Source organism: Cupressus sempervirens, chromosome 6 (assembly GCF_028749045.1).
Source record: "Cupressus sempervirens isolate cs-2001-9-10 chromosome 6, ASM2874904v1, whole genome shotgun sequence".
Taxonomy (NCBI): domain Eukaryota; kingdom Viridiplantae; phylum Streptophyta; class Pinopsida; order Cupressales; family Cupressaceae; genus Cupressus; species Cupressus sempervirens.
The window spans coordinates 429,914,102-430,058,280 of NC_143123.1; the positions used below are offsets into that span (position 1 = coordinate 429,914,102).

The window sequence follows — 144,179 nt, forward strand, 5'->3', positions numbered from 1 at the left end:
TCACTTACAAAATTAGGGTTAGAATAATTACAACATGTCAGCTTGCGAGAAAGTAACTAATAAAATAGGCCCCAAAAAAATCTAGGTCTACACCCCCGAACATTTGACAATCGTGTGCTATCACCCACGATTGTAATTGTGGAGAGTGTCTAGTACTTCCCTGACCAATCACCACAAACTAACATTATGCTATGACACTCATGAACAAGGAAAAGAAAGAGAGACATGTTTAACAAATACAAATAAAAAAATGAGATAAATATGTAAACACTCATTAAATTTATGTAACATGATTGAAATTGCACATGAAACCTAACGATAATACATCCAATTGTCAAATCAAATTAGAAATCTAACACCAAAATTAGAATGCAAATGTTATAAATCAGGTTCACCAAAATGTACAATAAGAAAAGTGGGGTTATTCAAACAACAAGTGGTTATAGGATGGCTCTCTAGTGCACCACTTAACTAGGTTTTTGTTATTATACGATCAGAAGGAAGATGACACATTTGGCTTAAGTATGACTTAATTGTTAAGTGGGTGCAAAGGTCCTTTACTATTTTATAGAATGCATGAGTATTGTTTAGGGATAAACAATTGATTAATGTAAGATAAAAGACAAGTTAGGTAAAAATGTCAAGTTTTAGAATAAAAAAATTGACAAAAATAGACAATCACTTACACATACAAAAAAATAGCAACTAGACAATACTACTTACTTGTGATTCCAGTTTGAGGTTAATTTGCAGGGAAGAGGCTGCCCAAGGCTTCCTATTCCTTAGAAGAGGGTGACAAAGGTATCTTGTTCCCAACATTCTTGACTAAACTCAGTTGTAACTGTTATCGTTGAGTTCCATACTTTTAGTGTCTAAAATTTTAGGCTCACAACTTAATGTTGCTCAAAAAACTAGGAAATATGTTTGGTTTAAAGGGGTTTGTCTTGGTCAAACCTTGATTGAGGAATCACAATTAAAACATAACTAAAATTGCATGCAAGAAAAACATATAAATGTAGGGTAAATATTACATCTACCTTGTTAATGTGTATACCTTCATAATCCAATATTGAGATCGTAATATCTATGAATATCCTTGTATATTTCTTGAATGTTGTTATATTTTGACTTTGAATCTTGGAATGTAAAGAAGAATCAAGGATGCCTTTCAAATGCCTATATTTGTGAATACTTGTCAAAGATATTCAATGTTGTTATGACTGATTGACTCTTGCCTTGAAGAATGGGTGGACGAACAAAGTATCTTCTTGTTTGATCAATGTCTCCTCTACTTGGCCATATTGTGAGAGAAGCTTGCTACAACAAAGAAGATTACCTTCAAAGATACTTTAACTACTTCAAAACTTGACCTTGAATGCTTGAATGTAAAATTGTAGGAGAAAGCATGAATACCAACCTGTCTTACAAATACTTGATGTCCAAATAAAAAGACATATATTACTTTTATATCTTTCACACCCTGAGCTCAAAATTTAAAAGAAGTTGATATGAATTTAGAAATCCCACTAGATACATAAAACAAAATTATAACATGATAAAATTTACAATTAGAAAACTACTAATAAATGTGTCCACAAAGTTTTGAATTAGAAGATTAAGCGCCAAAATCAAAATATATATAAAAATCATATATCAAGCACACCAAACCATATTAATAAATTAAAATTCAGTAAGAACTGATGGATCAAACTTGGAAACAACAAACACACTTAAAAATCAAATGATTTGTGAAGATCTATATAAGAAACATGTGAATCAAAATGGAGAACGAATACCCACTAGAAAATCAGATAACATGTTGAAATCAAACATGAAACACACAACCTACTTGAAAGATCTATAAAATGCAAGAAAAAATGTCTTCGATTGCATTTAGCTTGGTCGATAACATTCCGTTGGACCAAAGATTTGATAACAATAATGATATGATATGATATGATCGATTTTAATGACGTCCATGAGACTAAAGTAGTCTATGGGACCCATGCAATCACCCTCCCAAGTCAGAAGCGAAATTAGTCAGTTGTAAAGTTTTGGTTAACTTGTCTCTCTTTCTCTGAAGTTTGATAATCAAATCTGCTCTTCTCTTCACTTGATCTTTCTTGAATAAATAGTTGAAGTCCTTGTTCTGCAGTATTTTTGTATAACCAGATTTGATGTCGTTGTAAGCTAGAGACTTCTTGACAAAGTGCTGCTCTGTCTCAACAGTTCCCATATTAATGGAACACAAACAAAACGGTGTTCATTACGCATTATCATACGGTCGATCAGCCAGCCACATATAATAGCCGAAACTTGCGATGGCGGGGCTGTACACAATCCAAACAATTCAAACAATTATTATTTAAATGAGTTGTAGAAGGCTGCCGTGGGTAGGACGTTACAGTTGCTCAAATGTACTTGTCACAACGGCACATCACAGGTTCAAATTCCTCTTCCTTGTACATGCACTATATCAAGATTGCTAAAGGGTTTCTTACCATCTGAAGAATTGAAAATTATTGGTGATCAGGGTAAAAGGCGGTAAACCAAGAGAACTTAGTTGCACACATTCTCAAATGGAGTTCGCTAAGTCTGGCGAAGTTGTTGTCAGTAATGCGGCGGAACTAGAGAAGAAAAAAGACGCTATTCGAGCTTCCCGGCCTGCTAAATTACAGGTTATACAATTATGAAAATAAAAATATAACGTGCTTTGCAATTTTACTAGGATTCTTGGCGAGTATTGTTGCGTGCTAGCCACTTCTTAGCACCGTGACCTTAGCAGGTGAATTTGGGTAAATATGTTAAGCAGTTGGGAAAACTTTCTGTTCTAGATTTTTAAAACGAGTTTTATGTGCCACAATGGTGTCTGGCTCGGTTTTCACTAGAAGAATAGTTTGTGCATGGCTTGGTTTAAATTAAGTTGAAGATTGAGTACTTGAAAGTACCGGGTTCAAATTCTTTAGAGGATCTGGATGAGGTCCTTTATTGTGGTTTTCGTAGCTCTAATCGTTTCAAAAGAACAATAATCATTGCAATGACGTGATTTAATCACGGCTTTACTGAATAGGTTAATTGATTTTATGTAATATTTAATTTGAAAACAAGTGGAAAGGTTGGGCCGTCATTCAGTAAGATTAGCTGACAGTTTAGCTTTGCTAGCCCAGTTCCTAATCTCAGTTTTTAAAATTTAATAGCCTAAACATGCCTAGATCTGGAACAAGACTACAATGATACATTTGTTTTACTTGGCTTGTCTTAGGTGAGGACACGGGGCACCTTTCTTCTTTGGGGTCGTAGACATGGGGAAACGTTGGGAATGTGCTTCTCACAGCCCCATCTTTACTTTTTATTTTGTTATGTCATCGACATGTTTTGACTTTCTTTTGGTATTGAGAGACTTTTTATATTTTGTGGGACTCCTTAGAACATTGGGGAATATCCCCAGTCTGCTAGGTATATCTTAGGAATTTCACGACATCTCGGAAATAAAGGAGGGGGTCTTTCTAGATGGCTGTTTCCTGGTTCATCATCCTATGAACGCTTATGTTCCCACTATAAAACTACCTTTTGGGCCTCCCTTGGTTTCTGTCGAGCTGGCAAAGCTCACAGGAAACATTAAGAGATTATAAACCCTCATGTTTCTTAGAACAAGTATGAATTACCTAAACAAATAAACAATGGAGCAGAGCGTGCCTGAGTTTTGCCTCAAAAATAAAATGTAATTATAAGGGTAATTTTTTTAGAAGGAACAAGACAAGAGAATTCTTCGCTAAGTTTCTTTAATTTCCATCTGTTTAAAATTTTAATTTTAATCAGGATTACAATTGTCCAATCCACGCAAAGATAAGAAAGACCATTCAACCAATATTAACAACAAAAGATGAAATAATAGAAGGTCAACTTTGAATTCTTTTTTTTGTCTCTAGCAAAATTTATACCTTACGCAAACAATGAAAGCTCAAATGTATAATATAGAACATTCACCAAGATAAAATCATTTTTAAGTAAGTAGAGAAGAAGCAAATATCTCAACAAAATGATGAAGGGCCACACCACCCTACCAACTCATAACCAAGAATGCAACAATATGGAGACAAAGAAAGACAAAATGCTTCCCAAGCAATTTTATCATACTTGAAAATCCTTACAACATACACAAGATGATATCATAGATATGACTTCTTCAAAAAGAAGTTTACAAATTCTTCAACATAAGAGAACTCCCAAATAAGAATTTTCACAAGAAGAGTCTTCACACCAAGAGCTTCACCAAGAAGAACTTCCCAACTAAGAGCCTTCACCTCCAAATCTTCCACCCAAGAACTTTTACTTGAAGAGCTACACCTTAAGAGCTTTCACACCTTGAAGCTTGACCTTCCAAAGCTTTCACACCTTCCAGCTTGATTAGAAACGCTCATATGCCTTGCTTAAATAGGCACTTACCACCCAATGCATGATTTATCCACAATCTTCTAGAATTCCACATACACAATATCCACAACCTTCTAAGATTCCACCTACACAATATCCACAACCTTCTAGAATTCCAACTACACACCTCGATAAATGGAATGACAACCATTTTAATTTTATTTTTCTATTACGCCACCTATGCACCTTAAAAATAGAAATTTCGTTTTTTCTTTCTTTTCTCTTTTTTCCCTTTTATTTTATTTTATTATTTCTCCTCTAATTTTTGTCACTTTCTCTCTCCTCCACAAAATTTTATTTTTTATTTTATTTATTTATTTATTAATTTTACTTCCAACATGCCTCCTTTATTTTGGATGCAAGATGCTCCTGCATCAGGCTCCCCAGGTCCGAAAAGATGTTCTAGTAACTGGAAGAACATCTTCCAGGATTCAACACATAAATCCCAAACTGGTTCTTCAGATATATGTCCGCCAAGTCTTCAACTTGCACACTCTTTCCCCTGTTTTTCTTCTTCTCCCTCACATCCACCACAGGTGTTCCATATGTCTGTTTCCCATGCTGATTTCCAATCTTCTCAAAATCTGCCAACTCAACTCGACTGCCAATACTCAGGTTCCTCCTATCGAGCTCTTCATTTTGCAAAGGAATCAAAGAAAACTTCCTACCACCTATCTCAACAGTAAACACATTCCTAACACAATCATGCACAACCCTACAATCATACTGCCAAGGTCTACCAAGTAACACATGACAACTATTCATATCCATAATATCACACAATACTTGATCCTTATACTGCCCAATCTGAAAATCAACAAGGCATTGCTCCCTCACTTCCAAAACATGCTCACCTTGCAACCAACCGATCCTATAAGGACAAGGGTGTCTCAATCTCTTCAAACCAAGTTTCTGAACCATCTCCTCAGCAACAAGGTTATCAGTACTACCACCATTTATAATTACCTTGTAGATTTTGCCACTAGACTTACAACAAGTCTTGAACAAACTAGTCCTCTGACAAGAATCCAATGTCTTCTTACCCATTAGTACTCGCCGAGCCAACAAACTTTCTCCTTCCTCAGGCTGACTTTCCTGGACTTCAACCTCATTCACAACAACAGCTGTCCTACCAATAGGACATTCAAAAGATCTATGCCCATCTTGACCACACTTGAAACAATTACTTCTGAATACACCTCCACTTGTCCTTCTTCTTTGTTCGATGGGTTTTGGTTCACCTTCGGCTTTTGGTTTAGCTTGTGCCGAGTTATCCTGCTTCTCCTTCCCTCGGGAACTACCTTGATTCTTCCTCTTTAGCTTCTCCTCTGCTCTCAAAGCATACTGATAAGCATCCTCAACTGAAGAAATATTCAGCATACCAACCTCATCCTGAATATTGAATCTCAAACCATTAATGTACCGTGCTACCTTCTCTTTTGACAATTCTCTATGCCCAGATTGAATAGTCAACTTGTAGAACTCCTCGGCGTAATCCTTCACAGTCATATCCTTCTGTTTCAGATTCTGCAACTTCTTAAACAACTCAAGTTCATAATTGTAATATCCCTTGGTCTTATAGGTCAATGCTGAAGGCAAGAATTTTGTCAAACACTTGGCATGTAATCTGAACTGACACCACTGTAATGACCCTTACTAATAGGATCACTAAAACACTGATTCTTTGTACAATTGAATTTCGCCAAACAGTTGGCAAACAAACAACTATACTGCTAAGAAGTAAGGACCGAGTAAGGAGATAATAAATCCACACAACTCAATAAAGCAAATCAGTGCCAAAGTAATCATCTATTGAAGATATAGATTCACTTACAATAGATTTGCAACTTTCAGCGTTTAGCAAGATAACTTGGCATTCCACTATGCAACTAGATGCAATGACAATCTTCTCTTATAATAGACTGAATACAAATGACTTGGCACACCTTGAACCTCTACTCTAGATATGCAAATGCAAGTGGAATCTTTCTTTTTGAATCACTTATACAGCTGGGTACAATGCAATGACTGAAACTATAAACCCCCATGACATATGAACTCATCAAGCAATAGAAAACTGATTGAACCTGGACTTTGTTGTGAATAGCAGTGAGAGTGCTATTGCAGTGGATGGAAATCAAACCCTTGGACTGCCTCTTGGCTGAACTTGCATATGGCATCAAAGATGCCTGAAAACTCCTGCAAAATTGTACTGCTGCCAACCTAGATAGTCTGGAGTTTTAGACTGTAGTTTTATTTAATTTTTGGGACAGTTGAAACTGCCAGACAGTCCACACCTGCGATTTTTAAAAGATGTTTTTGCCCTTAAAAAAAATGCTGACGAAAATGCCCTAAAATTATGGCGCAGCTACAACAATTGCAACAGAACAAAATAACTCCAAGACTGGCTGTGAAATCTTACTTGAAACCCTGCGATTCTTTAATATTTTTACTGCCCTTAATAAATGACGAAAATGCGCACAAATGGAGCACCTGGGTTGGAGGAATGCAACGCTGAAAGTCCCAACAAAAATCGGTGCATCAATTGTGAGTTTCGAACTGAAAAATAATGCCCTACCTGCAAATTTCGAATTTCCAAAATATGCTTCAACTCAGCTCGAAAATGCCTGGCTAAATGATATAAGAATCCTTCTTCTTTAATCAAAAAGTTCGAACCCTTTTAAGGGTCTTTCCTTTTCCAAAATTGATAGAATTTTTGAGTATGGCTGACTGTGTATAAAATCTCCAAGTTAGCACAGCTGAATATTGCCCAATCAAACCCTCCAGAACTGAAGTAAACTTCCACAAGATATGCAATTAAACTCCTCAAAATAAAATCCTATGGATGTTGGCCCTTGGCCACAAATTTTGCTCAACTTGAAATGGCTGAATGCCACCTCCAAAGTGCAACCCTTCAGAAGATCTTTCACTTCCTCAGTTATGCGATCTACTGGGAGGTATCGTTCCCAAAGACCAATAGACTATCTGAAACCCTTGGCTTCACAATAGACCATGTGATTGTATTCACAATCTGATGTCAAGAGATAGACAAAAACTGGATGATCAAATGAGAGACCCATAGGGGTCTATTTATTCACCTTTTAGAAACTTCCTCTAGAAGCCACTTAACTTTCTAGAAGCATCCCAAATATTCTAATAAAATAAAGTACACTTTTTAATAAAATATAATTTTATAATAAAAGTGCATCTCAACATCAAATTATAAAACTGGCCCCAAATAAAGTAACTTTACTTTATAATAAACGTAGGCCCAATTCACTAATCAACTATAAAGCCAAATACTGCCAAAATAATCGCTTGTTGACTCTCTCCACAATGCCACCAGTCTACAAGAGTCTATAATAGACTGATTTGGCACGTCTAACGATGTCAACCAGAACGGGGGACATTACAATCCGCCCTTCTTGAAATTGCTTGTCCCCAAGCAATGGCCGAAACAACAAACTAGTCAATCCACTTGGATCCCAAATGTAGTCATGAACTATATTGCTGTCAGTCAACGTAGGCTTCTGCAACAACCGCTAAAATATAACCAAGAGGAATCCATAATCAAACTGGCAAATACAGTTCAACCAAACTCCAAAATCACAACTACCACAGTCAAGAACCCACGAGAAACAAACTCTTGAAATATCAGAACCCAAGTAGAGCAGACATCCCAAACTGCCAACACCGTAAATATCATCAACGCATCCCATTGGCCTGTGCGGAATGCACAATCCAACTCTGCAACATTGGTGAATACTCCTGAATGAAACTGCCCCAAGTATGGAGAATCCACACACTGCACAACTCCTGTAGTCAACATATCTCTGCAGAGCACCGGCCACTGTCTCATAACCATAACACCCATGCATCACTGATAATGAAGAGACATGACATGCTAGATAGCAATAACACAAACCAAATCTGCTTGTCATCAACTCTTGTTCTAAGTCAAGCACTAACAGGTTGACAACCGCAACATCTATCACCATGCCATGTCCGACACAATTCTCATCCCTTGGCATCAAACCATCCCATAATCGATGACAAGCACTATGACCCAGAGTGCATCTCCGTATCATCTCATCAACATGGTCATCAAAGATAAATTGATGAACATACCTCATAGTATAATGCCGATCGAATGCGCCAATCTCAGTCAATGGCTCAGACTGCAATCGAGAAGAAGCTAGCTGCAGCTGATCACTAACCAAGCTAGAACTAACTACTTCCTCTGAAGACATCGTCGAAGGAGTCGTATCACTAACAGGAACCAAGTCAACTGCTGGCACACCAACATCACTCATGATCTCTGGTTCAACATCACTAGTCTCTGTGCTATCGGTAGTAGAGACCACCACCGTGTCAAACATACCACAATGCTCAGCTACAGTGCCCAACTCAATTGAACCTACCTCCAACGAAAACAAACCAAACATGCCAATGCTAGTATCAAGGATGAATGCATCCCCATCTCCATTGTCTCTAACAACCTCAACTATGGATATCCTCAAATCACCAGACACCACCACCTGTGACTATACAGAATCCGATAAAGACTGAAGTCGCTCTAACTCCATGCTCACCTCAGCCAAATGAAACTATGACTCCTCAAAAGCCAACTGTGTACTCTCAAGAATCTCAGAAGTCACCTCGAGCTGCTGAGTAAGCTCACCAACCTCATCCTCCTTGACCAATAATGCATTGTATGCTGTACTGCCCCACTCCATAAGATAATCTTTGTCGGCTACCAACTGCATATAATCCTGTCTCAGAATCCGAATAGCCTCCCATAAAGAGTGGATCTCTGTCAAGGAAAAATAACTGCCTCTCTGCTCATCACTTGTAGGAGAACCCCATACATAAATTGCTAACAACTGACGAGCAACATCAAAATGCTCGCAAGCGATAGCAATGTCTCCCTCACTAACCTTCAATTGACTAGACACATGATTGTGCTGGCTAGACTGTCTCCTACAATCCTCCTCTGCCATACTATCCAAAGGAGTAAACTCAAAATTACTGATCTTTGGAGTACTACCATCCACACTCTGCGAATCAACTCCAAAGCTCATATCAACATACGTAGTATCAAAAAATGTAGCATCACTGTCCAACCCCTCCGTACCATAAGAAACTGCTGAGGAAACTAAGTCCTCAAAACTGTCCACAACATCCCCTTGGGTGTCATCCGTAATAATCAGATCCTGGGACTCTCCTGTAAACTCTGTTATATCTGAGAAATCATCAACATGTGACGTGACTGTAAAAGAAAACTGAGTCCCTGCTATACGTGCTAACTCTCGAATTGAGCTCACCTCAAGACAAAGCTCGTCCACATGTCTCTCAAAATCCTGGAGAGCCAACTGAGTACACACCAAGGAATTCCGAGTATCCTCCAGCTCATGAGAAAGCCGATCAACCTCCTCCTTCTTCAATGCATCTAAATAGATCCCCGCAAGATTAAGGAGATGATCGCGATCTGAAAGTAGGTGTATGTAACTTACCTTCATTGCCTCCATGCCTTCCTTGATCTCTTGTAAGTCGTCACAAGAAGAACCTGTTGTGACTCCTTTTTGTCTCTCTTGCAGTTAAATCTTCCAAATGTGATTCTCAATCTATCCATGCATCTTGTCATGATGAGATAAAGCCGCGACAATATCCTTGTCCCATGTCTTCAGCTGGCTTGCCAAACCAAGTGAAGAGCTACTAGCCTCTATCTCATGTGAAGAAGCATCCAACTGTGCCTGATACTCATTTTTTGCAAAGTCCAGAATGCTCACTTTCTGGTCAACTGTACTATCCTCAAACATGACAGTATCCTCAACTGTTGTAACTTCATCCACCCCAACTGTACTGGAATCACTATCTGTGTCAATCACGCAATCCGGTGTGCCTGTGATATCACCTTCTGATGCAACTGGCTCAACCTACACAACATTTGTAACCCCTTCTGCTTGTGAAGATGATGTAGATAAACCATTACTTGGAGATGTGCTAATGTCTCCCCTTTTCAAATTCGCATGTCTGTTAAACTCCTCATACAAGTTTCTGCCTGTCATAGGGCAGGTACAATCCTTAGGCCTATCAATCAGGCTCTTTAACCACGTACATGCCATAGGTGACAAATTCCTTTCTTTTGTCCAAACATACCATAAGTCTTCTGCCAAAAGTTTAGAAATTTCATTCTCATCCTCAAACAAGATTGTGAATATGATGGAGTGCATCGATGCCAATCCCCTGCTGGGATGAAACTCATCTATAATATTCCAAAATGTGTTAAACATCCTGCGAATGCCACCGATACAACCTATTGACAGCATAATGTTTTCAAATCTACATCATGCAAATACTTCAAGTAATCTTGCCCTTTTTGTGAAATAAGGGTCCCGGATGTTGTCCAACTTTTCAAAGCTTTTTACCATGGCGTGAAGTATCTCTTTCATAATCTGATCGTCATACGAATCAAGGCCAGCTATTATCCTCATGATTTCACTAATGCAAGAGAGAGCTGCAAGTCTTATTACCTCATCATGATGTCTCAATAATCGGGGCTTAACCAACGAACCAAATGCTGGAGATAAAGCTGTTTGCATAGCATCGGGTCTTGACTGATCAAACTTGCCTAAATAAGTTTCCAACTCCTCCAAAGTTCTTAGAAGGTCCTCTGTTCGTTGAAATGGACAATCTAATTTCTTCTTTACATTGTGCATTCTTTCTTCCAAATCCTTGTCTCCTGTTAAAGCCATACTGATAATTGAATTCAATCTGAAATAACCCAATTAGGTTGGCAGGAAACCGCTCTGATACCACTATAATATCCCTTGGTCTTATGGGTCAATGTTGAAGGCAGGAATTTTGTCAAACACTTGGCATGTAATCTGAATTGATACCACTGTAATGACCCTTACTAATAGGATCACTAAAACACTGATTCTTTGTACAATTGAATTTCATCAAACAGTTGGCAAACAAACAACTATACTGCTAAGAAGTAAGGACCGAGTAAGGAGATAATAAATCCACACAACTCAATAAAGCAAATCAGTGCCAAAGTAATCATCTATTGAAGATATAGATTCTCTTACAATAGATTTGCAACTTTCAGCGTTTAGCAAGATAACTTGGCATTCCATTGTGCAATTAGATGCAATGACAATCTTCTCTTATAATAGACTGAATACAAATGACTTGACAGACCTTGAACCTCTACTCTAGATATGCAAATGCAAGTGGAATCCTTCTTTTTGAATCACTTATACAGCTGGGTACAATGCAATGATTGAAACTATAAACCCCCATGACATATGAACTCATCAAGCAATAGAAAATTGATAGAACCTGGACTTTGTTGTGAATAGCAGTGAGAGTGCTGTTGCAGTGGATGGAAATCGAACCCCTGGACTGCCTCTAGGCTGAACCTGCATATGGCATCAAAGATGCTTGAAAACTCCTGTGAAATTGTACTGCTGCCAACCCAGATAGTCTAGAGTTTTAGACTGTAGTTTTATTTAATTTTTGGGATAGTCGAAACTGCCAGAGAGTCCACACCTGCGATTTTTAAAAGATGTTTTTGCCCTTAAAAAAAAATGCTGACAAAAATGCCCTAAAATTATGGCGCAGCTACAGCAGTTGCAACAGAACAAAATAACTCCCAGACTGGTTGCGAAATCTTACTGGAAACCTTGCGATTCTTTAATATTTTTAGTGCCCTTAATAAGTGATGAAAATGCTCACAAATGGAGCGCCTGAACTGGAGGAATGCAGCGCTCAAAGTCCCAACAAAAATCGCTGCATCAACTGTTAGTTTCAAACTGAAAAATAATGCCCTACCTGCAAATTTCGAATTTCCAAAATATGCTTCAACTCAGCCCAAAAATGCCTGGCTAAATGATATAAGAATCCTTCTTCTTTAATCAAAAAAATCGAACCCTTCTAAGGCTCTTTCCTTCTCCAAAATTGATAGAATTTTTGAGTATGGCTGACTGTGTATAAAATCTCCAAATTAGCACAGCTGAATATTGCCCAATCAAACCCTCCAGAACTGAAGTAAACTTCCACAAGATATGCAATTAAACTCCTCAAAATAAAATCCTATGGATGTTGGCCCTTGGCCACAAATTTTGCTCAACTTGAAATGGCTGAATGGCACCTCCAAAGTGCAACCCTTCAGAAGATCTTTCACTTCCTCAGTTATGCGATCTACTGGGAGGTATCGTTCCCAAAGACCAATAGACTATCTGAAACCCTTGGCTTCACATTAGACCATGTGATTGTATTCACAATCTGATGTCAAGAGATAGACAAAAACTGGATGATCAAATGAGAGACCCATAGGGGTCTATTTATTCACCTTTTAGAAACTTCCTCTAGAAGCCACTTAACTTTCTAGAAGCATCTCAAATATTCTTATAAAATAAAGTACACTTTTTAATAAAATATAATTTTATAATAAAAGTGCATCTCAACTTCAAATTATAAAACTGGCCCCAAATAAAGTAACTTTACTTTATAACAAATGTAGGCCCAATTCACTAATCAACTATAAAGCCAAATATTGCCAAAATAGTCACTTGTTGACTCTCTCCACAATGCCACCAGTCTACAAGAGTCTATAATAGACTGATTCGACACGTCTAACGATGTCAGCCAGAATGGGAGACATTACAATAATCAGCAGGAATGAACTTGGCCTTCAACTTAGTCACCATCAATTTCCATCTAGTGATCTTCATTTCACCTTCCTCTTCTCTGTCTCTTTGCAGTTCCTTCCACCAAAGAGCAGCATGTCCCTTCAGCTTAGTTTGTGCCAACCTTACTCTCAGTGGATTTTCAATACCCTCAAGCTCAAAGTAGTCCTCTAATTCACCAATCCAATCAATCAGGTCTTTAGGATTCAAACTACCTGAAAAATTAGAAACCTCCATCTTATGCTTCAGCTTCAACTGAGATCTAGGTCGAGCAAACTGACTAGCCCTAATTCCAATAGGTCTCTCCTCACGATCAGTTCTATCCTCACTAGCAGCTTCAAAGTCTTCGGCAACTTCGTCATAATTGCCTTCAGTACCCACATGCCTAGGTACACCACCCAAAGCACTTACAATTTCAGCAATCATGTCACTCTTCATCAATGCAATCTCTGATTTGAGCTTTGCTCTTATTTTCTCTAAGATCCTTTCTTCCATAGCATCACTAAGGTCATCATTTTCCTTAGGGTCCAATCTTCTTCAAGGCATTTTCCAAAATTTTAGCAAACCCTAAGTAACAAATCCACCAATCTAAAAGATCAATCAGCCACAAAATCAACCTTCTTTGCAAATCCTGGTGTAAACTGCCTCATGTTCGGCGATCTATCCACACACTCAGGAACTCTTGCTCTGATACCACTTGATGAAGGGCCACACCCCCCTACCAACTCGTAACCAAGAATGCAACAATATGGAGACAAAGAGAGACAAAATGCTTCCCAAGCAATTTTATTATACTTGAAAATCCTTACAACATCCACAAGATGATATCATAGATACGACTTCTTCAAAAAGAAGTTTACAAATTCTTCAACATAAGAGAACTCCCAAATAAGAATTTTCACAAGAAGAGTCTTCACACCAAGAGCTTCACCAAGAAGAACTTCCCAACTAAGAGCCTTCACCTCCAAAGCTTCCACCCAAGAACTTCTACTTGAAGAGCTACACCTTAAGAGCTTTCACACCTTGAAGCTTGACCTTCTAAAGCTTTCACACCTTCCAGCTTGATTAGAAATGCTCATATGCCTTGCCTAAATAAGCACTTACCACCCAATGCATGATTTATCCACAACCTTCTAGAATTCCTCCAACACAATATCCACAACCTTCTAAGATTCCACCTACACAATATCCACAACCTTCTAGAATTCCAACTACACACCTCGATAAATGGAATGACAACCATTTTAATTTTATTTTTCTATTACGCCACCTATGCACCTCGAAAATAGAAATTCTTTTTTTTCTCCTTTTTCCCTTTTAAAAAAAAAATTATTTCTCCTCTAATTTTCGTCACTTTCTCTCTCCTCCACAAAATTTTATTTATTTATTTATTTATTTATTAATTTTACTTCCAACATGCCCCCTTTATTTCAGATGCAAGATGCTCCTGCATCACAAAACATCCACTCCCGAACGATGGTAATATTAATTAACTTCTACACTACATTTGACTATGCATAAAAATAATAATATTAATTAACTTCTACACTACATTTGACTATGCATAAAAATAATCACATATGCTCTTTGCAAGTGAAAGAGATACATACAAGACTATTGAGCATTAGTATTTTAATTTGATCCTTGTTTAACTTCATCTACTTACATCATTTCCTCCTTCAAAACATTCAAAGCACCATATCTAGTTGAGGGTTCTCTTTGAAAGGGGAGACTCAATAGTCTAACTTTTTACTTAATGGTAATTTCTTAGAAGAAATTACAGAACTGCAATAGAAACTTTAATGTTTTCGTCCCCTAGAGGGAGATGAGAAAGCAAATGATTGAGCTGCTTGGAAGACATGGTAGTGTTGATGAGGACCCCATGATTTATTAAAAGTAAGTTCAACTGTGTGCACCAATCCAGGTTGCTTCCTCTTCTTTTCTTGATGACACTCTTCACTTTATTAAGCTTGGTCTGTGGCTCAATTATAAACTATAGTCATTGCGATTGTGTGGACCCAAGCAGATCTTCTTTCTCATATTTAACCCTCCAGGGAGGTGCCATTGCCTTAAATGAATCTCTAAATTGAGCTTCAAAGATCCAGTTATCATACGAGTTGTGTCCTAAGTACCAAATGCTTTTTCATTTTGTTCAAAAAAGTTCGAACTTTAATTTTCGGTCATTTATTTATATATTTGTTTGCATGCTTGGTTATGAGCTCTGAATTTGGCAAACCACAGTATCAAAATACTTCCAAGCTTATCCTATGCTGGGAATGCTGTGTCTCCTGTTTCTCCATTGCTTGCATTTTCTCTTTGTTCAACCTCACGTGAGTTGGAATAGGGAGTTCAGGGCCACAATTAATGGATACATGGTGATCAATGTCTTCTTGACCTAGTGAAAAGTGATACTTATAGTGATTTCGAAGTGTGCTGCATCGATAGGTTGTATCTTGTGTTCAAACTGTGTCCTACATCAATTTTTTCTTTTTGTCTTTTCTCCACCTGCTCCATGACTTCCTTAAGAGCCACATTGGCTGATGCAATTTCATCTTTGAAGGTTATTTCCTTGCATCTTTCTTGTGGTTCTCACTTAGTTAACCTTACCTTGAGTTAGTATTGTTTAAGCAATATTTTTTTTCTTCTATTGACTGCTCTTTGCTAGAGGAAGTAGTTTTGTTTGCTCGAACCATTGATCGTATGATTTAATTATATACCCATATGACAAGATTCTGGGTTTCAATGGAGAAATTAGGGTTATGGAAGAGATCTCACTTGATTTCGGGGAAAAAGTGGAGGCACTCATTTTAGACTTTAGCTATGATGGATGGAAGAGGAATGCTCGGGGTAATCATAGATGTATGAGAATTTGAAAAAACTATTGTGGATGGTCTGAATGGAGGGAAGGAATTAGAGACAATATTGTGAAATGTTGAAGATGGGATGGAAAAAATAAAGCATAAGGGAAAAGTAGGCATTTTTTTGTTGAGATGAACTATCACATTTGTCACACCTAGATAAGGGTATCGATGGCTTGTGTTCATGTGTTGGACAATATTACTATATCTATGTGCTCCAATTATGCTGTTCTGGATGCCAATGTGTGAGCTCCTCTTACTTTACCTCAAATGTTTGCACTACTGAAGTGGTTACTGCAGTTCTTGTGTCAGCAACTGCCCATCTCAAAAGGAGGTATGCTAATTATCCTTTGGCGAGGTGGCTAACTCTTCTCTAATGGTTTTAACTTTTTGAAGGACTCGGTGCTTGTACCCTATTGAGTAGGAGAATGCAGAGGCATTCTAGCTACAGAGGCTAGGATATGTGACATTGCAAATGAGGTGCTCTTAAATTCTGAAATAGGAAGATGTAGAACAACTTATACATTATGAAATAGGAACATGTAGAAACCACTAATACATTATGAAAGAGGAACACGTAGATACTGAAGTTGGGGTTGTCTGATATGGAGAAGGAACTGTTTTTGAGTTTTAATTATTATATGTTGTGTCTTGCAACTCTTGGAGGTGATCGACAGGTTAAAAATCATCAAACTGGAAAGGACTCAATTTCACTCTATTTACTCGAGTAGGTTGTATCAGGGTTTAATTTTTTTGGCGGCTTCAAAGAATAGTAGACTCTGAGGGTTCCGAGCTGACTGTTGCCCCTTCAATTTTATTCTTCTCTCTGCCTTTGCATCATCAGTTATATTCACAGACTCTCGATCCATAAGGTTGTTCTGATGCCTATACTTGAAAACTATATTACTGGGTTGGCTGTTTAGATGTACTTATGATATAGATACAGGATGGGTTCGAGTTTGGATGTAGGACGACCTTGGGTTTTCTCAGGCTTTGGCACTGAAATCCCATCTGACATTAAGGGACAGTTGTGTTCTGTCATGATAGCGCACACCAAAATCAATCCATAGACCATGTATGAAGTACTTCATGTTTCATCTTGCAGGAGAAAGGGGCCCGCTGTGAAAATCTCCAACAAAGCCTTTTATATAATTTTATTAATATATGTAATAATATCGTATTTTATTCTACTTATATTATTTTTAATATATCTAATAATATCGTATGTTGCAGAATCATCCCTACTCTATTTATATATTATTAATACAGTTTGCTGTACCACCCTACCTGCACCTGTTCCTGTAAATTGCCAATTTAGCTCTAAAATGGTTTTATTTTCATTGGCTCTTATAAAAGCACATGCCCTATCAACCTCATTTTATTGCTCGATGATCAGTAAATTGTATTGGTTTCACTTCGTGGCATGCACAGAGATGTTGGTATAGGGACAGAGACATGGATACTAGAGAAAATGTTCAGTGTGGCATGGGACATCTTTGATTCAAGAGGTTTTGGATACCAGGGGCTGACATAAAGACACTAAAGATTGTTCAGGGGGGTATTGGCCATCTATGAGCAGACTTTGGCAGAAGGTAAAATAGGATTTTCTGATCAGTTTTGTCATTTGAATGAACTACCTGTTTTTATCGGCCAGCTGTCTTGAAACTGCGATGGTGGTTTCATAACTGCTAGGGCGGTTTCAGATGGTTGGAAAACAGCAGTGTTACCCACAACACATTAAGTTACTCGTGGAATCCCAGTTCCATCATTTTTTTCAATTTATTCTTGTTGCAAGGGTATAATCAGCCATTGTAGATCTGAGTTCAGATTTCTTATGCAAGTTGAGAGCACGCAATGGGATTTACACTTTAGAGTACAGCTATATGCATTTTCTGAGCTCCCAAGTAACTGTGCTGAACCAGTGGCTGGGTAGTGGGTTGAATTAGTATTGTAGGTGTCATAGAAGCTTGAATAGGAGTTGATTGATGCAGATCAAGCCCAAGAGGCTTGGGCCTGTACTTTTCCACTGAAGAGAGGTTGAGTGAGTGGTAGGTCACATTTTATATTTGTGCCTTGATAATTCTAGTCTTTAAACTTTATACACTCTATGCAAAATCTGTAGTTGTTAATCTGTCAAATTTAATAACCATTGTAGTTTATGGATTATGTGTGGGATACCTTTTCAAACCTGTACAACAACATTTTATTTCAAAGGAATTTTGCATGTGTGTAGCTAGTCAAAGTTTTGGTTCCTACTGTGAAGGGAAAAGAGTGGGATATTGCAAACTGTCAGCAATGCGCTTTCGACATTGACACATTGATGGGGGGCCTCCAATAACCCATCTATTCTAATAAAAGTAACTTGATTTAAGAAAGTCCACCAAATTATTGAGAATATTTGTTGCTTTTATTGACAACTTGTGGACAAAAGTTTAATAAAACCTTGTAGACAGTGGATCTAGAACATAATCACAAATGTTAACATAGAACTGGAGAAACTTAAGCTCACAGGGTATGGAGATATGAGCATGTAAGGGCCCATAGACTGATCTCCACGAAGGGGAGAGTGTTTCATCTGGTTCATATTTAAAATGTATTATTGTGAGAATCTACAAGATTTGAAGCAATATAAAAACCACGGACTCTCATTCCTTATCTGCTAATCTCTCATTCCTTATCTGCTAATGCTTTTTTCCAAGTAGAAATAGATGATGTTTGACTAATTTATTATAGAGTTGGGTCTCCAAACATTTTTTGTAATTATTACACACTACATTTCTAGTTGAGTGGTATCCTTTAGTCCTATGAGCCTGCACATAAGAGTTATCTCCTTCCTCATGTCAGTCTTAACACACTTGATAGTATACTTCTTTAGGGAAACAACTTGTAGTCATATGTGGCGAGGTCTACCAATCCCACTAAACCATCATATTGAAATTACTTTTACAAAAGAAGAATACAATAGAAAAAACCCATAAAATGCTTGATGATATAAGTTATTTCAAAGGGGTGATTGTTCAAATGTATACATGAAACACACAACTCACAATATGTTGATTAACTAGTACTTGCTACCTCCTATATATAGGCATCATTGGAATATTCTAGTGCCTTGGCCCCAATGAGGCTGACCCAGCATACAATAGTTACGTTTATGAACTCATAAGTGATTCAATTGAGGATCTCATTAGCCACAGTTCAGCCATGCATATCCCAATACAATCAATGGGTTAAATTTAGAGCATATGCACTACTTGAAAGGAGCATTGTTCTGAACAAAAATCCATTTTGGGTGCTTTTGCCTGAAATCTTCATTTTCCTATGTAGCATATTCGATAAGAGAATTATTTCACTTGATCAAATATTCTTAGTGAATGTTTGAAGGATTCCCTTAAGTTCCAAAATATTTCCATTGTTGTCAGCAACCTTTGGCAATTCTGCCTAGGTTGAAACATTTATTCCAATAACCTTCTTCAAAGTAGGAAACTTGGAATGATTGGATGTATTTTTGTTAAGTAATTCCAATTTGCATGCTATGTTGCCACTCTAATGCAAAACATTGCAAGGACCATAATACTTGGGTGAAAGCTATTAGAGTTAAATCTCCGTATTTTTGTTTCTCTCTCTTCCGTAGATTTATTTCTATTTCTAATGGTCACTCCTCTTCTATGTTTCCACATTCTCTTTGTTCAATATGGAAACTTTATCTTTCTGCTTCTCTCTTCAGAATGTTTCTATTTCTCTCTGTTTGTTTGTTATAGAAACATTCTTGTGTATACTTGTATATATAGATCATTTATGATCTTTGTTTAAAACACATTTTTATTTAATCATAATAAAAGTGTGTTATACTTTTTTTTAAAGTTTCATTAGTGTTACCTATATGGCTGTAAATACACAAAGACCCAATGTACTACTAGAAAATTTCTTGCAGTGTGATGCTGATTAGCTTGCTGCTTCATTTTGTTTAGTGCCATTGCCAAGGTCTCATTGAGACTAGAGAGTAGTTTCTTCAGTAAGCCTTTTTTAAAGGGTAAAAAAAACTTATTTACAATAAGAGCCCAAGCACATCTGACTTGTGTGCATATTCTATCTTTATTAATGGATGTATAGAGTTTGGAAAGTGGTCATACAGGTATAGGAGCAGTATAATTTGCAGCCTTTTATGTTGTTAAATTGAGTATATTACTTGTGGGTTACAAGATGTTGAAATTAAGTACAATATTGATAAAGCATGTAATGGAACATACATGCTGATCAGGAACATTGACAGTGATGAAGAATGACACTAATTTAGGCATCCATTGCACATGCACATGGAACACTTATATTTTTACTGACTAGCTGAATTATGTGTATGTAGTTTGAAATGCGATGTTTCAGGCCACTCTGTGGAATCCATTATCAGGATAGACAGCTCCAAGCCAAATCTTGAGAGTTATATATAATATTTATAGGCATATTTAGTTGATTATATACACTGAAAAACATACATGCACCATTTCCAAGCTGTTTTGGTTCTGAATCATGTCCCCTTGTTTGGAGCCCATATCGTGATCTTTTCCACGCCTATTGCAGAAGTAACAAGCAAATGAAGAATATATTAATTTAAGCTTTACCTTAAAAATATTGGACAATAAATAATAATCACACTATAAAATATAATAACAACATTAGAATATAAGATAGATAAATAAAATAATAATCGATAAATAGATAATAAATAAAAATTAAATAAATATATTTGTTAGTCAATTAATTAACAATAATATTACAGAATAAATAAATAAGCAATATTATATAGTATATTATGAATAAAATAATATCATACAAGATCTTCTAAAGGGCACGACTTTACAAAAGAAAGGTATATATAGAATTATAAATGGATCATGAGTGATATAGCTAATAGGGTGTTTTATAAAAGGAAGAATCAAAGGACTAAGTTATGGAATATATTTTGATAATCATCAATGGGAGTTTTCCTTGGCAACAACTCATTTAGAGAAGGTGTCGAATCATGGTAAGGATATATTGTTGCCAGTAATTCCAAGAGCGATATCATTAAAACCATTTCATGAGTCAGTCTATTTAACATCATGATAGAGACATGGATAGAAACAAATATAAATATAATTAGGATGTGATTAAAACTATCACCAGGTGGAAACAGGACATCCTTATCTCACAATCAGTAATTAGTTATGTTCATTGGGAGGAAATGATAATTATTGGAAATATTCCAATGCTTTGACCTATAAAAACTTTGGAATAATGACTAGATAGTAATAATACACCAAGAAGAGTATGGTGAATGCTTAATCCTTTTCACACCAAACTACTAAAGTGTCTCTCCAAATAGTATGATGATTAGTGGCAAATTCGTATAGTGAATATTGCTACCAATATCTTGCCATTGACTACATATGTGATAAAGAACGATCATACATACCGAGTATGCTAACATTTATGAGAAATACATAAGTTTGAATTTCTAGATTGAAGGCTTACTTCGTTGCAGAGAATAAGCTTTCATTTGAGATAGCAAATAAGACAAAGATTCTAGTCAGCGAGTAAGAGAAGATGCAAAAAACAAACAAGAAGGAGTTCTCCAATTTGCCTACACAGATAAGTAGAGTTGGAGACTTGAACATGGAGAAGTAAATAGATCTAGTGAGCAATATCCAATTTGTAGTCTAGGAGCAATACATTGAGCAAGTACAGGACAAGTGTAAAGGAAAGACGTCGACAACCTTGGAGATTAAGAGGTAGTTGCTGAAACTAAGGATAGTGGAAAACACCTTGAGTATCGCACAATCTAACTACAATCAAAGAACATGATATAATTTAAAAGGGGACATTCATTGTTTTCAAAGGTTGACTAAAATGAATATTAATAGCCAGTGAGGTGTTGACCAGCTATGATGACATTCCAGGGATGAATAAGTTGTGCTATACATGCAAGCAACTGGAGTTGATAGTTCTGATGAGTATCATAGGATTGAGGATATGAGCCTTGTCTAAGAATAAAGAGCCATATCTACGATATAGAATATATGTAAAAATAAAAATACTTTATGTTAAGAAGCGTTCTCCAGGTGTGGGGAATATAAGGAGTCTGTTATTAGTTTCTTGGAGGGAGTAATTGAGAAGCTTCAAAGGAGATGAGGACTAAGGAACCTACCATAGATGTTAGAATGCAAATAGCTTTAGGAGTGCAAAGTTTGGTGAAAGCACTCTAGATAATATGACATATATCAATCCTACTGTATATGCAAGTGACTAGTGCATCTAAGGGAAAAGCATTCTTTATTTCTTGATCCATATTTAGTATTTGAGTTGGTTTACCTTGTAAAAGGCATTTTTATGGGTAATACTAATTGCATATCTCTAGCCATCTTCCAATCCTTGTTTTAATGGAATTTATGATTTTAGGCCAAAAATTATGGCAATCCCCAAAAGGGGATGTTACATTGTCAAGATCAAAGCTTTAGTTCCCTGGAAAGGTTAAAAGGGAAATGGGCAGATTGAAAAAGGAAAATAGGGAATGTAGTGAGAATGTTGTGTACCGATGTTTTGTGTTTCCTTTCAAAGAAAAAAGGATTATGATGTTTGTTTGTTCAACTGTGCTTTGATATTGTCTGTATTCAATTACAAATTTACTTATCCTCATTTTCTCTCTGAACTAATGTAGGAATGTGTACTATGTAGTTGTTAAAGCATATAGCTTCGGTCTAACAAATCTGTGACCAGCATACTTATGTATATATGTACAACAGTATGTTGCACATACTGTTGTATATATATGCATACGTATCCTTGCTGTATGAGAATCAATACACAGTTGGAACGGATGATCATATATATATTTTCTGAGATCATTCAAGCATGATCGAAACCTATTTCTGATTCCTTTGATTTAGATCACCATCGATCTATATTGTATATCGGGCTGTAGTGATTATGATTAGTAATACATTGTTATACTTGTGTTAAGTCTGTAAACTAATCAGGCATGATTAGTTACACCGAACTGGTGTGATTGTGAATGTCCATGTCTCCATTCGGAGACGTGACCATTCACCATCACAACCTTTCATATGATATGTATACTTGATCCGCCCGAGTATACGAGGCATCAAAATCAATCAAAGCAAGCACATCAAAGGATCAAAGAACATTCTGAGTTCAAGATTATTATATTATCTCTGTACTAACTTCGACAGATTCTGGAGCAAAACTATGTTTTGTCAACAGTGATCATACTTGCAATAAAATTGTGCATTAGTCTGCCATCGAATTTGAAATCTGGTAAGAAACTTTACAGTAGTGCACAATCAGCACTAATTTCATTTCATATCACCACTTTGATCCCAGGCTGGTTAGGCTTGCTTTGGTTCCTCCTTTTCAAAGTGAGTACTATGAGTAGTATGCTGAATATTTTGTCATTGATGTCAAAGGTTGATGATCAAGGTTGTATAATTTATGGAGGATTACTCAAAGTAACAGAGAATTGAAATGAAACGCTTATCAAGCTGCTGATCATTCATTGGCTGCTTCGTCACTTGCTCACTTATGCATTTCTGGGTTGGTGCTCATTTGGTAATTCAAAGCTATTGAATTGTCATGTTTTTTTACCCGAAAGTGTTTTCCACAGGAAATTTGGTGCTTTCCTTGTTGATGTTTGCTCTCTCTATTTTATCTCTTTGATTATGGGGTTTCATGAGTACTAATTCACTGCCTCATTGCCTAATTGCACAAATGGAATGGAAATTCCATAAACAGTTGATCTGATCAAAATAAGTAGTGTGAGATGGAGAAATCAATATCATCCAGAAAGTAACCTCTTTGAGATAAGAAAGAATACAGATGATGCATGATATGAAATTAAACACCGACACCTATAGGGGAATGGAAATATATGAAAATGGAAAGCTTGGATTCTAGTTTCTTATCGCATTGTTTAATTGATAATTTAGCTTCCCTTTCAGTTGACTAATGAGGATGATTTGAAATTGGAAATGTACAAATTTCAGTAGTATTGCACATATAAATAGGGAGGGATGAGAGGCTAGAAAAAGATCCTTACGTGACTCTGAGTTAATCTTTGTTGACAATTTTTTTGTTGCTCATAGCTGTGTAGTTTATTGTCAAAGAAAGCCTTTGATCCAAGGTAAAGGGCGATTCCATCAAAGATGGCACGAATGACAACTTAGAAGAATTGTGAAAAACACGTACACTTCTATCACTTGGTTTCATTATAGGGTTTGCTTGCTTTGGTTAGTTAATGCCAACTAGAGTGGTGCCTTGCCTAAAATTTTTGGGTCTTGAATAAACCATGTACCTCTGGCAAGAAACTGTCCAACTTACACCTTCAAAATTTTGGGAAAAGGGAATGTATGATGCGAGTACCCTCTCTAATGTGAGAGGTGCTAAAGAGCTTGCCACTTGGGACAATGAGTTTTCTAGTTTGTTACATAATCAGTATGTGTACTTGATGTGAAAACATCAAATCCTCCAACTATCCCATACTCTTTTCCAATATCTTGTTATTCTTTTATCATAGCAAGCATACCTCTTTCTGACCTATCCTACAACAAAGTTTGAATCCCAAAATACATGCAATATCTTGGCTTCTTTATCGATAGCTAGTAACAAGCCTAAGACAAGGCATTTATATTCAACCACATTGTTTGTGCAAGTAAATTGCAATCTGTGAGTTGCTAAGTATGATTCACCAAATGGACTTATCAATTTATATCCATTTCTTGCTCCCTTTATAGACTTAGAGCCACCAAACCTCAATGTCCATGCTTGATTAGTTTCTTAAGGCTCCTTTTGAGGTTGTTTTGATAAATTTGGCTTGGGATTCACTGCTTTCATGTTCTTTCCCTATGGGGCTTGATTTCGTTCTGCTCCCATCCTACTGCTTTCAACTATAATCATTTGTGGAGGAATCTCTTTTGCATCACCTTTGTCATTTTGGACCTCTCTAGGTTTTCTAATTTCGGTGCACTTGGAATTCGCTTCTCCACTTGCTCAATGGCAATCTTGCACATGGAGCGAGAGAGTTCTATTTGAATACATCATGCGTTCTAAACTGATTGGGAAACAACAAGTTCTGCATAGCTTACAATTTCCTAACCAAAGGCCTTGTTTAACACTTCTTAGCACAAATTTAATGAAATTTTTGAACATGCCTTCTCCTTCGCTAGACAATGGGCCCCGATCATTTTCTTTCAACACTTTAGTTGAATTGTGGTCTCTGGATAATTCTTTCACTTTATCACTTTGTGAAATTTGCACCAACACTTCTTGCATCTTTGGTTTATTAAGGCCAAGAACTATTTCAGCAAATAAGATTTCACTGTTCTCTCCATATTCTTTTGTTGTCAACTTCAATCTTGACATTCTTTCTATTCTTATCTGATTTGTAATTCCTTTCCATGACAACCACTGTAATGACCTTGCTCAAATCTGATCCAAAATGCTGATAAAGGTTCAAGAAAACACTTTGCATACAAGGGTCATATGACTGATATAAAATTTCAGTTTGCTTTAATGGCTCTTTCCTTCACTTAGCATCAATAAGAATGCTTGCAAGTAGACTCTGAATTGACTAATCAATGACCTAACATGAATGTGCAACTAATTTTGGCAATATTCAATGCATATATATGATCAAAGCATGAGAAATGAACACCTACAGCCAACTGACATTTTTACAAACAGTTGGTATGCAAACTAACTAGCTGATAAATAATGATATTGAATTGCTCAAATGACACCAGCAACTATTATCTCCTTAATTGCAATGAAATTTTTAATACAATGCTCATGAAATATGGCCAAGACTCTTGGCATTTACATGGAATACAAAATGATAATGTTGGTATAATGCACACCTATAGTTGAAACTGGTAACACCTAAAATGCAATGCTAACAAAGGAACCTGGTTGTAGATGTCTATAATAATTTCCTCCAATGCTGCCTTTTCTGTTTTGCTTTTTTCTGTTCTGCTTTTTCACTTGCTTTTTTCAGCTCTGCTTTTTAAAACTCAAACCCTCAGGTAGTCTGAGTATACAAATTAAGCTCAACTTGAAATGACTGAATACCATTTCCAAAGTGCAACCCTTCAGAAGGTCTTTCACTTCCTCAGTTATGCAATCTCTTGAGAGGTATCGTTCTCAAGGATTATGCTGAATATTTGCAGACTATCAAGCTCCACAAATGCTCATAGAAGATGTAGTTGAGTTACCAGATCCCATCCGTCCAAATGAGAGGCCAAGCCCTTTATTTATTTACTTTTCTAAGAAGTTACTAAGGACTTCTAGAAGCATCCTTTTCTAAGAAATTACTAAGAACTTCTAGTAACATCCATTATAAAATCCCATTATAATGCACTTTTATAATAAATAACTTTATAAAATAAAAAGTACAACTCAACTTAGAATTATAACATGTAGGCCCAATATAAGAACTAATGATAAAATATAAATAAAATAATATCTCCAAGAGCATAATAAACCATCCAATCCCCAAATAAACGCCAGAATGACTCTCTCATCACAACCACCAGTCTACGAGAGTCCATGATAGATTGATCCGGCATGCAAAACGATGTCAGCGAAAACGGGGACATTACAACCACATGCGAGAACTTGGTGGTTACTTATTTGTTCAATCTCTACCCAAGAGCATGCCATAACCATCTAGAATGTCCATGACTGATATATCAGTGAATTGCTTAATTGTAGGATCAAATGCCAATTCCATTTGAATATTGTTTAATTCACCAATGGCTGATACTTTTCTTTTGTCAATTTGTGTAACTTTCTTGCTTGTGCTTGTAGGAACAAGTCTCAATCTTCAATATATGGCTAAAGACATGCCATTACATGATGCTTATGAATTGATTAGATTGTTATGTAATGGCCTTCCAGATATCCTCATAGATAGAAGGAATGGGTTAAGTTCCATCCTTTCCTTGGTAGAAAACAATAGGAGTGTGCTTTTGAGTATAAGCTTTGTTTTCTTTTCCACCTTCTTGACAATTTCTTCTAACTTGGTAACATTTGATTGTCTTGTAGCTCCTTCAACTTTTGTTTCATCTTGAGTTGTGTTTAATGTGCTTTAAGCGACAAAATGTTTGTGGTGAATTCTGATTGTTGCATGTATTTTTATCACCATAAGAAACACTTTGGACCACATTTGTATTTTGAGCTATGTTTGATGTGTTATGGGAGGATCTATTTGCTCCTTGTGTAGCATTTGACAAAGTTTGAAAATGAGCTCCTTGATTTGTATCATCTTTGAAATTGTCCAAGAAGACACCTCTTGTGCGATTTTCATCAACTCAAATATGAGCAAATATATCTTTACTTTCTTCAATTCCTCAATCATACTATGCCTTACCTTACTTAGCCCTTCATCGTGTGGAGGATTCCTAGTAGCTTGTACATTGTTGGTGCTCTAGAGCCCACTATAATTTTTTATACTATTAGTAACTTGACTACTATTGTTGCCTTACCTATATGCAGAAGAGTCATTTGGGTAGCTTGGTGTATTACTGGCATTTGGATGTGGAGGCATGTTGAAATTATTCGGAGGAATAGATGAAGGAAATGGCTCATTATTTCTATTAGTCCTCGGATAGACCCTATTTCTTGCATTCCCTTGGGATCATTGGAACACATGTATCTCCTTTTGGGTGTTCAATGGAGGGAAATGATAACTCGTTTCTTGCATTGGCTTGTTTGTTGCCCATGGCAGGAACTCTAATCTTTTTACCCCCTCTGGACCGTTGGCTAAGGTTGGTGGAAAATTCCCATTGTACTCCTCATGCGCTTCAAATTCTGGTGGGAATAAGCACTCAAAAGTCAAGCATTGATTGTATCTTGTGGTAGGGGCAATCTCATATTCAGTGATTGGAGAATTTTCTTGATTGATCTCATCATCCATTACCTTCTAAAAAACATTTGTTGCTTTCTTGAAATTTGGACGTTATAGCTCCAATTGTCAATTTGTTTCATGTGTCCTACGACATCCAGAAAATACAACCTCAACTAGGAATATCTTCTTTGTTGGTTCTTCAAGGCCAGTAAGTTGTTAAGTGGTGACATGACAATTTCACTATTTCCATTTGTATTCCAAGTCTTCTTTTGATAACCTTGACTATTGTTGTACCCTTGATTACTTGACTGGGCACCCCCTTGATTATTTCTTTGGTTGTTACCTTCTTGGTTGTTCCTTTAATAGTTCTCTTGGTAATTTTCTTGATAACCTCCTTGATGGCCTCCTGATGGCTATTTTGCCGTCCTTGGAAATTTCTTTGCTTGTGCTGATGTTGACTGTTTTGATTTCTTAGATGTGACCTTTGTGGATCATTTCTTGATATGTTCAATTAGATCTTTCATCTCATCTTTCTCTTTTTGTGTTCTTGTAGATGTCTTGTGCCTTGAAGATATTCAGGTAGAGTTGAAGTTGCTTGAGAAAGTGGAGCTTCAGGATGCAGGATGAGTTGGTTTGATGAAGCTTGAAATGAAGGATGGGGAACTTGATTGCTTGCAGCTATTGTTCCCAAACTCATCAATAGTCGTGACATGTTTTGTTTCATCTCTTTGCTTACTTTCATTGGTTTTGCTGAAGCCTCATTCAGGTTTGTTGGAGGAGGATGAAATTGTCTTGTAGACATGAATGTGGGAGAATCCAAGGTGTTGTAATGCATCTCAATTGTACCTTCATCTTCAACTATGTATGGAGCTTGTAATCTTGTATAAGCTTTATGGAAGCGATTGTTAAAGGAACTTGTCAACTCATGCTCTTGTCTACTGACATTTGCATTTTGTTTATAGAACTCCAATATTGTGATGGGAATTCCGAATTTTTCAATGATTGCAACTTTCAACCCTTCCTAGGTACTAATAGATGAAGTTGGTAGACGAGTGAATCAATAGAAGCCTTCATCCTCTAATGAGTGAGGGAAATGCATGCATGCTACATACTCATGTAAAATCCTCTTGTTGCATAATGCGTCTTCAAAAATCTTTATGTGCTCCTTTGCTATTCTATTAGAATCATTAACATCGAATTTGAAGCAAAAGTTCTCTAGGCTCTTTGGCAAGTCATAGAAAATGAAAGTAAGTAGGGACACATTATTTTGCATCCAAGGTGCTGCCATTGCTACTTGGTCTGGTTGAACTAGTTGGGCCAATGTTTTTTGAGCTTGAGTAACTTGAGTTGTTTGGAATGAAACTTGCTGAGCTGGGCTTGCTTGGATTGGGCTCAATTGACTTGAAGGATTTGCCTCACTTGTAACGTGAGTTACTTAATGATTTCAACTTTTTCTATGGAATTGCAATTCTATCAAATCTTTGTCTTGCCTTGGTGTGGACTTCAAGACCCTCTTTTGTCTCTCCAACTCTAGCATTTCAAACGTTTTTAGTGTGAAGGAATCATTTTTCTATCCAGCTTGAAACTAGTTCTAACATTCTCCCTAGTGATTTTCTTGAGCTAATCTTTCAACTTTTTTCTTGTTGAATTCTTCTATGAGCTTCTCTTTTACGCTGAATTTTTTCTTCTCTTCTTCCTCTTTCTTGCTATAGAACAACTTCCTCTTCTTCTAGGATAGCTCGGGCAATTACATAATCTGCGTCATCCCTTCTCTCGTTGTAGATAATTACAGCCAAATTCGAGATGGTAAGTGTAGTGCGGAGGTACCATCTTAGACAATATTTAACTTGTTGACAACTCCATAGTTCCCTCTTCCACGTTTTAACCTTTCTCAAACTTCTCTTTTGATTCACGAAGCCTTTTTTTCTTTCTTCAACATATTAGCAATGCCCAAGTATTGTTGGCCACTCTTTCTTAGTTTCCAAGGGAATATGTGAAATGTTGCAATAATATTGTCTTGAGGTGATTTCCACTTTCTTTTTGGCTGTTGTGGTAGAGGAAGCACCATGTTACACCATCTTCAACTTGTTGACAACTTCTTGAGTGAACTTCGAAAAAACCCACCCTCTTTAAGTTGTATTGTTGGCTACTCTTTCATTTTTTCCAAGAGAATATGTGAAATGTTGCAATAATATTGTCTTGAGGTGATTCCAACTTTCTTTTTAACTGTTGTGTTGAGGAAGCACCATGTTACACCAGCTTTAACTTGTTGACAACTTCTTGAGTTTACTTTGAACAATCCCTCATTCTAGTGCCAATTAATGTTGATGTGAGTTTTATGCCACTACATCATGCTGCATTAGAACTCAAATTACTGATTCGTCTCTTGTATAAAGACACCACATATGCTAAATATTGCAAGGAAAGATCATTGAGATGGCTCTAAGGTTTGGATGCTCAATCAATTGTAGTAAAGTGATATTTTGGTATTACAAAGGGACTTACATTAGTTTACTTAGGTTCTAGCAATTTGACTTTCGAATGATATGACAATTGAGTGCAATGAACTATTTCTAACTGATTATGAAATAACATGCAAATGAAAATGAGGATTTATGAATCTAAATTACTTCTAATCTAGGATGCAAGGGATCGTGAATATCCTTGTGACTTTACTAGGCTTGGTCTTGTCATTGAGTCCACTAAACTAGTGCAATTTTCTAAGGTAAATGAAGGATGTTCAAGCTTCAAACTATCACAATTACAATATCACCATGCATAGATGCATATCAGTGTGCAAGTGAATAATTTAAGTTCATAAATATGTCAGTTGCCCATGCAAGGCAAACTTACAATCAGCTAGCAGCTAGAAGTATGGTCTAAGAGAGTTCAAGAAAGATGCATCTACAATTAATTACTTTTATCACACTAAAATTCTCAAAGCAAATTCTAAAACTACTAAGTACTTGAAAGAAAATTCAAATTTAAATTGAGTGATCAAAAAACTACAACACAATTTCCATGAAAGCACAACACTTCATTGATTTGATTCAATTACAGTGAGAATTCTCTAAAACTCTCCTTTGCAAATGACAAGAGTGGGGTTTATATAGAAGCCCCAAATACAATGAATGGCCATAATTGATTTGAAATTGTTGATCTCGATTAACTCTTAGAAAAACCTAACTAGAGTGGCCACAAACATTAGATGCACATCTAATGAAAATAAAACACCATTTGATACGCCAGTGAGAAAATTCAATGGCATGAGAACCAATGAAAAAAAAAAGATGCTTAGCCATCATACAACTCATCATCTAAAAGATGCACTTCCTTTTCCTTTTCCTTCTTAACAAATTCAATGAACCTGGATATAACTGCACTAAGTTCCTCTATTGTAATGCTAGGCAAACTGCCATGCTACAATTTGATTGCCTTTAATTGCTCCATGCAAGTGTGAAGTATGCCATACCAATTTGAGGTGTGCTTTTGCAAACTGTTGATTGAGATCATGAGAGAGCAGACCATCCAATTGACTCTTCTTAATGTATTTCATGTCCTCGAAGTAAGTCTTTGATTGCAGCAATGATCTTTAAAATGTATGTCAAGGATAGGCCCTTTAGCATCAAGACAATATGCATGTGCATGATCAAATGTGGATCCCTTCATGGACAAGGAAGGATACCAATGATTGAAATCATATGCATTTCCCTTCTAAATCACTCCTCAAACTAATGTTTCTGTAGGAACATTCTTCAGTGATTTGAGATGAGGGACCAACTTGTCTTCAATTTGTTGAAAGCCTTTCCATGTCTCCTCCAAACAGTGGACCTTATTTATGAGTAGCATAGTCCTTTCCTGAGCTTGAACCATCTTAGTAAGGAAATCCTCTACCTACCCTTTGATATCCTCAGTCCATTTCTTCATCTCTTGATGAGTATTCTTCATTGTTTCACAAGTGTCAAAGGATTGTTGAGGGATGGGGATAAGTGTAACATTCCCTTGTCTTGTTGGATTTATAAATTATAAGATTTCATATATGTTCCTTCAAACTTTTCTTCTTTAACTCTATCATATCCTTTGTCTCTTCTAACCTATCCATCCTCTCCTTATGGACAAGGACGGATACCAATGATTGAAATCATATGCATTTCCCTTCTAAATTACTTCTTCTTGAACTAATGTTGATGTAGGAACATTCTTCAATGATTTGAGATGAGGGATTAACTTGTCTTTAATTGGTTGAAAGCCTTTCCGTGTCTCCTTCAAACTGTGGACCTTATTTATGATTATCGTAGTCCTTTCCAGAGTTATCTTAGTAAGGAAATCCTCTACCAGACCTTTGATATCCTCAATCCATTTCTTCACCTCCTAATGAGTATTCTTCATTGTTTCACAAGTGTCAAAGGATTCTTGAGGGATAGGGATAAGTGTAGCATTCGTTTGTCCTGCTGGATCTATAAGCCTTCATGTATGCTCCTTCAATCTTTTATTCTTTAACTCTAGCATATCAACTTCTTCTTCTAACCTATCCATCCTCTCCTTGATTGCACCAGAAGTGTCTTTCAATTGCTGGAACTCTTGTTTTTTGGTGGATGGTCCAATGCTGAATGTTGCAATCTCGTAGATTATAGGAGTGACCTCATCTCTAGTTTTATCACCTATTGGGACAGCCACATGTAAAGCACGAGATCCTGAATGATTTCTAGTAATTTGGATGAACTTATTTGATTGCCAATTCGGATTGGAAATGTATTAATGTTCTCATTTGGTTGTACTTGCTCTACTTTCCTCTTTTCCTCTTTCTGCGCCTCAACCAATCGGGGATTGCAGACAATTCAAAGCTATCATCAAACTGATCCTCTTCATTGAGTTATCTCAAAGTTGAAATAATTTCTTCATCAATCTCCTGTGTATTGGGGTTGGGCTATCCCATATCTTCCCTCAAATCAACCTCTAACTGAATGGTAGGAGATGCTGGTAGTTCCTCAGTTTCTTGCTGCACTGATGGTGATGATGAGGATTCTCCTTGATTTTCTTGATGTAATATCTCAGTATCTCTACCTTTTTCTGATTCCTGTTCCTTACCCTACATATTCACCTCTATTACTGATGATGAAGTAATAGTGGAAGGGGCTGGGGTAGACTTGTGCCTTTTGTGCCTGGACTCTCCACTAGTAGTTTCCTTCTTGCTTGTGATTCCTCAACTACACTATCTCCTCTCTTTGAAGTTTGATCATTCTCATTGTTGTTCAATTCTGAATTGGTGATTGTCTTCTCATCTTCTTTATAAGAAGACTCTTCACTTTGCATTTTTCCATGTGTGAAAATGGCACCCACCTTGCTTTCTTAACCTTTTTATCCGTTCATCGACCCATGTTCTTGATCTATCAGTCACTAATGTCAAACTCTGTAAATTCTTTACTAGTGACCAAGTAGGTGCTTAGATTGACTACTTGTTCTTGTGCTCATACTGGGGGTGTATATGATTCCCATTTATCCTTAACTTGATCTGGAAATGGGAAGGTGTTACACTTTCTCATGAAGTCCACTGACATCCTGGACCACATTTTCCTCATTATTGCATATGTATCTATCAAGTTGGCCCAGTGATCTTCTGCACCTGCATTGTGCCTATATTTCTTTCCCTTGTAGGTGAAGATCTTTTGAAATGGATTGAACCGACTCCTTGCCTTGTAATTCCAAGTTGGTGGAACTGCAACTCCATGTTAGCTGTCTCTGCTGCTAGTGCTATCAGGCACATCTTCGACATCTTATCAAGTGTAATATGGAAGGTCATACCCTGTATATGTTTCTGCTTCTGAATGTGATATAACTCTGATAATTGCCTCACCACCTCAAGTAACACCAACTTGTCTGTAGGATATCAAACATTGAAGGTTGCAACGGAAGTTCAAAACCAAATGCAAGATTTTGAAATTCTGAGGACATGTCTGAAGAAATCCCGTCTGCAAACATGTTCAAAGACAAGTCTGAAGACATGCCTTAAATTCCGAGAAAAACTAATTCACAGATGATACAAAGCAATTTAAATGTCTTCTTTATATGGTCCAATAATGAAGATTATGCCTTAAAATTGGATTGGTTTTTGCAATGAATTCTGAAGACTACACAGACCACTTGAACTCAGAAAATCAGGTCATAAAGTTGCAAATGCATGTGCCAGTGAAGGTATTCGAAATGCGAAACCAAAAACAAACCTTCTACCACAGAATATGATTCTGGTTTCTGAGGACAAAATCTGAATTGTAGTCACCTGGGTCAGCTTTCCTTAAGCCAATTGATTCTTCCACAAGAAAATGATTCTCCTTGTCACCTAGAATGGACCCAAGTAAGAACAACCACCTTGGAATTTTTCCTTATTTTTTATCTGCAAATTGTGTCTTTCTGGAAAAATCTTCAGTAAGTCCCAAAACGTTCATGAATTTGCAGTCTTGTGGATTCTATCTCTGAACAGTCTGCTGCACTTCTTTGAAGTTGTTTTGATTTCGTCTTCCACTCACTGATTTTCATTGAAAATCACAGTCTTGGATGTAAATTTCAAGTCTCGTGTCCGAGTCTTTAATGAGTTTGCAGCTCTCTTCTTTTGTGGATTTTGTCTCTGAATCAAGTTCAAAGCTGATTTTGCACTTTTAGTAACTTTGCCCCTTGTCCTTTGAAACATTTGATTTTTCTTGAAATCGTCCCCTTGTAGGTTTCATATTTTCGATTCTGAGCAAGATGTCTGAAGCTACATGAAAGTCTGCTTTGCGGTACTGGATCCCAATTCGTTTGTCTTCAAGAATCTGCGATTTCCTAATTTTCTGAGTTTTTCTTTGACATAATTGTGGTCCTATTTCCTTTACTTGAATCGAACTCCATCCTTCCCTTCTTGTCGGCATCCTTTTCTTGCTTTAATTAGCAGCCTCTTTGCTGCCACCTTTGACTTTAGACTTTGGTCAACTTCCTGTTTTGTGTTATATCAGTGTTGCTTGATGGGCATTTAAATGGATTTTAGTTTTGGTTTGCACCTCTACAGCCAGTGTGGGATAAAACATTATTGCCTCTTAACATCCTTAGAGTCACGCAAATTGTCTCTTCATTTAATTTCCCTGATTTTTTTTAAAATTTCATTTTCACCACCAGCCAAGCCCTCAAGGGAGGTTTGATGCCTCTAAGGACCATTCCGTTTTAAATTTGATCAAGTCCATATTGTGAAATTTAACAAACTTAGCAATGTTTCATTCTCAGCCCAGTGGAAATTCGATTAGCCTAGGAACACTTATTTCAGTTGTTTACTTATCCTGTCTAGGGAAATTTGACCTTTTGGGACAACTGCTTTATTTTCTCATTCATACTCTAAAGGGGAAAATCGATCTTGATAGGGACCACTTATATTCCATCAAAATCTCATTCTTTGTTCATCCATCCCTCAAGGGGGAAACTTGATGCATATAGGGACAGCTAAGATCCATTATATTTGCCTTTGTCCTTCTACTCATCTCCCAAAAGTGGGGTTTGACCTTCTCAAGGACATCCATTTCACTCATCTACTTGCCCACCAAGGGGAAAAATGATACGTGCAAGGAAAAATCTGATTTAACCCCTTCATTTTCTCATTCACCTATTACGAAGTAATTGGTAAAATACTTGCATGTATTAACAGAGACCAAAAGGTCATTATATACAGATGAATGGAATGATGTTTCAGACCAAGAGGCTTGGTGAGAACGTCTGCAGTCTGATCTGTGGTAGGAACATGCTGCAAATCTATTGTCCCATCTTCAACCAACTGTTGTATGTAGTGATAGTGAACATCCACATGCTTGGTTCGTTCATGAAAGACTGGATTTTAGGCTAACTTGATAACACCTTTGTTATCAACAAACAAAGTAGTTGGTCCTACTGGTGACATCTGCATATCCCCGATCATCCGACGAAGCCAAACATCTTCACATCTTGCCTAAATAGTCCCTTTGTATTCGACCTTTGTAGAGAGAAACTGCTTGCTGCTTCTTATTGGTCCATGTGACTGCATCGGATCCCAAATTGAACACAACCAAAAGTTGACTTTTTATCGTCAACAGAGCCTGCCCAATCTGAACTTGTGAACCCATCGAGTTTAGGATTAGAACTCTGAGAGTACAAAAGTCAATAATCTAAAGTGCCCTTCACATAATGAAGCACACACTTTGCGGCCATCCAATGATCAACGTTGGGAGATGTCATAAATCGTGAAATGTAGTTGACTGCGAAGCTGATGTCAGGCCTAGTAACAGAGAGGTAGATGAGGCTGCCTACTAGTTGCATGTATGTAGTATCATCAACGGAAGGAGAATCAGATTTTGCGGATATCGTGAGACCTTTCTCCATAGGTGTAGATGCAGGCTTGCAATCTTGGATGCGAAATTTGTCTATTAGAGCCTTGGCATATTTGGACTGAGAGATGAATATACCAAAAGACTGCTGTAAAATCTCAACACCTAGGCAATAATGCATGAGCTCAAGGTCAGTCATATCAAAAGATTGGCATAAATTTTGTTTGATTCCTTGAATCAAAGATGCTGAGTTGCCAGTGATGATCAAATCATCCACATAAATAACCAACAGGATGATGTTATTGAAGTACTTGAGAAGTTGAAGTACCTGAGACAATAGGGCAGCAGATATTGGCATGAACAAGCTGAAGTACTTGAGAAGTGCGCCATGAATCACCACTTGTGAAAGGTGTACGATGTTGCTTCCTAGCCTGGCATGCATCACAAACTCCTAGCTGCCGAGTTTGAATCTTTGGCAATCCAAGGACAAGCTCATCTCGAGTAAGCTGAGAGAGATAATGCACATTTAAGTGCCCATATCGCCATATCACTGATGCCAAAGTGTGCTAACAGAAGACTGTCGAACAACTATAGCTAAGTTCCAAGAATCACGAGAATCAATAAGTTGGAAAAGATCATGATCCTTAATAGCCATTGCAATAGTAGATTGAGTTGTCCGATCAGTGATGGTACATTGATGTGAATTGAAGGTGACATCCAAGTGTGGAGAATGTCGTAGTAATTGACTGACTGAGAGTAGTTTTAGTTCCATCCCTAGGACATAGTACACATCAAGGAAAATGAGATTCCTTCCAATAGATTGAATTTGAATGTTGCCTTTGCTGACAACATTGTACTCTTCTCCACCACCAAACATAACATAATCTGAATAAGGCTAGTAGTTAGTAGACCAGTCTTTGCAATGAGTGAAATGACGAGAGGCACCTGAATCAATGTACTAGGCAGATGACTTCACATGATTTGCAGGTCTTTTGGCCATAAAGGTGTAAAAGATAGATTTCGTCTGCTTAGTGTGCTTTGCACTGTTCGCATTGGATTGCAAACCTGATTGCTTAGATTGTGTAGCTAAGCGTTTTTGACATTCAATCTTCATGTGACCAAACTTGTGGCAATAGTTGCTTTGAATATTCTTCTTTTAGGAGCTGTCTAAAAGCTAGAGCAGAAGACTTTTGCTGAGATGATTGCTGAAACTTGCCTTTATCCTTCTGAAAGGATTTTGCAAGAAAGGCTTGTTTTGCGGAGGTGGAGCTGGTACCGAATTGTTTTTTCCACCGATCTTGCTGAAGCAGAAGCGCGCAAAGATTAGTGAATTTCAGATCAACACTAGTAGAAGTGATGTAGAGAGTCTCGATAAATTGCTCGTAGGACTTGGGCAAACTTTTTAGGGTTATGACCACAATGTCCTCCATCTTGCGACCATAGCAAGCAATTGATCATGCACTTCCTGAATTCGATTTAGGTGAGTCTGGAGTGATGTGCTCTCATCCATGAAAATAGAAAACAGAGTGTTCTTCAGGAAGAAGGTTATGCATTTTTCAGAAGTCTCATGTAGATTCTTGAAATGTGCTCATATCTCGGGAGCGATATTGTTGGATGGAATCTGAGGAAGTTGTTCATCAGCTATAGATAATTTTAGAAGCATCACTGCCTCATTATTTAGATCCCATGTGAAGTTGGACGCAGTGTAACTCCAAGAACAATCTATTGGTATCCCAATATTCGAGGATTGCTAATATCCACTGCTTCCAATTGCTGTAATTCCAACCATTGAATTTTGTGTTGTCATTGAGCATAATGTTTGTTAGAGATGCCATGGCACGTTTTCCAATGAAAAACGTGAAAATCTGTGAAGACATGTTCTTAGAGGAAAAAATCAGAAGACCCGAAAAATTTGGAGAGTGACGCAAAAGAGAGCTCAAAAAACCTAGAAAGAATATGTTGTCAGTTTTTGGATCCGCTGGCTTGAAAATCAAGGCACTCAGAAAAATCTGACAACCTAGTTGAGATCTCAATAAACCACCAAGAATTTGGAATCAATTTTTTTTTGAGCTCAAAAATTAGGGTTTCGAAGATAACCCTAGTTGGCAGACATGGAGGAAAAAATTGCCGATTTCTATCATAGATCACAGCTATAGATAGAGGAGTGGAAGATCAGTGTGTTAAGTCCAAACAATGGTGGATTTTACAGTCACAGGCGTTTTAAAAAGGGCAGTCGTCTAAAAAAAATGCGATTATACACAAAAATCCACGATTTTGCTGGAAAAAATACGAACGTTTTTAGTTCCAAGCTTTTAAGGAAGAGAGAAACCCGATTTTTAGACAAGAAATGACCAAAATGGACGCGATTTGGAGCCGCGATTTGCAGTCATTCCCAACTTGGGATTTTGCTCTTGCTTGGAGAAAATCACGATTTTCAGATCCTCAAACCCTAGACGACATGTAATAAACTCAGAAATAATTTTGAAAATTTTGTAGCAAATAATTTCGAAAGAAATTATAATATTTTCAAAAAAATTTGAAGTATTGGCTCTGATACCATATTACAAAGTAATTGGTAAAATATTTGCATGTACTAACAGAGACCAAGAGCTCATTATATACAAATGAATGAAACAATGTTTCCTTAGGAAACGATCGTAAAGAATACAAACATTCTATTCTAGCTATCAATTATCTACAACTAACTTAAATATTAGAAACATTCTAATATTTACATTAGTTTACAAATAGATTAACATTAACTAATAATAAACTATTATCTAGTATTGTAATATCACCTCTACTAACTTCCTGTTTAGTGCTATATCACTGCTCGATGGGCATTCAAAGGGATTTTAGTTTTGGTTTGCACCTCCACAACCAATGTGGGATGAAACATTATTGCCTCTTAAAATCCCGAGGCTTGTGCAAATTGTCTCTTCATATAATTTCCCTTAAATTTAGTTTTATTTCATTTGAATTTCATTGCCAGCCAAGCCCTCAAGGGAGATTTGATGCCTCTAAGGACCGTTCCATTTTACATTTGATCAAGTCCTTATTGTGAAATTCGACAAACTTAGCAATGTCTCGTTCTCAACTTCGCATCCTGTTGGAAATTCGATTATCCCAGCGATACTTATTTCAGTTGTTTGCTTATACTGTCTATAGAATATTGATCTATTAAGGGACAATTGCTTTATTTTCTCATCATACTTCAAAGGGGAAAACTAGTCTTCACAAGAACACTTATATTCTTTTGAAATTTCATTCTTTGTTCATCCATCCCTCTTAAGGGGAAACTCGATGCGTATAGAGACAACAAGTGTTAGTGTTTTGAACCAGAATAATATGAATGCAATATACAGAAAATCAGAAAAATTATATGAACAAATGACACAATTATTTACCTTGGGAAAATCCTCATACTCGGGGAAAAATCCAATTACACTCAAAAAGATCTCTTGATTGAGCTCTTCAAAAACAAAACAAAGGTTTCACATTTATGATGGAAGATATTAAAACTCCCAAATTTCCAATCAATAGGTCTTATACACACAGATTGAGTTCTTGATAAAAGATAATAACAAATCAGAATATCTCATCGATCCTTATAATGCTACAATAATAGAAATATATATGTATCGGACATATTCAGATTGAGCACATCAAATAGACAATGAGCTTTGACAATGTAATGGCCCTTATCGGGATTTTTATAATTTAATTGAGATAATTCCATTGAGCTTTTGCAGATCCCATTTGATATATCTTCTTTCCTCCTGTATGTGTTTTTAGGTGATTGATATTCTTAATATACCTTGATATTTGAAAAGATTTGTATTTTTATTATATTATATTTTAATAACTTAATAATTTATTATTATGTTGCTATTTATTAATAATAATTTTATTAGTATTAATATTAATACCATTCACTTTATATTATGATTATTAACGTTTTATCATTTTGTTATGATAATATTGAATTCTCTTTATTTATTATTCATCTATATTTTATTTTTATTTTGACAGGGATATGATAGACAATAAATTCTCTGGAGAACTTTTCTTCCCATAGAGTGCGATGAACCCCACAAAAAGACAATAGCTATCCTTTTTGTTTCCTCTCACTTAAACCACAAAGTTCACTCGGTTGTTGAAGTGATGTGCAAGACGGATAGGTGTTGTCGGTTACAGAAAACCATCCATATACACAAGGGAATTACACTAATGAATATCATAACTAGAACATTGCAAACGTCATCCCACAAGCGAATTTTTGAGATAGCTTAGAGCAAATCATCACAGGTAGAAATAATTTATCTTGCAACTACTAGCACTTCAACACTCCCTCTTAGCAAGAGAGAAATTATTCATATGTCATGGCAACTCTCATCATAACAACATAAAAATTGCAACAAAAAATGTTGGTACCAGAGATCTCATCACAGATTTTTTAGCATAATATTGTCATCTCAGCATGACATTCACCATGACTACTCCCAGAGAGTGATTCAGAAACATAGAAAATAAAGTCATGGAGTCACACATCATGTAGTCACACACATGACTTGCACCATGGCTATGCTTAAAGGGTGAATACACAAAAAGTGCTACATCCACCATGCGTACTTGCATAGGGTGGATCCACTATACCTACTTGCAGAGGGTGGATCCACTATACCTACTTGCTAAGGGTGGAACGAGGGCTTTCACCTCAGATTCTTCTGGAATCTAAATGTCCTATTTTGGTTCAAATCGTTTCTTTAAACCTGCTTTGATACCATCTTAGTGTTTTGAACTAGAATAATATGAATGCAATATATAGAAAATCAGAAAAAGCATACGAACATTGACAACATTATTTACCTTGGGAAAACTGCCCTACTTGAGTGAAAAACCCAGCCACACCCAAAATATTCTCTTTATCGAGCTCTTCAAAAGCAATACAAAGTTTCTCACTTATGATGGAAGTTGTTAAAATTTCCAATCAATAATTCCTATACAGACAGATTTAGTTCTTGACAAAGATAATAATGAATCAAAATATCTCATCAATCCTCATAATACTAAGCACAATAACAAATATATATATATATATAACATATTTAGATCAAGCAGATCAAAAAGATTGAGCTTTGACAATCACATAAAAAAATATCTTCAAAACTTCTTCTTCCCACACAACATGATGAACCACACAGAAAGACATGAAATCCATCCTTTTTGTTTTCTCTCACATGATGACAAAGTTCACTTGACAATTGAAGAGGCATACAAGACTGATAGATGTAGGTTACAAAACACCATGCATATACGCAAGGTAATTACACTAATGAATATCATATACGATGACGACTTCATAAACACAACCTGTCAAAACTCAACAGAAGAAGAATACATGTTGCCAAGAATTAACAACTACGGTGCCCTGTCACCATAATCTCACTGGTCAATAAAGTATGAAAAGGGTGACACCTGACGATAAGGAAGATTAGACTTGGTAGGAAGATTACGAAGGTTCTTAGCAAAGCGGAAATAATATCCAAGAATGATACTCCGCATTTAGTAGAAATATTTAAAGGATTTGTAGAAACCAAACAATAGGTACGGACAAATGCTCATAAGAATTTCAAAAGAGTTGAATAAGCAACTTTCAAAGATGCAAAGAGAGAAACTAGAACATTGCAAACTTCTTTGAAAGTGAAATTTTGAGATAGCTCAAAGCAAATCATCACATGTATGAATGATTTATCTCGCAAGTGCTAGCACTTCAACACTAAGATCCCTTACATTTTCCTTTTTCCTTCTATTCATCTCCCAAAAGGGAGAGTCGACCTTCTCAAGGACATCTATTTCACTAGTCCACTTGGCCACAAAGGGGAAAATTGACCCCTCAAGGGCAAATCTGATTTCAACCCTTCATTTTTCTCAGTCACTTGTAATAATCTCAAGGGGGAAAATGACCACTATAGGGACAAGGACAAGTGGAAATATCATATCCACAAGGACTTTCCTCACGTCAACTTCAAAAAAATCTTCTTAGTGTCACATTAAGGGAAAAATGACCTGCATAAGGACAAGAAAGGAGTTCATTGCCTAATAGCTGTTTTGTTTGTTCTCAACCTGAATCGGTTGCTCATGTTTTCTTTCAGTGTCCTTTTTTGCTCAAGATATTTGGCATATGTTTGGATTTGTGTTTGAAGAAAATGTCTTTATTGAGAACATTATATTTGGCAAAATCTATTGTGGTAGCAAGTATCTTAATGTGTTCTGGTCCATCTTTTCTTCTTTCATACTTTGGTATTTATGGAAAGTTAGGAACAATAACATTTTTCAGGGTAAAGAAAGGATTCTTACCGAGTCTCTAAGGAGACTCATAAGGGCTTACATTTCTGTGCAAGTTATTGCCATTTTCAAAATGAAGGAGGAACAATTCCGGAAATTCATGTAGGAAGGAAAAGGTATACTAACTAGGAAGGAACTGAAGTATGGCTTCACTAGTATGAAGGAGAAAGAGTGCAGCACTGCTGAGAACGATTTCAATGTCCCTTTGTCGTAGTTGGTACATAAAATCCGAAAGGAAGGCAATTGGAAGGCACAATGATCAAGAATGGCGGGACCGAATATGAGTTTTATGCCTTCTCCTCTAAGGTTCACTACTTTTGACTCTAGTGGTGAAGAGGAGGAATAATATATTTGAGATAATCTATATGTAGTGTTAGTACTATTGATGTAATATGCTGTAAACTCTCCGCTCCAACTGTTGTGCTGTGTCTTGGTTTCGCTGTTTTTTGCATCGTTGCTACTCTGAACTTCATTGTACTCTCTTTTTGTCTCCTTGATATGCAATAGTAAGGAGTTCATTGCCCACAAGGATTTTCCGCTCCACTTTCTTCCCAATTATTTTCAAATATTGGCTCAATGGAAAAACAACTTGCAGAAGGACTTTTACACTTGGCTTTGTTCTTCATGTCGAGAAGAGGAAATTTGACCTTGATAGGAACAAATGGGTCTTTTGACTCGGTCTTTTATACCTAGGGGTGGAAATTCGAATTTTATAGGGACTTCATGCATTTTCTAACTGGAAAATTGATTTTCATTAGGATTTTGCTCAATTTAAGAGTGGAAAACCATTTGTCATAGAGACTTTGAACTTCGTTTGCATAATGTTGTCATTTTAGTCTCAATAAACAAGTAAAGTATGTCGTGATGGCATATTTCAAACCACATAACTAGCAAAAAGTATCCCAATACTTAGAAATTCTCTCTCAAACTTAACCAACTTTGCAACTTGATCCTAGTAGACCTAAATAGTTTGATCCCTGTCTGCATTTAAAACTTTGATGACTGGATCGACTAACCACTTTTCAACCTATTAAGATCTGATATGATACATCAACTGCCAAAATCCCAAAACTTTGGGTGAAAAGAGAGGGTCTCTATTTGCAATGGGGTGATGGTGTGAAGACCTTTAGAATATTATAATGTTTCTTTAATTGCCATTTTAGTTAGTCTTTAGTTTACTTAAGTTGTTTTTATTTCCGTTCCCGATTGTTTCTTTTAGAAGCATCGTCTTTGTAAATCTATATAAAAAGTTTTCATCTCCTGTGTTTAATACAACTACAACATCAATTTACCATAACATGGTATCAAAGCAAGTCGATGGGATTTCATAAAATTTTGCGGATTTTTTATGGAAAATTCAAGCCTCTTTTGATTTGGAGTTATTTTCAAAAATTTGCTTTTTCAATATTTAGAAATAAAATTTTTTAGAGGTATTTTATGAAACTTTTTTGGTTTGCCTTCGAGGATTTTTGCAAGAAATCGCAAGCTTGGTTAAGGGTTTTGATCTTGTGATTTTTTGGTTGCAGCAAAAGTCTCTGATTTTTGAGGGTTGCATGTACTCGCATGTACTTGCATGTACTTACATGTGCTGGTTTACCATGCAAAGTCTCGTGTTTTGCTGCCCTTAAAACATTCTGGTGGGTTTTCATAAATGTTTGCCTTATAAATTTTTCTGATGGATTTTCATATTTTTCCCCATAAAAAAATTTCTGATTCTCTAATTCACAAAGTTGTGTGGGATTCCTTTGTGGGGTTATAATTTTTTCTTCAAAAATTATCTGCCGAGTTTTACATTATGCTAAAACAAAACGAAGCTTTGTATTGTTTGGTTTTGATTGATTTTTCACCTCAAAAATTATGTTGGTGATTGACTTTTCACCTCTAAAATCATGCTGGTTTTGATCAATTTTTCACCTCAAAAATCATGTCTAGTTTTCCTGATTTAAAATTTTCCATTGTAATTCACAAAGTTGCGTGGGATTCCTTTGTGGGTCTATAATTTTTTCTTCAAAAATTATCTGTTGGGTTTTACATTTTCCTATAAAAAATGAAGCATTGTATTGTCTGGTTTTGATTAATTTGTCATCTAAGAAATTGTCTCCGATTTTCTTGATTTTTCTCCTTAAAAATCATGGCTTTTTGCAGTTTTTTTGGGGGCATTGTGCTCATTTGCAAAGTTTGGAGGGTTTGTTGATTTTTCCTCAACATCGTGCTAGTTGTTTTTAGTGTTTGTCTTTGTCTCTAGAGCAGAGCAACTTCGTTATCCAACATCTGGTTGGATGTTTTTGTGATGATTTTTGGTTCGATGTTTTGCTAATTCTAGGAGGGTTAGTGGTAGACTTATCTTAGTGGTAGAGTCAATGGCAAGCTCTTGTCTTTTGTTGCAAAGCATTCTGAAGAAGGGGACACCTTTGTTTGTTTTTTGGACGGATTTGGGCTTGTTGGCCATTGACATTTCACAAATCCAGAGAGGATCTCAGCAGCAACAAAATGTTTTCAAATTTTTGTGACCAAAAGTCATCAGTTAGACAATGGCCATTAAGGGAGGGTATTAGAATATTATAATGTTTATTTAATGGTCATCTTAGTTAGTCTTTAGTTTACTTAGGTAGTTTCTATTTCTGCTTTTAGTTCTCGACATTGTCCTTGTAAATCTATACAAGAAGTTTTCATCTCCCTTGTTTAATACAACTACAACATCGATTTACCATAATAGAAACCTCATAAATAGGAACGAGACAACTGCATCTTTGCAATGCCCAATTTTTTGAGTATCTAGAGGTAGTTTTGAGGCACTTTTTCTCGGTCTGTTCAGTGACAAGCCCTGATGTTGATTACTGTTTAGTTGCCCATTGTTGCAACAACTTCTTCCTAGTAGCTTTGTTACTATAGATATACGAAAGAACCAAAAATTACAGTGATTCATGCGATTCGGTGATATGAAACATGCTAGGCGATTTTTGACAAGCCGCTGAATTAGATCACCGATTTTTGCCCATGAATTGCTATGAATTGGATGAATTGGCTCAAAAAATTGGGCAGCCCAATTTGGGCAACTTAGAAACATAAAAAAGTACTATTTTTTAAAATAAAATTTTAAAACATTTCTCTTTCTTACAGCCCTAAATGGCCTTCTATTTGTTGAGTATGACAAAAAGAGAGGAAAAGCGAGAGATAGGTTTGAGCTAGCGCTAGAACTAGAGCTAGAGCATATAGACTTCTTTTTTCATTTTGTTTACAGATAGACATAAGTTTCATGGATCTTCATCCTAAATACATTTATGATTTGATGTCATTCGTTTTATGGATCTTCATCTTACATTTATGATTTGATGTCATTGATTTTATGAATCTTCATCTTATATACATTTATGATTTGACAACATTTATAATTTTATATATCTATGTCATACAATCCTATGTTTTCTATTTACTTCAAGTACAAATTACAATGTTCATTTAATGTATGTAATGGATTTATCATTTTGTTCTTTGTTTATGTATGTTAGCTTGTATTTGATGATGTTATTGTGTTTTTAAGCAATATTCAATAAAGGGTGCATGAAATAAGTTTTAAATTGTTAAAATCTCTAAATTTCAAGGGTTTGTTCACTTTGCTGATTCATAGTCGATTCACGAGATGAGTCGGCCTTGCCAATTCCAAGTTTTGGTTCTTTGAGATGTACAAAAGAGAATTTGTAAAGATTCTAGTTCCTGCAGTAACAATCTTAGTGAAGTAGTACCTCTATATCTTTGCATTGCGCAAGTTTTTGAGTACTAGAGCTGGTTCTGTGCCATTTTTTCTTAGTTTATTAGTGACAAGCCCAAGTGTTGAACTATATATGATGCTGATTACTATTGAGCTGTCCATCACTGCAATTGCCTTGGGATTCCCTTGACCAAGCTAGAAAGGTGCAAGTATGCTCATGAACAATTTAAAATGAATTATCATGCAAAAAGTATCCTGTACGATTCCATGGGTCCTTTGTACCCAAATCTGACTTCAAAACAAATTGTACCTGGAGATGCCTGGTTTTTTGTTGATTCAGTAAACAAAGCTAGAACAGATGAAGTGTATAGGCTTTCTTAAAATGTTGAGATGGGACGCATTCAATGTAGTCATTGGTATATATGGTTTAATTGTACCCAGGGAAGCCTTGAACAATTTGGAAACGTGCAAGTATGCTCATGAATAAATTCCAAATGCATTATCTTGCAAAAAGTGCGTTCTCTAGGGGATGGGAAACTAGCAAGCTTGATTTTTATTGATTTACTTATTAGTTGCTTTGGTCTAAATTATGTAGAGTTTTTCGTATCAATGTTTAGGATCACATTAATGAGTTATCGTTAGGATGAGGATAACAATTTTTCTGTTAAATTACTTATAGATGTAAAGTTTCTATAAATTTTGAAGTGAATCAAACTTAAATTGTACCTTTCTAGGTTTGCTATAGACAATCTTCAATAAACAGTCTTGTTTGAATGAAATAATATAATTTTGCAAATGCTTATAATACCTGCAATTCGTCTTAGGGTAGTATTGATTAACGAGTAGACTTTAGTGTGGTGTGCCCTTAAACTTCAATCACACCCACCTCTTATACCATGACCAAAGGGCATGCCCCCTAAAGGGACATGAACCTCTCTAGGTCGACCCACACTACCTTCTAGAAATCGGCGCTCAAGGAAGATGACTAATGGTTAACTAACATAACAATTTAGTTATAATTAGTGCATAACAAAAATCATTTCCAAGGATCGCCGCTTTAGCCAAGGTAATGTATTTAATGCCATTAGAATGATGTACAAGGAGAGAAGAGTAATATGCGTTGTGCACACTCAGACTAGTATGAATATCGATGTTAGAAGTTTAACACTCCCTCTTAACTTGATAATCATATTGAGAGATAACATACCTAGCATCATCAATTACGATGAATAAGCATAGACTGATACTCTATATCTATCTGAATCTTTTGAGCAAGTGGTATCATGGAACACATGATACTGCATCATATAACCATCTTGTGATATGACTTATCACTTATACTATTGATGTCAGTATTGCATGTAATGCAACGTACAGGATAAAATCCGAAGAATGATTAAATTCTTCATTTACCTAGGTTGTGACTCATAGGTATTGGCAATCCTATATCACAACTTGATCCTAAGTTAATATCTACCAGAGCACAGGATAAAGTTTGAAGAATAAATCCTTCCTTTATCCAAGTTGTGATTCACAAGCATAGAAATGCCTATGTCACAAATGATCTTGAACTCATCTAGATCTAATAGTAGTTCTCGACTACTGAACACATTATCTGAGAAATTGTCATCTCTCATAATGTCTTTTATACAAGTATTCATTATCTCAGAGATTGTCACCTCTAAAATAATGAATACAAATGGTGGAGCCCATAATAGTCAATACCCTGACAATAAAATTATTTTATCAATAATTTAATGAATACAAATGAATTACAATTCAACCATACCAATCTTTTCCTGAAGTGATCTATCTTCACTCTAGAGAGAGGTTTGGTGAGAATATCTGTTGTTTAATTTGTAGTGCAAATGTATTCTAGTTTTATAGTATTCTTGTTTACCATATCTCTTACATAATGGTAAGGAATTCGATATGCTTGGACCTGTCATGGAAAACTGGATTCACCAAAAGCTTGATGGAACTCTGATTATCACAATGAATATTTGTAAGATTCACGGCTTGACCAAATAATCCCACAAGTAACTTTCTAAGCCAAATTGCTTCCCAAGAGGCCATCATTGCTGCAATGTATTCTGTTTTTGTCGAACTTTGTGCTACTGAAAACTATTTTTTGCATATCCAAGATATCATTGCTAATCCTAAACTAAAACAACATCCTGAAGTACTTTTTCTGTCTTTAACACTTCAACCCCAATCTAAGTCAGTGAATCCATGTAAGTCCAAGTCGACTTTCTCATATTCGAGCCCAAGGTTAAGAGTGCCTTGTATCTCATAATGTGTTTGATTGCAACTAGGTGAATCTCCTTTGGCTCACACATAAATTGACTTAAGGTGTTAACAACATAGCATATATCAAGTCTTATTTTTACCAAGTACATAAGGGACCCAATCATCTATCTGTAGAGAGTAGAATCTATGGAGGGTGATTCTGTTGCAGCTTCTTTAAGTTTATGTAGATTAGTCTCCATTGGAGAAGACATAGATTTGCAGTTCGACATTCCAAATCTCTTCAAGATATCTAATGTATACTTCCCTTGATTAAGTATAATGTTGTCAAAATTTTGCCTTACTTCCAGTCATAGGAAGTAATGGAGTCCCAAATCTTTCATCTCGAATTCTCTAATTAGATCTCTCTTGCATTGATCTATGAGATGATCATCATCTATTATTAGTAAATCATCAACATACTATATCAAAATTACCATGTCATCTTTATCCCTTTTATAATATAGATTTGGATTGGCTTCATTTTTGGAGAATCCTAAGCCGGTGAGATATTTATCAATTTTTTCATACCAAGCCCTTGGAGCCTGTGTAAGCCCATAGAGAGCTTTCTTAAGCCTGCAAACAAAAACTTTAAGATCATGAGTTTCAAATCCTTCAGGTTGCTCCAAATATACCTCTTCTGTAATCTTTCCATTTAGGAATGCTGTTTTTACATCCATCTGATGTACTTTCCATCCCTTCGATGCTGCAACAACTAGGATTTCTCTTACAGAGGTGTATTTGGCAACAGGAGCAAATGTTTCTTCATAATTAATCCCTTCTTTTTGAGAGAATCCTCTGGCTACAAATCTGACTTTATATTTTTCAATGCTACTGTCAACAACACGCTTTGTTTTAAATATTCACTTGGAAGAAACAACAAATTTTTCTTCAGGTTTTGGAACAATTTCCCAAACATCATTCTTCATAATAGATTGATATTCTTTTGTCATAGCATCTTTCCAAATTGTATGTTTAATAGCATCTGAAACATTGGTTGGTTTTGATTTAGATAAATCATTCATGTTTGTTGCATAATTAGAAAATCTTTTGGGTCTTTTGCTTTCTATGACTGTTCCAGATGGTGCAGCAAAGTCTTGTGCTTCGTCTAGTGTTTTAATGGCCAAAGTGCTTTTTTCTTAGAATTTGAGTTTCTTCAAGTTTAAGATTTTGAATTTCATCCTCAATTTTCTTCAATGTTCTCCCTCTGAGACTCAGATTCAGTATTTATTTCAGAACTAGGTAAAGGAGAGGGTTCTTGAGAACTTAGGGCTCTTTTGAATGCTAAATCTTCTTCAAAAATTACATCCCTACTAAGTTCAATATTTTTCCGACTAGGTACGAAAATCCTATATGCTTTAGGCGTTTCACTTTACCCTACAAAAATATCTTTCCTCTCGGAGGGTTCTAACTTGGTTCTCTTTTCTTTTGGAACATGGATTATACTGGGCACGCAAAAATCCTAAGATGACTTATATTGGGTTTAAGCTTAGTAAAGACTTCTTTAGGAGTTTTATGTCGAAGGTAGGAGTGAGGACTTATGTTTTGAATATAGACAACAGTACAAGAGGCTTCTGCCCAAAGATAATATTCTGGATTTTGATCAAATATCATAGCTCTAGCAGCTTCTATAATTGTTCTCTTCTTTCTTTCTGCTACCCCGTTTTGTTGCGGGTTATAAGAAACGGTATACTCCCTCTTAATTCCTGTTTTTTTACAAAACCTTTTAGACAAATCTAAGGTGTATTGCCCTCCATTATCAGTTCTAAGAGTTTTAATTTTATGTCCTGATAAGTTTTCAGTTAAGATTTTAAATTCTTTAAATCTCTTTTGGATTTCTTTTGATTCTTTGCATTTTAAGAAGTAAATCCAAGCTTTCTTAGAGAAGTCATCTATAAAAAGTATATAATACTAGAGTCCTCCAAGAGAAGGAATAGACATAGGTCCACATAAATCTTAGTGGATTAATTCCAAAATATTGTTAGTTTTTCTAGTGCTATCATGAAATGGACTTTTGGTGTTCTTATCCATAGTGCATCCTTTGCATCTGCTTGAGTGATCTTTATTCAGTTTAGGTAAACCAGTAACCATCTTCTCCATAGTTGATAAAGTTTTGAAATTTAGATGTCCTAACCTTCTGTGCCATATTTCATTTATATCTGCAACTTCATGAATTAAGGCTTGAATAGGTCTACTAGGTTCTGAATTTAATTCATACAAATACCCTTTTCTTTGACCAATCAATTTTGCTTTCTTAAATGAGGAGTTCTTAGCCCAGGTTATTACTTTACTGTCCATGAATGCAACATTATGTCCATCATCTTCAAGTGCTGTAACCGAGATTAGATTCCTTTTTATTCCTAAAACATAGAGTACTCCTTTGAGAAGAAGAGAATTTCCTGACTTTAGTTTCAAGGTGCAATTTCCAATTCCTTTGGTGGAATATGCTGAATTATCACCGATGGTGGCTTTGCCATTAACCTTTTTTGATATAGAGTCTAGTGCTTCTTTATATCTTGTAATATGTCTAAATGATCCACTATCAATCACCCATGCTTTATTTGAGACTTCATTTGACAGTGACGAATACAATACACGATTCTTAGGATCATAGTTATCTTCTTCCCTAGTTATGTTTGTATAGTTCATTTGCTGTCTAGAATTCTCGGGACAATTAGATCTGTTGTGTCCAAACTTTTCCCATCTGAAGCATTTTATTTTGGATAAATTTTTCTTAGGTTTATCGTTCTTTTGATTACCCTTTTTCTTCTTGAAGTGCTTCTTTTTGCCTTTAAAGGAATTTGTATTGAGAAAATGAAGTTCTTCATCTTCAATTTTCAGCTTTCCCCCTTTCTTAAGTTTTCTAGTTTCTTCCTGAAGACAATCTCCTTTAAGTCTATTGAAGTCGGGAAGTTTGTCTCTAGCGTTTACTCCTTCTGCGAATGTTTCCCATGAATTTGGTAATCCATCTATAGCCATCAGTGTTAGTTCTATGTCATTAATGATGGTTCCTATACTTGCAAGTTCATCTCTTAGACTGGCAACCGTTAGGAAGTAAGAATTCATCAATTTTTCCTTCTTTATTTGTATGTGATTTAGTTGCCTTTTCAATGCGAGAACTCTAGTTGCATTGTTGGAGTCATATGCATTTAGTAATGCATTCATCATATCAAATGTTGTTTGATGTTTCGTTAGCATGGTTACAATATCATTTTTCACTCCATCTAATATGATCTAAATGACTTTTCTATTCCCTTTACTCTAGATAGGTTTATGAGGTTCAACAATAAGTTGTTTGGATGCTGAAACAACAAATTGTTTTACATCGTTTTCTTCAAGAATCATCATGATTCTGAATTTCCAAGCGTTAAAGTGTTCTTTTCCATCAAACTTGTCCTCAGGTTTGATTGTATATGCCATTGAAGATAGGAGAATGATGCTAGATATATATCAAGTTTGATCAATTAATTTGCAGAGCTTAGGTTCGACTACTAGAGCTCTGATACCATGTAAGGTTTTTGCAAATTCTGAAGTGAATCAAACTTAAATTGTACCTTTCTAGATCTGTTGCAGATAATCTTCAATAAATAGTCTTGTTTGAATGAAATAATATAATTCTGGAAATGCTTATAAATCTTGCAATTTGTCTTAGGGCATTATTGATTAAGGAGTAGACTTCAATGTGTTGTGTGTCCTTAAAGTTCAATCACACCCACCTCTTGTACCATGACCAAAGGGCATGTCCCCTAAAGGGACATGACCCTCTCTAGGTCGGACCACACTACCTTCTAGAAATTGGCGCTCAAGGAAGATGACTAATGGTTAACTAACATAACATTTTAGTTATAGTTAGTGCATAAAAAAAATCATTTCCAAGGATCACCGCTTTAGCCAAGGTAATGTATTTAATGCCTTTAGAATGTTATACAAGGAGAGAAGAGTAATGTGCAGTTTGCACACTTAGACCGGTATGAAGATCAATGTTAGGAGTTTAACAATAGATATCAACATTATAACATGAAGTAGTCCTATTTGGAATTAGGTATGGGTATATGTTGGTATGACAATTTCTTCTGGGGGCTAGGTACATTCTGTCTACCGCTTTACAAAAGCCATATAAAAATCATAAATATAAACATATTTGCAGCCAAAAAGAGGAATTAAATTCATACTATTACATATCATTCATATGCTTGATAAAATTCTGTAAATATCTTAAATTTGAAGCATAGTATAATAATTCAATTTCAATTTGTCAAAATGTCATGACAGATGTTCATTTAAAATGCTAAAATAGTGTAATAAGTAGTCAGTGTCATTTGGAAACCAACTTTGTCTTAAATAAGCATACTGCATGTACTTGTCACTTTTATATTCAATAATCTAAGCTTAATATTATTCTATTACATTTTAGTAGGGATCAGTCAAAGAAAGAGAAGCAAACATAAGTCATTTGATGCATTGTACATGGAACCACCTTTGGCAGAATTCATTTTTGTGGCCATTAACTTTGGGATAATGACTTCATCTATGTAACCTGAACTTTGGGCCAAAGTAATTAGACTCAGGCTCGGCAAGTGTAACTCATCTCATGTCCTAGCTCGAACTCGCCAGTGACTCGACAAAGTGACAAAACCCTCAAAATTTTGAGATTTTTTACAATTTAAAGAACATTCCATGTACCCATTATTGAATAAATCTTAAAGACACAATAACATCATGAATAACAAGGTAATTTGATCACAATGCACCTCACAGGCTGATGCTATGGCTAATCAGTTATCCAGGACCTACCTTAGACGCCTTACTAAGAGGCATTTTATAGATTATATTGAGGTTGAGGTTGAGGTTGGGGATGAGGATGAGGATGAGGATGAGGACTAGGAGCCATATCTATAGTCTTGTTTTAACTTTTTGTTTGACTTAACATACGATTGGAATATTTGATGATGACTATTGATGTGTTGGATTTCATGGATTTGATATACGTTTTGATGGGTTTCATGGATTTATCATTTTATATATCTATGTTTTCTATTTCCTTCAGCTACTATTTAGTATTTAGAAATTTACCTTTGTACTTATGTAATCGATGTATGTTTAACTTTTTAAGTATGTGCATTGTGATCAAATTACCTTCTATTTCATGACATTAATGTGTCTTTAGGCTTTATTCAAGAATGGGTGCATGAAATGTTCATTAAATCTTAAAAAATTTCAAAATTTCGAGGGTTTTGTCACTTTCCCGAGTCACTGGCGAGTATGAGCTGGGTCACGAGTCAAGTTACCTTGGCCGAGTCCGAGCCGGGTCTGAGTCTCGTTACTTTGTGTTTACCACAGTACAGAAAAAGCAACTTAAAATAATAATTTCTTCGTATATTTTTATGGAGGCACAGGTAACTAGAATTTGAGCACGATGTAGTTAAATCTAGATGTCAAAGAGAAGAATGAATGCTATAAATTCTTGAGCTTTAACCTTTTCAAACGAGATAATAGATGGTTAATATGATATCTTAATGATAATGAATATCGTAAGCTGATATATGATATTTTTATGTATACTGAATTAATAATGCTATGTAATTTTGGTTCCATTGAGTCCCTTTTCTTTGGGATAGGAAAATGCATCAATGCAAATATTATCTGATTTAAGATCTACAACAATTGCTTAATTGAATGCTTAACAAATACAATTAATTCAAATCGAAATTAACATAACATAAATGTGTAGTTAGACCCGAATTATCGAAATTGATGAAATAGAACAAAAGAGAAAGAATATAGGAACACAAATAGAGGTTTGATAATGGAGTTCGTTGTGATTTGACTACATCTCGGGGCCCTCTGTAATGAGTGGATTGATCTGATTAATTCTCTAGAATAACAGTTACAAAACTCTGGCATAAATTATCCTTGATACAAAGAAGTTTCAAACAACTCCAAAACGCACAAGAACAAGCTCCTTGAAAGAACGACAAAGAGCAAAATTTCATCAAGAATAATTCTCTCTAAGCCACTATTTCTCTTCACATCTCACCCTATCTTTTTATACTAAAAACTTACCCAATTTGGTGCATAACCAAATGATTAGCAAAATCACCCATATCTCCCAATTTACCTTTATATTATTAAAATGACGGCCCGCATAATTTCGGGCTTACAAAATAATCTTAAGGATGTATCTTTAAAACAAATTTCCTATGACATCTGATTTTCACTGCTTTAGGTTAATTTAAATGCGGTTTTATCCATTTATATCATTGCATTGTTTGGTGGTCCAATGGCTGGGCTACAATTTTTGTATACGGCAGGTTGGGGGTTCAACTCCTCACCTCTCATTTTGTAGTAAACAGTTGCGGGTTGTTAACTCTTTAAATAAAAGTGGCGCTATTTTGGGCAATTCATAGATTTCATAGAGTATTGTTGTAGAGTGAGGGCTTGTAAAGTGGGGGTCACAAGTTTGACCCCCACAACTAGAAAATTTGCTTTCCTTTGTTTTTGCTTGGAGTCACATGGATCAAAATAGATGATGATTAACTTATATACATTCTTGTAAAAGTACCTCTACAACTTTTGAAATGAAACTATTTTACTTCATGCCCATAAAAACTTTGTACCTACTCAAATGCTAAATTACTAGAATCTTTTCGTGTAATGCCTTTGAAAGTAATAATCGATCAATCTTATTTATGGTTGTTTGTGTGTTAAGTTGTGTTAAGCTTGGATAGCTTTTTGTATCTTCCACTGTTCACACTAAATTCTTTGGCATGCTCTAAAGCTCATTTTTCCTTTCCAAACCCATGGTTAGTGTATGTTATGGTATACTTAAATGAATTCCACATGTGCTGCATTGCGAATCAATTATTATAGAACTTGTATTTATTTTTGCTACATAGACAAAGATACTATTGAATTGGGCCATCAATCTCCAACACCAAAATGCACGTATTTTACAAATATAACTTCTACATGCTTCTTCAAAATCTTTTTATGGTCAATCTGTCACAAGCAATTACTAAGAGCTAGATATATTGCTTGGAAAAGCTTCAAGCTTTAATGTATATCCTTGATGGTTGAAGATATTATTGTAAAATAATGAATGTGTTGTTAAACAAAAGGATCATGAATGATCTATATATACAAGATACAAGAGAATGTTTCTATAACGAAGAGGAGAGAGGAAATAGAAACATTTTTGTAAAGTGAAAAAGAAAGTTTCTATAACAAACAAAAGGATTTTGTGGAAGAGAGAGTAAATAGAAACGGGAGAGAGAGTAAATAGAAACTATCTGTTAGAAGTTGTAATCTTTCCTTGGTGTATTTATAAACCAAGGTTAGACCTTCTTCCTTTATTGTTGTAATATATTAGGATATAAGCCAAGGTATCCTAATATATTTCTTTTTTGTCCTTTTTCCACTACATCTTATTTTGTCCTCTAGTGGAATATGTGAGGACAAATATTTATTGTAATTTGTAATTTAGATTATTTCTCCTTAAGAGGAATCTCACACTTGGCCTCACACACTTATGAATGGTGGCATTCATAGACATGGGAGTTACATTCTAACTCCTCTCTCTCATCTCTATTTAAGAGATGACTCTCCTCTCTCATTTCACAATGAGGTTTCTTCCTCTTCTCAATTATTGTATGAGCATTGCTCTCTCTCTCTCTCTCTCTCTCTCTCTCTCTCTCTCTCTCTCTCTCTTCTTAGGCTTTTCATGCCTCATTCATAATGTCACAAGGGGTTTTCTTTGCTTTCCCCTTTCCAAATATCTTGTCTCATGGTGTTGGAGCTTGAAGCTTTCTCTCTCCTATTTTATGGTAATATCTTTTCATGCATTAACTCACTTAGATTCTTTCCTGGTTTTTGCTTATTTCCATATTTCTTTTTCCATTTCTAACATGGTATCAGAGCAGTTTAATGTTTGTTTTGAGTGTTTGCATGAAGGTACGATTCGAAGGAGACTCTTGAGAGAGATTTCACTAATTTTTTTTTAAATCTCTTAAGTTGGAAGAAATTGAAGTTTTTTTGGATTTGGCTGGTTTACAGCCAAACCCGTTTAACTTCTATTTGCTCTAATTTGTGCAGGTTACTTCTTATTTTCTATTAGTTTTCATCTAACCCTCTTTGGAAGGCTTGTTCTTTTTTTTGCAGTATCATTTTGTTACATTAATTTTTGTTTGAAATGTTCAAATATATATGCTAGTTTTTGATGGGTTACAACCTTTCATAACTAAACAATGTTCGGATTTTTTTTTCTTTGCATTTTGCTGCTGCCCAGATCTAAACAAATAGGCATTTTCTTGACTGGCCATCTATTTTAATTGACTGGCGCCTCAAATAGGCATTTTGACAAGGGCCAGATAACCGTGTTGGCTGTCCCTTGGCCCGTGACCATCATCTGATGCAGGGCTTTCACTCCTGCGACTGTTTCGCATGGCATTACCTCTGTCATCACTCGGCCTATTTGGACTGTTAGATACAGGACTAATGCTCCTGCGATCCTCCAATGCTGGACTATGCCTTCTAGTCCTCCTTGGACTGCGACTATAGCTTCGGCTTCTTGATCTTCTCATTCTCATTTTTAGGTAGAGGAGATGATTTTGAAGCTTTGGGTGCTCCCACTGGTCTCCAAACCCCAACCAGTGCAGTACGAGGTTCATCATGCATTTCTTCATCTACATCACTAGCAATCCTCACAGGTATAGTCTCTTTCATTTGTTTGACAGAAACCTTTCCAGATGGAATGTTTGATTCGTGGAAATGTGATGCATTGGGTGGTCGGTCCGCTGATGTCCCAACCGTTAATCGGTTTGAACCAAGACGAACAATATTATTGCTTGACATAAGCACATGCCGAATTCGGCACATAGCAGCTTGTAACTTTGCACATTCAATTTCAGTGGGCAATACTGTTCTTGGACCCATTAAAAGTCCAACACCTAGGTCATTTTCAAATTTATTTAATTGAACAGACATTCCAACTTTCGTGGAAACCAATTGGGAGATAGATGAAAATGCCAAATCTCGCTTTTGAACCACAGAAGAATTATTGCTACTCAACGGCTTCTCATACAATAGCTTTCCAGATTGCACATGTCTGTAATGCTTTTTCAACTCATGTTGGATACCTGTATCTTTCTTTATTTTACAAGTACCATTTCCTTTGCCACCATATTCAGGTTTGTGTTCAGAACTTTCCATACAAGGAGAAGGTGGTGGGGTAGCACTATAGACATAGCCATTAGAGCTTGACTGGGTATTTTGTTGTTTTCTTGAATCTGGAATCTACGGGCTCCTAAATATAGATGAAGCAATTTCACTTCTTATAGTCTCAACTGGTGTATACTCAGGAGAAAACATTATCATAGCTTCGGCTTTTGGCAGTGAATCAACTTCTCCCAGTGAAAGACCTGAGTCTGACTCCCTGCTTGTGATGATCTAGCATCTTTGTTCGAGTCTTTTTCAGTATCCTCTTTGACGAATTCTATATCCTGACTAAAACAATCTAAAGATGAAAAATCTAAAACAGGTCGAAGCCTTGGCCCGATCGTGCTCCTAATATATTACCTTTCCTCGCGTAGTGAGAAGAGGAATATTACCTATTTTTTCCTTGTCGTTGAGAACTTATGGCAGGTGTTTTTTTTAGCTAGCTATGATTTTATTTGGTTTCGTCAGTCTATTCCTGAAATCTATTATTTTTAGTAACGTTTTCTTGTCTTTTCATGCAAGATTCTTTTTCTTTTTTGAGCTCTTGACAGAGGCATCATTTGCTTTTATCATTGCCTTTTGTCAACCTATTTTTGGCATGTAATCATTCATTGCCAGACAGCTCTATATGCAATTGCAAACACAAGTATTTTAAATCTCTCTTACTCTTTTACGTGGTTTTAAGTAAAAAGGAGAAGTTAAGGATAATTTTTTACAGAAGTTCTTAGTATTAAATATTAAATCTAATTAAAGTTTTATTATTATTTATTTTACATAAAAAGTTAAGTTTTTTTATATATCCTCATTTATAATTCCTTTTTGAGGATTCTTGTCTTTGATGGTGGGCCCATCCGTTATACCTTCTCACTTGTGTTCACCTTGCATGGAGATTTTAACTGATAACTTATGTTTATTGCTCTTCCAAATACTTCTTATTTATCTCAATTATTCAGGTTTATGAGTAATCTTACACTATTGCCTTCATTATTTAATGATTTGAGTTAATTGATCTATCTGCACATGGTTGCAGTTTTATGCTTTTATAGCATTGTTCTGTGCCCATGTTGGCACTTTATGGTTTATACCATTGATATACATGATTTATATGATATTTGTTTTGAGTTGCATAGGGAGCCAATTTTTTCAAGGATAACTATGTAGGTCCCCTCAGTATAACTGATACATAGTTTCCTTATCTGGCCCATGGAGTATCCCTCCATCCTATATTGGTATGCACTCATTTTATATGGAGTTTCCCTCCATTTGATCCTATCTGTTCCATTTTGATAGGATAATATTTTTATGGAGTTTCCCTCCATGTTGTTTCATTTTTGTTCCTCAATGAAGAGGATGTTATTATTGGAGTTTTCCCCTCCAAATTCAGATAATTTGATCCAATTTGAAGGCAATATGTTGTTATATCCTCATAATCCATTCTTTTGATTATCCTAACAAAAATCATGATAATTCTACTTTGATCAGCATGTCTCTCCTTTATGTTATTTTCATATATTAATGTGATAATGATCTGCATACATTATTGCTTAGATCATGAGTCATGCATGTTATGGAGGGACGCCCCCATTAGCTTGCAGTGGGATGACTCATTAGTGGACTGTCTATATCCATGAGATTGACACAATCTTGATGCAGGTTTCATTAGTTGGCCTTGTCTGTGGTCATTTGTGCATTAGTATGTTTCTTTCATGAGAGATTTATTGCATAAAGATTGGTCATTTTGACCCATATTATGATCATTTTGAGCTTATGACTTATTTTAGATATCATGTTAACTCCATTGCATGTTGGTGAACACATTCATTTATTCTCATCTCTCTTAGTTCCTCCTTGATTAAATTATTATAACTTCATTTTTTTTACTAACTGGACAATTCAATGTAATTCTACTTGTGGATAGTTGTCTTGTTGTTCTCTTTTTTTTCAGGTGATCCATCAAGGAACCTTCTCGATTTTTCACATATGAAGATGTGTCTATGCTTCCTCATTCAAAGGACTCATGTACTTCTCTTGGATCTGCAAATATACCATATGGCTTGAAGACAATCAAACTACTTCATATTGAAGATTAAGTTGCAGATTTTTGTAAATTATGGGTTTAATACTCTTTGATGTAATTTCACCAAGTAAAGATTAAAGGGGGGTGTTAGAAGTTGTAATCTTTCCTTGGTGTATTTATAAACCAAGGTTAGACCTTCTTCCTTTATTGTTGTAATATATTAGGATATAAGCCAAGGTATCCTAATATATTTCTTTTTTGTCCTTTTTCCACTACATCTTATTTTGTCTTCTAGTGGAATATGTGAGGACAAATATTTATTGTAATTTGTAATTTAGATTATTCCTCCTTAAGAGGAATCTCACACTTGGCCTCACACACTTATGAATGGTGGCATTCATAGACATGGGAGTTACATTCTAACTCCTCTCTCTCATCTCTATTTAATAGATGACCCTCCTCTCTCATTTCACAATGAGGTTTCTTCCTCTTCTCAATTATTGTATGAGCATTGCTCTCTATCTCTCTCTCTCTCTCTCTCTCTTCTTAGGCTTTTGATGCCTCATTCATAATATCACAAGGGGTTTTCTTTGCTTTCCCCTTTCCAAATATCTTGTCTCATGGTGTTGGAGCTTGAAGCTTTCTCTCTCCTATTTTATGGTAATATCTTTTCATGCATTAACTCACTTAGATTCTTTCCTGGTTTTTGCTTATTTCCATATTTCTTTTTCCATTTCTAACACTATCTAATATTGTAATACCCTCCCTTAATGGTCAATTTATCTTCGAAAAACATAAATTTGCATGTCCTCAAAAAGCGTAAAAGGTAGCCTCGGGTTGATTAGAGAGATCTGCATGTTTTGCAATGTTGGCTTGTGGTTGGGATCCACACTACTTCTACTGATTAGAAGCAATGTGAGTCTTGCATTCTTGGATCACATGACCAAATTTGTGGCAGTAGTTGCACCGGATTAGCTTCTTCTTGGAGCTATTCTGAGACTGAGCATATGACTGAGATGGGCCTTTATCCTTGTTAAAGGATAGGATTGAAAAAACTTGTTCAGAGGAGGATGAAGGAGCATTGCTGCCAAACTATTGTTTCCAATGGTCTTGTTGTAGAAGTGCGGTGCACACAAATTTGGAAATTTGAGGTCAACATTAATTGCAATAATGTTGAGTGTCTTAATAAAGTGCTCATAGGATGATGGTAGACTTTTCAGAGTAATGACCACCATATCCTCTTCCTCCATTGTACAACTAATGGCCTCAAGCTTATCTCTGATGTCTTTAATATTTAGAAGATGTTTTTGTAAGGACATGTGCTAATCCATAATAATAGAGAATAGTTGATTCTTTAAAAAGAAGGCTTTGCTTTTATTTGATGTCTTGTAGAGATCCTTCAGTGTTGTCTAGATTTTTGCAACTGTATTGCTAGACGACACTTGAGGTAGCTGATCAGTAGTAAATGAAAGCTTAATAAGCATAACCGCTTCACGATTATGCTTATTAAACTTCTCTTGAGTAGCATCAACTATGGTAGGATAAGTCTTGGTAGCTAGAACAAGCACTTCAAGGTGACGGTACTTGAAGATCGTCATCATTCTCTACTTCCAGGTGTTGTAGTTCTTTCCTTTGAATCAGTTACTGCCTTTTGAGAGAAGATTGGTGAGAGATGCCATGGCACGTTTTTTGATGTAAAAAACATAAATATCAGAAATGGCATGAGGTTCGAGGCAAATCAACGAAAGACCCAAAAAATTTGAAGAGACTCGGATAAGAGCTCAAAAAACCTAGATAGAATTTGCTGTTAGATTTTGATTCGACTGGCGTGAAAATCAAGGCATAGAAAACTATGCACCTAGAAAAAAGTGAGACTAACCCAATTGAGATCTAGAAAAACTCACCATGAATATGCAAAGCTTTTGTTAATTCGACATGGGAATGGAGGGTTTTCATAAAACCTTATTCAGATTTAAAAACTTGAAATTTTTTGCAGAGGTCTTGAATAGAGGGTGTATTTGAAAAAAGGGAGATTTTAATCCATGCAAGGGGTCGTGTTAGCCAAAGTATGTAGAAGTCGTGAGAAAGGTTTGAGAAGTGTTGTGTTTGAGCAAAAACGTAGCAGAAAAACACTAAAAATAGCAACGAAACTCATGCATTTTGTAGAAAAAGAGACTATGGGTGAATAAAAAAAGGTTGCAGAAGACCAAAAAACGCCTAAGCTATTGATAAGAAACAAGAAAAATGCAACAAGAAGTTAGAGACACATTTGCAACAAGAGGAAGATGTACACAATCTTGAGGAACAAAAGTGATTTTAATGAGCTGTGATTTTGCACAAAGAAAATTGCAAAAAAAATCGGACACCGAAACCCTAGTTGGGTTTGGAGGGAAAAAAAAGGATGCAAGTTTTGAACACACTTGCACAAAAATTTCGAAAATTTTGAACTATAATTTCAAAAAAGAAATTAAAGTTTTTCAAAGAGGCCAAGAATTTGCTTTGATACCATATTATGGTAAAATAATGAATGTGTATCAAAGCAGATTGATGGGATTTCATAAATATAGGTAAATGTTTTAAGAAAAAAATTGAGCCTCTTCTAATCTGGAATTTTTTTTAGAAATTTGTTTTTCGATTTTTTAGAAATAAAAATCGTTTGGAGGTATTTTATGGAACTTTTGTGGTTAGTGTTCGGAGATTTTTATTGGAAATCACAAGCTTGGTTAAGGGTTTTGATCCCACGATTTCTTAGTTGTAGCAAAAGTCTATTTTTTTAGGGTTGCATGTACTTGCATGTTTGTTGCATTTGCTGGTTTACCATGCAAACTCTTGTGTCGCTCTCGAAAATTTTTCTAATAAGTTTTCATAATTTTCTCCTTAAAGAATTTTTGGTGGGTTTTCATAATTTTTCCCCTTAATTTTTTAATGGGTTTTCATAATTTTTCCCTCAAAAATTCTTATGGGTTTCTATAATTATAACCTTAAAATATTTTCATTTTGTGATTCGCAAAGTTGCATGGGATTCCTTGGTGTATAATCTTTTCCTAAAAATTGAAGCTTTTGTATTGTTTGGTTTTGACTTATTTTTCACCTCAAAAATCATGTTGGGTTTTGATCAATTTTTCACCTCAAAAATTGTGCTAGGTTTTCGTCAAATTTTCTCCTAAAAAATTGTGGCTTTTTGCAGTTTGTTTTAGGGTTTGCTAGTTTTTCCTCAAAATTGAGCTAGTTGTTCTCAGGCTTTGTCTCTATCTCCAGGGAAGAGCAACTTTGTTATCCAACATCACATCGGATGTTTTGTGATGATTTCTGGTAAGATGTTTTGCTGGTTTTGGAGGGTTTGTGGCAGACTCATCTCAGTGGCAGAGTCAGTTGCAGGCTCGTCTCATTTTGCAAAGCATTTTGAAGAAGAGGCACCCTTCTTTATTCTTTTTTGGACAGATTTTGGCTTCTTGGTCATTAATAGTTTGCAGATCCAGTGAGGGTCTCAACAACAGTAGAATGTTTTGTAGAATTTGTGACCAAAAGATAGTAGTTAGACAATGACTATTAAGGGATGATATTAGAATATTATAATGTTTCTTTAATGATCATCTTAGTCTTTAGTTTATTAGGTAGTTTCTATCTGCGTATTTAGTTCACTATTGTTTCTTTTAGAAACATCATCTTTGTAAATCTATATAAGGAGCTTTCATCTCCTTTGTTTAATACAATTAAAACAACATCTGCTTTGTTTGATACAAAATTTTTGAGCACACCTAGGCAAAGGATGTTGAAAATCTTACGAGTCTAAACATTTCATGAAGAAATTAAAGATTTTCAAAACCTATTTTGAAAAACAACTCAGAAAATTTCAATAATGAAATTATTATTTTTCGAAAATTAGCTCTGATACAATATTATGGTAACTTAATGAATGTGTTATTAAACAAAGATCATGAATGATCTATATATACAAGATACAAGAGAATGTTTCTATAACGAAGAAGAGAGAGGAAATAGAAACATTCTTGTAGAGTGAAAAAACAATTTTCCATAACGAATAGAAAGAGTTTATGGAAACATTACAAAAAGAGTGACTATTAGAAAAATACGGAAGATAGAGTAAATAGAAACTTTCTAATATTGTGATAGAAGATGAGGTTAGGCTCATATATGGCTTGAAACTAATGTCACAGTCTAACCCTATTCTCATTAGAAATTATACTATATCTGAGATGAAAAAATGAATTCTAGAATCTAAAAATCATTTGAGCAGAATGAGTTATGAAGCTGTGTCTCACAACCAGGTTCTTTTCATAAGCCTTTCCAGACTTATTTGATCTCCACCTCTGTGTATGTAGATTAACACAGTATTTCACTTAAGTTGGAGAAGAACCATTTTAGTTAAAATCAAGATAAATTTGTAAGAAATTCTCGTATGCTAATTTTTAAAGATTGTTCACAGGTGATTGCTGATTTTGACATGACACTTACAAAATGCTGGGTTGATGGCAAGCGTGGACAGAGTTAAGTGTTTAATCCTGTTTATCCATAATGAAGTTCTTGATTTAACAATCTGTGTACATGTGTGGTGCTTATTCTAGTTTGAATTTGTCAATAGGCAGTCATGCTCTCTTAAAGCAGGGGAATAGTGATTATGACCTCAGGCGGCAACAGCTATATGATTATTACCGTCCATTAGAGGTCTGTCCTACAATTGCCATTGATGAGAAGACAAAGCTTATGGAGGAGTGGTAAGATTTATTTTAATGATGTATTGTGTTTCACATATATCTTTTACTTCTGACCACATGGATTCAGCTTTGCACTTGCCTTGATCTCACATTTGGGAATTTTGGAAAACTTGAAAATTGAAATGTATCTATGGCTTTTGTTCTCACATTTGGGATTTTAGTAAGCTCACAAAATAAAATGAATCTCATGGTTTTTTACCATAATTATGGTTGTTTTCATTCTATTGTCACCAGTATTTTGTCTAGCTGATGTGAGCTGGTGCTGCCACATTTGTTGCATTCAATAGCAATTGTTGAATATATATATATATATATATATATATATATATATATATATATATATATATATATATATATATATATATATATATATATAAGTGCAATAGTGCACTTTTCTAGACAGTGATTAATTCTGATGTTATTCTGATGTCATTATGACCACATGATATTGGCATGATGTGAGCAATTCGTTTTATGTGCCTTTAAAACTGCTGATATTGGCTATTTGACTTGTGATATCAGCAACCTATGTTGTCAACTAAAATTAAATTTCTTTTCTAGGAATCAATGTAGTACTGGCAGAGATGAATTGTGTTTGAATAAATGTTGTTTCACAAGTATAGTTTGACGCCTGTTGATGCTTGATTGTAAAATGTGTTTTTCAAGGTTATTGACTTTAAGATTACTCTTGGACTGCAATTTTTTTAATGAATTGCTTTTGTACTATTTTGCTACTTTTTAAAAAAAATTTTTTTTAGTATAAAAGCCTTTGGGCCAAATTAAATCTTGTTGGCAGCATTTTGGCTAAACAATAAGCCATTGGTCGCTAATAGAAGGCTTTTGGGGATAAATGTAAAACCTTGTAAAAATAATGGAACAACAAGTGTATCTTGCTACGATGAATTCAAAGAGACGTGTTGGCTAGAGAAATAAATCAGTGGGTTTTGATGGCAAAGAATGCTAGGTATGTGCCTTTATGGATGAGGTCGGACGATGATCACTAACAGAAATTTTTAGATCTTTCTAGTTATTTACTGAGATTTATAGCACGTAAAGTTTCTGCTGCTTAAACTTTCAGCCTTATTCTTGAATGTGTTGTTAGTAGCCTGGCCTGTGGGGAGAACTATCATGCCATAGTGGAAAATTAAAAGAAACTTAGTTGTATCTTGAATCTTAAAGGAACTTGAAGAGACAAGCTGGTTAGATAAACAAACTAGGGGAGCTACAATGGTGAAAGATGCCAAGGTGTGCTCATTTATTGATGATGTTTGGTGATGAACAATACCAGAAATTTCCAGATTTCAAGTAACTCATTGAAATTCATAGAATTCCCAGGTACAAGGTGTACCCATTTATGGTGATGTTAAATGATAATTAGTAACAACAAAATGTAGATTTTCAAGCAATCCATTTAGATTCATAGACTGTTAAGTTTCTGCCTCTCAAATTTTGAGTGTGATTTCTTGAATGCATTGTTTGTAGCCTTGTATTTGTGATGGTTATCAAACTTTCCATGGTGTATGGGATTCATTCCAATGTGACATTCTTCAACTCCTGGGAAAGAAAGAAATGTCTTGCCAATCCAAGTAACAAAAAGGCCCAAGGGTCATTACTTAATATAGAGTATTTGTAGATCAAAATCAATCTGACTAGAAGACTTGGGGAGCCAAAAGTAAGTGATTATTGAATATTTCCCTTCAAAGTTGAAATTTTGATTCCAGGATAGAAAATGAGTAGGTGCAATGACAAGTAGGTTTATATTGTCCAGAAGGGAATAAAAGCAGTGAACATGCTGTATCTGTTCTCAAAATAGATTATAGCTTTACATTGTACATCTATTGTTTTCCTAACCAAATATGAGTTTGTTAAAATTGGAATAAAGGAGGATAAAACCTTTCTCAGATTCATCATGCGCTTTGTTTTGGGAATTATTATCTCAAGCTGGGAGGCTTTCAAGTTTATAACTTTATACATATAATCCACATCTCCAATCCAATTTCGCATTGCGCATTTTGCAAGAAAATCCACAACGTTATTACTTTCTTGACGGGATGTGAACACTGTAATGTTTAGCTTGTTGCCTTTTTCTTAACTTTCAGAGTGGTAACTAACAAAGTTTTGGAAGCTTGATAGAAACCATGTCAAAGGAGCTCAGAATCTGAGAAATTGATTAACATTGTTTCTCATTGCTAGTTAATATTCATTTTTATTATGACTGGTGCAGTGAAAGGTGGTGTCAGGTGTATGTATGCCAGTTGTATTAATTTTAGAACTTGTTCACCTTGTAGTATTTACTATTTGGGAGGCCTTCAAGTTCTTAAGTTTAATCCACTTCTGAACTCCAGATTTGCATTGCACATTTTGCAAGAAATCCACAATCTTTTTGCTTTCTTTATGGGATGTGAACACTATAATGCATAGCTTATTGCCATTTTCATAACTTTCACAATGGTAACCAACAAGTTTTTGGAAGCTTGACAGAAACCTTGTCAAAGGAGGCCAGAATCTGAGAATTAATTAACACTGTTTTCCATTTATAGGTCATATCATTTTTTATTACTTGGACAGGGTAGTAAAAGTTGGTGTCAGGTGTATGTATGCCATAGTTACTGGACTTGTCTTGGCTAGTTCCGAGTCGAGTGACCCTGGCTGAGTCCCAGGGGCTCGGGCTCTCTAGAAAATCAGCCTAGGCAAGATTCCTCAAAATCCTTGTTTTCGCCAAGTCTGGAGCTGGGTTATTAGCCTTCCCGAGTCCATGCCAAGTCTAAGTCCGCGAACTATGATGTACACTATTTATATTAATTCTTTAATTGTTGTTCACCTTGTAGTGTGTACTATTTTTGCAAGGCTAAGATAATTATTATCTTATTAAAAACGATTTCACTTGTAGACTACCTTGCTGCTATTCTGTCCAATCTGTTCATGTGCATGCAATATTCTATTGAGAATATACACAACTACTAAACAGAACTTAAACACGAACTAGAGAAACTAAAATAACATGGATTGCAAACAAACAAAAAACAATATGATCAAGTACAATAAATTAAATGGAAAAATAGTTAAACAGGTTCAACTTCACATATTCTTCTTACAGAAAAGAATAAATACTAATCAGTTATAGTCTGTGCTACATATTATTTATAGGCCTTTTATTTGTATTTTGAGAATCTTATCAATTTGTTATTGTGGAAGATGGCGTAAGAGCTCACCTTGCTGGTGTTTGTGGCTTGATTGTTGATTTTGGAACCTAGAGAAGGGTTTCTGTGAATGGGTTTTATTTCATATTTCACACACACAAAAAAACAATGTTATTTAGATTTATGTTAAGCATGATGTGATGATGATATTAAGAATGAGTGTCTTCCTTGACAAGGGCAGGTGGGAAAAAACTCATGCACTCCTTGTTGAGGGTGGTTTGAATCATGCAGCTATAAGGGACTCGGTTACAAATTCGGCAATTGGCTTTCGGGATGGTGTGACTCAGTTGTTTGAGATCCTTGAGGTGGAGACCTTGTCTCTTCCATGTGGTTAGCATGTTTAATGAATTTGAAGGTTGCCATTTGTATTTTTGGAGTAGTTGATACATTTTGGTTTGTCTGTTGCAGAAAATTGGGGTGCCTGTTCTGATATTTTCAGCAGGTCTTGCGGACATTATTGAGGAGGTAATCTGATATAGATGTTTAATTTTTTTTACATTTAGACTATAATTATGAGCTGAAGTGATCGAGAAAGCGATTCTTGCATAAGAGATCTTTTTCGGTTTTTTGCAGTTTGTGGATATTATTTTGTTGGATTTTGTGAAAGTGTTATCACAAATAACTGACTCACTGCAAAACCTGCTTTTGCCAGGTTATGCGGCAGAAACTTCACAGAAATTTCAAGAACGTCAAGGTGGTTTCTAATCGCATGGTTTTTGATATCCATGGCAACCTTGTTGGGTTTAAAGGTACAGTTCATATTAGGTGTTAGCATCTAATTTAATCATATTTCAAGCTAGACATGTATGCAAAGAATAAGTTTGCTAATAAGAGAAAACTGCTGGGATTAGTGTAAAGGCCTGGGAAAGCAAAGGTCTATATTTTTGCATTTTATTATCACTCAGCCATGTAAGGTCATTATCTATTTTTATTCCCTAGTCAATCTTTTTGATTTTCTATCTTTAATTTGTTTCTATTTTGCACTCAATCACTGTAATGTGGAGGTGTGGATGCAAGTTTAATATAGGTGGTTGTTCAAATATACTTTGTATGCTGGATGTCTGTTGCTTCATCTTTGTGTTTCTATATTACGTTCTGATGTAAATTTATGTATAATTAAAATAATAAAAGGGATGCATAGATGCAAGCTTGGTATAGACTGTTATGGTGAATTGAGTGTTTTGTTTGATTGTTATAATATATTTTTTAGGTTGGATACCTGTTGCTTCATATTTATATTTTCATATTATATATTGATGTGAATTGATAGATTACTGAACAGGCAAGACGATCCATGTATTGAACAAGAATGAACATGCTCTTGAAATGGCTGCTCCAGTTCATGAGAAATTGGGCAACAATAATGGGCTTGAAAGTGATGCCAATGTCGCTTTTGTTGTTAAGGATAGAACAAATGTTTTGCTACTAGGGGATCATATTGGAGATCTTGGCATGTCTGATGGTCTGGACTATGAAAATCGTATCTCAGTTGCATTCTTGTATGTTCTTTATTGATTTCAATTTTTCGTAGATAGTTCTGTGTGCTTTTTCTATCTAGCATTGTTTTTACCTTTTTTAAGTCTACTTAATATTTTTCTTTTTCCAGAAATGAGAATGTTGAGAAATCGATGGATATTTATAAGCAGGCATATGATATTGTCTTACCGGTAGGTTGTTCTGTTGTACAGTTTACTACAGGTTTTTCATTGCTCATGTGTTCTTGCCTTGTTTGTTTGCCTTATGACATTTAACATGTTTTTGATTGTTTGGCTATAGAATGACGCACCCATGTGGGAAGTTGTGAACCTGGTAAAGGATCTGTGTTCATAAGTCCGTCGGTCAAATGTGGTTAAGATACAAAACTACACTTTAACATCCTACTTATATAGGTCAGTCAATTATTTCAGAAGATAGGATGGCAGTAACTGGAGCAGTTGATTTTTTATGAAATTTGTCATATACTTAGTTTCAGTTGAAGGGTGAAATTCTAATTTTGTAGGTCAATTTAGCTTTCTGTCATCTGTTTTGACACATCTTGTAATTGCAGATTGACAATCTTGCACGTTGATGATTTGCTTGGACTAGTGGTCTAACTAAAAGCAACAGATCCGGAATCATTTAAAAAATTCCTCGTGAAGGTTAATTTTGTATCAGAAAATGACTTCCAAATTTTTATATCCCTATTCTTTACTTGGTACATAAATTTGTTCTTAAACATTAATTTGAATGTAGCACGAGAGATTTTTTGTTTGTTTCATAAATAACTTGCAAATATTTCTTGTGTTGCAATTGTGTTCCGAGCTTGCTTGATAATCTTGCTTTTGCTTTTGTCATTAATATTTCTATAAATGAGCAATTGTAAAGCATTGAAATTTTTAGTGTTGTCGCGAAGGAGGAGGTTGTATCATATGATATCGAAAGACTAATTTAGAAAGAAGAAATTATTTAATATCAAAAGCAAGTGAGAAATCAATACACTATAAATTAGTATTTGACAATCAAAATGCTCATTTTTCCCGCTAAAAGAAAATCTCATGTTATTTAGACATCAATAGCAAAGCTAGAATGGGAATTAAAAATCTCTAATTAATCAATTTATACTAATACCAAGTTTAAAATAATGATAGTTTTATTAGTTGGAATTCATGTTCTGTAATATATGTACAGGGGCTTTGCATGGATTCTGACAGGCCCATGATAAGATGAAGCAAATCAATGGAAGTCCCAACAAGTTTACATATAATCCTAGTAATTAAACACAATCTGTACAAATTACTGGGTGATTTCATTTTTGCAGAATTTATATGAATCCCATCAAATAACGTGTTGGGATTCAATATTGCAAGTGGATGTTGAGTACCATTTTGATTTTTTTTTGCAAAAGATAACCGTTATAATTGCTTTTCATGCATATGTACCTGATTGTCATTTTGGGTCATAGGATATGTTTCAAGTGTTTATTGCCTTTCATTTAGTATATTCATGCACCTCAGGTTGTCAGTTTGAAGTTTCGAGTCATTTGATGAGGTGTTGTTTTGAGCACTCGACAAATTTTCTTTTTTGCCTAATTGTCAAACATTGTTTATAGGGCTAGGTTGCATTCGAATATCTAGACTTTGTTAAGTGTCATGACTTGCCATTTTAAAAATGTTTATTATGCATATTAGAGAACCTATGTTTCAGATTTCAAGTCATTTTGACATGTATAAGTCAATTTTGGCTATTTAACACTTTTACTCTAAGAATGAAGCCTTAGTGTGTGATGTTTAAGCCACCTGGTTTCGATAGGGTTTTAAGTTTCTCAAAGTTGGCTATTTATCTTTGACATGATTTTGTGCTTTGCACACTAATATGAAAATCTTTGTTTGACAGTGAATATTTTAAGACTCGTTGAACATTTTCAAGAAATGATCATATTATTGTGTTGTAGTCATAAATGACATCCTATGTTTGCAATTTGAAGCCCTAATGAATCTATTTGATAAGTTCTCCAAGTTGATTGTATTTTCAAAAACTTAAAATTGATCAGTTGTCTATTATGATAGTATATTATTTGCTTTGTTTAACCAGCTATAATTTTGACCCTATTGATCGAAATAAGGAAATTTTTTCACCATTTTATTTTAGGGGTCAAAGAGATGTTATGTCTCAGATTTGAGATTATGATGAATCTGTCTGATTAGTTTTCAAATGTGATTCCAAATGCAACTTTTAAGGTTTTGCTCCAGTTCAGATTCACAGATTGATTGGTAGCCTTGTTCGGGATGTTATAAATTGAAAATCATGATAGGTATGCCTGAACCAATGATACACCTAGATTCTACTCTGAAAATACTTGAATTGTGCCAATTTTCAAATCTTCACGAATCTGTTTACACACTTTTCTGAATCCATTCCATATGCAAAAATATTTGTTTTGATAAGTTGCCTAGTCTTGAAAGTTTCAGTAGCCAACTTCAGTCAGTTGCCAAATTTGCCCAATTAGTCATTACGAGCCCAACTCACAGACTTATATTCTCTATGTCAAAGTGAACCTATGTCCTAAGTTGTGAATTCCCAAGCGGTTGTTTGACTAGGCTTTAAAGTCAAAATAAAATGCACTTTTCTAAATCTGACACGTTGTTTGCATGATTGGTTTGAAAATGAAACTTTGACAGTAATATCTTTTGATTGGAAAATCTTTCTAAGACAAAATTTGGCAAATTGAAAGTGTACACCAGAGAATATGAATGCAAAGTGACAACTCCCGTTCAAGTGTGTGGGTTAGATTTAAAGCCAGTTCTAGGGCTCGTCGACACATAATTGACGCTTCTAAGAAAAGTTAAGAAATGATTCTTAATGATCAACTAGTGATCAAACTTGGTTTTAGTTAGTGCAAGAAGACTGGTTAGAGCGTCCTCAGAGGATTTGGGTATTTGATAACAATTTTGTTTTTGTTTGGCCTGCATTAGACCTAATTGGTACCTAATCTTCAAAGGTGATGATTTTGCCTATTGTTTAAATCGTTATTCATCCAAGCTTCTAATCAACAATGTGAGAGGTGGGATCCTTATTTTAAGTTGCAAGATCAAGGTGCAAAGTGAGAAAGCGTTGGTGTCTTTTAATGCAAAGGGATTATTGTGTCCAAATTGTGTTTCTATTGATGCTCTCGAGAATATATTTTGATGTCAAAGATAAGGGTGGTGTTTTATTTGCTAAAGATTGAATGACCAATGTAAAAGGGCATTCATATGCACACATCATCAATCAAGGCTAAATGTGGTGAAACGTCGTGCTAACTCCCATGGATCACATGAATGGATGAATGTGATTCAGATTTTTGTCGGTCCAAAAGTGATCTTAGTTTTGTGTATATTGTGAGATATAACGTGGTGTTGATTTATATTTATGATCCATAGATTAGAGAGGAATACCAACGAATCCTATCTCTGCCAGTATGGAGTGGATTTACATGGCCAATGCAAAATCAAAGTAGCGATAATGAAGAGCCATCGATCAGAGATAAGATTGAGTGACTCCCATGCCAGTTTGTAAATTTTAGTGGGAACGGACGAATTTGGAGCTCCATTTTTATGTAGGCCTGCAATGAAGAAATTGTTTACATTCTTGCGGGGAAGTTGATCCTGTGAGCCGCTAGTCAAAGATGAGAATAACGTGTGAAGCATGAGGATGTCCGATTACATGAATGAATGTGCCATATTGGAACATAGTGATTGCAATGAACACCATTAGGATAACAAAATGGATTGTTTAAAATATAAACTATGTTCCATTATATCGTGATAGCCGTGTCCAAATTGCCAGGCGCGTATGAATTGTTATGATGGAATATGATTTGCACACTATGGGGAGATATTACCCACGCAGATTTGTTTGGAACGACAAATAAATGATGAACACTGCCCAGTTAGAATGAGAGCCTCCGTTTTGAACTTTCTTCCCAATTTGCACAAAACAAGAATGTGTGAAAACGACACGATTTTGGGCATCTATTCATTTTGGAGATATGAATTTGGAGCGAACTGGAAACCAAGAAGGTAGTGGCGCAACACCTAATTGTGACTGTTCCAAAAATTTAGAGCCTCTATATTGGATTCATTTCCTCGTCTGCTAGCAGAGGCATTGAGGATGCATTGATGGAGACAATCAAATCCTATATGTAGTTATCACTTGTAAAGGACTGATCAAAATGGAAAATAGCAGAGAGCATTGGAAATTCCAGTATCAAGAGGCGCGAGTCTAATTGTTAGCTTGGAAATGGAAGCCCAAATAGGAGAATTGGATGTGAAAATAAGTTAGTGTTGAAAGTAGAAGGATGGCAGGGTGTTGTTTTCAAATGATAGCAGGGGTCTCATGTCAGAATTGGCATTGAGGAGATGAGAGTGGAAAAGGAAATATGTGTCAAGTTCCATAAAAACCCTGTATGAAGTCCATGGAAAGCAACAATATAACAGAGAAAATGTATGATTGTTTTTGCCCATATTTGACCACATGCCATTATAAATCTACAAAAGAACCCATGTTTGAGTAGTGATGAATAAAAGATATCATCTCTTTTTAAATCTTCTGTGGGAAACATGACAATATTCTTAGGTGTGAAGGGTGTATTTGAAAGAATGTGCTCAAGATGTTTATCCCACATAGGTGGGGTTTGAGACTTTTCACCTATTTTTCTATGCCAACACACAATATATAGTTGTTTAAACAGTGAGTGCCTTTTGAGACACAAGATTCTTGCGTGCGGGACCCATGCTATGAAATGCAACTTGATGATGATGTGGACTGACAGATAATGAAATTTTGTTCAACACCCACATGGACATGATTGCACAATTAGCGGGTGAATATAAAGGTGGCACGTGGCACACAAGTTAGAGGCAATGCAACAACGCAAGACTAGTTGCAAGGGGCAGAGGCTTAAACCATAGGCAAGGTTTCGAAGTTGCACAAATAGTTAATTGCGACATCTCCACAGTTTCCAATAGTCAGCGGTTAGAAGTCTTGAAGTCACGACTAAGAAGTTGCACAAATAGTTAATTGCGACATCTCCACAGTTTCCAACAGTCAGCGGTTAGAAGTCTTGAAGTCACGACTAACCACTAGCGGTTGGTTGTGGCTTCACAATGCTTAATGAAAATTCAAGATTAGGGGTTGCGAACTTGCGCCAATGCTTTGAGTGCCACTTCTCCAGTGTACAATTGTGTGATGAAGGAGTACTGAAAGTTGAGTTCAAGATTGTTGAGAGAAAAGGTTTAACTTGTTTCGTAGATTTTCCAAGAAATTTCAGAATTGAATGGATCAAGGTTGAGAGAAAAGGTTTAACCTGTTTCGTAGATTTTTCAAGAAATTTCAAAATTGAATGGATCAAGGTTGTGCTGAGAAGAATTCATGATATGGAGTTATGGCTAGAGAATGAGACAATCAAGATCACAAAGAAGATAATACATATTGTCACTGGTTACCCAACATTTGAAAAGAAGAAGATAATGTGTTGTCAAAGCAAAGAAGCTATCGAGGAAAATACCAAGGTCGAGTGGAATGGACATGGGATGTCTATTTCTACCATCACTTATCCATTAATCGAATTTGTAGTGAGAGTAATCTCTCATAAATTTTATTAGTCAAGCCAATTGAATAGTGTATCGTGTATGGAAGTTGATTAGGCATGAAAGATTATGATGAAAGATCATGAATATGATCTTATCGAGTTACAACAGTTGTAACTAGCAAAGAACTTGGTATCAATCAGGAAAGGAAAAAATTCAATGTATAAGTTTGGATCATTGATTATGTGTATTTTCTTCTTCTTTACTCAGAGTCATTTTCCAACTGTTAGAAATGTGATATGGTGATGTAGAAGCATCCTGGGTATAAGAGAAATCTTGCGTCACCCAAAACTATTTTTATTTTCAATCTTTCTATTTTAAATATAGAGTAGTAGACAATGGGGTTGTTATTTCTGGGAAATTGCAATTTTTAGTAAGTTTATCATACAAGCTTGGAATGTTCTCATTTTCTATACGAAGGTTCATTTTAGAGATATAAGCCTACCATAAAAATCTCATTGCTCTAGCTTAAGTATCAGAGATGTTATTATAGATTTTTGGTGGAAAAATTTATAGAAAAATCTTCAGGCTTATCGTTGGAGGCCTTAAAGTGCCTAGATGAGGTCCCAAAACTTGACGAAATGGTGCTTACGCAGTTTTGACCCGATAGATCACGAGCTAGAATTTCCAAAAAGTGGTTATAATAGCCAATCAGGCAATGGTTCGAGAGTTATGGCTTTCCAAAGTTGGGCTACCTGAAATATCTAAAATAATTGTCGAAGATGTACTTGGCCGACTCTATATGTATTGTTAGGGTTTGTCAACCCTAGGTATTAAGTTTCAATGTCTAGAACGTTCCCAGGTGGCATAAAATGGCCTATTTAAGAAAGGACCGAACATTGTCTAGAACAACTCTGGGTGGTAGTTCATAAATTAATGTTGCAAATTACTGTAATGAAGACACCCATGTGGGTTTGCATATTGTATTTGTGAATTTTGTAATTCTACATTTGCAGTGATAATAAGAAGTCAATATTTCACTCTCGCATTTGCTGTTGTTTCTTTATTTCTGTTATGGTTTATGGTATTAAGGGGAGCACCCTTCATCAAGTGGTATCAAAGCTAGAGTTCTTGAGTGTGTGGATAGATCATCGATAGTGAGGCAGTTCACACCAGGACCATGGTTTGGGCAGAGCGTGTAGATTGATCGTCGATTGTGAGGTAGTTTGCATTAGGGTTTTAGTGAAAGTGCAAAAAATGCCTCCACAAAGAGAGTGCGGCGGAAGAGCTATAGGTGTTACAGCTGCGGGTTTTAGAGCCCTGCAAAAACAAATGCAAGCATTGGAAGAACAAATGTGCAAATGAATAAATCTTATCGTAAGAGATGAAAGAGAGGATGAGGAAGAAGAAGAAGAAAATGCCAAAGCAGAGGCAATCCTAAACCCAGAGGAAGAGAGGCTTTTTAAGGCCATCTCCAAGATTGGAAAAAGACCTAAGTTTGAGGTTCCCACATTTTCAAGAAATCTTAACCCAGAGGAGCTGATCGATTGGATCAATGAGTTGGAGGAGTACTTTGAGTATGAAGATATTTAGGATCCTAATAGGGTCAAGTTTGTGAAGGCAAAACTGAAGGGGCATGCAAAGATCTGGTGGTAGGAGGTTTAGTTGGAGCGAAATAGAAAGGGAAATGACAAAATCATTAGATGGGATTGTATGATATCTAAACTAAAGCAATGATTCATTCCCGTGGATTATGAGCTTTATCTATTGAAGAAAATGTAAGGGTTGAAGCAAACAAAAAAATCTGCTCAAGAGTATACCAAAGAGTTCTATTGAGTTCTCATTAGAATTGGCTATACAGAAGCTAATAAGGAGAAAGTGGCCATTTATCTTAATGGGTTAAGGTCAAGTATTTAGGATGACCTAAGTCTGGTTCAAATGAATAATATTGAGGAGGCATACCAGTTTTCCCTAAGAGTTGAGGAGAAACTGAGCAAGAAGTTTGACACCAAGAATAGTGGAAGAGGTTGCGGTGAAAGATCTGGCAGACGATCTTATGGAGGGTGTAATGATGATCAGAAGAACAAGGATAAGACTGAAAGAAGTAGTCAGAACCAGAGGGGAAATAATTCCAATCGTTTCCATGATCAAAACAATAGAGATCAGAGAGGAAGAGGCAGAGGACAAGGATCTCAAAGAGGAGACTTCTATGGGAATTTCTTTTACTGTGGAAAAGAAGGGCATAGAGCATTTGAATGTTCCCAACGCCAAGGAAGGATAGATCAAAGAACAAAATGCAAGGCTAGAGTTGCACATGTTGATGAAGATGTTAGATCATCACATTTTGAAGATGCTAAAAGAGGTGAAGTCCTGGTAAATAGAAGAGTCCTATTGAGTGGTGAGAATGAACCTTATTAGACAAGGAGGTTGTTTCACACAAGGTGCAGATGTGAATATAAGTGTTGCGAGGTGATCATTGATGGTGGAAGTACTGGAAATTTGGTGTTAGAAATGATGGTCACAAACCTGAAGCTAAAGAGGCAGAAACACCCATGGCCATACCGTATTGCTTGGGTGCAAGATGACCACATGGTCATGGTTAATGAGCAATGCTCTGTGAAGTTCAAGATTGGAAGCTACCAGGATGAGGTACTATGTGATATCATACCTGCATACATATGTCATATGTTGTTGGGTAGGCCATGGCAATTTGATAGGCATGTTGTACATGATGGGCGAGCAAATACCTACACTCTGACGAAGGATGGAGTGAAACATAAGTTGAAGCCATTGAAGGAGAAAGAAGAAAAGGTATGCGGTGCTGCCAGAATATGTTTTGTTGATGGAAAAGAGTTTATCAAAGGTATGAAGCATCAGCATATGTATTTTTCTATAATTCCAAAAGATAGTAAAGAAGGAGAGGAGGTACCTATAGAAGTTGCAGATATGTTGGGAGAGTTTTATGATATTGTATCAAATCATGTATCTGATGGATTGCCCCCAATGAAGAAAATCAGTCACCAGATGGATTTGATCCTAGGAGCTAGTTTGCCAAACAAGGTAGTGCACAAAATGACACTAGTAGAAAGTGAAGAGTTGAACAAACAATTTCATGAGTTATTGCAGAAGTGGTTGATTCGAGAGAGTTTGAGTCCATGTGATGTATCAACAGTATTAACACCAAAGAAGAATGGAGAATGAAGGATGTGCATAGATTCTCGAGCTATCAACAAGATTACAATAAAGTACAAATTTCCATTTCTAGGATGAATGATATTATGGATTGTTTGAGTGGAGCTAAGTATTTCAAAAAGATAGATCTGAAGAGTGGGTACCATTGGATTCGTATCAGAGAAGGCGATGAGTGGAAGATTGCTTTCAAGACAAAATAAGGACTACATGAGTGGTTAGTCATGCCTTTTGGTCTAACCAATGCACCAAGCACATTCATGAGGCTCACGAATGAGGTACTAAAGGAGTTTCTGGGTATGTTTGTCCTTGTTTATCTAGATGATATTTTGATCTTTAGTAAGAAATTAGAGGAGCATTTGATTCATATTCAAAAGGTTTTTGATAAGTTGAGAGAAGAAAAGTTGATAAACCTAAAGAAGTGTAGTTTTGTAAAGGAGTTGATGTACTTGGGATTTGTAGTCTCAATAGAAGGTCTGAAAATCGATCCAAAGAAAGTGAAGGCTATCCTTGAATGGCCTACTTTAAGGAGTGTGATAGAGGTAAAGATCTTTTCATGGACTAGCTTGTTTTTACAGAAAGTTCATAAGAGGTTTTAGCAGTATTTGTGGAACCTTAACTGAAACAATGAGAGAGGATAGGAAAGAATTTAAGTGGACTGCAGGAGCAGATAATAGTTTTAATTTGTTGAAACAAAAAGTTACTAAGTAGCCTGTTTTAGCACTTCTTGATTTTAACAAGGTGTTTCAAGTAGACTTTGATGCTAGTGGTATTGCAATAGGAGTTTTTTTGAGCCAAGGTAAACCTGTTGCTTATTTTAGTGAGAAGTTGAATGATGCAAAAAGAAAATATTCTACTTATGATCTGGAATTTTATGCTATAGTTCAAGCATTGAAGAAATGGAGACACTATTATCTTCCTAAGGAGTTTGTTTTGTATATTGATCATCAAACTTTGCAATATTTGAATAGTCAAGGAAAATTAAACCAAAGGCATTTGAAGTGGGTTGAGTTTTTGTAGATTATACATTTGTTTTAAAACACAGGAGTGGGAAGTCTAACAAAGTTGCAGATGGTCTTAGTAGAAGACAACTTTTGCTAATAGAAATATAGACAGAGGTGGTTGGGTTCAAGGAACTCAATACTTTGTATCCAGATGATCCTAATTTTGGTGAAGCATGGAAAGTTTGTATAGAACTTGTTACACTTGAAAGGACAAAGTGGTTGGATTTCATGATCCAGGATAGTATGTTGTTCAAAAGAAGCCAGTTGTGCATTCCCAGAAGTTCAGTGAGAGAGAATTTCATTAAAGAGAAGCATAGTGGAGGATTGGCTGGACATTTTGGCAAAGATAAAACCACAGTTTTGGTTGCTGAAAATTATTACTGGCCACAGTTGTAATAAGATGTGAACAAGTTTGTACAAAGTTGCAGAGTATGTCAAATGGCGAAAGGAGTGAAGTAGAAGACAGGGTTGTATCATCCATTACTTGTACCAGAAAAGCCATGGGAGGATGTTAGCATGGATATTATTCTTGGATTACCAAGGGCACAGCGTGGACATGATTCTATTTTTGTGGTAGTTGACAGGTTTTCAAAGATGACACATTCTATTCCTTGCAAGAAGAATAGTGATGTTGTTCATGTGGCAGAGTTATTTTTTAGAGAAGTGGTGAGACTAGATGGTCTGCCAAAGAGTTTAGTTTTAGATCAAGATACCAAATTTGTTGGATATTTTTGGCATTCATTGTGGAAGAAATTGAAGACGAAGTTGAAGTTCAGTTCATCACATCATCCATAGATTGATGGACAAACAGAAGCGGTGAATAGGAGTTTGGGAAATTTACTGAGATGTTTGGTTGGAGACAAGCCAAAAGGATGGGATATGATTTTACCACGGGCGGAATTTGCATACAATAATTTTCTCAACATGAGTTTTGGTAAATCATCTTTCCAAATTGTATATGGGAGTTTGCAATAGTTGGATAAAGGAGAGATAAGTAGTGTTGAAGCATAAGAATTCGCTGAACATTTGAAGAATATCCACGAGGAGGTGAGGAAGCATATCATAAAGATGACTACACAGTATAAGGCTAATGTAGATGTGAAAAGGAGGTATAAGGAATTTTAGACAGGAGATTAAGTCATGATTCATTTGAGAAAGGAGTGTTTTCTATTGGGTATATATAATAAGCTAAAGATGAAGTTTGGATTGTGCAAGATAGTGAAAAGGCGTGATTTTGGAAATACTTATGAAGTGGAGTTGCCCGTTGAATTGAATATTTCACCAGTATTAACATTTCAGATTTGATAGAGTATTATGAAGGAGGTGATGGAGATGAAATTGTAGAAGCACAGTGGAGAATTCTAGCAACTAGTTCAGATACAAAGGAGATTGAGGAGATACTGGATAGCTGTATTGGCAAAAGTACAAGGAACAAAACTTATGAGGAATACATGGTCGAATGGAAAGGGAGGACAGTAGAGGATTCATCATGGCTAGCAAGGGAGGAGGTTAATAGTCTTGGTTTTCCTCTGTTTTCCTCATTGCTCATTTGTAAAGGATTCGAGCTCTACATCCTTCGCTTTGGAACTGCATGAGGGTTTGAAGTTTTTGTCTGCTTTCCTCATTGTTCATTTGTGAAGGATTCAAATTGGCATGGCTGTAGTCTCATGCTCCATTCTCGAATTCCTTCTTCACCTTTGCTGTTGACAACTATTTCTTGCATTTCCTCTTGGGAAATTTTACCCACTTGGGAAATTTTGAGTCTAGAGACAAGTTCAAATTCCTCTTTGTTCTCTATTTTTTGGCTGACAATTTACACAAAGAAATTGGTGAATGTGCAAGTAGGGTATGGAGAAGCCGTGAGCCGTGATCCAGTCCGTGCCTCCTTCCCTATATAGAGGGGTCTTCTCTGGTTGATGAGCAATTGTTTAACAAAATACCTCTGCAAGAAGGTTACCACCACAAGACAAATTGCATGTGAATTGTTTGATAGAATGTCTGGTATCGTATTTGCTTTGTTTTATTCAAATACAACTTAGTATTGCGTATTCATATATGCTTAGTATTGTTTTGAATCATGGACCCCCCACCCAATGCAGCAGCATTATAGTAGATAGTTGACCACTTGAAATTATTAGAGAAGGATAATGCAGCTCTGAAAGTCACAACTCTTTCTCTCTTAGCAGTTTCCCAAGGTCTCTTAGTGCAGCTCTAGAAGTTTGAATCAATGAATCAAACTCTCTAGGATACTATTCACTCCCTATCTCAATCATCAAATGACTTGAACCATTAGGTTGTGGCTAATTCTTCACGCATCCAAGACCTATCTGAAACTTTTATCATACAAATGACATGCATTACAAAAGATATCAGCTCCATTAGTGATGACTTCCGGGACATTGGAAACCTCAAGGTTAAGCAGATCGAGCTTGTTAATAAACAATCATCTCTTTTGATTGAAAGAGAGCAACAAATTAAAACTTGGGCATCTACTTGCAAAAACTCCAGCACTAGCCTCTGCTAGAGGTCAAAAAAATTGTCCAAGAGAAGTTGGAAAAAGACCGAGTTAGGCGCTTCAAGGAACTCAACCTTCAGGTTAGAGATCTTCCTTCATCCTCCATTGATCCTCTCCCCACAGGCTACTCATTTCTCAACGAGAAACTAGGTATTTCCAATATTACATTAGAAAAAGCATGGTTTGGACACGATGGCACCCTTTTTCTTATGTTTCTCTCACTGGCTAATAGACTACAAGCTCTCAGGGCAAAGAAGAAGCTCTTCCTTCTTTCCACAAAGATATTTTTTGATGAGGACCTCACAAAATAATAGGTAGCTGAACTAAGTATTTTAGGAGTCTCGTGGTAGAAGCAAGGAGTAACGAGAAATGGGCAATTATAAAGAATCTAAAGGTAGTTATTCATGACTCACCTCCCAAGGGTTGGGATGAGAGACATGCCCAAGCCAAATGACGGTCTAAGCACCAACAATTGGGAAAGTCTAAGCCCTCCAGTGGCTCTTTGATTGTCAACTGTTGGAATGGCAATGGCTTCCTATGGTCTTGGCCAGGCTTACTTCATGATGCAGTTTGGGATGCTGATTTGTTAGCTATTACCGAGACTCGTGAGAGTCCTGTTCAACCCCTTCTAGGTTACGCAGGGTATCAGTGGCTTTCAGTTTGCAGAGAGGAAGTTTGAGCTTCAGGTGGTGTGCGTGGTTCCGGTGGGGTTACTTGTTCGATAAGAGATGATCTCTTCAATACTACCACATTGGTTCTTTCTGACACTCATGCCAGATTTATGTGGATCTGGGTTGGAGGCACCAATCATCGTAAAAAAGATATCTTCATTACCATTTGTTACTTCCCTTTGACTACCTCACCTTATGCCATCCATAGTGTTGAGGACTGGAACCCTTTTTCAGACCTTTTAGAGAGCATTTCCAAGTTTGGGGCTATAGGTGACATCATCATCTTAGGAGATTTTAATGCATGGACTAAAGATCTCTAGACCCTCCAATATGATCGTGTGTTTGATTTGATTTGTACTACTGAGAGGGATCCTACTAGTATGGGGCTTTAGCATTTGTTTGAGGATCACAATCGACCTTTAACTTGCTATGGTTGCTACCTTCTCCAGCTCTGTTAGTCCTCCAACTTGGTGATTCTGAATGACCTCTCTTGCTTTTCGGGTTCTAAGCTTTTTATGTGTTGGCCTCATAGTGGGGTGCGAGTGTGGTTGATTATTTGCCCTCATTATCTTCAAAACTTTTTTCAGCCAGCTTCAAGAAAATCAATCACGGGAAATGATTGTATACATTTCTCAACTGGAAGAACTTTGCTGGACAAACTTGAACTTTGTCCTATTTGTCCTCTTTCTTTCTTGTAGCTGAAGTTACTCACTCTGCAGGACGAAGAAGATTCACATGCGACTTATACGGAAAAACTTGACTATTTTAGGAAACATATCTTCTACCGACGTTTTTTTCAGTACAATTAGAACGGCTCTTTGCAGGCTCTGCGATCCCATCCTATTATAAAATATTGATAAGCTATAACTTGATGGGACAGTGAACACTATTGTCAAGATCGAGGCATATCGCATCATTTCGGACCCACATCTTCTGAATGACATTCTTTCAGGGATTTTGCCGCTCAATACTTCCACTCAAATTTCTGGGCAGGTGAATTTTTTAAAAATTTATTATAGAATTTTTAAAAAAAAATTCTTTATGATGTTTACCCATGAAATGCAATCAGGATGGATATGTGGTCGAGAACATTGTGGAGTTTGAGAAAGAGGTAACGTTTTCTTGTCTTTTCATGCAAGATTCTTTTTTCCTTTTTGAGCTCTGACAGAGGCATCTTTTGCTTTTCTCATTGCCTCTTGTCAACCTATTTTTGGCATGAAATCATTCATTGTCAGACAAGTGCAATATTCTATTTTTACTCATTACAAGCTTTATTCAAACTTTTTTTAGAAAAGCTTTTAAACTCTTTTTAGTATATTCTTATCTGCCAGATCTGACCTCTATCATTAATTACTAAGTTTTTTTTTAGTTATATTTCAAAAAAAAATTCTTTTTGAATCACTTCCAATCTTGAAGGCATAGTATGAGAAAAATGGGGAGATCTTTTTGCCCGATGACTTTATGTTCTTATTACTTTGAGGTTATATTTTTGAACCAAGGTAAATATTGTGACTTTCCAAAATATTAAGTATGGAAAGGTGATTATTTTCTTTAACCAATCTATTTTCGAATATTTATTTGAGTATATATGGGGGCCCACATATATGCCTAGATAAATATATAATTTATGACTATAATGATTCAGAAATTAATATATACCTTTGCAAAATGAATTAAATACTCATGTTTACACTCAATGGAGTTTTATACCTGATATCTATATTTAGTTGATCTTCCTTAAATCATTGGATTATGAGTAATCTTACACATTTGCCTTCATTTTGATATTTTGATGTGCCCATAGTTGCACTTCTATGCTTTTATAGCATCATTCTATGCCCATGTTGGCACTTTATGGTGTTATACCATTGATATACATGATTTATATGATATTTTGAGTTGCATAGGGAGCTTAATATTTTTTCAAGGTTAACTGCGTAGGTCCCCTCAGTATAACTGATACATAGTTTCCTTATCTGGCCCATGTAGTATCCCTCCATCCTATATTGGTATGCACTCATTTTATATGGAGTTTCCCTCCATTTGATCCTATCTGTTCCATTTTGATAGGATAATATTTTTATGGAGTTTCCCTCCATGTTCCATTTTCTATTCCTCATGAAGAGGATGTTATTATTGGAGTTTTCTCTCCAAATTCAGATGATTTGAACCAATTTGAAGGCAATATGTTGTTCTATCCTCATAATCCATTCTTTTGATTATCCTAACAAATCATGATAATTCTACTTTGATCAGCATGTCTCTCCTTTATGTTACTTTCATATATTAATGTGATAATGATCTGCATACATTATTGCTTAGATCATGAGTCATGCATGTTATGGAGGGACGCCCCCATTAACTTGTAGTGGGATGATTCATTAAGTGGACTGTCTATATCCACATGATTGATGCAATGTTGATGCACGTATCATTAGTTGGCCTTGTCTGTGGTCATTTGTGCATTAGTATAATATTCTTTTCATGAGAGCATTGATCAAGCTTTTTACTCAATTTGTCCTTGTTGACAATTTTTTGAGCATATAATTTATCTTGATATCAGGTTATCTCCATTGTTTTGTGGTAACATATTTTACTCATTGTTTCTCTATGAGAGTTTTATTATCCTTATTCAAAAGGATTTCGAATCTGCCTATATGATGGCATTCTACTTGTGGATATTTGTCTTGTTGTTCTTTGTTTTTCAGGTGATCCATCAAGGAACCTTCTTGGAGGTGTCTATGCTTCCACTTGATCACATTCAAAGGACTCATGTACTTCTCTTGGATCTATAAATGTACCATATGGCTTGAAGACAATCAAATTACTTCATATTGAAGATTAAGTTGCAGATTTTTATAAATTATGGGTTTAATAGCCTTTGATGTAATTACCCCAAGTAAAGATTAAAGGGGGGTGTTAGAAGTTGTAATCTTTCCTTGGTGTGTTTATAAACCAAGGTTAGACTTCCTTTCTTTATTGTTGTAATATATTAGGATATAAGTCAAGGTATCCTAATATATTACAACAATAAAGAAAGGAAGTCTAACCTTGGTTTATAAACACACCAAGGAAAGATTACAACTTGGTTAGAAGTTGTAATCTTTCCTTGGTGTGTTTATAAACCAAGGTTAGACTTCCTTTCTTTATTGTTGTAATATATTAGGATATAAGTCAAGGTATCCTAATATATTTCTTTTTTGTCCTTTTTCCACTACATCTTATTTTGTCATCTAGTGGAATATGTGAGGACAAATATATATTGTAATTTCTAATTTTAGATTATTCCTCCTTAAGAGGAATCTCACACTTGGCCTCACACACATATGAATGGTGGCATTCATAGACATGGGAGTTACATTCTAACTCCTCTCTCTCATCTCTATTTAAGAGATGACCCTCTTCTCTCATTTAACAATAAGGTTTCTTCCTCTTCTCAATTATTGTATGAGCATTGCTCTCTATCTCTCTCTCTCCTCCTTCTTAGGCTTTTGATGCCTCATTCATAATATCACAAGGGGTTTTCTTTGCTTTCCCCTTTCCAAATATCTTGTCTCATGGTGTTGGAGCTTAAAGCTTTCTCTCTCCTATTTTATGGTAATATCTTTTCATGTATTTACTCACTTAGATTCTTTCCTGGTATTGTTTATTTACAAATTTCTTTTTCCATTTCTAACAGTTGCTTCCTTCCTCCCTTTGATTCAAAACTTTACTATCTCCTGTCTTCCCTTGGTTGATCATGCCCTTCTTAGCCTTTCGATCAGTGTTTCTTCCCCCACCTTTTCACCCATCTCTACTCATCTTGCCCAGATTTGCCCCCATACCAGTTTTTGTCTTGAGGACGGTGATCAAGACCTCTTCATTTTCCATTTGAGAAGATTCCTCTGCCCCACTAGCTTCACAGATCATAGTCAAGTGTCCACCATGTTTCACTCACTAGCTACTGCGATTTGGGAGTTGGCTTTCCTCTCTATCCCTCACCGCTCCATTCCTAGCACTCCCAAATTGGTTCGACAAAATGCTTGTCCCATGAACCAATGGTTTGATGATGCTTGTAAAACTTTCCACCACTCCTAGCACTTGGCTTTTGATACTCATTCCCTCGCTTTTACCAATTTACGACTCTCTTACAAACACTTTCTTTGCCATAAGAAGTGATTATTTATTGCTTCATAGAGCATATCCCTCTGAGACACACTTATTTAGTATCCGAAGTTGTTTTGGCACATCATGTTCCCCAGGCATAGCCAACCCCAGTCCACCCCTGACCTTCACCTCCTTGCCTCCCATGTCTCCACGTTGTATGACATCTCGGGTCAACTCGCCCCCCTTCCTAGCCCACTCCCCCATTGTCACTTGTTATCCACCTCTAGCATTTATAAGATCATTAGACTTATAAGATGTAGCAGGGCGGCTGATGAGGAGGGTTTTCAAGTTGAGCTCTTCAAGCTCGGTTCCACAATCCTAGGTCCTTACCTCTTTACACTCTTTAATAGAGTGAATTGTTTTGGTTTTTTGGACTCTTGGTTGAGACACGTTATTCACCTTATCCATAAATTTGGCCTGGCCTCTGATCCTGGAAACTATAGGACCATCATGATTGGGAATACATTTGCCAAACTTTATGCTACAACTTTGGAAACTATTTTATCCAATGAGCTTAACAGGAGGAATTGCAGGGCTAAGGGTCAAGCAGGATTTGGGGTAGACTACCAGACCATGGATCATATCTTTACACTATAGGCTATTATCAAAGAGGCTTGGCATCACTTGAATAAAGTCTACTGTTGTTTTGTGCATTTTTGTAAGGCTTTTGATTCCATCCCCAGAGCGGTCCTTTTTCAGAGACTGAGAGATATTGGTATTTCTAAGATCTTATTGATGACTATCATGATGTTATATGAGATAGTGATTGGCATACTCAAGATCACAGAGGGACTCTTCGATCCTATCCAGAGTACCATTGGGGTGAAGTAGGCGTGCCCTCTCTCGCCCATCTTGTTCGGGATCTACATTGATGAGCTCGAGGCTTTTCTCAATGACTCCTTGCTTCTAGGTGATGGTTTTCATGTACACCAGGTATTGATCTCCATCCTTCTCTTTGCTGATGATGTGGTTCTTCTTGCTTCCTCTCCTGAGGGTCTTCAGAGGCTTTTGGATAGACTTGCATCGTTTTGTGACATGAGACAATTGGTTGTGAACCTTGAGAAGAATCGTGTTATGGTCTTCAATAGTCTAAAGACCTCACATCTCCATTTACACTTGCAGGGGTGGGAAATTGAGATTACATCATCTTACACATACCTTGGGGTTAAGTTTTTTGAATTTATTTTTAGCTTGAGATCAGCCATTTAGCCTCGGATCAGTAAAGGGTTGGGTTCCCTTGCCATGCTCGAGAGACAATGCTTCAGATACCACTTTCAGGATACATCGTCTAAGTTATCCCTCCTGGATTCCTTACTAATACCCATAGTGCTCTATGGTTCAGTGGTTTGGGGTCCTTCCCTTTTAGACTTAGATTGGGCCATGATTGAGCGTACCCAGACTATGGTCCTTCGTCAGATTATCAGATGTCACAGATCCACCCCCCACAGTATCATTTTGGCTAAATTTGGTGCTCACCCATTTAGACTTGCAACCATTTTTGACTTGATCTAGTTTCTTCACCATCTTCATGGCTTTGCTAACTCGGAGGAAGGCCAACATAGATACCCTTACTTAGCCTACTGCTCCTTAGTTGCTATTGCAGACTCCGATCTTGCCACTAGAGCCTGCGGTTAATATGCTCATGCTACTATCCCACTAAGGTCAATTGGGATTGACATTGACCATCTTCCTCCATACTAGTTCTCATTGGATGCTCCTACTCATCTACTCCCCTCTTTGTAGGAGTTGAATGGGCATGTCAGGCTTGACATTTACAGGAAGTATATCACACATACCTGGGTGGATCCTCCAAGGGGGCTACATCTGAGGATGGCTTTCTATGCTGAGCACCACTTAGATATTTGAGATGGGATTATTGTATGCTCTGAGTACTTACATAGATACTGGACACATGCCCTGTGTATTTCCCTTGGCTCCTTCAGGGTGGGCTTGCACAGACTCCAGATCCAGGTCGATCACCATATTACTAGAGAGGATCGGTTTTGTACACTTTGTACCTTAGTAGAGGAAAAATTTGAGATTCATTTTCTTTTCAAATGTCCCATATACTACGAGATTAGAGGGAGATTTCACTGTCTATTTAGAGATTGCAGATCCCTCTCAGATTTTTTCATGTACACTGATCAGCATTGCATTGTGCTCTATCTCTGTGAGTCCTTATAGCTTTGTGACCATAGTTTATAGCTATCATTTCCTAAGAGTTAGACCCAGGCACAACTCATTACGACCTTCTTCTTGCCCTTAACTTTGGCTCGGGGTGTGAAGCGACTGTACAGTTTCCCTAACATGAGCCATTCCAGATTTGTGAGACCCCATAGGGGACCTTTTTGCGAGCAACACTCCTCTCGTAGCACTCAACTTCATCACAGAGCCTCTGGTATCAGTATAGATTAGTCGTTGTTGGACTTTTTCTCTGTGAGGATATATACCTAATCTTTTTCGTGACGTCTCCTGCTTTCTTCTTCTTTTGTTGTGCTTGTTCTTTTATGGACACTGTTTGGTGCTGTGTTTATTTTCTTTTTCTTGGTGCAAGCTTCCAATCCCATAGACCCACGTTGTGGTCTATTGTTGGACATTAATAAATTTATCTTATCTTATCTTATCTTATCTATCTAAACACTTGAGACGTGATGGGGTCACTTCTCAAATTACCCTAGGTGTCTGATGCAGGAGCATCTTGGGTGTAAGAGCAATCTTGCATCATCCAAAAATATTTTTATTTTCAGTCTTTCTATTTTAATAAGGACTAATAGATAGGGGTTTTTATTTCTGGGAACTTTCTATTTTTAGTAAGTTTGTCATACGAGCTCAGAATGTTCTCATTTTCTACGTGAAGGTTCATTTCAGAGTTATAAGCCTACCATAAAAATCTCATAGCTCCAACTTAAGTATCAAAGAAGTTATTGCAGATTTTTGGTGGACACATTTGTAGAAAAATCTGTAGGCTCATTGTTGGAGACCTTAGAGTTCCCGGATGAGGTCCAAAAACTTGACGAAAGGGTACTTCTGTGGTTCTAAGCTTGTAGATCATGAGTTGGTGTTTCAGAAAAGTGGTTATAATAGCCAATCAAAGCTACGGTTTGAGACTTATGGCCTTCCAAAGTTGGGCTATCTGAACTGTCTAAAATAATTGTTAAAGATGTATTTGGCCGACTGTATATGTATTGTTAGGGTCTGTCAGCCGTAGGTATTAAGTTTCAATGTCTAGAACCTTCCCGAGTGACATAAAATGGCCTATTTAAGAAAGGTTGAACATTGTCTAGAACAACTTTGGGTGGTAGTTCGTAGCTTAATCTTGTAGATTATTGTAATGAAGGTGCCCATCTGGGTTAACATATTATATCTGTGAATTCTATAATTCCACATTTGCGATGATAATAAGAAGTCCATATTTTGTTCTCGCATTTGATGTTGTTTCTTTGTTTTTGTTATGGTTTATGGTATTAATGAGAGCACCCTTCATCATATGGGAACAAGGAAAACATGCTACAAGGTAGAGCAATGAGTACACTATGAATTTGGGAGAAAATTTTGAGAATGTTTAAGATGGATATTTTGATGAATGCAAACAAAAAATGAGGAAGAGATTAAAGCTTCTTGAATCCTTAGTTATGAAGCATTATAATGATGTGTGTTTTCTAGTTGATACAAACTACACATATGTATAGGCAGTTAAGCCGAGGATAGCTTGGTTTAAACCTTTTGGTTATGTAATTGATATTGATGATGTGACTGCAACCAATACTGCACTACTTAATGAAGAAATTGATGCAAAGGTTGAGCCCTATGGAAAATATGAAGAAGCAAAAGATAGAATAACTATAGATATCAAGATTTCTTCTACTAATAAGAAAAGGAAGAAAATGGTTGAATACCTAGAAGGAAATCTAGCCACACAAACCAAAGGAAAAGAAACTTTAATGTTGATACAAGGTCTTGGAGAGGACAAAGACAATGATAGTGATGTAGAGGAAGACACAAAGACTGTAGAAAAATAGGGTAAAGCCCTAACACTTGTCACCCCACCAATTAAGAAGGCCAAAATAGTGCAAACCACTAAGCCTAAGGTGAAGAAGGATGTAAATAAGGTAACATCTAAGATCACCAAGAACAAAAGCTAGGGAAACAATAGCAACTAGTGTCGAGCCACCATTGAAGAAAGGAATGGTAAAAATCACAAAACCAAGTGGCACAAGTATAGTGAAGAAGAAAATGCTAGCCACTAAAGGCCAATAGAAGAGAAGAAGATTAATAAAGCAAAGAGATGTTGAAGAGAAAGATGCAGAGAGAAATAAATCTGATGAACTTGGTTACCACCGAGCAATTGTGCATACAAAGCCTAAAATTATTGATGAGGTATGTGCCAACATCAAAAACTCTGCAAGTCTATTAAGTTTTAGATATCTCAAGTATGAGACATTGAGTGATTTTAATAAATCTAAGGTAGAAGAGGCCATGTTAGAAATGATGGCTAAGAACAAGCTAACACCTATAGAATTGGAAAATAAAATTCCAAGTGATTTGCACAATAGACTTGATGGAAAGTGACAATAGGAAAGGTTAGAATTGAAAGGAAAATAAGAGAAGGCACATTAGCCAAAATTATGACTAAGCTAACAAATAAGCTAAAGAAAATATTTTTCAAGAAGTATAGGAATTGATTTGTTCCTAAATTTAGAACATTCACGATTTTACAAAATGAGGTTGAGGTTGTTGTACAATCAAATGAATTATTGTTGAAGATAATTTTTGGACTAACAATATGAGGAGTTTAACAAGAAAAAGAAGTGGACACTATAACTATTGAAGATGATTAGAGTAATGAAGAAGGTTCAAGTGTGCCAAGCCCTTAGGGCAATGTATCACCTATTCATGATACTACACCTGACACTCTTGTATTATAAAAAATAAGGGACTACTCTAAGGAAGGAGAAATACAAGTCCAAATTATTTATTTTAATGAAAAAATAAAATAGATGGAGTAACAACAACAACATGCTTCTCAAACCAAAACATTGATAATAGACGTTGAGGAGTCAAAAAAGGAGAAGCAAGTATAAAAGGAACCAAAAAAATAAAAATGTAGAAAAGTATAATAAAGGGTCAAGAAGGACCACATGTCTTAGGACCTTCAGTAGATGGAATTAAGGAGACTAAACAAAAAAAAAAGGAAAAGGAAAAAGAAGAAGAAATGCACAAAGATTCATAGACAGTGCTGAGTACAACTATTTCCATCTATACAAGTTAGACTGAGTGGTGAAACCCCCTCATCTACTCTAACTCTAGTAGTACCGAGAAGGTGCACTCCTAAGAAGAGAAAAGAAAAAAAGAAAGTTCTCGAGATACTATGATGAAATGAGATCTAAACAATGTCAGATTTGAATAGATTGACATCTTGCAAGATCTTCTAGTAAGAAAGAAAAGAAAAGAAGAGATGAGGAGAGAATAGAAACAAAAATAGGAATTGTTGCGTGATATCAAAGATATATTTGTTGATGCCTTTGATAAACAGACCATTGATGAACAACCCCCCATTATCTCTCAGTTGGTGCAAATAGTTGAAAAGGCAACAATGAGGATATTGAAGAAAATGAAAACCTAATGGCTTGTATTGAGATTTTTTTGGAAAAGAAAGTAATAGAGAAATTTTCTACTATATTGCAGTCAGAAAGGTTAAATTGATGATACTTGTACATAATATTGAAGAACTTGTTAGAAAATATAGAATCTTTACAATATTCTTTGTGACATGCCAATATTTACTAATGAATTTCAGGCAAACATTTAGAGGATTCTAGCTGATACAAAATTATCAGGAAAAACTCTCTAAGATGAATTAAGCTCAATGCATTACAATAGATTGTTGTTTGCACAAGGGAGATTGGTCAAGTTACATACAAAAAAAAATAGATTGCAGGCCAAACTTATCTCCATCCATTCAATGTTTATACCTCACTTGGAGGTTATGCAATGAGAGCCAACTTAAACAAAGGATCTAGTTCAAAGATATCATAATCTTTCTATTGTTGACAACTTAATTGACTTAGCTACAAATCTAGAGATGAAGATTCATTATTTAGAATCAGTGAGAACCACATGAGATCATCTTCTTGCCATGATCATTCAAACACATAAACCATATATTGATAAAAATGGTTTGATTCCATCTACACAACCCCAACAACAGACATAAGTGACAAAAATAAGGGGGTTAGATAAGAAGAAATATAAGGGGGATGGATGATAGATAAGAAAGAAATCAAGGGGATAGAATAGACAAAGATGATTATTAGAGAATCAAAGCTTAGAATGGAAGAATTTAGACAATGTATGAAAAAGCTACAATCAAACTATTTTGAGTCATGTGAAATATATATCGTATATTGTGTTGTAAAAGAAAGTTTTGAAGTTCTATAAGAATTGAGTCATAGGAATAGGGGGAGTACTATTATTTTCATAAAATAAAGATGTAATCATGACAATATTTTTTCCACTAATGTCAAAGAGGGAGATTGTTGGTATCTCTAATTTTTGTTGTCTATTAGTGTCAAACTATTAGTCATATATAAGGTAGAGTCACTTGGTCATCATTTTGATCAAGTTACTCTATATAGGCCAAGTCATGTAAAGACTTGTAAATAATCGTGTATAAGCCAAGATCTATAGGAGTCAAGCAAGTCTTTGGTCGTTGAGTACTTCCATACAAGATTAGTTCAATAAATGTTGAGCATACAATCCACATAGATGCCAAGTTATACAAAAGGAGATGACTAAGTTAAGGCTAAGCATCAACAGGAAAGAATAATTATGACCAAGCATCAGAGATAGTGTGTGTGTCGAGTAACATAGAGTGAAAAAAAATGTCTGAAATGGTACAAACCTTGAGGTAAACCATTTTGAGATGACAAGTATATGATATTTAATGATTGTAGAGTTTGTTACGATGGTTGTTATGCATTTTGATGTGGATCATCGATCCCTATGAGGGATGAAAAACCAATAAGATGAAGAGGCAAAAAGGGAAATGTCTAGAAGAATCTACAAATGTCTTTAAATAGGTAGATCCAAACACTATTGCAATATAGTGGATGATAATGTAAAGTATTGTGTGAAGAAATTAGGTTTTAGAGGTTGCATGTAGAAGTTGTAAAGCAATAGAGTTAGTGACCTAATGAAGCAGCGAAGGATAGAGTAAAGACATATCAGATAAGAGATAGGATTAGAGATTAGAAAGAGGAGATCTGTAATCAATAATTATAAGTGTAGATTGAAGGGTCAGGTATTGAATTAGTTTTGACAGATGGAATCAAGGTAGATCTTTTAACATAGTGCTTTTAATAGACCTTCATAAATATCTTAATAGAGTCCTTAGTTCATTATAGGTGTTAAATCCTTTAATCAAGGTAGATCGAACAGTCTTGTAAAGCTTCTAACTAAATAAATCCCTCAAGATAGATCATCAAAAGTGATCAAATTTGTAGTCCTAACATGCTAACTTTATTACTATAGTAGTGAAGATTTGTGAGTGTCATCCCCACCCTAGCTTTACCTTCACCTTGGAGGGTTTCTAGGTTACCAAAATATTTTTTGTCATGTGTTTACATTTCATGGATGTAATACATAGTTAGATTTATTTCAACATTTGACATTTTAAGTTATGTTAATCATAAACTAGATATGAGATGGTTAACATGGTGAATATAGTAATTTTTTTTTGAAGGGAAATTTTTTTATAGATCCTTATTCACCCCCACCTCTCAGTATCTCAATTTCCCAATAAAATTCCAATAGATAATAATGGCGAGGTAAATAAAACACTATACATATATATGATTGGAAAGCTACAATTTGTTGTACATAGTAGACCAAATATTGTACTTGTTTGAATTTCTACAAGATTTTCATCCAATCCAAAGGAGACTCATATGATTGTTGTGAAAAGGATATTCAAATATCTCAAAGGAATTGAAGATTATGGCCTATGGCATAAATAAGAGGATGAATTTAATATTAAATTCTACACAAATATTGATTGGACTGGTAATGTTGATGACAAGAAAATCACAAGTGTGGAGCTTTCTTTTTAGGAGAAAGATTGATTATATGGATAAGCAAGAAAAAAAATTGTATTTCACAGTCTACTACTAAAGCTGAATTGTTGCACCTGCAATAAATTGTTCAAATATTGTATGGATTAAGAACCTATTAGAAGGAATGCAAGAAGAGGTAATTGAGCATGTTACTATTTATTGTGAATACTAGTGCCATAAATATTTCTAAAAATATGGTGATGCATGCAAAAATAAAGCACAGATCTATCAAATATCATTATTTGAGGGAGTAAGTTCAAGGGAAACAAGTAAGGCTTGAATAATTGAAGTCTAAGGAATAAATTGCTGATATATTTACCAAGCCATTTCCTAAGGATGCTTTTGAGTATTTAAGAGGTAAATTGGGGGTCCTTCCCCTATCTAAAATGCACTAAGTGAAGAGGCATGTTGCATAAATTCACGGATGAGTTGTAATATCTTTATGGAGTTGATACATAAGAGTTCACACTTTAAGAGTAGTTCTAAAGTTGTGAAAGTGACTGTGATGAAACTGATTTATATAATAAATGTAAGGTACAAGGATGACTACAAGGTTTTATAAGTTTCACATTGAAATTTATAATGACCTTTGATTTTTTTTTTTCCAAAGATGGAGATGATATAGACGATGATAAGATTACCATATAAGAAAGGGGGAAAGATTAAATAAAGGAGAGAGAATGACTAAAGAAGATGAAGATAAAGAGAATATCAGATCGAAGATTGAAATCAAAATAAGAGACATTCTAAGGAGGAGAAATGTTGGAGATTATTATTTCTGCTACTGGAGATACATAATGAGTATATTTATTGCAAAGAATATAAATCTCTTTATCATGAAAAATTTGTGAACTAAAAAGTTATATTGTTGTCAATGCATACATTTGATTATCCTATGTAGTGTTTTGTTATATACAATCATGTGTTATGTGTTTCCAGCTATTGGATATAATTGATTAATTATGTATTGTCTTTGATGTTACACAAATAAAATATCATTATCAGTCAGTGTATGCCGAGCTCACTCAAACAATGAAGATAATTTTCTATGTCTACCGAGTGTTATTTTGTTTGTCTAATTCAAAAGCTAGTATCTACTGAGTTCACTCGGGCGTTCAAGGAAAGTCTACAAAAGATGAGTGTTAACTGAGCTCACTCAGTTAATGAAAAAAATATTGGATGGAACCAGTGTTAACTGAGCTCACTCGATTACCAAAGAACCTTTGCAAGTTTGCATTGTTAACCGAGCTTCTATTGGTTAACACATAAAATCATTTCTGAGTTAGTGTCTACCAAGTTGGGTTGGCTAACAAAAGATTTTCTTATTTTGGAACATTGAGTTTAATTGATTTATCAATTGACTCTAGACCACTAAGGAGATGGATATTAATTATTCTAAGTTGTATATGAGCCGACTTGACAATATGAATGATATAAGTATAAGGTCAAGTTGATAATTTGAAAAAGTGTAAGAATGCATGGATGATTTTGAAGACCTAATGATGCACTAAGGTAGTGAATTAGAAGGATAAGAAGAATATCATTGTGGAGCAAAGAAGATATATTCGATCAGGAAGGATCAAGTAAAGACATAATCGAGATCTGTAATCAGCAATTCAATTGCATTCAAATCAGGTCATCTCATTGTTACTCTCTAACCATTGTAGCAGTGACCTAAATCTCTTAATAGAATTGGCCTAACAATTATTTGTAAAACCTCTAACAAGGTGGCAGTTCTCTTGAATTTTCTAAAGACCTCTAACAAGGCCACTCTTAGCAGGGTGATTAAATCCTCTAACAGGGTCACACCTAATAGTGTGTTTTGTAACCTTTAACAAGGTTGGCTCCTAACAGAGCTCACTTCAGAAGAGTGAAAATAGTAACTAGTTGCAATTGGCAATTTTTCCTAAATTGAGTTTCCATATTAAATCTTGGTGTCAAATGTGTTCATGCTATTCACTTTTATGTGTTTGCATCTAATTTAAGATAATGGTAATCACGAAAAACATCTAAGATTTGCATGTTAAGTACTTACCAAGCACATTCAATATTTACCGAGTTACAACATTTTATGTGTGTTTACTGAGCATCTGCAATATTCAGTTTTAGAGTTTATTTTGTACTAACATTTAAGGGATCTGGGATATATTTTAGTAGTAACTAATTCACCCCTCCCCTCTTAGTTACTCCTCTTATATTTCTAACAATTGGTATTAGAGCTTTTGGTTCTTGCAGAGAAGGTTTCAAGGACCTAAACTAAAGATTATGATGTCTTATAGAAGAGAGATTTCCGAGCTAAACATAGACAATTTTGCAGCATGGCAGGGACTTATGAGGTTACATATAGCTACTATCAGTGACTCAGGGTGCAAATATCTTGATGTTGAATACAAGACTCCCACTAGAACATTATCAGTTGAAGATATTGTTGAAAAGAAGAATCATAACATCATGATGATTGATATTGCATCTACTTTTAGTTATGTTGAATTTGATGAAGTTAAAGACTACAAAACAACTCATAAGATATGGACCAAACTAAAAGACATAGATAGAGGAGATGACAATGTAAGAAGAGCTAAGATTGAAAGTCTTAGAGGTCATTTTGATCAAATGAAAATGAGAGAAGATGAGAACATTGCAAAATATGTGGAAAGAATCAAAGCAAGTATAAGTACAATCAAAGTATCTAGAGGAGACATTGAAGAGAAAACAGTTGTAATAAAGATACATATAACTCTTCATTCTATTTATGCAATTAAAGTGTCTGCTATTCAAGAGATGAGATGTGATCCAAATAATAAAATATCTTTGGATGCTCTAGTTGGAAGATTGATAGCTTTTGAGTTAGATAACTTTGATAACTACGTTCCTAGTTCAAAGATTATTGAGTCTACATTTGAAGCTAAAATCTCACTCAAAAAAGAGAGTAAGAAATATAGGTCCAATCAATTAGGAAGTGAAGAAGAAGAATTAAAAGAAAGTTCATATAGTGATTTGAAGTTGTTGAAGCCTTACTTGCAAGAAAGTATTCCAAAGGTAGAGGAAAATACAAAGGTAAAGTTCCTCTAATCTACTTTTCTTGTGAAGAAGTTGGTCACATTGCTACAAGGTGTCCAAATAGAGAAAATAAAGATGAAAAGAAAAGCAATAAGCACAATGGAAAGAAGGATTCCAAGAACTACAAGAACTACAAGGACAAGGGTAAGAAATCTTGTTTTATAGCTAAATATTTTGATAACAATGAAGATGAAATAGTATATATTGCTCTAAAGGATGAATTTGACAAGAAAGGAGATAAGATGGCACTTATCTCTCATGTTAGCAAAAATGATATATGGATTATTGACAATGGTTGTTCACATCATATGACTGGAGACAAAACAAAATTTGAGCACATAAAATATTATGTTGGAGGTAGTGTGAGGTTCAGAAACAATGAACCTGTTAAGTTTCAGGATTTGCACCCTACTGAGCTAGTAATGTTCAATAACCCTTACTTAACATGGGAGTCATTTCATTATGTGAGACTGGATAATGAAATGAAACCTTCGGATTCTAGGCCAGCTCCTTTTAGATTTTTCAGTGATAACCTCTAAAGCTTAATAAAATTGTCAGGGAAAAGGAAGAGAATACTGGAAGTAAACCTAAAACTTAAAGCTTAAACTAAGAAAAGGAGGTGATACACCAAAGTTATTATGAAGATATAACTCACATGACAGAGAGGATTATATAGATTATATGAAATGCAAATAAAACACAACTTCTTGTAAAGACTTGCACAGATGATTTATGATAAGGTTCCAGTACTGAAATGACAAAAGAAAGACAAACTAACATCTCACTTTGATCAATTTCACCTATAAACACATATCATTGGAATGAGACAGTAAAAATAAGGAATACGGAAAATTCTCAAGTTATTCTCTCAAATCACTCATAAACTGCACACAGGACTTGCAGAAAGAAAGCAGGCTTCAACACTTAACATAAAATAACATCATCACACTGTTGTCATTTGTATTATATCTCCAAAAGATGAATTAAGATTTTGCAATAAAGCTTAGGACCCTGAAAATGAGTCTCCAAAACTCCTTATAAAATTAGAACTCCCAAATGAGTTAGAAAAAACTCATTAAGTACAATGCCCAACTCCTTGGTCATATGCAGAATGATAGCCCCAAAAAGAGGACTTAATCAACTTTCATAATGAAGTCTTACCCCTGGGAAAACTCCATTATCTTATAAAGAACCCAATGACTCATTGATAACTGCCCTAAAAACACTCCAACAACCAATAAATCTCCTCCAGCTACCAAGGCAAAGTCAAATTCGACCCCAAAGCCTATATTCTCTCCTAGAAGGATTCACAATGTCTGCAAAAATTTAAAGACCATACTGGGAGAAAGATGACTGATTTCTTTTCTCTTAAACCATGAAGATAAGTTATTAAATGATTTATAACTTTATCATTTGATTATTTCCCTTTTACAACAAAACATTAATGCAAAACAAAACTCGCACCTCTCTTATTCTTTTATATTTTGCATTTTAAACAAAACAAAATAATATTAATGATAAGGTTGTATCACTTTAATATTATTTTGTCTATCATATATGAAAAATATAACACCATTTCCTTTATTAGGAAATACCCCCTTTTACAATAAAACATTGATGCAAAAATTAATCAAAGGGATAAAAATCCCAAACTGAAGCCCACGGATTTCAAAGAATTATGTAACTTTGAAAAGGCGTAACAAGCCTTTAACCCTAAAAAGATTTCACTTTACATATGCATCTTTCCTTGAAAAATCTGAAAAACTCGAGGGTTTGAAGAAAATGGAGAAATTTGTTGGTCTCTGAATCGCCATGAGAAGTATTTCGAGGCATTTTTGCTCCTTGCGCTATGAAAGTGTGATGTAGATTTAGCAAATCTTCATGAGAAAGATGTATTGGTTTGAAATGAAACCACCATTGGTACAATTGCTGGAAGGTAAGCTTGTGTTTAAACTATCTCCCATCTTGCTGTTTAGATTTCTTGTTTTGCTATTGGCATTTGGGAGTCTTAATGTGATTTTTTACATGATCTCGTATGCTGGAACCATGAGCTAATAAAACCCAAATGGGATTTCGTTATATGTCGCCATGTAATTTTGGAAGGATTTGCCATAAAAAAAAATGCCTTAGCAAGCCATGAAATGCTGGTATGGGTTTTAAATCAACCATTTTCTTACAAATTCTGAATGGTGTTTCCTTAATTAGATATAAGCATTTGTGCAACCTTCATTTTCATATTCACCATTCTTGCTACTTTTTCACAAGCCTTTGATAAAGTGCCACTGCTATATCTTTGAATCCATTGAGTAGAAGCGTTGCAAACCTTTTAACTCCATTTGCATTTTGGATGCTGAAATATACTATTGAAAGTTTTCTAGTTGTAGGAAAACTCATCTTTGAAACTTATAGTGCTGGCATTTTGTGGCCATATTTGTTCACATATCTTGATAATAATCTGCGACTTCATCTTTTGGATCTGGGTACCAAGTTTCAATCTAATGTTACACCCAGCTGTGCGGCTTCCATGTAGAGAACTTGACTTACATTATTTGCTCTCATAGATAAAACACTACTCTCACTGCTCTTTTCAGCATGATGACTCCATACAACAGGTATTGCCCTCTCGATGAACCATAGTCACATTTACAAATATCCTTGTTCCAAGGAAAACATTTCATTCAGTTTAGAATCTTTTGGTGACCCGAAAGTGTAGTCCATTCCTGGGTTAATAGTAAAATGTTCTTTATTAACATATTGCTGGAGCAATAGTTTAGTAACATTTTTCTATTGCTCCTGTTACTTGCACTACTAATGAACATATGACTGTAATATATATCTGTTGTGCTATTTTTGTTCTTTATCTTCACATTCTATTTTGAATTAAGACCAACATATGAATTTGGTGGCAAATGAATTGATCATTGAATGATAATTGCAAATCTATAATTCATGTAGAATTGATTGCTTTGGTTCCAAGTTCTTCAAATCTACAAAAGTTGAAGTGGCATTTTGTTTAAGAAGAAACCATAGATTGTTAGGAACCTGAATCTGTGCATCTGTTATCATCAGATAATTCCCACTTTCTCATGCTTATAACAATACAATGATATTGTGTTTATCATTTTGTTTGAATTTATTCCATAATCCAAAAATGCTTTTGCTGATAATGCATTTTTTACTACCAACAGTCCATCTTATTGGTTTGAAACAACTTCTCCTTTAAAGTCATAATTGCAAATGTTTAAAATTGAAGTTGAGATATATTTTGATTTTAATTTACAATTCCAGTTTCTTAAAAGCTTCATCTTAATTGCAGTAGTTATCTCGTAGAAAACTTTTATTAACACCTCCTCTCATACATCTGCATCTTGAGGCTTTGTGATAGATTTTTCCTGTAGCATACTTCCATTTCAATAAATATTCCTTAACTCTTAGCATACCTTGAAGCATTTTCCCTTAATGATCTCTTATGCTTTCCTACAATAGGCACACTCTTGTAATCTGTGATGTTAACCATTATTTATTGCTGTAATTTTGTAGTATCTTACTTAGTGAGGTTCGAGCACGGGCTCGTGAAACTCACAAAATAACTTTTATTTCTTCCAACTTCTTTTCTTTTGTAGTGAATTGCATCAACAGATAGAGTATGTGTAGTTGTAAAGATAGGGAGTTATTGCTTAGATCCTTCGAGATCTAACATTAGTTGTTTCATGTTTTTCTTGCAGCTGCTAGAGATCATGGAGCTCAGAGCTGGAGTCTACTGTACCAGCAAAAGAGTGCATAACCAGTCAAAGCAACATGCAATGACTGGTTATCTCTATGCCTATTTCTTTCATGCATATGTATCTCTTCATGTATTTCTTTATGAAAGAAATGTAGTATAGTGAGCTATACTCACGGCTTGTGTGAGATCTTTTTTCGTTCAACATATTAATTCATCTCATTGTTTGAAAACATCAATGTATATTTGAAAGTAAATAAATACAAAGACATTTCTATTTTTTGAATGAAATGAATGGCACTTCTGTACTTTTATTGCATGTATGCTTAAAATTTTACACGTGCAAAATTTTAGTAACATTTTTGGCAACTTCTGCTGTATGTCTGCTTGCTTGACATTTGACCAGTGTTTAAATTGTCCTTATTCATTGAGCATAGAGTCTAATTATGCAATCCTAGCACCTAAACCTAACACAAAGGGAATCCTAAAGTTGCTGGTTCAGTTTTGAATGTATGTTCGTCAATTTAATAAGACTCAAATTTTTTATCAAATTGATGGGTATGCCGGGTCAAAACTCAAGTATCAACTTTAGGAGTTGAACCATCATAGTCGACCATTTGGTTGGCGTATGTGTAGATATATGGACTTATGTAACTATATGTATGCAACGTATGCATGAATATGCAGATATGTATAGCTGACAACCAGACATATTTATTGTTAGCGATATGTATGTGTGTATGTGTGCGTATGCTAGATATGTGCATGTATGTAGGCACACATATCTATGCATGCATGAATGAAATGGGCTGATATGATTGTAAAACAACATAAACCAACAACTAAACTAACCTAGACTACCAAACCAAAATAGAACAGAAAACAAAACAAAACTAAATGCAGATGCATTTATTGAAAACAAGGGAAACTATCCTAGTATGTACAAGGTAGGACTGAAACTCATACCTCAAAAAATGGTTTGAGGTGGATCCCTTTCACAGGGATTGGTAGTACATCTCCTTCCATGGAAGCAAGCTAGTAAGCATTATGTTGTTTACAATCAACAATCTGAAATGGCCCAACCCACATGTGATCAAATTTATTGTGCTGGCCTGGCCTGCTATTCAAAACATCCCATTTCAATACCATGTCTCCAACATGGAACTCTGGAGCTCGAGCTCTTTTATCAAAGTTTCTCTTTATCTGTATTTGCTAATACTCCATGGTTTCCATGGCCTTTTTCCTTGTCTCCTCCAACTCCATCAGTTTATTAGCACACCACACTAAAATAGGGTCATCTTCCTCAGACAAAACCAGCTGTGTAGCAAGGTCAAGTGCAGGTAATTCTGTTTCAATGGATAATCTGGCTTCTTTCCCATAAACAAGCCTATAAGGAAAATTTCCAATAACTTGCTTTGGAGTAATCCTGTCAACCCATAAGGTAACTTTCAACTTTGAATGCCAATCCCTCTTATTCTCTTGCAAATTGTGCTTAATAATGCTTATAAGGTTCTTGTTTGAAGACTCCGCTAATCCATTACCTTGTGGGTAATAATTAGAGCTAGTGCTAAGATAAATCCCATGAGTAAAGGCCCAATCAGTTATTTTCATTCCAATGAAAGCAAGCACATTATCTGAGATTATAGAATCAGGTACTCCAAACCTATTCACAATGTCATCATAAAAACTTAGGATTGCTGTTTCATTTGTGTCCTTTAACGCTGCTGCCTCAGTCCAACACGTGAAATAATCAGTGGCTGTGATAATTCACTTGTGACCGGCACTAGATAGAGGGTTAATGGGCCCTATAAAATCAACTCCCCACTTCTGAAAGGGCTATTCTATTTTAATTGGCTGCAAAGGCAAAGCTGGCAGCCTTTCTTTTCCTACAAACATAACACATTTAGTGCATTTTCTGACATGTGCGTGACAATCCTTGAACAAATTAGGCTAGTAATAGCCTGCTCTTAGAATCTTATAAGCTATAGTCCTTGGAGAAAAGTGTCCTCCTGAATGACCATCATGAAATTCGTGCAATATTTGAGCAATCTGATCTAAATCTATAAAATTGCATCTCTCAATCCACAGTAGAGGAAAAATATGTGGCAGCAACAATTAATTGTTCTAACATTGTTTTGTTCAAACAACTATTGGAAGGAATGAAGATAGTGATCAAAGATATAGTAGTCATATATTGTGATAACACTAGTGCAATCAATATATCAAAAAACTTAGTGATGCATACTAAAACAAAGCACATTGCTATAAAATATCACTTGTTAATAGAATTGGTGCAAGATAAAGAAGTCAGATTGAAATATGTAAATACAAAAGAACAAATATTAGACATATGTACCAAGCCATTACCTAAGTATGCATTTCTATATCTAAAAGGTAAGCTAGGGGTCATTCCCCTATCTGAAGCTCACTAAATGAATTTTGGTGATGCATCAACCAGAGCAAGTTGAAGATCAATCAGTTGGTGTAGTACTAACAAGGGCATATTGCAAATGAATCAGTACTTAAGGTACATTGATATTAAAAGAATGATTGTCTTTGGCATGTATTGTTAAGGAGGGAGAAGTTTACTATCATATCTCAAAAGAAATTTTAATTAGAAAGAGAAGTTTTCTGTAAGAGGGAGAAGTTTGCTATCATAGAAACTTCTAAGAGGGAGAATGAAATTGGCAGAAGTTTCCTAACAGAGGGAGAAACCAAAGGAAAAAAGAGTTCATATTAATAGAAATTTTTTTCAAATGTAAATCAGAATAAAAATAAGGATATGTTCCTTACTTTATTCTTGTTCCAAAGTTTCATTATGTTATGACATGTTGTGTTGCCATCAATGCCAAAGAGGGAGATCATTGGAGACAATTGATTAATTATGTATTGTCTTTGACGTTACACAAATGTCATATCATTATCAATCAGTGTATGTTAAGCTCACTCAGGCAGTGAAAATAGTTTTCTGTGTCTATTGAGCATTCTTGTGTTTTCCTAGTTCAGAAGGCAGTATCTACTGAGTTCACTTAGGCATCAAAGGAAAGTCTACAAAATAATTGTGTTAACCGAGCTCATTCGATTAATGAAGAAAATGTTGGATAGAACTAGTGTTAACCGAGCTCACTCAGTTACTAAAGAATCTTTGTGAGTTTTTAGTGTTAACCAAGGTTGTGTTGGTTAACATAGGAAATCATTTCTAAGTTAGTGTCTACCAAGCTAGGTCAACTAACAAAGGATTTTCTTATTTTGGCATATTGAGTTTAATCAATTTATCTATTGACTCTAGCCAACCGAGGAGATGGATATTAATTATTCTAAGTTGTATACAAGTCGACTTGACAATATGAATGATATAAGTAAAAGGTCAAGTTGAGAATTTGAAAGAGTGTAAGAATGCATGGATGATTTTGAAGACCTAATGATGTAGGAAGGTAGCAAATCATAAGGATAAGCAAAATATCCTTGTGGAGTAGAAAAGATATATTCGATTAGGAAGTATCAAGTGAAGCCAAAATCAAGATCTTTAATTAGTAAAATAGTTGCATTCAAATGAGGTCATTTGATTGTTACTCTCTAACCATTTTAGCAAAGATCTAGATCTCTTAATAGAGTTGGCTTAATACTTATTTGTAAAACCTCTAACAAGGTGTCAGTTCTGTTGAATTGTCTAAAGACCTTTAACAAGGCCACTCCTAATAGGGTGATTAAATCCTCTAATATGGTCACACCTAACAGTGTATTTTGTAACTTTTAATAGGGTTGGATTTTAAGAGGGCTCACTTTAGAAGAGTGAAAATAGTAACTAGTTGCAATTGGTGGTTTTTCTGAAATTGGGTTTCCACGTTAAATCCTGGTGTCAAATGTGTTCATGCTATTTACTTTTATGTGTTTGCATTTAATTTAAGATAATGGTAATAAAAAATAACATATAAGGTTTGCATGTTAAGTACTTACTGAGCATATTTAGTATTTACTGAGTTACAACATTTTATGTGTTTACCGAGCATCTGTAGTATTTAGTTTTCAGAGTTTGTTTTGTACTGACATCTAAGGGGTATGGAATATATTTTAGTAGTAACTGATTCACCCCTCCCATCTTAGTTACTCCTCTTATATTTCCAACACCATCAATGCCAAGGGGGGATTGTTAGCCCTAACTTATAATGTAATTGGTAGTGTTATGAATGTATGTGAAAGAGTCACATTAGTTATTATATTGTCATTGATGTCAGTCTTATTTGGTTAGACATTATGCTAACTTAGTAGAGTGTCGTATCATTTTATTGATGAAGAGGATTTGAAGAAATTATAATAAAGACATAATTGATAATTATGGTATTCAATATGTACTTAAATGAGTTGGATAGTGATAATGTAATATTGGTTTTATTGTTTTACAATCATGTATTATTACAATGTATTGAATAACACGAGCTTAACTGAGTGATAAGGTTAATAAAGGGAGACTATATTTGTTGAGTGACTAAAATATTTCCCAAGTGATTGAGAAAGAAAAAGGGAAATTCAATATTTTCTTAAGTGAGTCAAATTATTAACCGAAGTTCTGTATTACCCAAGTAAATTTTATGTTTATTGAGTAACAGTTGGATGAACAAGTTTGGAAAATCAGAATCTAAGGCCAAATTTAAATGGAAATATGGAAAGTCTGAGATGGTCTAAGGAATGAGTCAAAGTTTGTTACAAGATCAATGACTGGGAAAATTCAATAAGGATATGATAATGGAGATTGAAGAAGGATAAGGATGTGCACAAAGTTCTATGGAAGTTATATTTTTTGATTGTTTAGACTCATTATATGGAGTTTTGAATCTAGGAATTCGATATGAACCTAAGATTGACTATTGTGATTAAGCAAAATTAGATGGAAGAATCTAGAAGCTTAAAGAGCACTATATAAGGAGGAGATGAAGACAATTTTTTTGCTGATCATATTGTTGGTTTGTTGTGCTATTGATTATTGTTGATTGAATACAAGAAAGGAGATCAAAGTGTGAACAATTGAAGAAGGTGAAAGAAGATAGTTGAGCCTGGTGAACAGAGTAGAGGAAGGTGTTAATCAGCTAGTTAAAGTACATAGTGAAAGGAGATTAGAGAGAGAGAGAGAGAGAGAGAGAGAGAGAGAGAGAGAGAGAGAGAGAGAGAGAGAGAGAGAGAGAGAGAGAGAGAGAGAGAGAGAGAGAGAGAATATAATAGAGATCTAAATAAGAAAATGTAGCTGCTATTCTTAACAGATCATTTCTACTATTACTTTTTAACCATTGTAGTAGAAAATATCAAAAAACTAAGTGGACCTAGCAAGTCTATGAAATCCTATATGGTAACATTGATTAGTGTTATTTTTATGTCTTTTAAAGAAGATCACTCTTTAGACAAGATCAAGGAGTGATAAGGTCTAGATGATCTTTTGTGAAATCCTTTAACAACATCAAATTAGCAATGTGTATGTAACCTTTAACAAGGTTAGTTCCTAGTAGAGCTCCTTCAAAAGAGTGAATATTTTTGGGTTGCCAGTCCTAGGTGTTTTTTCCCTTCACAGTGTTTCCCCATTAAAATCATGATGTCAAATGTGTGAATTTTTTTTGTGTTGCAAGTTGTTTTACATGTTTTTCATATGACTACAACTTAGTAACAACTAATTAATTATAAGGTAATAACTAGGTAATTTTACTAACACTCGGTAATGCAAAGAATAATAAGTTAACAATTTGGAACTAAGTGATTGAAATAGTTAGATGGTAAGTTGAATGGTTACACCAAGTGATTACTGATAAATTTTATAAAATTTTATTGGTATTGGAATTGTTTGAAGGAATTGTATGATAACTTGACATAACTAATTCACCTCCCCCCTAGTTATCTACAAATACTTAGCATATTTATGAATATTGTAGTTATATTTCATATGCATGAAATAAATTTCCTATCATTTATTTGGAAATTGTAAATATTCTATAGATTTATCATTTATTTGAGGAGAGGGATAATTCTTTTTGGAGTAGATCTACTAGCCTTTGGGTCTTCCATGCATACTTGGATTTATTTTAGTATATGATAGTTGTAAAACCAAAAAAAAAGGATGTCGAGGTTCCTTACCATGGTTAAGACATGCATACATTCCCTTGGGTAAACTACATACAATTATCCTAAATCATTTGAAACTTTGGTAGATGAATACTTAATCACTGGAGGAATATGAGCATGAACTATGTTCTTCATCCCCATAGGAAGAGTACAACAATAGGTACTACACCAAAAGTATTTTTCATTAGAGGCTACACAAAGATCACCAACAACATATAAAACGTCAATACCTTACAAATAGGCCTTGAACTTGAGCTTGTCCTTCTGATTCACTAACAACTCTCAGATTATCCTAGTGGATATTTATTGAAAATTGTCTTTAAGTGAGCCCAATATTTCATGTAAATGAATTTTCTAATAGCTTTTAGGCTAGAACTATTTTCTCTCCTTTAACCTAGAATTATTGAAAAAAAGTGTCTCAATCTTGCAAGTTTTTCTAGAAAAGTCTAACAAATGTTGTTGATAGTTTTCCACTTGTTTATGCCTTGGAAAAGGGTTTATAAGATGCCAAAAAGGTACCCAATCAATATGAGAATATGTGAGGGAAATTTTTAGAGCATAGATGATATATTTGATGTTAGTTATAAGGGTCAAAAATAGGGGACAAAGTTTTGGATGAGAATACTCTAACCTATCTTTTTCCCACCTTGGAAATACAAATGTCAAGAATGAGAAACACTTGACTTGGTGATTTATCCCATGATATTGTAAAAAGAGAAGTGGTTTTGAGGTTGTAATTTCACATATATGAGGGTTTGTGGGGGATTTTGTATAATGGAGTTTTGTTTTCAAGGTTGGGTGCTACAAGGAGACTCTTCGAGCTCGACTTGTGATGATGATCCTATAAGAACTTGCATTACAAGTATATTCTAATCCTTTTGATTTGATAATACATTTTACATGTTTTGGAGGGTGGGGATTTTCTCCCATAAGGGTATCCACATGTTAATCATTGTGTTATGTGTCCATTATTATTTTGATTGTGGTTTTATGTATTTCTTGAGATCATTGTGATACTTAAGTTAAAATTTCCATAGTCACCCTCTCAAGATTAGCATAGGAAGTATTTTTGTATACCTTTTCTTCCTTACAAGAATCTACCTCTTTTATTTATTCTAAACCCCCAAATAAATCCTTATAATTTGTTTTTAACCATCACAACATCTCTAAAATTAAGGTGAAAATTCAATGAATTACAAGGGAATTTCAAGGACATAAGAAAAATAAGATTACCATATAACCATGAAAAATAATGGTAAGGAGGATGGATTATAGATGCCTTGGGCTTCTTTTCCATATAAAAGAAAGTGATGGGGAAATACATATCATGTGAATAGAATTTTAGACATTTCAACTTTGAACCGATACTAATCAAGATTTGATTGTATTATTATAGTAATTTTTGAATTAGATTTTTAATTTTGTGGTTGAAGCATTTGTTGTCTTTTCAATTTTTCTCTGGGTAAAAGAACAAACATGTGTCACTTTTTATAAAGAAAAATGACGATAAAAAGCAAGTTTTTCAACTTTAACAACATAAAAGTGGAGATATTTGTTTAGAATTTGAAAATAATGTAAACTAATGAAATATGTAATATTGGATGAAGTGTATGCCTATAATTTTTAAAAGAAAAATCAAGCAATTTTTTTTGCATTTTGTTAATTTTTGAAGTTCATATTTCAAATTTAAAAAAATGTTGAAAAATATAGTCTCATTTGTGCCAAATAAATATATACAAATAATCTTCTTCTTTTTTTGCTTTGATTTTGGAATATGCTATAGTTGACATGTATAACTAGTGCTAAAAAAAAGATTGATTTTCAATGTATATTTTTTTCATTATAAGCACTCATAGTCAAACTTATTAGAAATTGATAATTATTTTCCCCCACCAATCTATTCCTATCAAATCTACACATTAAAAAAAAATAATTACATATTCTTGAAGATGCCTCTCTCCTCTAGTGCTCTATATAAAGTTTTAATTTTTTGACATGATTTACTATTTTTTTCCTTTTTTCAAGTGACATCTTCTTGAAATTTAAAATACCTATTTGTAATATTGTAAAATTATAAAATATTATGACTAGTCAAAAAACTATGCAATTTATATGACCATAATCTTGACTTTGAGATCTTCAAAAGTGTATTTTTCATTTTTAAAGAAACTTGACTTTGATGGAGAAATTAGCCTTGAAAGTCAGAATTTTAAAAATATTTCATTCTTTTCTTGCATAACTACTACATAGGATTTCACATAGCCAATTCTGATTGAAAGCATTTTGATCGAACTTGTTTCAAATGAAAGTATTTTGAAGACTAATTTTTGTCACATGGTGATGAATCCCTTGACTTCATGTAAAAGAAATTCACATTTTTATAAATTTTAATCAAATAATTAGTGAAAAATCAAAATATTTTTTTGGAAACACTTTTGATCAATTTTTTTGTGGAGCTAAAAAGACAATTACAAAGGTTCACAAAAAAGGTATATTTTTTTCCCCCTAGTGAGCTTTGATGTTGAATATGCATGTACATTTCATGATTAGGTACTTGATCTATGCTTTTATGATTATATGCTTGATATCCCTTATTTTCATTGTGCCAAAATTTTGGAGATTTATTTTGAAAATACCTTGAAATGAGCTATATTGTTAGGGTTTGTTCTTTATTTTGTTATCAGTTTACCAGAAAACAACCCTAACATAATTTTCTTTTCCTAGTATGATAGTCTATTATCCTATAGATTTTATATCTTTACCTTGTCATGGAGAAATTTCTTAAATCCGTGATTAAATTTGACCTTTACCCTAGTTTTTGTGTTTAAGTTGGAGATCGCATGTCATTTTCATATTTTCCATCTTTCATTATGATCTTATGATCGAGGTTTTGAGCTTCTAGTTGCAAGCCTAATGTTTTCCCTCTTCTAATGTTGCAAAGTAAAGGCTAGTAGAGGATTGTAAAGGTAAAGTTTTGGATTTCCCAATCTTACGATATCCCATATAATTGTAGCATCATGGGTGTGTGTTTTGAAATTTGTGATCTCACGATCACCCCATATTTTATCATCATAAGTGTCTTATAGTAAATGGAAAGTGATACGATGTTACAATAAGATGAAAAGCGTATGAGCATAAAGGCTCAAAAGAGAACTCTCAACCATACGAAAGTAGAAGGATCATGAGATTGTAAGAGCATAAGATGCCAAGGTTATGAAGGGTTACAATCTTATGATAAATGGAAGATCATGTAAGTTCCTAGAGAGACTTTTGAAGCTACAAAGGTGATGAGATCATAAGATAAAAAAGAAAGGGAATGTTAAGTGATATAGTGATGAAAATTGGGACCAAGAGCATTAAGATAAAGAATTTGAGACATGTGGCAATTGAATCTTCCAAAAATATAGATGACCATATGATCGAGAGTTAGAGACAATAGTTAAAGGAAAACTTCCAAATTTACAACAAGAGTTAGTTAACTATGATCGAGAGATTGTAAGGAAAGAAAAGACAAAGCCTGATGCTACACGAAGTTGTGGTCGTATGGTTGTAAGGCTCAAAGTAAGGAAAATGTTAGGGTTTCCAAAGCTGCGGTGAAGAAATGCCATAGTTAGCTTATGATCGAGAGGTAACATCAACAATTAAAAGAAAGATTTTGAAGTTATGAAGTGGTTTATATAAAATGATTAAGAGATCATAAGACAAGAAAAGATGAAACCTGATGTTACACAAAAGTATGCTTGTGAGATCGCAAAGGTTTGTGTGTATTGGAACAATGCTATGAAAGGGTTTATAAATTGCTAAGCGTAAGATCATAGCTTAGGAGAAGACATTGCAGTTAATGTTTTGATCTTATGACAAACTGTTGATTGTAATATCATAGAAGACTTGAAAGGAACCCTCGATCATGTGATAAGGAAATGATCATAAGATCATAAAGGCCAAATTCCTTTCCTAAGATGATACAAATGATTTGAATTTTAAAATGGATCATAAGATTGCAAGACCTAAAATAAGAACATGAAAATAATTTTTACGCTTTTTCTTAGTTGGAAAAATGACATAGGTTATTGACCAATGAGGTTTGAGTAAAGTAAAAGGAATTCTGAGTTGGATAGTTATGTCGATGCTCCATTGAGGTGACAAAAAACATTGAACTTAAAGCTCGTGCATGCAAGAAATCAATGCACAAAGAAGGTTGATGAAATACATATAGTATAAAGACATTATCTAGGCCAGTAATAGGTTACCATTTATAGAAAGAAAGGATTTCTAGCAATTGAAAATTTTTTAGTGCAAAGGATTCATAGTTTATAGTGCTAATTACAAAGTTTCAGGATTTTAATTTATAGCCAAAGATGTTTGATAAAGAAGTTAAGGAAGTTCAAGCTATAGATATGGAAGTTACTGAGACTTATACTTCTAAGGGAGGAAAAACCAAGCAGAGGAAGCCAAATAGACTTTACTTAGCACAATATCATCATCTATTTACTAGTAGAACCATCTATTACACTAACAACTTCTTTTATCCTAGCAACATATTGAGCAATATTCTCACCTTCTTCCATTCTCATGTCATCAAACTTAACTTTGAGACTCTTTGACTTAGTTCTTTGAACATTTTTTTCTCCTCCATAGATGGTGTCTAGGGCATCCCACATCTTCTTTGCACTATTAAGGTCTTTGATATCATCAAATTTGGCATAGCTTAGGGCAGAGGCAATCTCCAACATTGCCTAATTGTGTTCTTTCTTTTTCTTCATATATTCAGTAGTTAGGGCTCCTGCTGGATCAACATGCTCTACTAAAATGAAAAATTATTCATAATCTTCAAGTCCTCCAACTTGTAGCTTCATCAAGCTTTTCCATGCAAGAAAGTTATCTCTGTTGAGCTTGGGTACCTCTCTTTTTGACATCTTGATCTTTGTGCTTCTAATACCTTAAAACTAATCCTCTTATGCAGATAGCTCTGATACTAATTGTTGGAATTCTTTTAGAATAATTATTAGGGGGGGCAGGGGGTGAATCAGTTATTCAAGGTCCAAATGTACAAATAAAACTTTTCACAATTAAGTGAACCCATAAAACATTCTTATCTATGTATGCATTCATTGTGTGTCAACTAAAACTTATATGTTACTATCAAATCAACTTGCAGAAATGTAAATCATGAAACACAACACATCCATCAACACATTTGACACAATGATTTAATGTGGAAACCCAATTTGGGAAAAACCACCAGTAACATGCTACACCTTTTTCACTCTTTTGAAGTGATCCCCTATTAAAGGCCAACCCTATTAAAGGTTACAATACACACTGTTAAATGTGACCTAGTTAAGGGATTTTAGTCACCCTGCTAAAAGTGAGCCTTGTTAGAGGACTTTAGGCCATTCACTTGGAATGCCACCATATTAAAGGATTTTCCAATGAATGTTAAGTCAACCTTACTCTAAAGGATTTACCCTAGGCTAATACAATTATTAAAAAGTAAAAATAGAGCTTTGATCTTATACAACTTACAACCTTACTTGCAAATTAAAAATCTTTGTTAAGTCCTCAACTCTGTTTGGCTTCCATTCCTTGTAGTTTTGATAGCTTGTTCACCCTTAAAGCATTCATCCTCTTAAGCCTTCTTTCTTAGTACACCATTGTAGACTTCTTCACTTGGGTCACTTGATGAAGCAAAACTCGTTTCTTTCTCCTTATCATATTTTTGCATTAAACTCTCTAACTCTTTTACTTCATGACCAAAAATTTCTATATAAAAAAAATTAGAACATTATCCCGCTCATTATCCATCATCAAAATTAGGGTTTTTGATGGATTAGATAGGGTACAATGTATTTACCCCATATCTTGTCTTTTCTAGAAACTTCTCTTAGAATCCTTTTGAATTCACCTTCAAAACAATTTACATAAGATTCTGTGCCACGAACTCATCAATCTTATCTTCCTCCTGATTCAGAAGTTCCAAGAAAATAAACTTGTCGACTTTTATTTGGCGAATCTTCGATCTTTGTCATAATGCAATAGCTTCGCATTATCAAACTTTTGATACTCGACATTTACTACATTACTCAACATCAACTAAATTTTATTGGTTCTCAGCATCAACTAGAATTTTCTTTCACTCAGCTCTAACTGACTTTTTGCTCAACTTGAACTAACTTTGCTTGACACCTACTATCCACTTGGTCAAGCTTGGCAAATGAACTTCTTTTAACTTTATTCTTCTAAACTTTCTAAGTGTAGCCAGCCATTTTGTAACCTCAAATAGACCATCAATACATTATGTTATCACTATCTTAAATAATTCTTGTACTTCATTATATAATCATAAGTCAACCTTTCCTCTAGGTACTTTTTGTTACATTTTGTTGATCAAATCCTCCTCATCAATCAACTAAGTGATAGTACTTGAAGCATACAATCAATTGTCTTACCAACAAATAAAAGGTTTAACATCAGTGACAAAACAATGATTGAGATACATCATCTTCTTCAACAAGCAATGATCTTTTCAATCAGATATCAATGATCTCCCTCTTTGGCATTGATGGCAAACTAAACTGATCGACCAAGTTAAACAAATGATGAACATCTTGTTCCATCAAACTAACTAGGTTAAAAAAGTAAGACAATACCAAAAAGAAGACTTGTATTTGAAATTTCTCCCTCTATCAATAACTTCCATAACTTCCATCTTTTGATTAGATTACAAAGTATAACTCCCTTTGAGTTTCTTCTATATTTTTTCTCTTTCATACTGAATTGATCAACATAACATCTCCCTCTTTTGTTCTGATCCTTCCTCTAATTGCTTTCTGCTTTCTCCCTCTTTCTTTCTTTTGATCTTCTGATCTTCTAATGATGTATTCTCTCTATTGTTCCTCTTGTACTTGATCAGTTTAATGTAATTTCTCCCTCTTTGACAACAATTCCAAAGACATATACTCAACACTTGGAATCTTTATGATATATGCAGATATAGGCTTTTGCAGATTCTTCAATGTTCTCCCTCTGTCACCTTGCTTGTGACTGATTTGTAGTTCCAGTTCTGTGATTACTTTAGGAAATTCCTAAAGTAAGCTCCACTACATCAATTTGTATTAAATGAGTGTCAACTTGTTTGATGTAGGGTATTCCCTTTGTCTTTTACATAGCCTTTGAGAGGGGTATCACCTCTAGTTTACCTCTTAGATACTCATAAGCATCCTTAGGTAATGCTTTTGTGAAGATATCAACAATTTGATCCTTTGTATTAATATATCCATCTTCACCTCTTTATCTTGAAAAAATTCTCTTACATAAGGATACTTGATTGCAATGTACTTTGTCTTTGTATGCATCACAAGATTCTTTGATATATTGATAGCACTTGTATTATCACAATAAAGTGTCACTAGTTTTGTGATTTCTTTCTTCTTTCCCTTAAGTAGCTATTTGATCCATACAATGTTTGTGTAGTTAATAGTGATAGCAACATACTTTACTTCAACAGTAGATTGGGAAATACAACTCTACTTTTTTCTAGTCCTTGTAACAAGTCTTTTGCCTAAGAAGAATGCTCCTCCACTGGTGCTCTTTTTGTCATCAATATTTTCAGCCCAATCAATATCATTGTAGGCTCTTAGTTCAAACTTTTCATTCTTCTTATTGTATAAACCAAAGTCTTCTGTTCCTTTCAAGTATCTCATAATTATTTTCATAGCCATCAAGTGATTCTCTCTAGGATTAATAGAGAATCTTGTAACTATCCCCATAGCTAATGCAATATCAAGTCTACTGTGTACTACATATTGCAATTTTCCAATCATGGATCTGTATAATGTTTGATTTACCTAAGCTGAATCATAATTCTTTGATAGGTTGAGTGTTGTCACCATAGGTGTACTTACTGGTTTGGAATCCTCTAGTCCAAATGTCTTTAGTATCTCTTTGATATATTTTGACTAAGTTATATACACACCTTATTTCATCTGATATATTTGTAATCCCACAAAGAATTTGATCTCACCAAATATTGACATTTCAAATTCTTGCTTCATCTGATTGGAAAAATCCTTACACAAAGCATCATGACCTCCAAATATAATATCATCAACAAATATTTCAGATAATAGTATACCTTTTTCCTTATCTGTCTTCATGTACAAATTGCTATTATCATCTGTCCTTTCAAATCCAATCTTCACAAGATAAGTATGAAGTCTCTCATACCATGCTCTTGGTGCTTGTTTCGATCCATATAGGGTTTTGTGTAGTCTAAATACCGTGTTCTTATTATTTTTATCAACAAAACCTTCTGGCTGTTCTATGTAGACTTCTTCTTCTAATATACCATTCAGAGATGTAGACTTGACATTCATCTGATAAACTTTGAAACCTTTGTATGCAACATAAGAAAGCATAATTCTCACTCCTTCCATTCTTGCAACAGGAGCAAATGTCTCACCATAGTCAATTCCTTCTTATTGTGCATACCCTTTGCAAACTAGTCTTGCTTTGTTTCTTGTCACTTCACCATTCTCATCTAACTTGTTTTTGAATACCCATTTGGTGCTAATCACATTCTTGTCTTCTAGTCTAGGAACTAGACTCCATGTCTTGTTCTTCTCTATCTATTAAATTTCTTCTTCCATAGCCTTGTACTAGTCATCATTTTCCAATGCATCTTTTACTATCTTAGGTTCCTTCATGCTTAACAAACATGATTCACTTCTCAATCTATTTCTTGTCAATGGCCTTGCATCTTTGTCTCCAATGATTTGATCTATAGGATGATGTCTTTTGACATATTTGGATAGTCTAGTCTAGTTTAGGCTCAGTCACTGTGTCCATCCCTATCAGGTGTTTTAGCATCTTTTTTATGTGTGCTAATCTCAAAATTAGAATGCAAATTTTCTTCATTTTGTAACTCAACATCTAAATGCAACTTAACATTCATAGGTTGTGAATCAATAGTTACTGAGACTTGCTATTGGTTTACAACTTGATTTGTATCATCTTCTTCAGCAAGCACTCCTTCATAGAAATACACAAATGATTTGTATTCTTCTGATTCCTTTGTAGGTTTAGCCTCATGTACTTCGATAAACTCATCAAAATTTACATTTGCACTTTCCACAATTTTGTTAGTGTTAGTAATTAAACAATTGTAAGCTTTACTTCTTGTGGAGTAACCAAGGAATTTACCTTCTTCACTTTTTGCATCAAAATTTCCACTCCTTACATCTTTAAGAATATATCATTTGCTTCCAAATACCTTAAAATATTTCACATTAGGTGGACATCCATACCATAGTTCAAAAGGTGTTGAATGAATACCTTTATTGATTTGCACATGGTTCAAGGTATATATAAAAATACTTACAACTTCTCTCTAGTATTTCAGAGCAACATTCTTCTCCATCATGAGTGTTTTAGCATAGTCCATTATAAATCTGTTTCTTCTTTTAGCAATTCCATTTTTTTGAGAGGTCCTAGGTGAAAATGTCTATCTTTTGATTCCTTTGTCATCACAAAATATTTCAAACTCATTTGAAATGAATTCTCCTCCTTTGTCTGATCTCACATTTTAGACTTTTGCCTATTTCTTTTTCAACTCTTGCCAAGTACCACTTAAACATTTGAAAAGCATCAACTTTTTGTTTTAGAAACATTACTATTATCATCCTAAAGTAATCATCGACAAATAGCATTATGTACTTATCTCCTTTGTAGCTTTTCACTTCAATAGGTTCACACAAGCCAGAATAAACAATTTCAAGTATTTTCTTAGAGGTATAAGCTTTACTTTTAAAGCTTGACTTTGTCATCTTGCCTAGTTGACATTGTTTTCATATTATATTATCTAGTTTCTTCAACTTAGGAAAACCTCTAACTCTTTTCATGTGACTGATACTAATCAAATTATCAAAATTAACATGACATAATCTCTTGTGTCAAAGCCATACGTTATCAAATTTTGCAATAAGACAAGTAACATCTTCTATATCTAGATAGAATAGATTACTTCTAGTTTGATCACCTTTTCCAATCAAGTTTCCATTTGTGTCATATATCTTGGCAGATTTATTTTCAAACTCAACTTTGCATCCCAAATTGTTCAATTGTGACACACTTATCAAGTTATAATTGAATCCTTCAACATAATAAGCATTGTCACATAAAATCTTGTTTGTGAGTTTGATAGACCCTTTTCCTTTTATCAAACATGATGCATCATTACCAAACCTTGCACTATTTCTATCATAACAAGTCAAGGTAATGAATTTACTTTTGTCTCCAGTCATGTGATGTGAGCATCCACTATCAATGATCTATTTTTCATTCTTGTTCATGCAAGTCATAAGTGAAATTTCCTCATCCTCATCTAATTTGTCCTTCATTGCAACACATACCACTTCATCATCATTTTAATGAGAGTCATATTCATCAACAATGTAGCACAACTTCTTTCCTTTGTCTCTGTAGTCTCTTCCATCATCTTCTCTTCTATTTTTGTGCTTGTTTCCTTCTCTATAGTTCTTTTGTATACATCTTGCAGTAATATGACCAACTTCATTACAATTGAAACAAATGATGGGTAACTTACCTTTGAACCTGCCTTTTCCTCTGTGAAATCTTCTTGCCGACAATGCTTCCAATTGTTCAATGTTTTTCTCATCTGTGTTACTATCACTAGATGCATACTTTATCTTTCTTTTCTTCTTCTTCTTCTGCTGCTTTACCTCAGAATCCTTCAATAACAATTTTTCTTTGAAAGCTGATTCAATACTCTCTGGTTTGTAGTTGTCAAAATTAGATAGCTCAAAAGTAGTGAGTCTACCTACCAGACCTTCAAAGGTTAGAACATTTCCTGGTATACATCTTAGCTCTTGGATTGGAGAAACTCTAATGGCATAGACAGACAATAATGTCCTCAAGACTTTACTTAGCACAATATCATCTATTTTACCAGTAGCACCTTTTATTGCACTAACAACTTCTTTTATTCTAGCAACATATGAGCAATATTCTCACCTTCTTCCATTCTCATGTCATCAAACTTACCTCTGAGACTCTTTGACTTGGCTCTTTGAATAGTTTTGTCTCCTCCATAGATGGTATTTGAGGCATCCAAAATCTTCTTTGCACTTTTAAGGCTTTTGATATCATCAAATTTGGCATAGCTTATGGTAGATACAATCTCCAACATCGCCTGATTGTGTTCTTTCTTTTTCTTCATATCTTCAACTGTTAGGGCTCTTGTTGGATCAACATGCTCTACCGAAATGCAAGATTGTGCATAATGTCTAAGTCCTCCAAGGTGTGACTTCATCAAACTTTGTCACGTAGGAAAGTTATCTCTATTGAGCTTGGGTACCTCTCTTTTTGACATCTTGATCTTTGTGCTTCTAGTACCTTAAAACTAATCCTCTTAAGTAGATGGCTCTGATACCAATTATTGGAATTCTTTTAGAATAACTAAGAGGGGGAGTGAATTAGTTAATCAAGGTCTAGATGTACAAATAATTTTTTTCACAATTTAGTGAACCCATAAAACATTCTTATCCATGCATGCATTCATTGTGTGTCAACTAAAACTTATATGTTACTGTCAAATCAACTTTTAGAAATGTAAAAAATGAAACAAAATGCATCCATCAATACATTTCAAAAATAATTTAATGTGGAAACTCAATTTGGAAAAAAACCACTAGTAACATGCTACTCCTTTTTCACACTTTTGAAGTGATGCCTTGTTAAAGGCCAACACTATTAAAGGTTACAATACACACTGTTAAATGTGACTTGATGAAGGAATTTTAGTCACCTTGCTAAAAATGAGCCTTGTTAGAGGACTTTAGGCCATTCACTTGGAATGCCACCCTATTAAAGGATTTGCCAATGACTGTTAAGTCAACCTTGCTCCAAAGGATTTATCCTAGGTTGATACAATTGTTAGAAAGTAACAATAGAGCTTTGATCTAATACAACTTACAACCTTACTTGAAAATTACAGATCTTTTTTAGTCCTCAACTCTACTTGGCTTCCATTCCTTGCAGTTCTGACAACTTGTTCACCCTTCAAGCATTCATCCTCTTAATCATTCTTGCTTAGTATGCCATTGCAAACTTCTTCACTTGGTTCACTTGATGAAGCAACACCCCTTTCCTTCTCCTTATTAGATTTTTACATTAAACTCTCTAACTCTTTTGCTTCATGACTGAACATTCCTATATACAGGAAATTAGAACATTTTCTTGCTCATTATCCATCATCAAAATTAGGGTTTTTGATGGATTAGGTAGGATACAATGTATCTACCCCATATCTTGTCTTTTCTAGAAACTTCTCGTAGAATCCATTTGAATTTGACTTCAAAATGGTTTACATAAGATTCTATGCCACCAACTCATCAATTTTATCTTCCTCCTCATTCAAAAGTTCCAAGAAAACAAACTTGTCAACTTTTATTTGGAAATTTTTTTATCTTTGTCATAATGCAACAGCTTGACATTATCAATCTTCTGATGCTTGACACATATTGCATTACTCGGCATCAACTATAAAATCACTTGGCATCAACTAAATTTTACTGGTGCTCGACATCAACTGGAATTTTCTTTCACTCAGCTCCAATTGACTTTTTTCTTAGCTTGAACTAACTTTTCTTAGCACCTACTATCCACTTGGTCAAACTTGGCAAATGAACTTTGTTTAACTTTATTCTTCTGAACTTTCTAAGTGTAGCCAACCATTTTTAACCTCAAATAGATCATCAATACATTATGTTATCACTGTTTTAACTAATTCTTGTACTTCATTACATAATCATAACTCAACCTTTCCTCTAGGTACTTTTGTTACATCTTGTTGATCAAATCCTCCTCATCAATCAACTAAGTGATAATACTTGAAGCATAAAAGTAATTGTCTTGCCATCAAATAGCAGGTTTGACATCAGTGAAACAATAATAATTGAAATACATAGTCTTCTTCAAAAATCAATGATCTTTTCAATCAAATATCAACAATATGGTATATGGATCAATATACATTGTGGCTAGAGATGTACAAGATGCATATCATAGTGCATAATATGATTATGTAGATTTTAGCCTAGAGAAAATCAAAGGTAATATTGAATTGGCACAAAAAGGAGAAATGAGGAATTTTAGATTCAACCATTACTCATTACTTATGCATTTTATTCTATATAAGAATATGGGGTATATCAACCCAAATTTCATCAATCAGACATCAGATGCCAATGGAGAGCTACCAGTTCAATTGTTGCTATGGGTATGGGATAGACTCAATCATTACTTTGATTTGGTTTCCTTTTTCAATAACTTTAGTTCTATAATTATGAGAATACTAGACCCTAGTTTCTTTAGGGCCCCTAAAATCTTGAAGAGTTTTTTGAGACTAGCCCTTTTGCTTGAAAGTAAAAGACTAGATTAGAAGTGGAGAGACACTTTCTTGTTCCCAACTTTTTCACTCATGAGAGTATATGGTTGTCCTCAACCACCTCAAATATTTCCCAAATATATCCCTCCCAGATTGGCCATCATTGAATTCATGTGGCAATTATTTTTGGTAAATAAGGAATATTTAGGTCCTAAGGTGCATAAAGGCATATTTCTTTCTAGATGCTTCAAAATAGGAGACTTTTCAATTAGAAAATAATCATTGGACCAGATTCATTCTTTCCTCTGCTACTATAATTTATCAAATACTTGCTATAGGATGTATGACCTAGATGGCTACATGAGAAACACCTTGAAAGAAATTAGGAATTATGTGTTTCCAAGTTCAAAAGAATGACCACATGAGGACTTGTTTCCAAACATGGTAGCTGAGGGGGAAGTTGCTGACAAGTTGGCCAAGTTTGACAATGTTTTAAGGGTAGAAAGGGGGATAAAGAAAGTAGACCAAAATTTCAATGGTTTTTATATGGATATCCCTTATCCACAAAGAATAAGGAAGATAGTAAATGATCATACATAGATCATGGCACAAATGCATGTAGAGAAAATTGGAGAGGAAGAAAGGGTAAATTTTGATAGCTCTAAGCCAGATGTAACCCTGGAAGTTGAAGAGGACAAGTTTGCTAAAGCATAATGGGTTACCAAGGGTAAAAAAAGGAAAAAAATAATCCATATACCTGAAAGGTAAAACAAAGAAAATTGCAAATCATGCCAAGAAGAGATCAATATTTTGTTGATTCGAGGCAGAGCTATATACATTAGAAAACTTTCTAACTGACCTAGAACTGGCAATAGAAAGATTCAATGATAGGATCATTCAAGCTCAACAATTTATAGAGGATGATAAATTCATCAAGTCCACTGAGTTTAAAAGCTTCCTTTACAAAATAAAATAGAATGAACTAGAAAAGAAAATGAAGCTAGGATAATCTAATGAAGAGAAGAAAGAATTGGTTGACAAGCTTCATGCCTATGACCTAGAGAGTGAGGTGATGACTCCTAAAGAGGCTAGAGACCTAGTAAAGAGAAGTCATATGCTTCTAGTGCCTAGTTGGGATCTAGAACAAGCTTTCATGCTTGACTAGATAAGAAGACACGAGAATGATATATCTTATGAAGCATTTGGAGTTAATGGACTTAAGAGGGGATCAAGATTTAATATTAATTCCAAGTCTCAAGTAGTATGGAGCATGGCTTCTAAATAAAATAAGCCTAAATTAATGGATGTGTAGAGTATTGATCAATGAAATATGATAGTCTGGACTATGCAAGGTACCTCAACTACAAAAATTTCTAATGTAATGAAACACTTATCATTCATGAATGAGGCTAAAGTGGAAGAAATAGAGACAAGAATGGCTATATCATTCTGTGTCTATATAGATGTTAAGAAAATCTATGAAGAAGTGCTCAGGAAGAGCCATGTCTATAAATAGAAGATAGAGGAACTAGAAGCCAAAGCTCAAGGGTTAGAGGTAGAAGTTGCATCTTTGAAAGAGAAACTAGCTAATGCAAATAAAAATAGGGTATAGGGCATTCAAGACCAACCAACCATGGTTACAATGGCAATGTCCACTTAGATTGCAGAGCTTGATTAAGAAGAAGGAAAACCTAGAAGGATGAGCATTGATGCTCCATCTCCATAGCAAGGTGGTGAGGTAAGGACAAGTGTTCTAAAAATCATGGTAGGCCATAGAGTAGAAAATATAAAAAACATATCTCAACATTCTCATGCTCTTTATATCTCTTTACAAGATGTTGAGCATGTTTGCAATGAAGCACTTGCATGACTATCACCCACTTTTAATCTATGGGGGCCATATGTACAATTCTTAGAGAGACTAATCATGTTGATGGAAAAGAAGCCAAACCTACCTGATAAGATCATCATAGTAAAAGAAGGCTTGGAAATAGTGAGAGGACTAATAGGCTTCTTTATTGGAAAGTTGCAAATCATACAAGGTAAGATGAAAATCTTATCACAAGGGATAAAGCCCTGTATTCCACCAATTTTGGATGTTGATAGTAAATTGAAAGAGTGGCAGGAGTGGTTAGATTCTTTCAATTCAATACTAACTCATGTAAGAACAACATCAATTTTTGAAGATGATAGTAACATCCCTTTTAATAATTTGATTGATTGATTATTCAAGGTTGAAATAGACTTGAATAAATTTTCATTAGAATGGAGGGCCATAAAAAATGACAAGTAGAATAAGGAAACAAAGGACTTAGATGAAGTTCAAGGCACTAAATGGCCCACAAGAATGGAGATATACATCTGGGAAGTAGTTGGAGAAATCAAAGCTCTCCCAAAAGGAGGCAATTGAAGTTCTACAAACAAGGTGACATAAGAGAAAAAGTAAAGAAGAGGCAAGGAAAGTGAAAGATAGATAAAGACAAACAAAAATGTGCTGAAGATGCCTATAGAAAGTGTTACATGCCTATTTTTCAATTGCATCCTAATTTTGATCAAAGTAAAAAGATGTTTGTAATGTAATAGTATAGAAATATATTTGTATTTTCTTTGTAGTAGAATTTTGACATCTATCTCCCATTTGAAGCTTGTTGCAATCCTTCTATAAAAGAATTTCCAAGATGTGGAGTGAGGGTTTGAAGTTTGTATAATTTTTAGTGTCTATGCTATTTGTAATTAGTTACGGTTTTTGTGTTAGTTGCATGTTGTTTCAAATTTTCATACTGAATACAAATGAATCTTGAATGCAAATTTTTGTCATGTCTTGAGCTATTTTTGATTTTACACCAGTGATGTATTATTTTTAAAGAATATTAATACAAAGAGGGAGTTCTAAATATCAGTGTCTCTAAATTTTGTTTCCATTTTCATATGTTTATTATTTTGGGATTGATTGAGAAAAGTTCATACAATTTAATGCAGCTGGGATAGGTTGTATGTTAATTTATTATTTCTTTTAAATAAAGCAACTAAGTAAATGCTTCCATAAATTTATAGGGTTTCTAGGCATATGAGAGGGATATCATAAGAATGGAGTGTAGGATTAACAACTCATGAATTTAATTGCAAGTCAATTAAATAGATCAATGATTTATTGGTGTGACCTTATATAGTAATGGATAAGGCACTGATCATAAGTTTTGATGTGAACTGATGCAATTATTTGATTACAAAAAGCACATTTAAATCAAAATCAATATTTACTTTCTGTAATAAAGAATCAAATTGTTGGTCATTACTTATTTGTAATAGTTTTCTCTAAGTTATAGTTGACTATTATAATCAAGGAGTTAATTACAAATCTAAGAAGATTTTTGACCATTTTCTGCTAGAGGGGATAGATCTAAAAATAGGAGTATAAGTGAATGAGTTCTAAAGAATAATAACAAATAACTAGTCATTTCTATCCCTAAGGTGCACCCACCTTGGCCCTACAGAGCCTAAAGTGTAGATAGTCCTTGTTCTTTGTTGAAGTTGGTCCAGATCTGAGATGAATTCAATTGAATATAAGAATTAGCTAATCTTTAAACCGAGTTTTGTCTTTTGCATCCTGGTATTGGGTATTTTTTAGCCGGGTAGTTTTAAAACACTAACAATTATTTTTCATTAAATGGTATACCTATATAAATGTACACACACACATGTTTATGATTTTAATTTCAATATTTTTGACACATTTGTTTGATATTATACATACATGTGATTTGATGATTACACACACATTATCTATTCAATATGTTTAATGATATAATCTTTATGTTTGACATTTATTTTATCCATGATATATATAAATAAATAAATAAATAAATAAATAAATAAATAAATAAATAAATAAATAAATAAATATATATATATATATATATATATATATATATGTATGTATGTATGTATAACTTAGACATGCATGGTAAATTATTTCATAAAGTTTAATGTAATTTTGATATGCTCAAGTATGTATGCTTTTAATTTTTGGTCCAATTGTTTAATCTACATAAGCAAACTAGATATAAATTGGTGAAAATTAATTTATACTTTTATGTAATTTTTTATATGTTAGGGTATGTACATATATTAAATTATTTATGTTTTTATGTATATGATTCAATGAAAACATGAATGTTGATAACATGTGCATAACATGGGCATAAATATGCATATTAATAATGTGAATATAACATGAACATAAAAATGAACATAATATAAATATAACATACAACTACCAAAAAACACATGTAATGAGATGTAGATATAAAATGTCCATAGAATAACATGTAGATATATGAAATGTGTATGAAATAATTTATACATGTATATAATGAAACTTCCAGAATAATGTATCTATATAAAATGTTTTCAGAATAGCATGTACATATAAAATATCTCCAGAATAATATTTAACAGTCAATGAAATACACATATATATCTACAATAATGTATCTATGTATATATCTAAAATAACACACTTGCACTAAACGTGTATGTAGATCAACTAGGTCCTCTTGATCCATGACCTAATGTTGGTCTACATTGTTCTTTCAATCTCTATGTCAAATAAAAGGAATATATACATAAATATAAAATTAAAAAACTTATATAGATCCATAAAATTACACACATTCATATCTATAATTGTTAGAAACTACAATTGAGACAATTGTTATGTTGCCACTGATGTCAAACCTTATTGGTTAGACAATGCTATTTGATTCGAGTGCCATATCAAGATGATTGATGAAGAGGATTTGAGAAGATGGACATAATAAAAGGACCTAGAAAAAAGGTTGAATTATGAAAGAAACTACAATGGGCACTTGATTAGTTAGTCTTAGACAAGATAAAGTGATTATTTAATCATATAATAAGTGAAGAAAACAAGTGTATTGAAGCCTCAAAGAAGTGATCAAAGAATGGCCAAATGCATAACTTTGATTGAGAAAAAGAGAAGAAGATTAAAGAACTCAAAGTTTATGCCGAGTGATACTAGTGTTGACTGAGTGCTAGTATAAGATGATAAAATATAGTGTTGACTAAGCATTAGCATTAACCGAGTGTTAATATATATGTCAAATAGAAAAGTTAGTAGTGATCGAGTAATCCAATGATGACTGAGTGTCATAAAACAATATTGACCAAGGGAAAACATTTGATAGAAGATGAGGAAATCATGAATTCTAGCTGATACAATTAATTTCTTATAATATGTAAAGTGTGTAGAAGATAAGGATGGATGGCCTGAAAAATTTAATGTAAGGAAAGGGTTAGGTGAGTGATCAATGGATTAATTTAAAAGAGAGGTTTTTAGAAAAGAAATATATGAATGAGAAGGTGGACAAATTCATTGTATGTTTTGAATTTGATCAAAACCCTAAGTTCTACGATGATGTTTAAGCGATAAAAGATCATAATTACTTATTTAAGGAGGTAAAAAGGCTAAACTAAAAGAGGTTGGAGCAGTTGTCGATGCTATTAATTGGAAATCTTGAGGAGAAGACTGAGAAGACTTGTGAAGAGTTGAAATGTGATTTCTTGAAGGGGTGCCAAATAGACCAGAGATAGAGATAACAATGGAGATTAGTTAGTGGATCAATATGTGAACAAAATTGTGATCTATATTTGTAAAGTAAGTTGTATTTGTCAAATCAAACCTATTGCTACTTTCTAACCATTGCATTAGTATTAAAATCCTTTAATCAAGTTTGACCTAATAGACATATATAAATCCTTTAATCAAGGTGAAATTCTAATGGAATGTATTAAATGTTGGTCTCAGATTGGTTTTGACAATTGAGTGTCAACACACTTAACCAATTTTCAAGATGATGCCAAGTATAATATAGATACTAAGCTACAGTATGTGTCGAGCCAAAAACTCAACAGGTGCCAAGCAAGATTCAAGTGCTGAGTGATAAGTGATGCAGAGTCACTATAGGTGCCAAGCAGAGTATTGATGTCAAGCAAAATAGAGTTACTATAGGTGCCAAGTGAGACATAATTCCTATATGTGCTGAGCATCAACAATTAGTAAGTGCCTAAAAAAAGGATACACAACCTGGAAAACTACAATCACAACCTTGCAAATTAGATGTTCTCCTTGTTAAGCTCCATTAACAACAACATCATCTCTCTCATGGGCTAGATCAAAGATAGAGAAATGTATGAAGATGAGGATGGAAAAGATAGGGATGAGGCCATAATGGAGGATGACTCTACAAAGGACAACTCCATTCCTAATCAGGACCAGGGGAATCAAAGGGTGCAACAGATGGAAACGAAGGAGAATCGACTGGCCTTTGAGGCTGCTCAAGTTATGCATGATTTGGAGTGAAATAATGAGGAATAACTCTCGTCTTTTCTTTTATTTATCATTGTCTTTGGATTTTTGTTCTTGCTTTAGGCCGTGGCTTTGCTTGTTTTTTTTCCTGGTCTTTTCTTAGAACTCTTTCCTTTGGCTAGGCTTAATGCTTACTATCAGCCTATGAACTTAAACTTTTTTGGCTGAGCTGTCACGCTTATTATCAGCCTTTTTTTGTTTTAACTATTGGGTTTCAAGTTCCCTGTAAAACTTGTTTATCTAATAAAAAACAATTAGTAAGTGTCGAGTAACATAGAATCGACATATGAGTTTGTGCCTTCACAAACTCAGATGTAAACTATTTTTGAGCTGACTTAGGATGAATCTCAAAGGATCTTAAAGATAAGATCAAATATTTTGCATTCCCTATGTAATCAACATGCATCCAATAAGAAAAATGGAGAAAGCATGCAACCAATAGGAAAAGTGAAAGAATTGAGTGGGAAAATAAGAATGACTATTGACTATAGATTCATACCTAACCCCAATTCTTCAAAAACCTTTAAAAAGAGGATGAAACCCCATAATTCATGTGTGCATGAGAGAAAGAGATATATGGAATGCATGACAGAATGCTAGTGAAGTGTAGAAGGGTATAAAGAATTAGAGGGAAGAGTAGCATTGCAAAATCCAATTGGTTAGAATAAAGAATCAACACTTTGAGCAGAGATATATTAGATCAAGAAGGATTAGAATCAGATTGAGTAGAACAAGGATTTGGAATTAGCAGTTAAAGATTGTAAGTCATCAGGTCATCAGATTCTAATATTTTCTAGCCATTATATTAGGAATGAAAATCCTATGATGATGGGTTGGTCTAATAGCCATGTTGTAAGCCTTTCAACAAGGTGCTAAATCCTTTAACAGGGTAACATTCCAAGTGAGTGTTTATAAATCCTTTAACCATGTTACTTTTAACAGAGTGTAAAGCCTTTAATAGAGCAGGCCTTTCACAGGGAAAACCATTGGAAGTGGTCAAACTTTGTAACCTTAAACAATTACATATTGTTGTAGTGATAATTTGTGGATGTCATGCCCACCCTAGTTTTACTTTCTCATTTTGGAGGGTTTTGGGGTGATCAAATCTTGTGTTATCTATTTTCATGCATGTCCTTACTTTTATGTTAATTATATATGGTAGATATATGTGAATGGTCTCAATTAAAAGTTTTAAAAGGTTAAAGTTAAGTACTTCTGATTCACCCCCCTAGAAGTAAATCTTTCCATTTGCAAATTCCAACATTAAAGTCCTCTAACAAGGCCACTCCTAATTGGTTGATTAAATACTCTAATAGGGTCACACCTAATAGTATATTTTTTCACATTAGGACCTTAGATAACTAATTCACCGCCTTTCTTAGTTATTCTAAATTATTTTGACAATTGGTATTAGAGAATTGGTGCTTATAGAGAAAAGTTTGAAGATACTTAGAGCTAAAGATCAAGACATACAAAAAGGAGGTGCCAAAATTGAACAAAGAGAAATTCCCTACATGACAAAGTTTATTGAAGTTACATCTAGCAAGAATTGGAGATAGTGCACTATTATATTAAAAAAATGTATATGTGGCAATAAAAATAGTTCCTCTAACAACTTAGTAGATGAAAGAGAAGCAACAACACAACCAAGTTTTGTTGGAGATTACATCAACCCTTAGCTGTACCGAGTTTGATGACATAAAAAATTGCATTACTACATACCAAATATGGGATACACTATAAACCATCTACGAAGGAGACACAAATGTTTTAAGAGAAAAATCAGAAAGCTTGAGAGGCAAATTTGATAAAATGAGAATGATGGAAGGTGAACATATGATTCAATATTGTGGAAGAATCAAAGAGGTGGTAAATTCTATAAGAGGAGGAAATGGAAAGATTGATGATGAGACTATAATCAACAAGGTATTGAGAAATCTACTTCTTATATATGCTATTAAATTTTCTAAAATAGAAGATTTGAGATCTACCCCTAGTAATAACCTAACCTTGGAAGGTGTAATTGGTAGGCTTACTTATTTTGAGATGTAAAATTTTGATAATTTCACTTCTACTTCTGTTGAATATTCTTTTTAAATTAAAATTGGTTATTAGTCAGAAAGGAAAAGGAAAATGTGTGAATAGTTGCAGTGATGATTTTGATGATAAAATTGATGAGCTTGAAGCACTAATGGCAAGAAGACTTCTAAGAGGCAAAGAAAAATACAAAGGTAAACTTTCTATAATCTATTTTTCATGTAACAAAGTTGTTTATATTGTTGCAAGGTATCCTGACAAGGAAGATAAGGATGAGAGAAGGGAAAACAAATACAAAGGAAAAATAGATTACCAAGAAAATAGGAGAAACAAGTACTACAAAGATGGAGGTAATAAATCTTGTTACATTTTTGAAGAAGAAAATGATAAGGAGACTAATAGTAACGGTAAAGAAGTTATTTATATTTCTATGAAAGAAGATTCTGACGAGGATCATGAAATTGTATTAATTTCATATGTGAGTAAAGGTGATAGGTGGATAATTGATAGTGGTTGTTCGCATCACATGATTGGCAACAAAAGTAAGTTTGAAACCATGGAACCATACAAAGGTAGTCATGTTAAGATTGGTAATGATGCACTATATCTTGTGAAAGGTAAAGGATCAATTCAATTGACTAACAAAATCAAGTATGAAAATATTTATTGGGTTGAAGAAATTAACTATAATTTGTTGAGTGTTCCATAGTTGGACAAATCAAGATACAAAGTTTAATTCCATCATAGCAAGGCCAAGATATTTGATGCTACTGGTGAATTAACTGGAAGTGGTGATCAAACAAGAGGTAACTTGTTCTATTTATATTTATTTGATGAGATATGGTTGTTTGCACAAAATCAAGATATATTGTTATGGAAAGAGGTTATGTTAAGTGAAATTTGATAATTTGGCAAGCATTAGTAAGATTAAAAGAGTAAGAGGATTACCAAGATTGTAGAAACTTGATAATGCTATGTGTAAACAATGTTAATTGGGAAAAATGACTAAGTCTAGTTTCAAGAGAAAGATGTATTCATCTAATGATATTTAGAATTTGTTCATACTGACCTTTGTGGACATATTAGTGTACAAAGCTACTATAGAGACAAATATTTTATTCTATTTGTTGATTACTATTCTAGAATGATGACTATAATGTTTCTTAAAGAATTTTTTTATGCTTTTTAGTTGTTTAAGTGGTATTTGGCCATAGTTGAAAAGGAAACAAATAAGAGTCTGAAGTGCTTGAGATTTGAAAGAGGAGGATATTTTATCTCTAATGAATTTAATATATTCTACAATGATAGAGGAATCAAAAGGCAGATGTCAGCACCTAGGGCCTCTCCCCAAAATGGAATAACTAAAAGGACAAATAGATCAATTGTGGATTGTGCTAGAACACTGATGATGGAGAAGAATGTATCACAAAAAATACTAGAGAGAATATGTAAGTACAAAAATCTATACTTTGAACCAAGTACAAGTCAAGAAAGGTACAAATATTACACCCTTTCAATTGTGGTATAGATATGCATCTAATGTGAAGTATTTTAAAATCTTTGGAAGAAAATGTTATATATTGAAAGATAATAGAAATAGAAAATGTGATGCTTAAAGTGATGAAGGCATATTCCTAGGATATTACAGTAAGAGAAAAGCTTCTAAGTGGTTGAACTCTAACACTAACAAAGTTATGGAAAGTGCAAATGTGAAAGTTGATGAATATGTAGAAAAGAATGAAGTTGAATACAAGATAAAACCTAAAGATTAAAACACATTCATTTATTTGGATGAGGTGTTCCCTTCACCTTAATTGAGCAAGAAAATAAAGCTACTAAGAAACAAATAATAGTGAATGCCAAGAAATAGACTATGGGTGTCAAGCGTCAATAGAACAATGTCAAGATACATGTAGTAGATGTCAAACATTAGGAAGACAATCCTAAGCAAGCAAAACTTGAACTAGAACTTGGACAAGAGATACAAAATGAACTTGAGATCAATTTTCAAGATGAACTTGTGTAAGAAGAAAGAAGGAAAGAACCTATACTAGAAAAATATGTGTGAAGACACCATGCACTTGAACAAATCATTAGAGATAGACTTTGGAGTTATGACAAGGAAAAGACTTGGAAGTGACACATGTTTACTTTTTGATGTTGAACCTAAATCATTAAAATATGCTTTGGAGAATGAAGATTGGATTCAAGAAATGAATGAAGAAGTTGAACAGATAGAGAAGAACAAAACTTGGACACTAATACCTAGACCAAAGGGCAAGAATGTTATTGGAACCAAGTGGGTGTTTAGGAACACGCTAAATGAATTTTCCCTAGTTGCAAGATTCAAAGAAGTTATAACACCACTTTCCTATTATTATTACAAAGGATTTAAAGTGCACCAAATGAATGTCAAATCTACATTTCTGAATGGAATAATTGAATAAGAAGTTTACATAGAACAACTAGAAGGATTTCTAGGTCGTAGCAAGAAGAACATGGTATGTAAACTATACAAATCTCTATATGGAATGAAAAAATCCCGTAGAGCATGGTATGAAAGACTACATAGTTATTTGGTGAAGATTAGATTTAGAAGAGCTAATGATAATGTTGAGCTATCATATTGTACGATGCTTAATGGTAGGAATCCTTTCGAACTCCTCTCTTAAAAAGCTAATCTAGGATCAACTCCAAGGTTTTGGGTGATCTTGTGACCTACTGGAATCCACTCAGTTGAAGATAATTTTTTTTTTCTCAAGGAGGCATTTGTTGGTTCAAACCAATTTTGGATAAGATGATCAATTTGCTTGTTTCAAAATTAACTACAAAAATAAAATGTTTTTGGTATTTTCTATTTAATTTTTTTTTAATGCAATCTAACAATGCCACTATATGAATTCCTAATTTAATCAAGGGTTAGAAAATCAAATAACAAAGATAAGGTAACAAGAGATGAAAGTAAATAACATGAAAGGGAAATTACTAATGAATATAAGCCATAGTAACAACATGTCTGCGAGTTAAATTGTTGAAAATATCAGGTAGGAAACCAATAAAAGAAGGAGAAGTGCTTCCTCAAATCCATTGATGTAATCATTGATGGAAAGGCCACAAAAAGTGCGCTCATGTGAGACAAGAAGCTATATAAGAACAAAAGGGTGATCTCTTCTCCAAATCTATACATCAGTCAAATTTGTCAACATGCAATAAACACTAGAACTAAAATATCACACAATAAAATAAACACAACAAAACTATTGGCTCTATTATTATCATGAACAAAAATCCACAAAAATAACACACTCCAACAAGAATAACTACACTTAGAATGAGAGCACCAAAAGCATATATTATTGCATCAAAATATCAACCTAGAATAGATATTTAATTCCTCAATTTATAGGCAATCATCTCCTTAATTTGTGTTGGGAGTGAGAGATTCCTTCAAGCAGATATATTCTTAAAACTAATAAAACAAATCTAATTATATAAAAATTGACTCTCTAAATGGTACTAAGTAGGACTCCACCCTTGTTTATATTAATTAATAGGTGCATGAGCCTTTACATGACTTAAAAATAATGAAAGAAGAAGTACATAAAAAGAAGGAAGTTGTCAGATGATATAGGAGTCTCTAGAGATGCCAAAAATAGAAGCTCAACTTTCTCTGGATGTTTGTATGAGTTAAACTGTTGTTAAAATGTGTTTCCAGTGCATGGAAAGCTCTAAATTTAGAACTGGTAGTTAACTGTCAGCACACCTTTGACTTCTTGAAAAAAATTTGGTGCACCTCAGTGAAAAGTGCAAAAAATCTAAAATTTTCCCAAGTGTCAAAACTAAAATTCTAGCTTCTAGGTTTTCTTCCCCTTTATACCAGAGGTATGTATGGATGTTTTCTTTTGAATTTTTCTATGATCTCCATCACTTGGGCTACATCTAAAAAATCTAAAGCATCATACTTATTCTTTACTATTTTCTAATAGTTGCTAACTTCTATGCAAGTCTCTGAAAATTCTTCCAGTTTTACATCCAATTCTAGAAATGCCTCCTTTATCTTAAATTATTGTCTAATGTCTTCATTAGTTGAAGCTTCTTCAAATTTATTTTGAAATTATTTGATAATTTCTTGTACAAACATGAGTTTATCCCTTGACTCATCTTCAAAAATTTCAAGGCAAGCATCACTGTAATACTTTTTAGCTTTTAAAATCTTCTCTTGGGTTTGATCCTTGAGCTTATGAATATTTGCATGTAATTTCTCCATTACTTTATTACTAGTAGAAATCTTCTTGATCCAATCATCTATCTTATCCAATTCTTCCCCCGTATATACATCCATAAGCATATGATACCTCTGGCCCTTTATTGACCATAATTCTTGAAGGTCTTTACCCCAGTTATGTTCCCCATCCATGAATCCAAAATGTTGATTTAGTATAGAAACCAAAATTTCTACATTAACTTGCATATGGTACGATAATTTAAGGTTTCCCTATATTATCTACACACCTTTTTCCTCAAAACTGTCCCAGCATTGCTGACATACCTTCGAAAATTGATCCAATTGTACACATGTGTTCTCCTTCCTATCAAGTGATGCACCCAAAGTTTCCTTAGGATGATCATGGTCCAAATGACCAAAAAATTCATGCAAATAGCCTCTTAGAAGCTCATTCTATTTCAAAATCCTTAGTAATTTAGACTCATCTTCTTCTAGGTGGTTAAACACTTCTTTAATTTTTGTAGTGACCATCAATTTAGCAGTGTCCATAGTGGGCTTTCCCAACAAGACCTCTTTAATCTAATAATCTTTTGGGGTTAGATCTTTAGTATCTACATGTAGAGGAGGAATGACAATATGAGTGAACAAGTCTTTATTTCAGTTCTTCATACTAAAGGCCAATGTTTTTGCATCACCTATAGGTAGCTCAGGTTTCTTGAGGGCATCAACTAATTCTTTCATTCTTTCATCAACACTACAATACAATTTTCTTTTTTGACTAACCATCACCTCCTTCTTTAACTAGCTTGGAGTAGTTCCCATTGGATACATATACTTAGTTGAAGAGGGGGTTTGTTCTACTAGACCCTTTCCCTTATCACTCTTCTTTGGAGTGTTTTCTTTCTATGAGAGATCTGCATCAAGCATCCTTGTGTCTATTGAGTCCATAGTCCTTACCTTTGTATCTTGAGACATTTGTTGAGGTTCTTCATATATTTACCTCTATCCTAATACTTCATCAGTGGATCTTTGTTGTGGCTCCTCTTTATGCACAACTTGTACTTTCTCTTCATTAACAAGAGGAAGAGGAGTGGCTAAACCTTTATCCAAGAAAGATAAATCTTGACTTGGTGATGATGGGGCACCTAGAGGTCCTTGTGGAAAAGGTGGCAATTGAATCCAATCTTCTTCCAAAGGTTGATTCATTGGTGTATTCTTTATCTTGTCACCTAAAAATTTCATACCCATAAGCATGAAGTCAAAATCTAACATGTTAAAAAAATCAATTCCTTGACCCTCTTGTTCATCAACCCACTATTGTTGCTCATCCTCCGAGGTTGTAACCTGAATAGGTTATGTAGGAATAGATGATAGTGCTACAATGGAACCCCTTTTCCATTCTACCTCAGTAGCCCTAGCTAGCTAAGTCCTCTAACTCAAGGGAAGGTTATCCTCTTCATCTTCTTCATTCTCTTTTGGAATGGCCTCCGAAACTAAAGGAATAAGAATAATTTTTCTTTGCAGTTTCTATCTTTTAGTCCTTTTGATTGGAGTTTTAGCCTTTTTTCTCTTAGGAGATGATGGAGAGGCTTCTTCCTCTTGAACATGTAGGGACACCTCTTGTGCTTCCTCTTTAGGTCCTTGTCCTTGTTTTAGTAATGGCACTTGTAGATTATCTTGAGTTTGAGTGGCTTCTACATTTTTGGGATTTTGGTTCTTAGGTGCTTGAGTTGCCTCTTGGGCTTGAGTCCCTTGAACTTTGGTTTTAGCTTGCTGAGGAGAAACTCTTTTTCTTTTATTCTTTCCCTTTTTTGCTTTAAAGTATCCAAATTCTCTATCATGTTAATACACAATTTTTGGCCTAATTAGAGATTGGGCTATGAATTTTGGTACTATAACTTTGACCCCTCTTCCCTTTATTGGGCAAGTTGTGTCCTGTAAGACTACTATTTTAGGAACCAGGTCCAACTTGAATGGCTTCTTAATCCATTCCTTGGTCAAGTGGATGATATACCTTTCCCTGTAATTGATATCTACACTTTCTTCTCTATTAATTTATGCATTCATGACCGACCGATCGTATATATTATCTTGATTATACAAGGGAACTAAGACATTTGAAGTGTCTTGTTGAACAACCTTCAATAGGACCTTTATTTTCAAGGCACTTCCTACCAAATAATGAGTCACCCTAAAATAATCCCTTATCTGGATATTTTAGTCATCTACTACATTCATCTAATGATCCTCTATGGCATCTTCATGTTGAAATTATTTTCCTACCAAATATTGAACTCTACCAATATTGTCAAAATATGGACGAGGGGAGTTATATTCCTCCAAGGGGTATTGATCCCATTTTGAATCAAAATTTATGATATATTGCTTCTTCTTGACTCCAAACAGACCTATGGTGATGGGCCATAGTTAGGTATTTTTATGTTGTTTCCTTACTCTATCATATGTAGACAAGAGTTATCTCACAATCTCCAATAAAATGAGCCTATCCGACGAATATCTCAGGAGTTTCTTTGGATTCACAGTTGTACCTACTACCCTTAAGTAGGCAAATGCCTTAAACTAGATGTAGTAGGTGCTTATTTCTACAATTCTTGTTGTTTCCTCTACTAACATCCTTTTTGCATAATCTCCCTCAATGAATTGGATGATTGGAAAATTGAAATCATAATTCACTGTTCTGTATTCTTTTTTGTGATTTGAGAGCTTCTTCTTTACTAGTTGTGGGTATACCAGATTAGATCATGCATTAGCATCTTGCATGCTTCCCTTTTTAAACAATCCTAGATAATTCATGGTCATGGATACTAATAGACACAAAATAAGAATGGCTTTGACCATCACCAGTTGTTGGTCTAAATCCTCACTAAGAATTGTGGCCTAATCAATCAACATTTTGGTCATTCTAATCGTCTCGATGAAATGTACCATCCATATGTTCAAATGTCCTAGTATTGCTAGTAAACCCATGATTTTTATCAAAAGCACAATGGAATATCTAATATTATCCTTCATGTAACCTCTAGTCTTGTCAACTTTTCCAACTCTTTGTCCCACAGGTGTCCTATCAACCAAATATGATGATTGAATAATCTATGTATCTTTTTGTTCATTACCCTGTACCACCTTTCTGCTTGATGATAAGTCAATCTTACATATTTGGTTGCCCTTGGGAGATGGAATTTTTTTTGATATTCTTTGGTCTTAGGTCTAGGATGATCTCCCCTGTCATGCTCTTCACCATTCTCTCCTCTGACACATAATTCTCTGCTAAAGCCATAACAAGCTTTGAAGACTGCACTGATGTAGGATGCGATCCCTCATCTGACAAGTGTTAAGACCATCACGAACCTCTCATTTAGTTTGTTGTAGAGTACTAGGAATGCATTCTAATTAATATGACCTAATTCAGTATCTTGAATCTCTGAATGTGCATCCTGGAAGCATGATTTCATTTGTACACCTTGAAACTTAAAGACAACTAGTTTTGGAGCAATCTTTGCTATGAGTGAGGACGAGGAGCAAGCCATTTTATCTTCTCAAAACATGAACACATTATTTTGGAAGATTGAAATTCAAACCTTAAAAAAACCCTAATCACTACAAAAATCAAACGTAGAATGCTAAAACATCACACAAACACTCAAAATCCCCATTTTAGACTTTGATAGGAAGTTTTGAGCACACCTTGATGGTGTGCTAGGTGTACTTTTTCTCCTTATAAATATTTAACAATTAAGGGTGCACACATGCACACCTTATGGGTTGTGCAGGTGCACACCCTAATGTTGCACTTATACTAGTTAATGCTTTAATGGTGTGTAGTTGTGCACCTTGGAAAGGTGTGTAACTGCGCACCATTATTATGTTGCTTTAGAGTTATCTATTTGAAATGTGTGCATATGCACACCTTTAACTTTAGGTGTTATGTTAGTTTTTTTGGGTTAATAAAAGGTGTGCACATGTTCACCTTGGATAGGTGTGCATGTGCACACCTTCTAACTTAGGTGTTTTGTGTGTGTGTGTAGGGAGGAAGAAAGTGGCACACCTCAAAGGGTGTGGAGGTGCACTCGCCAATAGTCAAAAGAGATAATAAGTGAGGAAGAGGGAGGGTTCTTGGTATTTTATAGGCTCAGGATGAAGTGCACCCTTTGGGGGTGCATAGGTGCTCACTTCCAAAGGGAAGTGCTCCTACACTAGTGCAGTTAGCACACTAGCACACGTTGAAGGGTGCACTAGGTGCAATTGTTAGAAACAATAGTCCACCAAGATAATGGGGCGGGGGGGGGGGGTGTGAATCAGTTATCCAAAAATCAAAAAATTAAATATTTCTTATTAGATGATAGACCCTATTAGGAGTCTATTACAACATTTAGTACATAGAGTCCCTCTTAGGAGACTTTGAATCCCTGTTAGGAGATTCCAACCCTATTAGGAGTTGTACTACAATGTATGTAAGAAGAGCCCACTACCCAAACATGCAATTTGAACTACAAGAAGAGCTCACTGCTCAAATATACAATTTTACTATTATGTTCTTTCCTTTGTTTTGTCAACTAAACCAAATACTATCAGACCTTGTAGAACAAGTCACAAATCTTAGATCTAAATATCAAACCTCAAATCACATAATAAAACCTCGGCAATGAAGTTTCCTTCACTTCCGCTTTGCTCTACTCAACTTCGCATTCCACTCTTGTGCTACTTACAAATTACTTCTTCATGTCTTCCACACACATATCATGATAAAGGAAATTGTACTTCCTTCATACCAAGTCCATAAAATAATTCCTTGAGTTAGCTATTAGACCTTCTCAATTAATCATTATAGGACCACATTAAGAACACGTTGCACTTAGTGATAACATTATTCTTCCATCTTGCAACTTGAATAACTTTCTATACATGCATTATTATAATGAGTGAGCTTAGCCATGTCATCGCCAACATGTCTTCTATACACCCTCAACCTCGATTCTTAGAATAACAATTTTGCTAAGAGATATAACAAGTTTACCAGAACATGCCTCTATCAACTCTATCTTAGAAAAAACATCACCAAAACTTACACAAATTATTTCAAACTTATCATTTCTTCATCCAATGTTAGCTACATATACTAGATACTGAAAAGCATCTCTCATAACCTCGGATAGTGAGAATACTCAACTAGCCATCCGTACCAACTTGGTCTTTCCATTGTACTTCTGTCAGATACCACATAAAACTGCTATGTTGATATCAATGACAAACTCAATCATGATTGTAACATATCATCATAGTAACATATCTATAATACTCCCCCATAGGCATATCATCAACATTCATGCTTTTGATAGTGCTAGTGCACCCCTTTACCTTTAAAAATCACATTTTCATCTAAAATTCTTAGTTTTTGGGACCTAGGTTCTTTAGGCAGAGGACCAAGCAAGACCTAGATTTTAGGTAGAACCCTAAAAAAGACTCAAACATTAGACTAGGGGTCTAAGAAAGAAAAAATAAACTAGGGGGTGCCCATTTCTCCTAAGAAAAGGGGCATTCATTATGAAACCACAATGAATAACAACAATCTATACTTGAAGACTAGATGTAACAATGAGATATTGCTATTTGAATTTTTTTTTGATGATATCATATTTGGAGGAAAGGATGCATTATGCAAGTCATTTTCAAATAATATGAAGAAGAAATCTGAAATGTCAATGTTTGGCGAGATCAAATTCTTTGTTGATTTACAAGTATATAAGATGAAGATAGGTATCTACATTACTCAATCAAAATACATCAAGGAGATACTGAATTTTTTTGGAATGGGATATTCAAGACCAGTGAGTGCACCTATGGCTATAGGACATAAGTTATCTATCATGATTCAATTGATGTGAACTAGACATCATTTAGATCAATGATTGGGAAACTTTAATATATTTTTCACAACATACTTGATATTTCCCTAGTAGTTGGGATTGTTGCAGGCAATGTTGATGACATAAAGAGTACAAGTGGTGGAGCTTTCTTTCTAGGAAAGAGACTAATCTCATTGATAAGAAAGACATATATTTGCATTTCACAATCAATAGTTGAAGCTGAATATGTGCCAACATCAGTAAATTATTCAAATATTGTATGGATCAAGCAATTATTGAAAGGTATGAAGGAAGAGATATTTGATCTAATTGTTATCTATTGTAACAACACAAGTGCTATAAATATAACAAAGATCCTTGTAATTCACACAAAGACCAAACATATTGCTATCAAGTATCATTATTTGAGAGAGCTAGTTCAAGACAAAGAAGTGGGGTTGGAGTATGTAAATGCTAAGGAGAAAATAGATGATATTTTCACTAAGGATTTACCTAAGGATGCTAATGAATATCTAAGAGATAAAATAGGGGTGATTCCCCTAGTTAAGGTTACTTAAGATGAGATGGAGCTCTGCATCAAATGAGTTGATGAGAATATTTTACAAATTGATGCAGAAAGTCATACTTTAGGAGCTACCTAACATAGTGAAGAAAGAAGAACATAATGTTGTATTAGTCATTAGACGAGATGATAGATAGTGAATAAGATTTAGATGTACTGACATGAAGATATCTACATAATAAAGATGTATGATACATATGAAGTGTTTTTGGTACTTTTGTTAAAGAAGGAGATAATATTTAGTTACCATGGAGTAATAAGAAAGAGGGAGAGTACGTTAGTTACCATGGAAGAAGGAGAAATTGTAAATGAGGAAGAAATAGTTATTCAACAAGAAAATATGTTGTTGCTAGTAATACAAATGAAAATAATTAATTTCATGATCTGATATGATAGAGAGAGTTTATGTGTTGCATACCAGAGCTCCATAGATGAGAATTAGAATGAAACTAAGGATACTAAAAATAAAGGGAGATGCTTGAAGTAGTACATATTTTGGATTGCATGGTAACTAGAGGTGGTTCCATAAATGCCAAAGAGGGAGATTGCTAGAAACTATAATTGAGACAATTTTTATGTTGTGATTGATGTAAAACCTTATTGGTAAGAAAATGCTATTTGATTTGAGTGCCATATCAAGATGATTGATGAAGAGAATTTGAGAAGATGGACATAACAAAAGGACCTAGAAGAAAGGTTGAGTTATGAAAGGAACACAATGGGCACTTGATTAGTTAGACTTTGACAAGATAAAGTAATTGTTTAATCATAACATAAGTGAAGAAGACATGTGTTCTAAAGCCTACAAGAAGTGATCAAAGGATGAATAAATGCACAGGCTTGATCGAGCAAAAGAGAAAAAGATTAAAGAACTTGAAGTTTATGTCGAGTGATGCTAGTTTTGATCAAGCATCAGTATAAGACCAACAAATATAGTGTCAAACAAGAATTAGTATTGACCCAGTGTTAGTATATATGCCAAATAGAAAACTTAGTAGTGACCAAGTAATCCAGTGATGACCGAGTGTCAGAACACAATATTGGCCAAGAGAAAACATTTGATAGAACATGAGGAAATCATGAATTCTAGTTGACACAATTGATTTCTTAGAATATGTAAAGTGTGTGGAAGATAAGGATGGACGATTTGAGACATTTAATGCAATGAAAGGGTTAGGTAAGAGATCAATGGATTAATTTAAAAGAGAAGTTTCTAGAAAAGAAGGAGATGAATGAGAACGTCGACATGTTCATTGTATGTGTTGAATCTGATCAAAACCCTGAGATCAATGATGATGTTCAAGTGGCAAAAGATCATAATCACCTATTTAAGGAGGTAAAAAGGCTAACCTAAAAGAGGTTGGAGAAATTATTGATGCTATTGATTGGTGAACTTGAGTAGAAGGTTGATAAGAGTTGTAAAGAGTTGAAGTGTGATTGCTTGAAGGGGTGCCAAGTAGATAAGAGACAAAGATGACAATGGAGGCTAGTTAGTGGATCAACATGTGAACTAAATTATGATATGTATTTGTAAAGTGAGTTGTATTTTTTAGATCAAAATTGTTGTTACTTTCTAACCATTGTATTAGTATTGAAATCCTTTAATCAAGGTTGGCCTAACATTCATATATAAATCCTTTAATCAAGGTGGAATTCTAATGGAAAGCTCTAAATTCCTCCAACAAGGCCACCTAAATAAGGTGATTAAATCCTCTAATAGGGTCACACCTAATAGTGTGTTTTGTAATCTTTAATAGGGTTGGCTCCTAATAGGGCTCACTTCATAAGAGTAAAAAATTGGTGACATGTTACTGGTGGTTTTTCCTAAATTGGGTTTCTACTCAAAATCTAGATGTCATACTTGTGTGGATGTGATTTAAGATGTTTTATTGTTAATGTTTTACATTTTGTAGGTTTGATAAATATTAGGATAATGGATTACAATTTTATGTCACTGATTATTTACTATAGATACCGAGTTATTGAATTTTTAGATATGAAGTATTTGAAGTGATTTAAAGTTCAATTGGTACATCAGGACCTTGGATAACTAATTCACTCCCCCCCCTCTTGGTTATTCTAAATCATTCTAACATGAATATGTATATAAATTACCTATGAGGCATATTCCCTGAGAACTCAATGTGTCTGTAAAGCTCCAAAATATAAGATATTATCACAAAAACCCTATAGTACATGTACATATATAAGCTATCTTGAATTAGATATGTACGTCTAGGTACATTTAAACTCAAGTACAAGCTTTTTAAAATAAAAATAACACACACACACACACACACACCATACCAACATGTAATATTATGTCAATCTCACTCATGTCTGAATCATGATATCCTAAAATGTCATCCACATTGATCATTCTTTTCTCCTCCCATGAAAAAAATGGCCTCATCTTACTTCTCAAGTAAGGTGCTAGTTTCTTCATCAATTTATTGATTTCATCTTCATCATCTATCTTACACATAGTTCTCAACATTGACATTCAAAGTTCCATGTCTTCTTCATGAACTAGTGTCTTCTTTTCTATAAGTCTATCATAGACCTTTTGATTTATAAAGCCTTTAATACTCTCAAGTTTCAAGTTATTTAGAATCATATATCTCATAGTAGAGATATCAATCTGTTCCTTCTCAATATTGTTGTAAAAATCATAGAACTTGTTCATCTATATAAAGTTTCCTTCATTAAAAATGATTGTGTTGATTTTATCTATCTTAGGTTTCCATGGTTTCCTTGTTTTACTTGTTGGCTTCTTAGAAATGGTGACTTTTTCTGGTTGTTTGTCTTCTAGTTCCTCTTCTTCTTCTTCATCACTGGAGTTGTCAATTGTTAACAAATGTATTCTTTCTCTTTCATGGTCCAATAGCTTTTTGCTTGACTCTCTTTGACTCTCTTTTAGATCCACTTGGTTGTTCAGCTAATACAACAACATATGGAATGCTCTATTTTGTAGGAGTTTCTGGAATAGATACATTGAATGCTTGGCCAATTAACAAAGGTGTCACATACATTACACCTTGTTCACTAGTTTGTTTCATTCTAGAGATAGTTTGTCTAACTACTTGAGATTCTTCTTCTAACATACTGACCTCTAATAGTCCTTTCTTCATTAAAAATGCAATCTTCTTATGAGATGGTTTTTCTAATGATACCTAGTAGGCTGACTGGGTTATCTCCTCATAAATCTATATGATGCTTGATCTATATCAGATTTCAACAATAAATCAATATAACAAATAGATATATCATCACTCAATTCATAACCTAAGGGCTCAAGAAAATTTTCCCAAGGTTCTATTGCTTCAATGTAGGTTAAGTTAGTATCCACCATAAAACATATATCATTATTAAATCTATCAACAATTGCAAGGGCGATTCTATATCTCTATTTCATCTCATTCTAAAATGTTCTCATGATCAAATTTTTGTTGTTGAAGATTTTCTCTACTAGGTGCCTTTTACATACATCTGTTATCTTGTCCATAGTGCATCTTTCACTGCTCATAATATCAGTAAATGATAAAAATGGAAATCTCTTAAGTACATGAAAGAAAATATGATTAATCAAAGACTAGAATTTGAATACACCGTTCTTAGTTCTCTTAATCTTCTCTAAGTTTTCCATAAGTTGTTCTTTCTCAACACATATCTTATAAGCTACATATATAAATCATGTTGACAACTCATCACTCTTAAGACTTGCATTAATAGACTATGCAATGATTTTTCTTAAGAATCTTATATCATGTTGTCTGATGGTGCTGATCACCATTGCTTTACCATTGTAAACAACCTTAGTATAATTTTAAACCTTCTTCTTAACTAGTTTTTCATCAATAGGTACATTGCCTTGTTTGCTAAGACTAGTGACCTCATGAATAGGGTCAGCATAGATGTCAACTATATTATTTCCCATCCAAATCTTTTAGTTATGTATTTTGTTTAATATGATCTGTGTCCATTCTTCAGTATCAGTTTCATGGTAGAAATGATATATGAATAATTTTTTCATATGCTCATATCTAGGCTTAATAGTCATATCATGATTGAAAACAATTTCCATATCTCTATTTATAAACTCACTTCCATTGGTTTCAAACTTACTACACAGATAGCTTCCTACATCTTCCAACAACATTACATTGTTTAGAGTGATTGATAAGGCTGAATTAGATTTTTCCTCTAGGGGTTTCATAGGAACAACCTTTAACTTGGGTCTCTCAATATTCTCAACATTTTGAACAACTAACATATCCATGATTATACTGAAAAAATATTTTATAGAAGAATTTATGTGCAAAGAACGATAAAAATACCTTTTTTAGAGTAGGGTTTAGCTTGAAATCACTTTTTCCAAATTGTTTCTAGGTGCTTCTAGCT

General features: G+C 34.7%; 2 protein-coding genes across 3 annotated transcripts; one reads left to right on the forward strand and one right to left on the reverse strand.

Annotated features, from left to right (window-relative positions):
• The first annotated feature begins 2,273 nt into the window (after positions 1 to 2,273).
• On the forward strand, positions 2,274 to 69,982 carry LOC149552879 (5'-nucleotidase / magnesium ion binding protein). Of its 2 annotated transcripts, none has more exons than XM_089788420.1 (11): positions 2,274 to 2,443; positions 2,534 to 2,678; positions 64,220 to 64,280; positions 64,376 to 64,508; positions 67,890 to 68,013; positions 68,117 to 68,173; positions 68,361 to 68,457; positions 68,991 to 69,207; positions 69,315 to 69,375; positions 69,485 to 69,597; positions 69,756 to 69,982. In XM_089788420.1, the coding sequence occupies exons 1-10, from the start codon at positions 2,370 to 2,372 to the stop codon at positions 69,536 to 69,538; spliced, it is 1,023 nt and encodes a 340-aa protein (XP_089644546.1). In that variant the 5' UTR covers positions 2,274 to 2,369; the 3' UTR covers positions 69,539 to 69,597; positions 69,756 to 69,982. The 2 variants fall into 2 exon arrangements, with proteins under 2 accessions (XP_089644546.1, XP_089644547.1); XM_089788421.1 differs by having other exon boundaries at positions 2,276 to 2,443; positions 68,991 to 69,170.
• A 32,401-nt stretch (positions 69,983 to 102,383) lies between these two features.
• On the reverse strand, positions 102,384 to 103,093 carry LOC149552880 (uncharacterized). Its single transcript, XM_089790243.1, has 2 exons — positions 103,066 to 103,093; positions 102,384 to 102,895 (listed from the first exon to the last, which is right to left on the reverse strand). Exons 1-2 carry the CDS (start codon positions 103,091 to 103,093, stop codon positions 102,384 to 102,386), a joined length of 540 nt encoding a protein of 179 aa, XP_089646369.1.
• Positions 103,094 to 144,179: the final 41,086 nt, after the last annotated feature.

Coding starts and splice junctions, on each gene's coding strand:
- LOC149552879 (XM_089788420.1), top strand. CDS start 2,370: ATGAGTTGTAGAAGGCTGCCGTGGGTAGGACGTTACAGTTGCTCAAAT. Junction 2,444..2,533: donor GTCACAACGGCACATCACAG/GTTCAAATTCCT, acceptor ATTGGTGATCAG/GGTAAAAGGCGGTAAACCAA. Junction 69,208..69,314: donor CGTATCTCAGTTGCATTCTT/GTATGTTCTTTA, acceptor TTCTTTTTCCAG/AAATGAGAATGTTGAGAAAT.
- LOC149552880 (XM_089790243.1), bottom strand. CDS start 103,093: ATGTCAGAAAATGCACTAAATGTGTTAT. Junction 102,896..103,065: donor AAATGCACTAAATGTGTTAT/GTTTGTAGGAAA, acceptor GGACTGAGGCAG/CAGCGTTAAAGGACACAAAT.